Here is a 144,179-nt window from a genome sequence, read left to right as displayed (position 1 = left end):
GCCGCTGGCCGGCCGCGGCTATCGATAGTGGCGCCGCCTGTTGAACATGGGCCGAAGTCTCCAGGAAGCTGATGGCTTGCGTGAGATGCAGCACGCGCTGGGGACTCCCACGTCGTCGGCGGCGCAAGTTTAGCACGGCAAGCTTATGTCACGTGCTGGGCCCGGCCTGGTGTCTGGCTCACAACTATATTTACGCTAAGCAGGTGCCCGTCAGCACAGCGCCGATAATTGTGGTCCCTGACCCTCGCTGCAAGATTATATGGTGCGTAGTTTCGAGAAGCGAAGTATTTCGACGAAGACGGTGACACGGTATCTTGCACGTATAGTAAACGTGAAACGTATCCTCACCCAAGATCGTCTACTATGCTATACTTTGATTCAGTCCAAGCTCCTTTAGTGAAGAGGACGGTGCTGCTCAGCGTGCGGGCTTTCTACTTTTGTTCGAAGTGCGTTCACTGTGTAAATGCATCTTGTAACTAAGGCTAGCGAAAAATTCGCAGATCCTACGTACAGTGGAAATGACGATATGCGAAGCACAAATGAAAAAGGTTGATATGGTACTTTGAAATCAGCACAACGTTACGAGGCGGACGTAAATTATGCCGTACATGACTTCCATATCATTATTATCATGTCTGCACCACCGCAATAGCAGCAAGACCATGACATGTAAATCATGACATTCATGACATACACGTCATCATTTTCATGTCATGACCAGTCACTTGTACTCGTCATAAAGTCATATTATGCCTTACCCATTTTGGTATAGATCCGATTATCGAAACAACCAGGAGAGCTAAAAGTCGTAGATAGATAGATAGATAGATAGATAGATAGATAGATAGATAGATAGATAGATAGATAGATAGATAGATAGATAGATAGATAGATAGATAGATAGATAGATAGATAGATAGATAGATAGATAGATAGATAGATAGATAGATAGATAGATAGATAGATAGATAGATAGATACGGCCAAAGTCGCCGATGGGGCTAAGAAATGCTACGCATTTAAAAATGTTCATTGGCTTTATAAGCTTCACTAATTGCTTGTCTCCAATGTTAATGGCTCTTCCTGTCTTTTATTTTTTTTTTTTGCCCCGCCGCGGTGGTCTAGTGGCTAATGTACTCGGCTACTGACCCGCAGTTCGCGGGATCGCATCCCGGCTGCGGCGGCTGCATTCTCAATGGAGGCGAAAATGCTGTAGGCCCATGTGCTCAGATTTGGGTGCACGTTAAAAAAACACTAGGTGGTCGAAATTTCCGGAACCCTCCACTAAGGCGTCTCTCATAATCAAATGGTGATTTTTGGACATTAAGCCACACATATCAATAAATCTTCCTGTCCTTTACTTAACAAGGGTCTCTAATCTAGCCGGTTTGGCACCATCAGGAAGCCCGTGAGATCTATAGGGCAATAAATAATTCGCTGGTTCCCATTACAGTGCCAACCGGCCCAATCACCTTGTGTTTTGTATAGGTAAGGTAACAATATTATCTTCAATGACCGCATACCTTGACAAAGACTCATGATAGCAATACGTACGCACTCGTCCATGGTTACTTACTACTCCAGGATTCGAAGAAGATAAAGCAATACGACATCCTTTAGTGGATGACAAATGCCCGGACCGTGGAAAGCACCTGCTGTAATCAAGGTTTGAGTGCGAGTTACATTTCTCGCTGTTGATTCCAGAAACCAGCAGGGAGGGATACTTCTAGGTAAACGATGTCTCAGATGATTATTCATGTTTTGCGGGGGGGGGGGGGGGGGGCATTCCACACGTCACTTCGTAGATGAAATCTTCAGAATTTGTTTTTCCATTGAACACATAAAAGCTCGTTCAGTTCAATTAGGCTCGCTTAGATTAATGTCATTGCATATTCACATCATGTGAAGAAGGCTATATATGACCGATTTCACAGACTGGTCAAATGAATATGACTCGCTGGCAGACGGCAGAGAAGTTAAATCAGCAGCACATCAGCCTCAGGGCTATGAAAGTGGCCGATTTCCACGTGTATATTTCTTAGTGTGGCAGTCTTACGCCGTGCGCACCCGAATAAATTTTACTGTCTACTTTGGTTCTGTTAATTTCACTGCATAATTTTCTTTAGGAAATAACACAACGCTTTAGAAGAGAGTTATGTTCATGTTAGTATTTTTATTTTGTGTGGAAGAGACATTGTCGAGGAGAATTTATACTATATATATGAGTCTAGAAAATTAACAGGTTTGCTCGGCTTATGGTCGTCGTCTAGCGACAATGCAAGGGTCCGCCTCGGTAGTGCGGTGGTTATAACCACACTCGGCTGTTGACCAGAGGTCACTGGTTCCATCCCGGTCGCAGCGGTCGTATTTCAATGAAGGAAAAATGCTGGAGGCCCGCGTACTGACCGGATGGGCGAAATTTACGGAGGAGCCAACGGCGTGCCTCATGATCAGTTGGCTCGTAAAGTCTCAGATATTCTTGATATTGCATGAAGAATGCATGAAACAAGTTTTAGTTAAGTGCATGCATTAAGCGGAAAGAAAGTTATTGGCTTGCGGTGCCATGTAAAACTCATGGCGATTAACAAGAACACTTTTATTCAATTACAAGAGCTTCTCTTCAAAAAGTTTCAGGTAAGTAGTTTCGTGGTGCTCTTCGACCACATTTAGCCATTGCGCCATGAAAAAAAACACCACATTCATCATCATCATCCCCTGTTTACGAATTTCTCATTGCAATGTTGGATATTCCCCTTCTTGCATTTTTTTTAACATCATCTGGTAAGTATTTAGATATTAAATTGGCCACTTATCCTTATCCCAACTTATATAGAGAAGGGACGGTATGTCATACTCATTTAGTTGAAAAGCTTAACACTCAGAAAACACCAACGACGAAAAAGAAGGCGAGCGCAGAGTCCCAAGCAACGACGGAGTCATTAAGATGAAAAACCCTAAAGTGATCCAGTCGGAACTCAAAGCAGCGACAACTCACTATCACACCATCACAGAGGTCCGGCAGTTTGGCAAGGGAGGCATTGTCTGCTTTTCTCCTGACCAGCTCTGTGTCAAAGACTTACTTAAATGCTCGATGTTCGCTACCAATCCGGTGAGCGCCTTCATTCCTCCTCACCTAGCATGCGTCAGAGGTATTGTCCGAGGCGTAGACATCAACATGACTCCAGCTGAGGTCCTAGAGATGTTCTCTGAGGCAGGTGCTATTGCAGTTTATAGATGCTCACGAGTTGTAGAACAGACAAAGATCCCTACTGAGTCTGTAATTGTCACATTTGCCGGGTCGATTCGCCCCTCTGAAATCAAGGCGTGGCCTTTAATATTCAGAGTCGAACAACTGTCACCTCGTCCCCTCCAGTGTCAGAAATGTTGGCGCTATGGACACACTTTAAAAGTGTGATGCGGGTTCTTGTTGCTGATTTGTTTTTCTCCCGGGCTGAGCCTCAGAGAGTTTTTCTAATAAGGACAAAGCCGTTCGGTTTCCAAGAAACACACAAAAAGTTTAATTGAAAAGAAAAAAAGGCAAAGATTCCTCACAAAACAAAACACTTAATAAACAGTTGACTGGACATGACGAAACACATCTGTAAACACCCAACAAAAACGTTCAAAGTCAGTAACTAAACCTAACGTTCGAAAGGGGCTGAGTGATGGGAGTAGCGCAAGAGTATCGGTGCAGTCTCACCCACAAGTTGGTTTTCGGCGGTGATGAGAAACCGGAACGCCGTGACTCCTGCGTCAATGCGTGGGCTGGACGAGGACGAGGGAACGCTGGCTGCTGGCGACACGTCGAAAAGCCCTACCAAATCGTGATGGTTTCGGCTTGAGGAGCGTGGACACGTCGGAGACGGGAGAACGCAGGCTGGTGGCGACGCGTCCGGGAACTAGGGTCGACCTAGTCAAGCAGCTGGGCGCACAGCTCGGGCCCGGAGCCCGACGGCTGTAGCTCGCCTGCCGGAACCAAAGTCCGCAGGCCCTGGAAAGGAGTTCAGGACCGGATGGCCACGGTCCTTTGGAGCGGGAACCCGACAGCAGGAGGCCCCGGCCGGTGGAAGTCCTGTAGGCTCGGGTCCGGAACCCAACGGCCCATCTTCAGCGCCCGGTCCGGTGACGACCTTCCGCTTGCACTGCCTGCCTCGAATTCCCCTTGCTCTGGTCCCCCCCCCAGGCTCCTGCTTCAGCTCTGGCCCACTTGTCTCGTTCTCATTGGAGATACTGCTGTTTCGTGGTGTCAAGCCATTGGGCCTTGAAATCTCCGTGTTCGCTGCCCATTGGATGTTTTACCTTTTGTTTACTTCACGTCCTGCCACGCATCCTCGTGCTTGACGCTCTTTAACGTCGTCATTCTTGTTTAAGCAGCACCGCACGTGCACTCTGGTATTTCTCCTTTTGTTTTTTTTTTTTCCGTGACGCGCACTTTTCGAAGGCGCGCACTTTGAACGCGCACCACACATCACATACGCCCCCCTTTTATTCAAGTTTTTTTTTTTTTTAGAAAAAAAAAACTGCCGATGAGTGCGCGTTCTGCACTACGTCACAATTAAACCACATATTTGCACCACGCAGTTCAACACATCACCGGGCTACAGTTCGCTACATCGTCCAAATGTCCACACTTAAACTTTAGATTCACCCAATTGCATTTAAAAGTTCTGAAACCCGGAATAAACCTTTTTACTACAAAATCGACTATGGACAAAGCTACTTGTGTCCGCATCTAAAAGTCGAAGTCCAGAAAGAGCTACCGGTTTTCTAACCCTACACTCAGGTTATCGCGTCCCAAACCAGACGCACTGCCCTTCTCGCACGTTTCGAAAGTAACTGTGGCAAACATGCTTTTATGCACTTTCGCTGAAACGCGTGTCTGCGCCCCCGCCGGCCACATGAACGCTTACCGGTCACAGAGGAACAGGGCGCGGTCTCGAGCCGTCGGCGTCGACACGAAACGCACTGAGACACGAATGTCCAAATGCCACAATCTCTCACACAAATGCTTTCTTTTAATTCACCATCTAATGAACACAAGCTCGGGGTGCCCTCAGCAAGCCCAAACGCTCCGACAAGCGTGTGAGGTTCCTGGATTCTTGAGAAGGGATGCCGTTGTGCTCGGTCATTATACAGCTCATCTTGAGTGGACTTAATTATAGGTTCAAAACCAATCACGTTCTCAGGTTCAAGACCCTGTCTGGCATTCTCCATACCTACTATCGAGCCCACCTCCGATTCGATACTGTTTATTTTGAAGAGTGCTTCAGCACTCCCATCGTGTTTTCTCGGACAAATAGCAGTTACGCTATCCTGTGAACTAGAATCCCCTCTCTCTCTGAGTGAGATATACGTATGGTCTAGGACCATTGACGTGGTGCCTGCTGCTACCTCTGTCGGTACAAAACAATCAGTGGCCACTATATCAGAGCCTTCATGGCATTCGCTGCCATCTTCCCAATGACGTTCTAGCGCTCCTTCCATGGAGCTATTGAGAGGTAGCCCTACCCCTTCCCGAAATGTGCTCGGCCTTTGAGACGTTCTGATACACACCTCATTCTGAATGGAACTTCTTTGTTCCCTGCTATCGAAGCTTTGCTCCACCACATTTTCCACAGCTTCTAGGTCGCCCATATCCAGGCGCTCTTCTTCATAGGTGCTTGGCCTCTCAGAGGTCCCCAAGCAGCTAACGGAAGTAATATGTTCCCAGCCAGAGAAGCTTTCCGTCGCTTCAACAAACTCCTCATGACTCCTGCCTTCTTGGCTGTCCACCTCTCTGCCTTCCTCTATCTGAGCTTCTCGCTCCGAAGTAAGGCTGTCGCGAGGTTCGAGGCCAACCTTGCAGGAATCGACTTCCCTCCAGCAAACGCTGCTATCGGAGCAAACATTCACCGCTTGCTCGACCTTCTGCATCGCCAGCTGCCCCCTTTTCGCCATCGCAAGCTCGAGTCGCCGCTCGAAGTCCACCCTCTCTAATTGGAGCTGCTGCTTCAGTATGCGTGTCTGACGCTCTAGCAACACTTTATTTTCACGCGTTACGCGCTCTAGCTCCTCCTTCTTAGCTCTAAGCACCAATTCAAGCTTTTCCTTCGCCGCCTTTCGTTCTGCAGCCCGTTGCTCACGCTCCCTCTCCATCCGCTCCTCGTACCATACTCTAAACTCCGCTCCCGTCAGTCCCATTTTATCCGCCAACTCAATTAACTCCCACGTGTTCGTCATCGTGTTAACCGCGTCAAAAAATCTACTGGAAAAACAAACGACTTTGTCCTGTCGCTGCGGACGCCAATTTGTGATGCATGGTTCTTGTTGCTGATTTGTTTTTCTCCCGGGCTGAGCCTCAGAGAGTTTTTCTAATAAGGACAAAGCCGTTCGGTTTCCAAGAAACACACAAAAAGTTTAATTGAAAAGAAAAAAAGGCAAAGATTCCTCACAAAACAAAACACTTAATAAACAGTTGACTGGACATGACGAAACACATCTGTAAACACCCAACAAAAACGTTCAAAGTCAGTAACTAAACCTAACGTTCGAAAGGGGCTGAGTGATGGGAGTAGCGCAAGAGTATCGGTGCAGTCTCACCCACAAGTTGGTTTTCGGCGGTGATGAGAAACCGGAACGCCGTGACTCCTGCGTCAATGCGTGGGCTGGACGAGGACGAGGGAACGCTGGCTGCTGGCGACACGTCGAAAAGCCCTACCAAATCGTGATGGTTTCGGCTTGAGGAGCGTGGACACGTCGGAGACGGGAGAACGCAGGCTGGTGGCGACGCGTCCGGGAACTAGGGTCGACCTAGTCAAGCAGCTGGGCGCACAGCTCGGGCCCGGAGCCCGACGGCTGTAGCTCGCCTGCCGGAACCAAAGTCCGCAGGCCCTGGAAAGGAGTTCAGGACCGGATGGCCACGGTCCTTTGGAGCGGGAACCCGACAGCAGGAGGCCCCGGCCGGTGGAAGTCCTGTAGGCTCGGGTCCGGAACCCAACGGCCCATCTTCAGCGCCCGGTCCGGTGACGACCTTCCGCTTGCACTGCCTGCCTCGAATTCCCCTTGCTCTGGTCCCCCCCCCAGGCTCCTGCTTCAGCTCTGGCCCACTTGTCTCGTTCTCATTGGAGATACTGCTGTTTCGTGGTGTCAAGCCATTGGGCCTTGAAATCTCCGTGTTCGCTGCCCATTGGATGTTTTACCTTTTGTTTACTTCACGTCCTGCCACGCATCCTCGTGCTTGACGCTCTTTAACGTCGTCATTCTTGTTTAAGCAGCACCGCACGTGCACTCTGGTATTTCTCCTTTTGTTTTTTTTTTTCCGTGACGCGCACTTTTCGAAGGCGCGCACTTTGAACGCGCACCACACATCACAAAAAGGATGTAGGTCAGCTCCCAGATGCCGAAAATGTGGTGAGGCACATACTGCAAATGAATGCAATTGCACTGAAGAAAAGTGTTGTCTTTGTCATGAGCAGCACTGCGCAGATAACGCTAATTGCTCAGCCAAAGCGCGGGAGACTCAAATTATGGAAATTGTTGATCGCAGACGCTGTTCACGAAAAGACGCCATCGCTGAAATTCAGGCAAGAACCCAGGGATATGCTGGTGTTGCAGCCCGACATAATGCAACTTTAGAAGCTTCTCTTTCAGTGTCCATTGCAGACATGATTGAAAAAGCGATGGAGAAAGCTATAGATCGCCTGGCCACCACCCTTTGTGACTCCTTATCTCATATTGTAGCCACTCAGTTGACGCAAATATATGGGACACCAAGAGATATGAAGGATACTTCCCAAGACAACGTAACTCTCCCACCAAGTGAAGCAGACGCAGAGTCATCTCCTTCAGGGGTACAGGCTGCAGGGCCCTCTTGTACAGACAACCAGAGGATAGGTGAAGACATACTAGAGGATGGTCAGGATTATGATGATATGGACATGGACATCAAATCCCTAAAGCGCACTCGATCCCCTGTCTCCAAAAATACTGGCTCTTCAAAACATTCAAAAAACAAAAAATACCAGAAGGAGAACCTATCGAAGAGCGATTTTCTTAAAGACAGCATTTTAGATAAGGTAGTTGCCGAAACAATTCTGTCAAAATGATAGGTTCTATCAAAATTCTTCATTGGAACTGCCGATCTATTCATTCAGCTAGTACAGATTTATTGTATTTATCTTGTAAATTCAATCCAGACATTATTGCACTGCAAGAAACGTGGCTGTCAGCACATAATTCGTTTTACCTACCTAATTTCCGGTCTTTTCGCCTGGATCGCCCATCCAAAGGTGGAGGTTTAGCGTTCTTTGTCAATAATAAATTTAGTTCAAAGATCAAAACTTCGTACAAAAGTATATCCCCCGAATGTGAAATTTTCGCTTTAGACATCACCTTGCCTGGATGCTCTCCCTTCTCTCTGGTAAATCTTTACTTTCCTCTGGGTGTACAAGACACGCGATGTTTAGACATGGCTGTTAATTCGTGGTGCACAGAAAAAATTATGGTTGGAGATTTTAATTCTCACCACACTAGTTGGGGTTTTAGGACTGATCAATGTGGACAACGCTTGTGGGACTGGTCTATAGACCATAACTTATCATGCCTCAACGCTAGAACTCCCACATTTATCCGAGACCGATCCCGCTCTGCCTTAGATTTGAGTTTTATAAGCTCGGGTATTTCTAGCGTATCTTGGACTACTCTAGACTGCGCCACCAACAGTGACCACTTACCAGTACTGTTTGAAATTTCTTGCCCCATTATTCCATCTTACTCCCAAGCTCGAACCTTTATCAATTATTCCAAATTTAAAAATGACCTAGAAGTTGCTTTGACTACCCCCACTGAAGACAACGATGAAAATAAAGCCATGAAATTAAGTGCGGTAATTAAAAGAACGTTCAAAAAAGCAGAATTTTCTATTGAGTCTGATACGAGAAAGCCTTGTAGTCAGTGGTGGAATTCTGAGTGCTCTCGTGATCATAGACGACGACAAGCGGCTTGGAAGCAGCTAATTCATAATCAGTCCCCCAAAAATTGGGCAGATTACAAGTTTATTGCTGCTACATTTAAGCGCACCGTGGCTAAAGCTAAAGAAGACTATGACAAAAAACATTTCGACTTTCTTTCCAAACCTAGAAATAAGAAAGCGTTATTCCGATATATGAGATCGCGCAAAATTCTGCCGTCTCTAGCTAACTCTGATTATGACAGGTTATCGACGGAAGAAATGACTAATTCGTTAGAGGCAATCGGAAGAGGTTTAGCTAACAGATTTTCGTCGACTTTGACAATCAACTGGCAAAAGTCCTCTACAAAGACTGACTACGAAAAAGTGACATTGTCCGAAATGTCAAGCGTAATTAGAAACTTACCCTCTTCGGCTCCTGGTCCTGACGGTATAACAGTTCCTATGATTAAAATTTTATTCCAGATATCACCCGGCGACGTCCTCAACCTTATAAACTATTCCTTAAGCAATGCCTGGATACCACATGACTGGAAAATAGCTAGAGTGATTCCCATATTAAAAAAACAAGGGTCAGGCTTTAACATTGACAACATCAGACCAATCTCTCTAACATCTCACCTGATCAAAATTATAGAGAGAGTTCTCAATAATAGAATAAAAGTTTGGATGGCTGACAAGCTAATATTGAAACCATTTCAAATAGGTTTTCGTAGCGAATGCTCAATTTGGTGTGCTCATGCCGACTTAGAGAGCCGAATACAGCTTGCCCGAAAAAGACGACAATACGCGGTACTAGTAACACTAGACATAGCTAAAGCTTATGATAGCGTTGAGCACTCAATTTTATTGAATTCTTTACACGAATGTGACTTTCCGCGATATATTGTTGATTGGGTAGCAGAGTTTCTAAAATCGAGAGTATTTTATTGTGCAAAGGATGGATGTCACTCATCTAAATTCAAACAGCAACGTGGAGTACCTCAAGGGGCGGTCCTATCTCCGCTGTTATTTAATGTGCTGATGAGCTCAATTCCCATTGAACGAGATATCACTGTCTACATTTATGCAGACGACATTGCATTTTTCGTTGCAGACAGTGACATTTATTCTTTGCATCAAAAATTGCAAAAGTACATGTATTCTCTTGAAATTTGGCTGCATTCAATTTCATTGTCTCTAAACATCAGTAAAAGTGCGCTCCTGGTGTTCCCTATAGCAGATTCTATTCAAATTTCAGTACTTTATAATCAGGAACCGATTCCACAAGTAGAGTCTATCAAATATTTGGGCATTATTTATAACGAGAAACTTAACTGGAGCCCTCACATAGACTATATCGTGGCAAAGGCACAACGAGTTTCAGGCTTATTGCGAAGGTTGAGCAACAGAAAATATGGGTTACGTAGACACACCTTATTAATGATATATAAAATGTACATGCGCCCAATACTCGAATTTGGGTGTATATTATTTTCGGGTGGCCCTACGTACAAAATTAAACCGTTAGTTCTATTAGAGCGAGAAGCGTTACGGTTGTGTTTGCGACTCCCCAGGTATGTCGCTATTAATGTACTATATCAGGAAGCTCGCATACCAACTATTATTTGCCGATTCCGTATCTTAACAGTACAAACATACTTGAAATTTTATGGCTTATCAGCGAGACGGTCTGCATATGCCTTTATTAGTGACCCCGACGCCTTCTTCCTCGCTCACTGGCCACGCTTTCGTACTCCCCAGATTATTTTTGTACAAAAGAAACTTGAAAGCATAAAGGTGGATATCAGATCGGTAATTGGAACCAAAGCATTAAATCACAATATTACGATAGAATGTGATGAAATTTTTCCCCCACTATCTAAGTTTCAATCTTCGAGTTACTTAAATGACAGGTTAGAAGACTACATAGCTCATGCGGAAATAAAGAACATAATAGCCACAGACGCTTCTGTGAATAAAGAAAAGGCAGCAGTAGGAATCGTCTCAGATTACCTCGGTTGGTCATTCTCGGTAAGACTACCAGACTTCACTCCGGTTTTCGAAGCTGAGCTCCTGGCTATTATTTTAGCGCTACGAAAACTTCCTTCAAACGAAGAGAGTGCAATGATAATTACTGATTCTCTTTCGCTGTGTACTACTCTCACAGCTTCAGAACAATCAAGAGCTCTAGCGACATTACAAACATTAGTTCCACCTCATGTGAAGTTCCTGAAGTTAGTCTGGGTCCCGGGACACTGTGGCATACGGTTGAATGAAATAGCCGATTCACTATCTCGAGCCACACTTGATGGCCCTGTGATCTCGGTACTACCAGAATCGGAACACATAGTGTCGATCAGATATAGAAAATGGGCTATTTATACGGATATTATGGAAAATATTACTAAATATACGGACTATCAGCACCTAACATACCCCTGGAAACCTCAGTGGAGTCAATCTAAAAAGTTAGAAGTTATTTTAACCAAATTTCGATGTCGTGTCCCTCCATTAAACTTTTACTTGCACAGAGCTGGTCTGGCGATATCCCCCCTGTGTCCATTCTGTGAAGAAACGGAAACAATAGAGCATTACTTTATAACATGTAAAAACTATTCATTAATTAGGAAAAGACTTTTAATTGTTCCGTTTCAAGCAGTAGGTTTAAATTTAACTGCAGATAATGTTCTAAGTTTCGGTGCCTTTAGCTTGGGTCATTGCCACAGGAGCGTATTCGATGCTGTATGCAATTTCATTCGAGAATCAAAGCGCATGTCATAATAATGCCTGCTTAAATATATTTCTGACGACACTTGTCTAATTTTGAATGAAATTTGCATATTCATTTGATTGTGACCGGGTGAGATAAGCTCGATTGTCTGGTCTACTCAAAATTTCTGTCTTCCTCTGTAGTATTACCTCTCCTTTTCTCTTCTTGATTCAATCTTCAATTATTTGTTTAGTTTAATATTCCTTTTTAGTTAATTATTATTCTCTATTACATCATTAGTTTTTCAATAAGGATAAACCTTTTAATATATCTCATATAGGTTACTTCTAGATTTCATGGCCAATCCCCCATAGTGGGTATGTGCCAGTGCGAAGGGGCAACAACAACAACAACGACATTCTTGCTCATGTGAATAGGTTTCCGAGACTTCTCACATGGTTTATTCACTGGTGACGGATCCAAATGACGGCGTCTTCGAGCAGGGGCTGAAATGGTGCGATTGGCAAGGTGACGCACTATGAGGAGCTGGCCCTCCATTTGATGAATTAGTGTCCTTGTCCGCGCGGAGCAGAAATACCCGCATGCCATACCGACTTCCCACGGTAGTTTCCCCTGCGGGTCAATCCGGTGAGTGTGCGTGCGATAAAGCAATGACGCGCCCTTTCTTTTTTTCGTGGAAACACTAGCTCGTAGTGCCGAATCAAGTAGGCCGTCGTGACCGTGTTTACGTGTGAACAGTCACTCTCTCAATAACTTCACTCTGGGTCACTAAACGTGCATCTCTATGCTTTTCACTGCCCGTCGCAATCACCGATACGAAATGAAATTCTGTGTTTTCATTCGTGGAAATTGCGATATGATTATGAATCGTGCCGTATTGAAAAACTACGAATTGTAGCCATTTAGGGTTATTCAAGATGTACCTAAATATATTAAAAACGTTTGGTGTTTGACGAGCCAAAACTACTATATGACTATGCACGATGCTTTCTTTGGAAGAGGGTCCTGGAAACTTGGACCTCCGGGAATTCTTAAATTCACATCTAAATCTACATGGGCCCCTATCTTTTTCACCCCAGAAATGTGACTGCCGCATCTTTCGGGTCAGTAGCGTGTACCGTAACCACTGTGTCACCGCAAAGGCTGCGCTTCAACATAAGAACAGCCGTGTATTTAGTTCCCATTGAAATGCAGCAGCAGCAGACCCAGAAATGCCTACGTAGCTGGAACTATCGGAGCTTTACATACGTAATATGAAAGTCGGGTTTATATGTGATATGAACTTCTCTATTATTGTATCAGCTTGGCGGTCATTATTTGTATCAAAAAGAAATATAGCTATTGCACTAAACATGCGCCTTAGTGTTTCGCGCTTCACCGAAAGTGCAGTCGGTTACGGATACTTCGTTATGTTTTCCATGATCGGGGCAAAAGATGCAGTGAAGTAATCCCTTCAATATGTGTGCAGGATTATGCCTCGAAGTATAAAAATACATTCACCCGGGAGGGCGTGTCGGTGTGTTACGACCACGTTGTGCGAATGTTAGGGCGGGTAGGTTGATCTCTTTGGTGCACTGCGAATTAACCGTTGCGAGCGTTCCATACACTTCGGAGCATGTTCACAGCAATGATGTGTTTCTGATTACCGAGAAAGTTTTTCTCAGCTCTTACGTGCCCTCGTGACTGCATGCCTCCAGAGACGTTGAATGCTGACAGCTGATTATTATTATTTCTCAAATTACCATCTATAGAGCGGAGATAAAAGAGGGCTGTCTTCCTTTTTTTTGTACGGCAGATTATCTATTAAATTCGACAGCACAAGTGCTAAGCTGATATGAAGCGGTGGTGCTCGCGAGGATGGTAGCCCTGGACACTGCCACATAAATAAACTTCAGGGGATGTGCACTTAACTAGAATTGACGTTAACCCTACCTGACGGCTGTATCACATGAGTACATATGTAATCTTCATGAAATCGGATAGCCAGCACTGCAACCACAAGTGACGTTTCACGAACATTAGGGCCTATTTCAAAAAGTATACTATAGTTAGGAGACCTGGTGTCGCTCTGTGGCAGAACACGGGATTGGCACGCAGAATGCTGGGGTTTGATTCCTGCTGGGAACCTGAAATGTATTCTTTGCATTCGTCACGTCGACACTTCCGATGTCAGCTTTTTTTCATAATGCTCACGCATTAAAATTAACCATGTCTGTTCTCGCCGTTCCTCGGTATAAACTGTCGATCACCTTTCACACATCCTCGCCCGTGTGTATGTGCCCCGCATTTGGCGGAAAGGGTTTGACGACGTACGTGATGGGATTGTGAAATTATTGGTATAATGCCCAAACAGCCATAATCATCAAAGCATCTTGACCTAATTTTGGTTTACCCTAAGTTAATGGGGTGTTCACGAGAACACCCATACGTAGGGTGATAGATAGATAGATAGATAGATAGATAGATAGATAGATAGATAGATAGATAGATAGATAGATAGATAGATAGATAGATAGATAGATAGATAGATAGATAGATAGATAGATAGATAGATAGATAGATAGATAGATAGATAGATAGATAGATAGATAGATAGATAGATAGATAGATAGATAGATAGATAGATAGATAGATAGATAGATAGATAGATAGATAGATAGATAGATAGATAGATAGATAGATAGATAGATAGATAGATAGATAGATAGATAGATAGATAGATAGATGTTCAAAGGGCCTGCAGTACGCAAAGAAATGCTTCGCATTCAATACAGTAATTGTCAGAGACTGAGTATAAGATTGGAACACGCCAGGCAACCATTCTGTAGGAACAATAACCGTAAAAGGCGGTCGTGCTTGAAGTCTGTGGCTGAAAATGATTAGTCGTTACCATAAGGCCAGTGCAGAATCAAGTTCGTCAGTTTGACTTAAACAAAGGCACAATTAAATTTCCTGTTTAATTTTTAAGTTTTTTAGTTTTTTAAAGTTTTATGTTTTAAGTTTTTAAGTTTATGACTTACACATTTCTAACTGTACTGAAATTTATGAAAACACCAAAGTTTTAGCCCATCCCCCACAGTGGGTGTTAGTCACATTGACGACGTGGACAAGAATAACTTCGTCAATCCGTAGGTGTGCTGCAGAGTGCTGGCAGGGGAAGGACAGCGCATGCGTTGACTGGCACGTCAGAAGAGCTTGGAAACGGAAGGTAGTGGTTTGGCTTGCTTGGTGTTTTATTTAGAAATATGATGAAAATATTACTAAATGTGCGGAAATAGAAGTTTAATGCAGCCCTTTGATAGCCGTGTCACCAACTGAAAATTTTCGTCGACAAAAGGGGAAGCCAGTTTGGGGCTGTGTAGCCACAAACGGCAGCCTTGCACGTGTTTTCACCGCGCTCACTGCACCTACACAGAAAACACCTTTTTAAGTTTTAAACACTTTTTTCTGCTCATGTACAATGTTCTTGAATTCGTGGTTGCTTTATTGATGTCGCTCTCGTTGCTTCTTTGTTCACCAGTGTTCATCCTCGCGAGCCCCACCGCTTCACACTTTTCGCACATGCTCGCCCGCGTGTATGTGCCACGCATTTGGCGGAAAGGGTTTGACGACGTACGTGACGGTCTTGGGAAATTATTGGTATAATGACCAAACAGTCATGACCAAAGCGATAGATATCGCTCTCGTTGCTTCTTTGTTAAACAGTGTTTATATTTCGCTGAATCTGTGTTTCTCGTGATGCTCACTTCTTGTGGGATTTCTCGCAGTGGGTACGTTCCTTATTTAAAATTATCGTCATGAGCACCTCTATCTAGTGGCGTAGTACACTGCTTGTATCATGGAAAAGACAGCTTTGTTAACAAAACGAAATCGTCTCGCTGTACTGCGGCTGTAACTGCGAATAGTACACACTCGCCCGAGAATCAACGACCATCTCACACACACAAAGTGGTTCTAAGAGAGAAAGGGAAGAGAAAAGTGAGCCCCGTAACTGTCTGATTCAGCGAGCGACACCTCAACAGTAGCTCACAAGGGATGGGGGTGAGGAGGGATTAAAAGGATTGGAATAAAGGTGTAGAGAGAGAGAAAGAGGCATGAGGTGGTAAGCCAGAGAGCGATGACATATCGAGGGGATAGGAGAGATAGGAAAGATGGAAACACGGTCACACGAGTCCGAGGACGGGGCACCACTTGCGAGAGCTCTTGTCGGTGTCAGTAGGTGGCGTAGAGCAAGTCCAGTCGGTCATAGCTACACTGTCGTCGGAGGTCGGCGTCAGGAGATGACGAAGGGCGAGCCCAGTCGTCCAGAGCTACGCTGACGTCGGAGATCACGAGGGCACAAATGGTCGGCACGGAATCCAGCGAGCGAGTCTTTACCATCTCGTAGAACACACGCTCAACTCAAGACGGAGGATGTTATGACCATCATCATTATTAAAGTTCTTTCGGCGTTTGTGAACTGGACGAAAATATTTTGACTTATTCCAAGCAAGGATGTGCCGTCAAGACGGGCTGATTTCCTTTCAGTAAAACGTGAACCAGGGGTCCTAAGACCAGTTCGGCGCTAAGAAAACGCTTGAGCAAAGAAAGGTCATTGTGAACTAAACTCTATTCAAGGCTTTCCACGGAAACAAGGAACTAACTGGGCCACTTTTGAGGTCACCGTGGATCTGGAGAGACCGGAACCAGCGTGGTATTTTCCGTTTGGGCTAGAAGCAAGAACCCAAACCAGTTGTGGCTGCGCCTTGCGAGGAGAAGCAAAGCTTTTTCGAGGAGAAGCGATGTCCCGGAAATTAGCAGTTAGGTCGTAACTTCTAGCAAACGACGAGGGATTGAATATTTGGTTGAAGGAAGGAAAAATGCACTATCTTCTGAAGCCCTTGCGGGAGCACGTCTCAGCGCTTCGACAATGAGGGATTAGTCGAGCACTCCTCCTTCCCCCTCTCTCCACGGCATCGGCTAAATGGAGTGGCATGTTTTGACGATAAGCTGTCAGACCACAACAATGTCCCATACCCAAACGCAGTCAGGCAAGTTTGGCAAGTGTACCGGGAGCCGGTCTTTCGAACCTCACCCTTTCTTTTTCCGTCGCTTGCCTGTCTTCTTCTTCGTCTATTTTCCTTCTTTTCTTTTTATCCCTCCTTTTCCCCACCCCTGTAAGGCACCGCGCCGTGTCGCCTGAAGGCAGACAGAAATTAGGTGCCTTTTTCCTCTTCCTTCTAACCACTACCACCACCCTATAGTGTCGGAAGAGTTCTTGAAAACCAAGGTCATCCAGGATCATCGGACATGCGCAAAATTTTGGTGACGTGTGCAAAACGTTGGTGCAGGGCGTTTGTGACCATATTTGGGCATCGTGTAGACTGTGCCCTCTCCACGTGCATTGTGTGGTGTCTTTCCCCGCCTTCGTGGATGGAGCACCTAGACAATTGAGCGCCTTATTGGCTGAAGCCACGTACAATGCGCCCAGGGTTGGCAACGTGGCGCTATATAAGTGGAAGACCTTTTGTATATTTTCGGTTCTCCAGTAGACTTCTTGAATTCTAGTTCATATACTTGATCACCTCCTTTCGAATTCTCAGTTGCTAACCATGTGAATAAATTGTTGTCGTTCTTACGAGCCCCTCATCTGACTTGTTGGACGATGGTTCCTACGAGGGCCCGCTACCAAAGTGAGACCCGTGGAACCTGGAGTCGCAACAAAGGGCAACCTTGCACTCCACTGTGTTTCGTATGGTTATGCACCATATACTGAGCTGCGCAGAATACTTAGGCACTGCAAATCAGCACTCTTGCAGGAGCTTTGTTTTACCAATCGCCAGTGTTGTACGAAACCGGTGTTCTAAGGAACGACGTTTCAGGAACTAGTCCCTTTTAGGAAGAACGCAGGAAGGCCACCGTTTCATTCGGGATCGGTGTATCTGTAACGGTAACGCGTTACGTTTGCGTAGGAAGGGCAGGGGGAATGGCGTTGCTTTTGCACATGTTCCACGGTGTTCAACAGGCGTGCGCCCGCACGCAGCACATCATTCAGAACATGTGCACGTGGATGGTAGGCCACGTCAGGCACATGACTATGCTGCATCCCAGTTTTCACTTCAAGGCGCCTGCCGAAGTTGCAGGAATGTGCGTGACACTAAGACCGACCACGTGAGGAAGGGACAATTTTTCTTGTAGAGGAGAGCTGTTATGCTCAAAGTTCACCATGTGTCGTAGAAAGAAAATTATCGTAATCATTAACATGCTCTCTTCACCCTCCTCTGCTCCACTCTGGGATAACGCGTGCACTGATGGGTCTGGTGTGGGATGCAATAACTTCATTGGTCCAGAAAATGAGTAAAAAGAAAACAAGAGAAAGAGATATAGGAAAAGAAACATTTTTGGCGAAGAAAATTATCGGTGAGGCTAGACTAGAAAACGTATATTCACGGTTCAGAGGTGAGCGCTGTAACCAATTGGTTATGGAGTCTTTTTTTTTATTTCGTGGTACTGATTTATCATAGGCATGAAACTTTTAAAAAATTCCATACAGGCATAGAAATAATATGTTCACTCTGCTTGTATCACGGCCCAATGACGAACACAAAGTTTTGAAGAATTATCATTCATCTCTGTAGATCGAGTATATCCATATTAAGGCTGCAATCATACACTACTGCGGCAGTAAGGTTATATATGCCTCTTACCGATACAAGGACTATTTTGACTGGTCTGTAGATCGAGTATATCCATATTAAGGCTGCAATCATACACTACTGCGGCAGTAAGGTTATATATGCCTCTTACCGATACAAGGACTATTTTGACTGGCTTTCCATTTGCTCGTATATGTGCCTTAGCTAAGTGGCAATAAGCCAGCGCCTCCCCTACGGGAGCCAGAATATAGCGTCCTTTTTTCTTGTCCTCTTTGTCCAAACCACTTTTTCTTCCTCTCCTAATTAAATGGGAGCGAGAGAGGTAAACTTTATTAACTTCCGGCAGATTGCTGGGCTTGGCTCCCACCTAGGAGCCAACGAAAAAACCACGTTTCCCGACAGCTTCCTCGGTCTGATGGATTGCCCAGAGTGTCTTGTCCAGGCCCGAAATGCACAACTCGGTCCGCCAACGCGCCCGAAGGTCTTAATTGGAGGCCACGACCCCAGAATTTCTTATTAATGCTGGACTTGTCCATAGGATGTCATCAAGAGTGGCTCTGGTGGTACAGTTCTAGCATAGATTAGTGGTATAGACTTATCACGGAAGGCTGATAAGGGCAAGGTTAAACAACAAAGAAGAGATAACGGAACTCTATGGGGTACCCGCGCTTCCCATGGTTATCTCGAATAACCTGAGTCCTACCATACTGATCGTGGCCGTCCTGCCCGTAAGAAAGGCTCTTACATAGTTGAATGTGCGGAGCCCCAAGTTTAGAGTGTTTATCTGATTTAGAATGGTGCTATGTGTGACAGTGTCAAAAGTCTTCTTGAGATCTAGCCCCTTAGCTGCTTTGTATGAACAGAGCTCGTCCTGCCCAAACTGTCACCAAACTGCTTTGGATGAGTAGAACTCGTCCTGGCGGAATAGGTACTCCCCTGTGGCGTTCAGGCGGAGAAGCGCGCATTCACACGTTACATCGTGTGTCATCCACTATATGGTAGCCTTTTCTTGAGGATTTAGTTTTGTCCTGTGGCAGGAGCGTGGTTTTTGTATGGAAATACGGCGTGCGGTGGTGGCGACCCATTCATAGTTGACCCGTGAACACAGCAAAGAAGCTATTCGTTTTCGTCATATCGTTTGAGTGATGAAGATTCGAGTGCAGATATTTATCTTCAGTCCGGCAGTGAAGACAATGACGACGGTGAATGAGTAGCTCCTCCAGTGGCGATAAAGACAACTCGGACGCGAACATTGAGAGTGCCCGCCAGTGAAGCCGCCTTGCGTTATTCCGCGTTTTGAAATTTTTTCGTACAGCCCCGAAGCTTCCCGACTGAAATACCCCAAGGGTGCTTAGCCTACAGAAGTGAAGAAACATGTGGCGTCTGTAACTGTATTATTTATAAGGTTTTTAGTTTTATTAGCAGGAGGTACACCTAGTTTCCTATGTATTCTTCAGAAATAAACTTTATGCCGTTGATTTGACATAGTATGGGGTTAAAATATTTTTTTCAATATCGACTAGCTACTTTTTATACAACCGGAATCAAAATCCGCAATAAAAAATAGGGACTTTCTGACCGAAAATTTTCAACAAAAAAAATGAGCAGTTGAGGGGCTAGACAAATAATGGCCTTAGTGGAGCGTCCTATGCTATCTAGGATGTGGTGCTTGAGGTGCAAAGTGGCATCCGCTGTTGAAAGATGCCTACGGAAGCCAATCATGGTGCGTGGGAAAATTTCATTGTCTTCGAGGTAATTTGTTAGCCTAGCCGTGAAAACGTGTTCCATCAATTAGTCTATACAAGATGTTAAGGAGATCAGCCTAAGATTGTGAGTATTCAGTGGTATGCCTGGTTTAAGAATCAGAATCATTTGGGGTTTTTCCGCTGCGAGGGCAAGGTTCCAGTGTTCCAGCATTGCTTAATGTAATATGTGGTATGCGTAGTCGACTCATCGTCAGGATTGCACAGTGTATTGTTGGTGATGGTGTTAGAACATGGTGCAGATTTGGTGTAAAGTTTATGGAGGGCGGCACGCATATTCCCTTTGCTAAATTCTTCACCTATATATGGCGTGGTGCTAACCTGGCCCGTGCAATCTGGGGGCTGCTGAGGAGGAGCTTGAGCGATGTATTTCGAGGTCCTTGTACGCATGGATTAGCTTGTTGATGGTTTGTGGGTGGGTGGTTTTGTTGTCACTATAGATCGATCAGGAATCGGAGAACATACCATGTTTTACTGAGCCTTAACTGCCTGTCTATTGCCTCGCAGGTTTCGTCCAGTGTGGTCAGCTTAGCTGTTTTGCATACATCTGTATCTCTATATTGAGCAGTGCTACGCGTTTCCTGAGATTTCTGCGGTGTTTCTGTGTGTTCCACCTCTTTCGGCATTATTTATTTGCCTACCACATGTAGAGTAGCCGGCTATTGATCTCTTCGAGCTGTGCCTCGGGAGGTACAATTTGGGTGGCATTATTAACATCCTGTTTAAGGGTGTGCATCCAGTCTCCTATGTCGCTGATGGGTTCAACCTGGTTTTCACGTGAATTTTGAAACTGGGTCCAGTCTACCAACTTTAGCTGTTATCCCGTGGGATTACGTGGGCCGCCCTAAATGCGTAGCTCGATGATGCAGTGGTCACTGATCAGGTCCTGTAGGGTATTTCTCCAGGTGGCTGCTGATATGTTTCTCGTGAACGTTAGATCCAGCGTTATCTTTAATGCTAGTGCCCCCACGTGTGGGTGCATGTGCTAGGGTTCATGATGGGAGTTAAGTCTTCGTGCTACGAGTCAAACCACAGTTGGCTACCTTTAAACACATAAGAGTATCCCCAGGCAGTGTGTGGCGCGTAGAATTTCCCCGCCTTTATGATCGGATTTCTGTAAGTGATGTTCAGGGCACGTTTAAAAAGTGCGAAAAAAATATGTTCTTCTTTTGTTAGGGGTCGCTTTATATAGTATAAAAATACTTCCGTATGTCTTGCGTTGCGGAACCAATTCAATAAGTATATTATATAGATTGGAAATTTCCATATCAAGTTGCGTGAATGTATAATGTTTCGCCTAACTATAAGATGGTAAGGACGGTCGTATCCCTGTCGGCATGTTCAATCAAGCGATAGCCTGCCAATTTGACGAGACCGTGTGTCTCTAGCAATCAAATGATATTGCGCTTAGTTTTCTCCTTAATCTATTAGTAAAGATTTGCTTACTTGTTCGCGTGGCTTCTTCAATTCGATTGCCAAATCGTGTAGAGGGGGTTTATACCTTTAAATAAATGCGGGGGGTAGGAATATCGTCATCTGTATCACGCTGAAGGCCGACGAGGAAGGTTGCTTCACACTCGCCATGGGGTCCAGTCCACTAGGTGGCAGGTGTATTGAGGAAATTATTGGCTACGCGCTTCTCTGCAATATGAGCACACGCTAGTGGATCATAGCAGAGCTTAGTATAGCAATGTATTGGGAAAGGGTAGTGAGGGTGAGGACGAAAAAGAGGGGAGGACGAGTGTAAGAGAGAGAGAGAGAAAGAGCTACAAACAGAAAGAAAAAATATGGAGGAAGAAGCAGAAGGAAGAGAGACGATAGAAAAGCAGAGAAAAAATACTCAGACTCACACTTAAGTATTGAATCATTGCTCATTAAAACCTAAGTATCGTTCCTTGGAATGTGGGTTCCAGTGAAAGAAATTCAATTATATAGGTGCATGAATGGACATTTCTTTTTGAATTCTGAAGGGCAGCATATTCGTATTAGCCGGGCGGAGACGCAAGGGAAACGCGAGCCCCCCCCCCCCCCCTCAGAAAATTTAGGGGGGCTGAGCCCCCTTCCCTTTTTCGACAGTGGTCACTCTTGGCTGCACGCAGCGGCAACCAACAACTGAGGCGAAGTTTTACGTCACAGCTGTAATCACTCAATTATGTTCTTACGGGAGATTGAAAATGTTACGAGGCAACGTTACAGCATAGTGAAATTTGGCCAATATTCCTGCTGTGATGATTTTTTTAGTGGCCTCTTTGCACTGCAGCTTGCCTATACGATGCTTTCGCGTCTTTTGCTGCAGTATTGCAGAGCAGACAAGCGCTGAACAAGGGCCCTATAATATTACATAACTTGTCCATGCAGTAGCGGATGGGAACAGGTAACCTTTTTTTATGGACTGGTCAAGCATTTGCTGCTTCCGGAAATTATTTTTTTTTTCTTCAGAAAGGATGTACCATCGCCGCTGCTCTGCCAAAGCTGTTTTGAGCTGATGTGTGTGACGAATCGTTTTTGATGTTTAAGTTTTTCCATACTGAAACGCCCAAAATTGTTTCCACTTTAGTCTCTGATAAACCTGATCAGTCTTGTTTATGTCAACTTGGAACCATGACGGCAGCTTCCAAAGTGGTGTGGTCATGAATAAAGCAGTAGACTCGAGCTCTGTGGGAACCACAGCTTTTAAGCTTGCCCCACAACTTGACTCATCGGATCAGAGAGAAGGTGAAAGACCATGGTTTTTAGCATTACGGAGGCCTAGTTAAGAGTCGGGTTAGTTGGTTTTCACTCAACTTGAATTGTCTTCTACAGCTCATCTCCAACAGCAAAAAATCACACACGTGCAGCGCTGCTTATTTCTCGCTATTCCTCCTTTTCTCAGCAAGCATGAGCTCACAGAGACGTATACACGCACAAACTACTAAAAGCCGTTATCCTGTAAGTGAAAAATATTTTATTATACTAATAATTCATCTCGCCAGCTGCTATAAATAGCCACTACTGATGTGATTGGCAGCTAGCCTACTTGAATCACATTTAGAAGAAGATGTTTTCTGGCTTGTAACGTCATGTAACAAAAAAAAAACATTTTTATGGCACACAGAAAATTTTTAACGGCGAAGAATCAATGGCGAACACCATGCCGTATTAAAAATAGTTCATTTTATTATTTTTTACGTGGTCGTGCATAAGTGGTCATTACGCAATGAATCATTTTCGTGTCATTTGTTGCCCCGTGTACCAATCTGCTGCTTTGTGCATGAGAAAGACTGTTTACACCAATCGTATACAGCTAACGACCATTCCAAAAGAAAGCAACGAGAGATAGTTTAACGTTATAATTGCCCACGTTTTGTTCTTTACAAAGATCATTTTGTTTACACCGTTTGTATTGGCTTAATTGTACAGCTGCCTGGCGGCCCTTTAAGAAATGTTGTCCGAGTGTAAACAATGTACTACGCCCCTAACACCCCAAACTATTCATAAAAAATGGTGCAGAAGTTGATAATCACAGTATTATAATAATAGCAATATCATTAATAATATCAGGCTCCAGAAACAGTCTTTTGACTATTAGCAAACAAGGGCAATTATGATACACATAATGTTGAATATATGCAAGAAAATGTAATCCGTATTATTAAATAATATATAACAGCAACCATTCGTTCAAAAAGCATGGTTGATCCCTCTGTCATAGGAATCGGTAGCACGAAAGTGAACGGCGCCTTTACAGGAGTAATTAAATGTTTACCGCACATTGATACAGGAGTGTTCGCCGAACGTATGTTTTGGTGTTTGGTAGCTGTAGCCCCGTTAAACGTGGGTGTATCCTCGTGGAAGCATAGCACATCTTCATCCAGATGACTAACATTCACGATAGATTTATTAAACTGTTGTGGTATCCGTAGATATTAACCGCCAAAGCATAAACAGGGAAAGTGGCGTGATAGCAATATGAGAGTCGCGCATAGGGCGCAAAAATGGGGCTAAGGGTGGCCATTCTCGGCCTGTTAAAGTGTGATTGAACTTCGGGGTATATGGCAAAGCGCGTCGTGTCACCTCTGTAGCCCAAGCACGGTGTTGTTCGGGGCACGCGTAAGCAAATAACGTGCTATTACATATACGTGAGGCACGTGCGTGTCGCGTTTTTTTTATGGACGCTACTACCAGAAATAACACGTTGGCTAAGGTTGCCACCTCGCGGTGTGTGAAGACATTGAAAAAATTGCATGCACTTGTACTGAAAACGCACCGAGTGGAACCGACGCGTAGCAGTGCGCATTGCAGGTGCTAATCGTGGAGGCCACAGTAATGATGAATTACTTTACCGCTCCAAGAGGGCGACAGTATAGCCTGGTGACGAAAAGCACTCTAAGAGGAAAGTGTTGAATATATAAGGCGCGTTTGTATAGGACTAAATCTTTGGCTGTTGCGCAGTGGATAGCGTGCTCGGTTCTTGTGGCGGCGGATTGAGAGGTAATTGGTTCGATGCCCGCTGACAAAACTTTTTTGTTTGACAAACGACCAGGATGATTGTTTCCGTGATGAAAATGCGTCGCTTAAGTCTTGGTGAACCCCGGCATACAGCAGTATCACGTCGAAGCTGTCGGCGAGTACCGTCTATGTCACACTTATTTTGTTTCGCACAAGCGTTACGGGGTACATCGACGCGTTCTTGTAAATCTGTTAGTAATAGTCACTACACTGACGTTTTAAAAAAATTTTAACCTGACACAACCTCAACACTCGCGTTAGCGCACAAACGTAGTTTTTTATCCATGGAATGAAGTGCGCCCTACAGTGCGGTGATGTGAATATCATTAGTTAGTGCATTCCTCCATTGCCAAGCAACGCTTGATTATAGCTTGCGGAGTCATATCAGTGGGTATATAATGCTTATGAGACTGTTATAAAAGCGGAGCCGACGCAACTGATGTTAACTCGGCATGACCTGCACCTGTACAGTGGGAGGACACATACGCAATGTTTGTCTCCTTGTTATAAATTCAGGTAGCTAGAAGTGTAACCATAATCACTTTGTACAGACTTGATGTCTTCACAGTACCTTTAGATTCAAGACCTTCCCTGGTTCTGTGGTAGAATACACGACTTTCGCACGAAATGCTTCGGTTGGATTCCTGCCGGGATCCTAATTTTTATATTTTGCTGCATTCAGATCAACACTGTCGATGCCGGATTGTTTTTTTTTTAGGTTATCGCGTTTAAATTACTGACATCTGTTATCGTCCCGCCACGGTGGTCTAGTGGCTAAGGTGCTCGGCTGCTGACCTGCAAGTCGCGGGTTCGTATCCCGGCTGCGGCTGCTGCATTTCCGATGGAGGCGGAAGTGTAGGCCCGTGTGCTCAGATTTGGGTGCACGTTAATGAACCCCAGATGGTCGAAATTTCCGGAGCTCTCCACTACGGCGTCTCTCATAATCATATGGTGGTTTTGGGACGTTAAAGCCCACATATCATCATCATCATCATCATCATCAACCTGTAGTCGCCGCTCTGATACAAACTTCAAGGCGTTACCCGCATAACGCAGCCCATGGTATACGGGTATGTGCGTGACACACATGACTGAAAAAAAAAATAGTTTTTTAAGGTACACGACAGTATTTTCACGTAATTTATATCGAAACAAGACACTTGTTCTCATACCCTCGTGCCCCTCTGTGCCGATGTTAGTTTATACTAAAGTGATCAGGCAACTACTAAAGCACCAAGATGTATGCCTGAACATATAGTTAGATAAGTAGACGAAAACGCTGAAAGTATGTTTGGTTCACTAAGAATTGCTTCACATTTAAAAACTTCATTCTTAGGGAGTTTGTTGTAGTCACTTTAAAGTTTTATTGAATGATACATACAAAAACTGTTAGGGAGGCATCTTTCAATAACATAATTGTATTCATGCGGAAAGTTGTGAAACAATGTATAAAAATCGTCGCGTGTGATACCATTACATGCATTACACGCACATATACATTGTCCCAGTGGAAGTTGCTTAAAACTGACTTTCGCCTTTTTAACGCTATTGAACAAGTAATCTGTGTATGAAAATTTATATCAAAGTGCGAGCATGTCAATGAAGTTCTCTCTCTAGATATATATCACTGCTGAAGAGTGAGGTAAGTTTGACCCCCCCCCCCCCGCCCCTTTGCGAAAGGGTTGGTACGGGCAGTACCTTGACTACACCTCTGAAGACCGACTTGAACCGTGCTACATGTGTAGGCCGACTTGAAATTGACGAACACGCAAGCTACAGTTAGACATGCTTGTTTTACGGCCAGTGGTCTCTGAAAAATTTGACTGGGAGCGTTTATTTTGATGCATTTTAGCGGCGTATAACCTGATGTTGGCTATGTGAAATTCGTATAACATATGTATAGCTGGAAGTGAGCTTTGATTAGCTTACTTTATTTCGCTACAGGATTAACCGATGCTGTTATTTTATAAGAAAGTTCTTATGTAACGGTTGAGTAACAACTCGTTACAATTTTCGAAATGTAAGTGGAACGAGTTCCTTTCGCCGTAGAGGAACTTGTAACGGGAACTTGTTCCAGAATCGGGAAGGATCGATGAACGCGCTCTAGTCCCTGTCGTAGAGAAACGTGTACAATACTGCCTATCACACATTGGATCTATTTTGATGAGTACTGTCAAGTGCGAGCTTGACGGTTCACTCACTTCCAGCTGTAATAGCTGTCAATGAAAATTGACAATAATAATATCTGGGGTTTCACGAGCCAAAACCACGATGTTGTCAGTTCGAATTTATTGAATAAACTCCAATTTTCAAAGAGCATTCTCAGCGTTCAAAGGACATTTTCAAAACTGCGAATCGTGCGTCGACTAGCTTCGTGTATAAGCTGCACCACCAGAACGGCAAGCACACGATTCCACTCCGTGTCTATGCGCATATTTTATATAAAACATGAGCAACATTGTAGGAGCGAAATCTTTTATTTTCAAAGGATATTCTTGGTAAGCACATGCCACTTTATTGATGTTTGATGAACGCAGACACTAGGAGATAGGCGCAGTGCACTGGAAGACGCGGAAATGCAGCTGCTATATAATGAGCAGAAATTGCACACAAGAAATAAATATATATGCAACATTATAAGAAGACACAGTATAGTAAAACTGCAATAAATGCACACAACTACACGTACTGTGCACAACGCAGCAGGGCAGTAGTTGCCGCAGCACTTGACTCCAGCATAAACCCAGCAAAGAAAAAAAAATGATGGGTGCGTTTTGTTTCCCGCCTTCGCACGAATTTTCTCATACGCACTTCACAACGCCCATTTTCGAAAAACAGTAACAAGCCATTGTCTCAGCAAAAACAAAGCGATTTCAGGTGCCAAGCAAGCTGGTAACGAGGCAAGAGTGTCTACTCAAAGATTACGTGCTGGCTTTAGCTAACAAACATTTTTCTAGATTCACCAGTTCTCTATTATTGTGCTCGTTAGAGCATTAGACAATTTGCGAACGCCACAGGTAACGATACTAAGCATAACTGCATTTTTTACAAATATATCACTCATACAGTGAATTCGACAACATGCACCGGCACAAAGAAAACCTAATAAACACCAGTGGTGACTCCCTTTGTTGAGCCAAAACACGATTTTCGCGCAAACGTGGTGCGCAGCATTCCAAACAGTTTATGTTCTCTCCTGTGAAGCAATGTACGAAATTAATACGCGAAGTGAAGAGCACACAGAAGCTCTCTGCGCCGAACAGCTTAATGCGAGAAATGTTACTTTGAGGCTTCAATGAAGAATGCAATACGCAATTCACAAAGTAGTAGGTAGTTTTTGAATAGCGCAACTCAAGCTCTTGCGGTGCGGTCGCTGCCACTGCGCATGCGTCGTAACTCGAACCACCAAGGGGACAGTTTTTTTGCAGTTTGAATCGTTTCGCCCACGTGACAAATTCGCTGACGTCACCAAAACTTCACAGCTGCCGCGGCGCTTTTCATTCGCAATTCGCTTGAAGTCGTGACAAGCCGGGGCCAGGTAAAAAAAAACTATGAAAAACTGTGATAACGGCTATTTTATCACGTATAAACAGATGGCAAGAAGTGTCTAAGGAAGTCTTGGATATGAACATGCCTGCCTCCCGAGAAGTGGAACAAACGTTCCGTGTCAGATCCGTCGCCATCGACATTTTCACGTGCTGATAGTTGTTTGCGATTCTTTTCGCGTCGGTCTTGCGTGCACACAAACATGTGGAGCTCACTTCGGTGGCAAAGCGGTTTTTGCTTCCTGTTTTGTGAAGTCTCACTGCTGTGAGATAGCCGGCCAGCGCCGTAATGCCCCGTGTTGAGACCTATTGTCAATTTTTGCCGTGAGCAAATAACTGCATCCGCTGCTTCCGATTTGTACGGAGAAGCGCGTACAATTACATGCTGCTTATGTAAGCAAAATACATGTTGGGTTGTTTTGTGGTGAAATGGTGCAAAAATGGTATGCCACTCGTTTGCTTGCCTGTCACGACATGCTTTTGCGTCGATGCTGCAAAACGTTCGCGGGTGTTCGATTAGTTTGGCCTGGAAAGAAAGTGCAAATGCATTGTGCGCTGTCTGGTTGAACTCTCACCTTTATCAGCAAACTGTCCTGTGTGTGCCTTGATCACCGTGTGGATGCTTGTTTTCGTTGTTATCTCTTTGGTCATTTTCCAATTTCACATTACGGGCGCGCGCTTTGTTTCGATCGCGAAGACAGAACGAGACAGTTCCATGTGTATGTATACCCAGTGTATACGTCCGCGGTCTACAAAACTGGTTGAAAAAATACCGCAGCAACAACTACAGTGGAAAGAAGAAAGATGAAGAGGGCGACACCACCCAGAAAAATCGCTAGCTTCGGAGCCGGCCGCGCAGTCACCCCTGAAAAAGGGACCGGATCGGTCCCAAAACGTCGGGTCAGTTTACAGTCTTTAAGTTTTCTCTTTCGACTATAACTTCGCTGGAGAGTTTATGTTATTAGTGTGAAAGTTCACTTAGCCATCTGTCGCAGATGTTTACTTATAAGCAGCATCTAATAGTATGTGCTTGTCCGTACTAATTGGAAGCAGCGAATGTAGTCGTTTGCTAACGCTAAACGTTGCGAATAAGAAGTCTCAACACGGGGCATTACGGCACTGGACGGCTGTTTCATAGCGATGAAAGTTCACAAAACAAGAAACGCAAACTACTTTGCCACCGAAGTGACCTCCTCATGTTTGTGTACTCGGAAGACCGCCGCGAACCGAATTGCAAACACCTCTCAGCACGCGAAATCCTCTATGACGACGGATCTGACCCGGAACGTGCTTTTTGCCGACTTTCGTATGTTCCACGGAGGAAGGAATCTTAACATCCAAGGCTTTTAGATGCGGAGCATCTTATACTCGCGCCTTGTAGTGCGCCGTCCGCACCGCTTCTCGAACATTCGACAGCTGACGCGCGCGCATGCGCCGTCGCGCCGTCGCCCACTCTTCCACCATCTGTGCATCCCTTCCTCCTCTACACACCACGCGCGCTTCACTCCTCCACCATCTGTGCACCCTTCCTCCTCTACACACCGCGTTCGACATCTACAATTCTCCTGATTCTCCAGTGGACGCGCATGTGGCGTCGCGCTTCGAGAACATTCAACAGCTGACAGTGCATGCGTCGTCGTGCTGTATATATACTCAAGGTCGGCGCTCGCTCGCTCAGTTGCCGCTCGTCGGTTGGTTTGTACGGCGCGTCGACGTCCAAGGTCGCGGTGAAATGAATTCCAACGAATCCACAAACACAATGATCGACGTCCCTTCGACCAGCGCCGCCCTTTCGCATACGTGTGTACGTGTTCACTCATTTAACACCCCCTCCTACAACCACGTTAACCAATTTAGCAGCCATCGACCCAAGTTTCAGACACTTCATGCCACCTCTTCCGCCATGATGAGTTTTTTTTAACCGCGCCCCGGCTTGTCTCGACTCGAAACGGACAGGAAAGGGGGGGGGGGGGGGGGCTGGAGAGCGCCGTGGCAGCCGTGATGTTTTGGTGACGTCACCGGAATGGTCACGTGGGCGAAACGGTTTGACCTGCAAAAAAAAACGCCCCCCCCCCCTCCCCCCGCGAAGTGATGTCTGTAGCTTGCGTGCATTTGGGCTTGCGTGGGGTCAAAGTCCCTAGACTTTTCCCTAGGGGGAGCAAACACTATTCCGAAACTCATATGGCGCCTGCAACTAAAGCAACGATCGCAACACCTGCAAACGTTGTTTTAAAACTCCCTATTATTGGCGTTCATAACTAGCAGCAGCAAAAGCTGAGAGGCAGACGTGCAAGAGAAGACCACGACGCACGCCGGGCACGTTATTGCTCAACTCTTATCGCGTCTCCCTGCTGCTATCCATACTTTTTCATTGCCTTACATGCTCACGAACATGGAGCGTGATAGCGTTACCTTCGCTTCGACGCTATGTGCGCTTCTCTCGCATCCGATTCATACAAGATCCTACCGGGTCATGTGTACGCGAGGCGATTAAGACGCATAAGAAAGCGGCAATCGCTGTTGTAAAGACACGTAGATATGCAATGCACTAGAAAAAATACTGTAGTGGATAACTAGTACGTGTGTTTCCTTGAAAGCAGTGAGTGATGTGTTGCCATGTAGCTTACGGCTGGCGTGAAGCTGCGTAGCACCCCCGCTTTTGGCCGGAGTGACTACTGTACATTTCCTTTTATGCTACTCTATGCCTCTGTGAGCATCGAAAAAGCCCTGACACTCACACGCAGCACGTGGTTTTGTTTTAGTTGGTGGCGTTTGCAATACGGGCAAAAATGAATAACGCAGCATGAAGAACGGGGTGCCAATGTTCTTAGCTTTACAACCTATTACCGAGAGCATTTTCACATGCCTCTGATTTGGCCGCGTGCACGTACTCCAGCGCGTCTTGTCGATGCGCTCTACTCCACGACGCAGATCGGCTCTATGGTGCGATAATCAAGAAAAAAATGCAAAAGTTCTCAATGTTTTGATTCATTCTGCATGGCGATAACCGAGAACACTTAGTTTCCGAGTACAGAGATGAGCTTACTTGGGTACTTTGTTGAAGCACTCCAGAAAAAAAAGTTACTTCAGTGATTCGGCGTCGATTACTATCTGATCACTGGTTATGTGTTCCACGCAGGAAACGACACTTGGAGACAGTGTGTCCAAATAAAGCACGTGACCTGAATCATTCCTATAAAACAGCACCCACCAGCGTTGACCACCACATTTAACTGCCATCGACAAGGCTGCACACACGCCGAGGCTTCCCGGCTCTTCTGATCTGAAAGTATTCCTAAAGGTAAGCCGGTTCACGGAAATGCAACTTAGGTTAGCAGATGTATATGCAGTGCGTTGTTGCAGCGCCCGTAGCCTGCAGGTCATGTCCGGTCTGCCTTGTAACATTCGGTATCCCTTATAATGAATATCGCACCCAATAATGCTGCCAATTCAACGTTTACCTTAGAGCGTGCGCTAGATGCGAATCGTTTACCTTTTAGCGTTAGGAATAATTCACTGTCCATGACAGACCATTTTTGTTACTGGTACGATACGCTTCACGCATTGCCGAGGCGTCTGCCATTCTCGGCGGTGTAAGATTGACAGAATTTGCTATGTACAGTGTTGTTCAGCCGCCTCCCCATCCCAAGAGCCATTGTGCAACTTAGTGTTACAGATGGAGACCTCGTGACTGATCCTTAACTCGGTTAACGAGGGTGAGAGTATTTTCCTACGGCCTTCTTTCATTCTGCGTTGTGGTGTTCCTAGCTGTTCGTTCTTCAGTTGACGACGGGCAACGCCCTCTGTATATTGCCCTGCAGATCTTCGCCAGCCGGGCCCATCCATTCGTCACTACCATGCCTCCTAATCGCAACTCGGGTGGCAAGGCGCATAGACGTAGCAAGCAGCAGAGCCGCTCTTCCCGAGCTGGCGTCACGTTCCCGGTGGGCCGCATCCACCGCATGCTCAGAACTGGAAACTACTCCGAGCGCGTGAGCGCCGCCGCTCCTGTGTACTTGGCGGGTGTTCTCGAATACCTCTCCGCCGAGATTCTGGAACTAGCGGGGAATGCGGCGCGGGACAACAGAAAATTGCGGATCACGCCACGTCACCTGCAGCTGGCCATCCGAAACGATGAAGAACTCAGCAAACTGCTAGCTGACGTGACAATCTCCCAGGGGGGAGTACTTCCCCTAATTCGTCCGGAACTGCTCCCCAAATCTAGCAGCGCCAAGACAAAGAAGTCGGGAGCTCCTGTAGCAGCTAGCCAGGACTTCTGAGTAGCTCTTATCTTATCATTGTTTTTATAAGGGTATCTCGTTCTTCATCTAACACAGTAAGGGACATCTCTTCTTTTGAAATATAATGCGAGCCTGCCTCTAATGAATAAAGTTTTTATCCGCAGTGCTCCTGTATTGTGTCGTTTCAAGCATTACTTGGGCTGGCCTTCGTTATGCATGAGTTTAACATGGCCTGTATGTATGTGCTGTCAAACGGCAGTTTTTTTTTTTTTTTTGCCATGCAGTCGCGGCTGCATGCGACAGCTTTTCGTTGCACTGCCTCCACTGCAGGGCCCCTCGTATAGGTAGGTGCCCAGAATGATTTCGAGTGGCTGCAGGGTTGACAGTTCCGTTTATTGTGACCAGATTTATACTTGTGTTTTTTTTTTCTCCGACGCTTCCCAAATTTTATGCTCCCTTGTCCAGTTTTTTGGTCTTACCTCTGACTTTTCGCCTAATAATTTTGCATCGCCCAGCGCGCTTTGTTTTAAAATCCATAGTCAAACTACGCTTCCGTATACACCGGTCAGCGCTCATGAACACTACACATGAGCAACTTGGCATCGTACAATCATTAACGTCACCTGATGACTCCTTTACTGTAGGTGGTGTAATCTCGCATCTTGCTTAACAATTTAATTTCATTGACATTCGGCGAAACTGAAGGGTGACTGACGCACATGTCTTTATGAGATATGGTTATCTTGTGATGCGAAATGACACCGCCTACGGTGCCCATGTGGTCAAATTTGGGCGCACGTTAAAGAACACCAGGTGGTGGAAATTTCCGGAGCCCTCAACTACGGCCTCTGTCATAATCGTATGCTGGTTTTCGGATGCTAAGCCCCACATATCAATCAATACACCACCTACGGTAAAGGTTTTCAGTTTATATAAATGATTGTACGGTGCTTATTTACTCGTGCAGTGTTCATAAGATGCGGAAAAAGAGTATTCGCTTTGTCGTCATGCTGTCGTTGTTGGCCAAGTCCCTGGGCAACGCCGATGTCGAACGTGTTTTTAACGCATGAACCTCGCGAAATCGCGCCTCCGAAGTACGATGACAACTGCAACGCTGAGCGCCATCCTCCACGTATGCTATGGCCTTAAGTTCCGTGAAGTTTGCTACCGAGCCTTTCAACTTACCGCACAAAATATGGAACTATTCCCCGCAAAGAGCACGCACGGTTCTACGGCCGTAGATGTCATGAATTATCCTCATCTGCCAGATGTCAGTAACGATGACTGTGTAAGACTAGAAAAAATCTTGCTTCATTCATGTACCTAATTTTATTATGCAAAATGAAGGTTTGTGAACCTTGCAGATGCATTCGTAGCCTTGTTTTGCGTACTTCAATGCAATTTTCGAGCATAGGAACATATTTTTCTAACTTCCACTCATTTTGGGCTTACTTGGAAAAGTGCTGCGCTTCTTCAGGGGGGGGGGGGGGGCTTGTTTTGAGATGACTGTTTGTAAGTCTCTCCGTTGTGTATTAAGATAGATGTTATTGTGCGTCAACAACCATGCTGTTTGCATCTTTATTGTTGCGACACGTTCTTAGAGGGAACGGGAGGGAGAGGGGGGGTGCACTCGCTCACTATGCAGTGGAAACTTAAAACGAGCGGGTAATCTTTGTGATGCTAAATTAACTCTTAGATACGAGTATTTAATTAATGTTATCAATTCATAAAACCGATCGAGCCTTTCGTCTTAATTTGGTGTCAACAGTGTTGTTCCAGAGCCTTTACATTGATCAATTTGTATTACTGTTCGAAAAATATTTTATTCTTTTATGTCATCGCGTTCATTTCAATAATAAAACAATTTAGCGTGTCTTCACAAAGACTTCATTTAATGTACGTGTTTTTGCTTTCTTGCATGCTCGAGTTGTTTTAAACTAATCTTGGGACTCTTGCTTTTGGATTTCTGCTACCGTATTCGTCAACGGGTGACCGGACGGTCTCATTCCCCGTCTAATGAACCAATATATGCATTTCGATTTGCCGAATAATGCGCAAGCGCACTCGTCTATTACCCTCCGCGTGGGTACGCGCACACGGGCGTTTTTTTTTTTTTTGGGGGGGGGGGGGGGCGGTACAGCTTATGCGTCACCCCGCTCTCAAAGGCAGCCAACTAGAGCGCCAATCTCAAGGTGTCCACTTCCGCCTTCACTTATTTGCTCTCTGACAACAATGCGCTATCTGTTCCCGGTCTTTCTTTTGCAACGTTATTTTGACATCACGAAGCTTTCATAACGCACGACACAAAGAAGAAAGACTGGATACTGAATCTTTAGCGCACACAAACGAGTACATAGACAAAAGTAACACAGGGACCAGTGCAGTCCCTTTCCTTGATTTGATTGATGGGTGGGGTTTAGTGTCCCAAAACCACCATATGATTATGAGAGACGCTGTAGTGGAGGGCTCCGGAAATTTCGACCACCTGAGATTCTTTAACGTGCACCAAAATCTGAGCACACGGGCAAACATGTCCACCTCCATCGGAAATGCAGCCGCCGCAGCCGGGATTCGAACCCGCGCCCTGCGGGTCAGCAGCCGAGTACCTCAGCCACTAGACCACCGTGGCGGGGCACAGTCCCTTTCGTCTGTGTCTTCGTGTGCGCGCGATAAAGCTTCAGTAGACAGCAAAACCAACTAGCCCGTCTTTCCGTAGTATACTGAGAAAGACCGAATGCGTTTCACCGCAACGAATGGCACACCCATGGATCCACTTCCGGACGCACATCTCGAAGGCCATGCATCAACTCTGATCAAGGATGGATCCAGCTGCTCATTTTGGGGAGAGGGGCGGTCACTTGGTGTAACACCTGATAGGGAGGTGTGGTCCATATATTTTCTACAAGTACAAAAACTCTGCCATAGCATAAATACCTCAATGTAGGGGCGAAATTGTCCCACTCTTTTGCCCTAATTTTGGACAGCGGGTGGACGGAAAGCACTAAAGAAAGGGGGAGGAGGTGCCGGCAGCCTTTGAGGGGAGGGACAATCGCCCTTACAACCCTCCTCTGGATCCACCACTGACTCTAGATACATTAGCACTTGAATTAGGTTTAGCACGGCTCCTACACCGGACACACCTCGATGATTGGTACGAATTAGGTTTAACACGGCCGACCACCTGATCTCGAAGGTGGATACGCATTCCCTGCATCGTTCTTGAAACATCTCACCACGTTCATAAGCAAGTTCAAATTTGTCAAGTTTGAGTCCTGCCACTGTACATTTTGAGTCCTGCTACTGTACATCCTGCTACTGTACATTAGACCACAGTGGTCCGTTTTTCAGTGTTTCAGCGTTTTTCAAACAAGAGGCCCTGTTTGAAAAACGCTCGCGCGCTCGTCCGCCGCGCACGCTCCGCTGATGAGACGAAATGAGCGGGCGAGCGACTCACTCCGTGAAAATTGCAGCTGTGCCAGCTTGACGCCCATGCGCAGTTGTCGTCTCTGCTCATTCACTTGGCCCGCTGAGCCATTACGCTCTAATAGCTTTCTTGTATTCTTTTGTAGCAAGAACCTATCTAGATTATCTGGGCAGCGAAGTGAACCGGGCGAGCTGCTAGAAATGTCGCGCATGCACTGATCCTGGCACTGCGTCTTTCATGGCGGACTCCGGTAACGACCGGTCACCGCGCAGACACTCCAAATTTTATTGCAAGCACCTGTACTTGTTTTCCTTCGCTTTGCGACATCAATCTATCGCCAAAGCCACTCGACGTAGGCCGCGCCCGGTTCCGTGTATAGAAATCTTCTCCAACGCTTTCGATTGTGAATTCATGCACAATGCGTATAGTGAGTTGCGTTGCTTCAGGGATGAGATGCGTTAACGGTAGAGTGCAATATTGCTTGTCTTAAAAGCCAACACATATCATGGAACTTGCTAATCATTTTGACGCCCATACTCGCCAACATTGTTGTCAGTGGGCGTTGATTCCTTTGCTCGAATGATGTTTGCACTGAAGAGCTCAGTCACTTTAATTAAACCGGTATACCGGTTTAATTTCTGCAATCTTCACAGGCACAACTGCGGTACAATGTAAAAATAATGAAATTTTCATTTTGCTTGCAATGATTGACAACAATTGGCATGTTTGTTTCAATACAAAATGATCTACAATCAACTAAGCAGGCATTCCCATCAGCGACGCAGCCACAACGTTTTTCAGTTTTTCGAGTTCCGGGGAGGGGAGACTCGCGGAGTGGTTTTGTAAAAAAAGGAAATCAATTGAATGCGGTGTAGTAACTGTACCTCTCACTGCAGGTCACCTCAACAAAGAGGAATGTGGAAGAAAAGGCAAGAGAAGAGGGAGATGAAGTATTCCTCTCTGCACTGACCGCAAGCTCATGCGCCACCAGGCTTGCCGGCAGGGAGAGGAGGAATTGTAAACAACACATAAAGCATGTATGATCATGCGTGTGTTTGTAGGTGTGCATTATATTCTTGCGATCAGCGAGCCACCCCTTGCCGCTGGGCGCCGGCACGTTTAGAAGACAGTCGCCCCACTTTGCGGTGATAAGGAGGAGCGTGATGCCGTCCAATTGTTTCTGATACACCATGACGTGCGTGCGTGCAGTTGCTCAAAACAACACCATTGTGACTGGTGCCGGTGCGGAAACACGACGCATGGCGTCTCTGCGACTCAGGTAAGGCCATGACCCCCGAGTTACCGTAGAAGACAGAAGATGAACTTCGTACTACCACGCAATGCATCTCCAGCTGATAGGCTTCCGACGCTCAAAAAAGCGCCAGCTGTCCAGGCACATGCCATTGGAATCGCCTGGCTTGCAAGTGCCGTCGGACCACACGGGTGGTCAGCCCGACGAGCGAGACGACATCACACTCGCCATACAGGGACTTCGGGTCAAGGTCGCCACTGGTGGATACTTTTCGCGAAATTGGCGAATTTAAGGGGCTCGTGGAGACCTAAAATTATCGATAGAGACGTGGCAAACTTTGGGCGATTTGCAACTTGCGTCTCAACGAAATTATGCATTCTATTTTCAGTGTCTTCACAACGAATAAGAAAGTTTTTTTTTCTATGTTTATTTCTTTTAGACTCACAATTCACACTTTTGGTGCAATTCAGTGCGTCATTCCAGTTTCTCCATTATTTAGATCACAGAAGTGCTGGTGCGTCCCCCAGCAACCTACCAGCAAATTGTAAGTCAGCGGATGGCTTCGCCTGCCGCAAGGCTGTGGTAATAAATGGAATGGAATGAAAAAACTTTATTTCAGTCCTGCAGGACGCGCTTAGCGCGTAGCGGGCGTCTCCCACGTAGGGACCGACAGGGAGTACCAGGCGGCCGCTTCGTGGGCCTGCTGGACGGCCCATTGCTGGTCGGCGAAAAGTGAGCTCCTGAGGGACCTCTCCCACTTGCTTGAGGTAGAATCGGGAGGAGTTGTTCTACACTCCCAGAGCATGTGTGCGAGTGTCGCTGTGTGTCCACATGATGGGCATGTGTCGCTGGGGTGTGCATCGGGATAATAAACGTGAAGCGTGGCAAGGTTGGGGTACGTGTGTGTCTGTAATAGGCGTAGGGTTAATGCCTGTGGTCGGTTAAGTTTCGGATGTGGGGGTGGAAAAATGCGGCGTTCCAAGTAAAATTGCTTTGTAATTTCATTGTACGTAATTGGTGCATCCCGATTGGTATCTAACCCAGCAAGATGGGGTTGCCCTGTGGCAGTGCGGTCAGTAAGTGCGCGCGCTGCATCATGGGCGATCTCGTTGAGGTTGGATAGGGCACCCGGCACCTGGCCGAGATGGGCGGGGAACCAGATGACAGTGTGGTGCTTCAGGGCACTCGGGTTCGCATTGCGCAGGATACGTAACGCCTGGTCGGAGATGACTCCGCGTTCGAAGGCTTTGATGGCCGGCCTGGAGTCGCTGTAGATGAATTCCCGTTTGCTGTCGAGCATAGCTATAGCTATAGCTACTTGCTCCGCTACTTCGGGGTTTCGGGTGAGGATTGTGGCAGAGTTAAGAGTCTGCTGCGCGGATGATACTGCGACCGTGGCGAAGGCTCGGTTGTTGCGATAGACAGCGGCGTCCACGAACGAGACCTTGTCCGCTTCTATGTCTATGAGCTTGAGAATGGCGGTCGCCCGCGCAAGGCGCCTGCCTCTGTTGTATTCGGGGTGTACATTTCGTGGTATGGGAGCGATCGTGATAAGGTCGCGGATTTCACGGGGAATTAGAATCAACTCTGGGGGTCCCTGGCCCTCGAGGAAAAGAAGCCGAGCTAGCGCAGAATATGGCGGCCCGCCTTGGTGGTGGTGAGTCGGGTCGATTGCACGCGTTCCTGAGCTTCGGCGATCTCTTCTAGCGTGTTATGTACGCCAAGCTTGAGGAGTTTGTACGTTGGAGTGGTGATAGGGAGGCCAAGGGCTCGTTTGACTACCTTCCGAATAAGCGCATTGAGTTGATCGCGCTCAGTACGTAGCCATTTGTGTATAGCGGCAACGTAGGTAAAATGGCACAAAACAAACACGTGTACGAGACGCAGCAGGTTGTCTTCTTTGGGGCCATGGTGCCTGTTGGCTACTCTACATACGAGTCGTATGGCATTCTCAGTATTAGTCCTGAGCTTGTGTACTGTTTGGGTGTTGGTTCCGCGGGACTTGAAGATCATGCCGAGGACCTTGATGGTGTCTACTTTGGGTACAGTACGACCATCTCTGGTGTGGAGGGTGATATTGCGTTCCGCCGGAGGTTTTCACCCTTTGGGCTTGGCACCCCGGCGTTTCGGCAAATATATCAACAGCTCCGACTTCGCGGGTGAGCACCTGAGACCGATGTGGTCGAGGTAAGACTCGGCGGTGTCGATAGCCTCTTGAAGGATGGACTCAATGAAGCCATCCGACACTGTGGAGCACCATATGGTTACATCATGCGCATAGATAGTGTGATTTATCCCGTCGATTTTCGAGAGTCATTCGGAAAGCCCGATCATCACGAGGTTGAAGAGCGTGGGCGAGAGGACGGATCCCTGAGGAGTGCCCCGCTGTCCGAGCTCCACTTCTTCCGACACTAGATCTCCTACGCGGAGGACGGCTCTGCGTCGAGTGAGAAAAGAGCGGATAAAGTAGTAAAATCGATAACCTAGGCCGAGGGCTGCGATCGCTTTCAAGATTGACGAGTGCGTTATTGTATCGAAGGCCTTTTATAAATCAAGACCGAGTATTGCACGAGTGTCCCGAGTGTTTCCGCCATCTAGAATTTGATGCTTTAGGAGTAACATGGTGTCTTGAGTGGATAACCCTGGTCGGAAGCCAATCATGTGGTGCGGGATGCAGTCGTTATCTTCGAGGTATCGACCAACCCTGTTGAGGACGACGTGCTCAGCCACTTTGCCCACGCACGAGGTGAGAGATATGGGGCCTAGGTTATCTAGACTCGGTGCCTTTCCCGGTTTGGGTATGAGAACCGTGTGAGCTCGTTTCCAGGTATCGGGTATCTCACCCTTTTTCCCATATTTCGTTGATAGTGTCGGGGAGGTAAGTGACGGAGGAATCGTCCTGGTTGCGTAGGAGCTTGTTGGTGATGCCATCAGTGCCAGTGGCTGAGCGGCCATTGAGCTCATGGAGGGCCCGTGGGAAGCGGGAGATATTTTTCCACGAGGTTCTTGACAACATCTTCCGGTGACACTGTCCGTTTAGCCTGATGAAGTATCTTCACGATCGAATGACGCTGATTTGTGCGGGTGTTGGTTTCACTTAGGAGGTGTTTGAGTAAGTTCCACGTTTTGCCATTTCAAACCTGACCATCAATAGAATTACAAATTTCATCCCACTGCTGTTTTGAAAGGATGCGGCAGTGATCCATCATGGTCTTGTTCAGCTGAGATATGCGTTTGCGTAACCTCCGATTTAAGAGCGTTGGCCCTTCCACCGGGCCAATAGAGACTGTTTAGCCTCAAGTAGATGGGCGAGAAGACTGTCCATCTTTTCGGTTGGAAGGTCTCAGCTGATAGTTTTGCTTGCCTTGTTTACATCAGCTTTGAGCTGGGCCGTCCACGTCTCGAGGTTCGGTGGGGTATCGGGAGGAGGTCATTCTGTGCGGGTCTTACGAAGGAGGTCCCAGTCGACCCACGTGTACGACTTGGTCTTCCTGCTTTCTGTGGGGAGGTGTACAGCCAATATGAAGTGGTCGCTACCAAGATCTACCGCGAGGTTGGACCAGCGGGCGTCGGAGATATTCTTGACGAAGCATAGATCCGGCGTAGTATCTCTTTGCGTGGACGTACCAGTGCGAGTGGGGAAGGCCTTGTTCGTAATGAGAATAAGGCCCATGTCATTCGCATTTTCCCAAAGTTTTTCGTTCGGAAATGTCAGTTTTTCGTTCGGCAATTGTGACTGTGAGTTTGCGTATTGTTTCTTTCATCATCGCATTTTCGTGCTTTAAGATCGCTATCTCAGATGTGGTGTGTGTATCATGCTCTGGGAGTGAAACCCGACCCTACCTGTGATGTAGTGTTTCCTTTTCTACGGGCGGCGTTCATCCAAGTGAGAGGTTCCCGCTTATTCTTGTTGGCGTTGCCTGGCGATGGTGGTGCCGATGGGCTAGGCGATCGTCGACGTGAGACCCCGGTGAGACTGGGGTGAGGCCTGGAACCGGCGTGAGGCCCGGAACCAGAGTGGGAGCCGGAGCGTGACCCGGGCCGGGAACCTGAACGGGAACCGTGACGTGAACCAGAACGGGACCTGAAGTAGCCTCGCGATATAGATCTGGTTGGGGTCCCACTTCGCGCGCTGCGGGAATGGGTCCGAGGGTGGTTCCGGGACCTCGATACAAGCATGGTGCGGTTCCTGGGACGACTCCGGGATCGGGACCGGGATCGGCTGCCATCGGATTGACCGTCTGTAGAAAGCTTCGAAGCCTGGTCGTCGTCAGCAGTTGCGTTGAGCTCGTTCATTGCTTCGTAACTGTTGTGTCACGTCGAGTGTGCTCGCTCCCATCGTCGTCGGCGCACCACGTATGGAATGTGGTAGCGTTCTTTACATTCCCTGTCGGCAGTGAGGTGGGCTCCTCCGCAAAGCTTGCATGTTGGTGTGCAGCGGTGTTCTTTTTCGGGGTTCGGCACGCTGCAGCCTCTGCAGATAACGTCTCCAGGGTTCAGGCACACGTCCCCTCGTTGGCCGAGCCGACCGCAGGCGTAGCAAATATCTATCTATCTGTCTACGGTGTAGTGTACACTGAAGTAGCAGCGATTCGTATCGCACAAAATTGGGCACACGATGTCCATCGAAGGCCACGATCACTGCGGTGGTACTTCCAATACGCTTGGCAGCCAAGGCTAGTGGATTGCGGTCGTTGACAATCTTCGCATCAATGTCCGCCGAACCGCCTTGCACGGGAATCCCTCGAATGACGCCTTTGCATGTAGAATGTGGTGCCGCTTCGTAGGCACTAACTTCATAAGTCTTGTCAGCGATGCGGATTTCTTTAACGCGCACGTAGCGATAAGCATTTTCTCTCTTCGGCGTGCTTGCTACTAAGATATTCTGTTTAATGTTGGGGCAGAGCGTGTCTGCTTGCTGTTCCGATGGGCTGATACCTGCCGAAGTCGAAATGTCGTTGGGCCAACCCTAGCGATGTTAAGACCCCCTCTGGGCCTAATGATAATGCGGATGTCATTCTTTGGTAGGTGAGGCATTCGGCTTGCTCGAATAATTTTGTTCTTCACATTTTCTCTGTTGCGGGGCTTGTGCTCGTTGCATTTCAAAGCGCTATATGACGGCACACGTTTGGAGCCTTCATTTTTGGCTCGGCGACACGAGGCGGTCTGCAGCCTTGGTCTGGCGTGATTTCCTCAGGGTCAATGTCTTCCCCTGTCACTTGGTACTCCATCGCTCAGCGAGACAGTGCGGCTACGGGACGCGCGAGCAAGCACGCGCCACGTTAGAGCAAAAAAGACACTAGTCAGGGCTAGCTGTCGGTGGGCGAGCGACGATGGCGGAGGCGAAATAAAATGCAAGAAGCAAGCACTCACTGCGCCCAAATTGTGTCGGCAGAGTCCTTGTGTCTTCTGGAAGTCGTTGCACTAATGTAACGTCAAATCAGAAAGTGGCGTCGCAAAAACGCTGAATAAAGCAGGAGCCGTAATGGAAGCGTTCGCAGACTTCGGCTTCTTCTCCTGTGGTAATAAACTAACTTCTTTTTGGTGATTTGAGCTTCTCTAAAGTTTGGCTTCTGAAGTGGCTAGGCCGGGTCTTCCGACTGAAGCTATTATGAATAGCTTGTTGACTTCGTCACTGCTGCAGTACTTCATAATTTGCTACATAAGGTTTATTTTGTTAATAAGCGATTTTTTTGGTCACACCAAAAAGTCCCATTCTCTGAAAAGCCTTCAGCAACCTATGTGAGGCTAATGTGTAGCATAAACTTGACTTCACAGAAAGGTTCGGGTGCGCATCGTCAACCTTACACAGTGCTTTCGAAGAAGTTATTTTCGTATTGCCGATGTTCAGCGAATTACTATGAAATGATTATCATGAGCGTTACATTCATAACGGGTGTAGCTCTTGCGCCACCAAGTGCATCTCACGGGTAGTCGAAAAACCATGGCGCACCAAGTACTCCCATAGCGAACCCGGAGATGTGACTGGAAATGAAAATGCCAATATAATTTAGGGGTTATCGATAGTACTGTATTGTATGGGGTTACATATAACTTGCAAATTTATTACTAGGCATGACAAACGCAACGAGAAAGGCGACTTTTTGGTGACATTTAAAAAAAATGGGGACTTTTGGTGATTTCCTGCTTGTCGTTTCGCCACTTTTACTCGAAAGTCAGTGACAATCCTCTTTTGTGTAGCCCGAAAGCCCGATTCCGGCCTCCGGCCTGAGTTTGATTGGGATGACGTCTTTTTAACGCGAGCCCGGGTCGGGCTCGCGCTACATTGTTTTTGACCGGTTAGGCCGTGACAGATGCAAAGCCCGGATCAAGCCCAGAATGAAGACGTTGTGCTAGCACTGCTTGCTAGCACGTAGCACGTTCTTCGTCACTACCCCCAATCAATTTCTGGGTTTTCCTTTCTATTAGCCACTTTCAACGCAAAGGAAGTTTGTGAAGTCATGCAAGATGGGCAGTGTCATCTATTCAGGGAATAATGTCCTCTTCCCCATGAGTGGTGCTAGACGGCTGGAAGAACAAACAGCCTAAACGTTCCAAGCTTGCCATGCTTCCCAAAAACATATGGGCATATTCATGCCTACCAGCGCGAGCAGCCAACGGGTCTTCGGTTTTGCTGGATAAGTGGAGCAGGAGCGCCGCACTTCACAGAAGTCCTAGTCACTGGGCAGCTTAATTCTTAACGATGACTTGTAATCATCGCATGTAGCGTCTGCCACGTGTCGTCCAATGGTACAAAAGTGCTCAGCGCAACGCTGGCCCAAGGTCACTGGGCAACCTGCCGGACGTTGGCTATACGTCGGCTGCTGAGGTCAGCTCTCGAATGGGATGGACACTGGCCTCACGTTGGCCAATTTTATGGCCTGCGACGAAGGGCCGATCTCATTGGCTGACATTGTCGAGTGTCGGCCTCTGTAGGGTCAAGTTTGGCTCAGTGAAATTTGGCGAATGGCCAGGTGGCAGCTACAAGGGTGTAGCGGAGGAACATCAAAATATTTTTTTTAAATTCGCATGTGTACATATGCATGCACACTCACAAACGTACGCATGAACATGCATAAAATATAACTTAACCACGCCCATTCACCCTTTTCTCAAAGTAGATTTATGGTCACACTAGTGGCAGCCACACTAGCTGTATGCTTGGCCCAGCAATTAGCCCTAATTCAGAGACCGCATTCTTTTAGAGCGTATACGCATACAAGCACATGTAACCGGAGAGAAACTGTTTTACCCACAAACAGAAATGCTGCAAATGATATTCATCATTTATTAAAAACACAAACGATACTTTTGCAGTACATATTCTGAACTATAAAATTCCAGTGAATTCACGTCACAGGTATATAAACCTCTGACCAGCCATTTTTTGACGAAATTGTCGACATCTTACAATCATGCACCAGTATTATTTACCATCAAACAGCAAAATTTCTATGCGATCAGCCAAGAAGGCTTTGAAGCACCGCTTCAAGAATATTTCTGCGTTAAGAAGTTAAGATGCTTCCAAGCTACAAGTATGACAGAGGGTGAATAGTAGTTTGAGAGGCTCGTTCATTTACTGAGACTAACAGACAATCGAGCCAAGCAAAACGTATGTGAAAGCACTTAGTTTTTATCAAAAAGAGCAGCATAAACGTTATCACATCAGCTGGAAAGAGCTAAAGTTGTCGAAAAATTGGGCTTTCCGTCATTAGGGTCAGAACCCACCGGCGTTGGAAATTACAGTGTTCTACAAACCATAAGCAACGAAATTCCCCGTTCAGTGACACAGAAGCCGCATGTTTTCAGCTTGAAAATTGCGAGAGCAGTTTTATAGCATGTAAAAAAGCGAAGTCGTCACTCATTCAAAAGTAGCTTTGTGTGCAGTTGTACAACTTTAGTAAACCTTGGTATGATATTGTAGCGTTATATAGCTCGAATAATGGAGTAATGTACTCACCTAATGCGACAAAAATACTGCGCTTCTCTTCAAAGTATCCCACGAGTCAGCAATCAAACTGTGGTTCTGTATTCAGTCACAGTGCTGTACAAATGACCTAGCACTTCTTGAAAACAGCAGAAGCAACGAAAGCATGGCCGGAATATTGCACCTCTTTTCTCTAAATAATATTTTTGGTACGTGCCATTCTTTAAGCCTTACACCTCCAGGCCTCACACCATGGCCTGAAATGCCTACGCAGTTATTTTTGGGAGGGTCACGGATATTTACCACCATCAGAAGGGCATGGCATTGTGCCTTCTACGTTTCTTTGTGTTCCTTAATGTTTCTTGATGTTCCGATCAGGACATATATCCTCACCGAACTTGGAAGCAAACTGTTCAAAGGCTAGCTGCCGTCTCTTGTCAAATCGGCTGGCCAAATGGTTGCAGGTGCGTATCTTCATCAAGGCCTCCGCTGCGTACTTTATGAATGCGAAAAAAGCAAATGTATGGTTCTAGAACAGTCATACTATCTTCTTTTAGAAAACATCTTTGAAACATGTGTGAGAATAAATTTTAGCCAGCATATTGCACCTTAGACTGACTTGATGCGCACATACACTTCAATTTACGCCGAAATAGGTTAATGTCACAGCCCAAAATAAAGAAAGATACATGCATCTCACATGTGCCTTTATGCTTACATGACGGGTAAATTGGCAAGCGGGATGACCAGCGCTTGAATATGTGACCAACATAAAAAAAAAGAGTTTGCCCCACGCTCGTAATCCGACCAAGTCCAAGTAGCGTCGGGAGAAGGTAAACTTACGGCGTCGGGCCAAGCGTGCTAGGCGACCTACTGCGTATTTCGTCGTTGGCGAGTCACGGGCCGAACACATTTTTTGGATGTGTCACCGGCTAAACTGGCCACCGAATCATCACCGACCCTCGGTCAACCATCGCCTATAACGGTCGTATCCCCTTGATTGTTTGCGTATTTTTCCTTCATTGTATAAAAAAGGCCCCATTATCGAAAAATGACATTTTGTATTCAATGAAAATCTTCATAATTTAAGGCTAACCCATAATGGGCGACGCTTGGGCTTTAGCTTATTATGTTGTGCTGGGCCGGGTGGGCTCGAAGCCCTCTAGCGTCAGGTTCGTGTGGGCCTTCGACGCAGTTAGCGGGCCCGGGGTGAAGTAAGGTTCTAATATTCGATCTGTGCACAGCTCTGTGACCCCCCCCCCCCCCCATTTCTCCCCTGCGTGTTGAGGCATGATTCCTCCCGATGCGACCGCGTCACTGGAACAATAAACGTGTGTGTGACCCTCAGAGTTCTTTACCTGCTATGATCAAAGCGTCACCCCTTAGGCCTGGTGTTTAGGAACTGGGTGTAAAAGGGACAAGTGAATGCCGAAAAGTGGATTCTGTTTCGCCTATTTAAACTGTGAAATTGTAGATAAACTTTTAGAGCTATTCATCGGCCTTACGCTTCGGTTTTTTGCAACAGCATCTGTCGTGTGTGCAAATGCAAGAGCAAGCTGGAACCTTACAGTCGCCTCCGTAAGTCAAAGCGCATAACTGATTATATGAACTGATGAAACTGGCAGTATCCTACCTTCTTCCTGTGTCTCATGCTGTTGAAAGGGGCCGCAATTTTCAACAACGATCATTCTGCGCGCCACTGCTTGCGCAATTCTTGTCAGTAATGCAGGAGTTCTTCGCATCAGCCAGAGCTGCAGCCGCGGAAGAAGAGAGAGTACAGGCGGAAATCCGAAAGGATGAACGAAAAACAACAAATTCTAAAGAATGCCTACAAACTCAAAGGGACTGTCATATCTTTGCAAAATGATTACTCGCACACCACATTAAGAAAGCGCAAGCTCCTGTGGGCCAGTGCAAAATTGAAAAAAACAGCAGGGAAAAAAAGTCAGTCTAAAGGATGACAAGCTACGTGTCAATGATGACACATTTATCTGGGACGACACCCAAAACGCAAGAATTAATATTCGGACCCACGGATCTTCTAAACAGAACTGACTTGCCCATGAGGTCTGCAAGGAACTACGACTATACTTAATATCAACGCGCGCAGTATTGTAAATAAAAGTGACCAACTCGAGGTAATTATTTTAGGATACGCCCCTCACATAGTGGTGATAACCGAGACATGGTTACATGATGATATTGACGATACGGTTGTTTTCCCCCCTGCTTATCGGGCTTTTCGTCGTGACAGGAATACTAGAGGAGGAGGAGTAACTATTTTGATCAAAGACGATATTCCAGTCGTGCTTTTACGTCAGCCTGAAAATATTGAATGCGTCACTTTAAAGATTACATGCTGGAATATTTCATTGTTGGTGTTTGGCTTGTACCGCCCTCCTGATTCATCCCCTCAGTTCTTACATGACCTCTGTGAACACATGTCTTCATTTTCTCATGACAAAATTTTTCTTGTTGGAGATTTCAACCTGCCTGAAATAGATTGGGTGAATTAATACCCTGGTCCCGACTTAATTACAAATTCTAATTATATAAGTAATATCATGTTGTACCACAACTTGAGGCAAGTTGTCAATGAACCGACACGTGTTCATGGTACGTCAGCTACGGTACTTGATCTTGTCTTTGTCAGTCAAAAAATCAGTGATTTTTCTGTATCGGTTGAACCAGGTATATCTGATCACCACATGGTGTATTTTTCCTGTCCAATACAGTCTTGTAACACCAATCCATGTAAAAGGGTGACTGTTAAAGATTTCTCGCGCGCCAAAGACGAGAGTGTGTTGGACTTCCTTGATTTTAGTCTCAATAGTTTTCATGGTGACCATGTTATCAGTCTTTGGAAAAAGTTTATAAACATGTGCATGTACTCTATTAATAATTTTATTCCTGAAAAAACAAAGAAAATAGCAAAGAAAAATCCCTGGATGACGCGAGAAGCGCTACAACTAAAAAGAAAGATTAAACGCTTAAGACGACAAGGCGCTTCTCGTGATACTATTCTAAATATTCAACCTAAATTAAATGAAATAGTGAAAAACGCAAAAGAAAGGTACTTCCAGCATACGCTGCCAGGTTTTATGCGAAATGCCCCGAAAAAGTTTTGGAGGTACTTAAAAGAAAAAAAACAAGGTCAGTTGACCAAATTGTACACGAGGGATCCCTAGTCGTCGAGAAGCAAATCATTGCTGATTATTTTAACAAATTTTTTCACAGTGTTTTTTCCCGTTCTTATGATCTGCCGTTAATAAAACATATGCCTCACATTGTACCACCCGATATAGTATCGCAACCAGGGGTAGTTTCTATGTTGCTCAATCTGAAAACTAAGTCATCACCTGGTCCGGATGCCTTACCAAATGCTTTTCTGCGCAGATATGCAGAAAAGTTGTCCCATTTTCTAGTTGTCATTTTTCATGCATCGTTATCTTCTGCAGTTCTTCCTAGCGATTGGTTGAGGGCACGTGTCGTACCTGTGCCTAAGAAAGGAGATGCAACACTTTTAACTAACTATCGTCTGATTTCACTAACATCCTCTTCGTGCAAGCTGCTTGAACATATCATAGCAAACGAGATTAACAAATTCCTTTCTGATAGAAATATTCTCTCAACTACCAGCATGGCTTTCGTAAAGGCTTTTCTACGGTTACCCAACTGACTTCTATCGTTCATAATTTTGCGTCTGTCCTTGACAAATTTGGGCAAATTGATGTAGCTTTTTAGATTTTAGGAAAGCGTATGACCTTGTTTCGCACTGTAACCTTATAAAAAAACTCGAAATGATTAACTTGCCAGCATATTTAATTAATTGGATTTCTGCCTACCTGACTAACCGTAAGTAATTTGTTGTTATCGATGATAATTTTTCGGGTGAACTTCCGGTAACTTCGGGAGTGCCACAGGACAGCATTTTAGGACCTTTGTTATTTTTAATTTACATTAATGACATCACTGACACAATTACAGAGCCCGTTCAAATCAGGTTGTTCACCGATGATTGTGTGGTGTTCAATGAAATAACTTGCAGCGACGACCAAGCTGCACTTAATTCTAACCTTCAAAATATAGTATCCTGGTGTGGAAAATGGAATATGAAATTGAATGCAGAAAAGTCTGTCTATATGAAAATCACCAAAAAGATTAAAAAGTTATCCTTTCCATATAATATCGCTTCCAAAGCCCTAATTTAAGTTAATAAATATAAGTACTTAGGTGTTACTATTACTAACAACTTATCCTGGAATACACATATCTCTAACATCTGCAAGTCGTCTTTCCGTAAGCTCTGCTTTTTGAGGCATAATTAAAACAGGCTCCCCACAACACTCGTCTAACAGCTTATTACTCACTAATCCGTCCAAAATTAGAATATGCATGTACTGTGTGGGACCCTTACACCAAACGTAACACTGACGCATTAGAAATGATACAACGCAAAGCAATAAGATTCATTTTCTCCAAATACCGTTCAACTGATTCCCCATCAACCCTTATGCTAACTAATAGCATTCCAACATTACAACTACGGCGTAAAATTCTCAGACTAAAATTTATGTTCTTGCTGAAAAATAACCGTTTATCCCTTAACCTGCAGCCTTTCATAACTCCGCTCGAAGCACGCCGGACAAGGCATCGCCACGCCGAATCCCTAACGCCTTATAATACTAAAACCAACGTATTTAAGTATTCATTTTTTCCGCGTACAATAACAGACTGGAACAACTTGCCTTGTGAACAGCTGTCCAATATTGACGCTATTGCTCAGTTAAGATGTTAAGTTTTTTCATGCTTTGTATATGCCTTGTGTATGCCTTTTTGTTCTTGCCTTGTATATGCTTTGCATATGCTTAGTTTATATGCCAACTTTTGTATTGTTTCTTTTCCCGTTCCATACTTACAATGTTGTTTCCCTCTGGTTATTGTAATTTTGTACTTCCCATGCCCCTCCTGCTTGGGCCCTTACCTGGGCCTGCAGTATGTATTAAATAAAAAAAAATAAATGAAATCACCTAGGGGACCATGAAAGAGGAATTGATGCGTGCCCAAAGAGCGGTAGAATAAGCTGTCAAAGCTCTTTGCGAAAGCGGCGTATATTCGCTGACATGCGGCCCGTCAAACCATGGCATACTCGACGTCATTTCGTTTTGCGATTGCTGGATGGAGCAATATACGATAACAGTGCGAGTCAGCGATATGCTAGGACGTTCGTATACGGGCAGGGGTGTGTAACTGAGAATATTATTCACCAGAAACCTGTATATTCAGTAATAGCTTGTTAATTCGGACTTTAGGGTACCTGAAGAAATCTCCCAGTCCCTCGAAACCAACCGGATGGCGCATTACCGAAATATGAAAAAGGCAATAAACAGATCTCGGTCAAATAAATACTCCTTCACTTTCTCAGTTATGTAAATCATGCATTTACCTTTTGCAAAAAAGGAAGCCGCAACTCTTGTCATCCTGCGACTTCGTTCTCAATGCGACCATCGTGCCAGACTGCTGCACTTAATTGGCCCAAAACGCGCTCCGCGTGCACGCCTCTCTTACAACGCACCGCCGCGCGCTGGTGACGATAGTTACTTTGCTAGTAAAGGGGCCCGAAATTGATCGTTGGTTCATCACATTATAGCGAACAAGTTTCATGGCAGCATATCTACCACAAGAGAGCTCGCCCGAATCAACGAGCTTTTACTGCTTTCATTAAATTGCATAAAGTACCGGGCCCTGTAAGTCCCTGCAGCGCAGATACCACTGTTTCACACTGGCATTACACAAATCCTATGGAATAATGTGACCGAGCATATAGGCATGATGATCAGCCACTGACTGTTCATGCGTGTGAAACCGCGATACGGCCGACTACCGAAATCGCTCAGTGGTCTCGATGAGACATGTTCCCACGAGCCCTCATGTAAGGCTTTATGTTAACAGCACTTCCACTTCAAGGCCTAAATTGGTGCTGAAAGAACTCATGGAACATAGAGCTCTGGATATTGTATACAGCAGGTCTGTTTTGAGTGGTGATCACTCGTCTATACCTTTCTGTACATGCCTTTCCGCTCGCTCGCTAGTATATTTAGAGTGAAGCAGTACGTGACTCTCACATTTTCGTAAAACTGAATACAGACATGCGACAGCACCCGTCACCACCATTCTGGCGTCGCCTGGTCACAAAGGTGGTTTCACAGTTGCACTACACGAAACATTCGAAAAACATACACTTGCGCAAAAACAGCGGCTGGAATACCGACTCCCCTCATTGTATGCCCGGCCTTATAATTGTTGCACGTGGATGAGCATTAGGGCGGATTGAAAGGTATACAATGCCGATCTGTGTCACCTGGGCAGAATGGCTCCGCTTTATCTTCAAACACTATAAAAAAATTCGGCATATCCCACGTACCATCCAATTGGAATTGATCGGAGGGAAGGTATGGGAAAATTTTATTTAGGTCCGTCGGTCGTGAACTAGCACGTGGTGTAATTTTTAAATTTGAGCGAAACGTTACGAAATGATCGTAAAGATATGTACAAGTGTTATACGCGTATATATGTATGTTGGGCAGTCGCATATGTTCTATATAACTACTTGTTTACAGTAGCGTAACGATGCATAGAGCAACATGGAGGTTATCAAGAGCAGAAGCGGTAAGCCAAAATGTAGCCCTTGTGCTTGCGATCATGGTGGCTCTGCAAAGTGGTACGGATCAACTTTAGTGGATGGTGCTTAACTACACCGTTAACGCGAACCCGACGTGACGCCTGAAACATTGGAGTACATACGTAAAGTTCGTAAGATTACATGGGCAACACCGCGACCACAAAGCAGTTCCGAGACCCGGCGTGGCTTAGTCTTTATTGCCACACAGAATGCGAATGCTGTTGGGACCTGAGTCCTGTGGGTCTCGTCGTTGGTAGCTGGCTCCCATCGGACTCGTCCCTTATAGCGAGAAGCAATGCTTATATGGGAAAACAGAGAACAGACGTTTATTTACATTAGAGAGAGGTCAATAAGAAAGTTTAGATATATAGTGGCGTTCTTCGTACATGGCGAGCTCTCCACTCGAAAAAGCACACCGAATGAGCCGTGGGGGCTCATTATAAAGGGTCTGTCCTCCCCAGATCCCTAGATCGGGGACCGCGTACAGAGGGCACCGTCCAATCACGGACCACACATTACCCGCGAGGGTGACGAGCACGCACGGTCCACGCGAACGTTCAAAACTGAAGCGTGGTCACCGCACGGCCATGTGGCACGAACGCGGCTCCCCCCCCGTCAAGGTGTGTCGCTGGGCGAGGGGTCTGAAGTTGATGACTGCATCCATCGAAAGGGCCGCCGTAAACAAGCTTCAAATGGTGCCGAACGATTCGTTCAATTAGCGGGACGATTCCCGGCCGCCGCCGCCGCCGTCATCTTCCAAAGAAGAAGCTGCACCGGTGGTCTCCCGAACTGCTCACGGCGCCGCGGCGGCAGGACGCCGCACCCTCCGGCCAGGTGGGAACAATACATGGCGGACACAGGCCGCCAACCCGTTTGGCGACTCAAAAGGAACATCAAAAGGAACGCCGATCCACTGTCAGACCTGGCGCCGGTCCTAACAGCCTCTCCGCCGGGGAAAGAAGATCCCGAGGTGCAGTGGCCAGCAGGTACTGTGCAGCGGGATCTGTATTGCAGCTTGTCGGCTCTTCCTCTATTACTTTTGTCCCGAACACTGGATCCGATGATCATCGACCAAGAGGGCGTTGCTCGCAGGGATGAGGTGAACCCCTCCACCATATTCTCCGCCCACCACAAACGAGGAACTGCGGAAACGGCGCCGAAAGCACACCCACACACAAGCAAGCACACGGCAATTCTCTACTCAGAATCACCAGACTCAGATTCACCTGTGGAAGTCATTTCCTTCTACCTCAACTTTATTCCTGTGGCCCCCGCCGAGTCGCAACACCACATCAGCCACTTTTGAAGACATTAAACAAAACACTTGACACATGATTGGATAAATACAGAAAACTAGTGGGCCTCAAATCGAGGATAGAAAGCAGAAAATCGTTTTGAAGCCCTCGGGGTACTAGGGACAACGACTCAGACCATCTGCGTTGCTGTTGAGTTTACCCTTCTTGTAATGGATATCAAAGGTGTATTGTTGAAGAGCTAAGCTCCAGCGCAAAAGACGGCCGTTTTTCGATGACATGGACTGTAGCCATGTGAGGGGACAGTGGTCAGTCTCTATTGTGAACCTAGAACCGGCGATGTAACAAGCTAGCTTCTGCACAGCCCAAACAACGCAGGCACATTCCTTTTCTGAGGCACTGTATGCTTCCTCACGAACAGAAAGCTTTCTACTGGCATACAGTACAGGGTGTTCCTGGTCGTTCTCTCCCCTCTGACAAAGCACGACACCCATACCCCGGTCGCTGGCGTCACACTGAAGAATGAACGGCTTAGAGTAGTCAGGCGCGCTCAACACTGGCTGACTTTTTAGTGCCTTCTTTAGCGTAGAAAATGCATGTTCCTTGGCCCCATCCCATTTTACGGTCTGGGGTTCAGTCTTTCTAAGAGCGTCTGTCAAGGAACTTGCAATGTCAGAGTAACGCGGGATATACCTTTGATAATAACCGGCCAATCCAAGAAACGACCGAATGTCTTTCTTGGTTCGTGGTTGGGGAAAGTTGTCTATTGCGGCCAGCTTTACTTCTGACGGCCGGCGGTAGCCTTGGCCTATTACATGCCCTAGATAAGCTACCTCAGCGCGCCCCAATTGGCATTTCGCAACCTTCACTGTTAAGCCGGCCTCACGCAGACGACATAGCACAGCTCGCAAGTGTTTCATGTGGTCTATCCAGGAAGAAGAAAAAATAGCAATATCATCTAGGTACGGGAGGGCAAAGTCCTCCATACCCTGTAACACTTTGTCCATTAGGCCAGAAAAGCAATAAGGGGCATTCTTTAATCCAAAACTAAGGACCTTCGGCCGAAATGTTCCCATCGGGGAAATAAACGCCGCAAGCCTACTAGCCCTTTCAGTTAGAGGCACCTGCCAGTATCCCCTGACTAAATCCAAAGTCGAGATGAAATTGGCACTGCTGACTTGCTCAAGTCTTTCCTCAATATGCGGAATTGGATAAGTTTGGTCCTTTGTAATCGAGTTGAGCCTCCGATAGTCAATACACGGTCGCGGCTCTTTCCCTGGGACCTCAACCAAGATCAGAGGCGAGGTGTAATCACTCTCTCCTGGCTCGATCACTCCTAGCTCGAGCATTCGGTTTATCTCCGCGGCCATTATTTCCCGTTGCCTCGGGGAAACGCGGTAAGCTTTAGAACGAATTGGTTCCGAAGATGTCAGCTCAATATCATGAACTAGGGCTTTGGTTCTGCCAGGTGTGTCTGAAAATGTTTCTTTAAAGTCAAACAATAGTTCCTTCAGTTCCGCTTTCTGATCTGGCTCCAACTCCGCCTGTTCTACCAGGTTACTAATAGTCTCGCCAATGTCTTTGTTTTCTGTTGTTAACTCCGGGAAATCAATAGGCATTTCTTCCGGTTGATTGAGCGACATGTTTACAACGGCATGCCTCTGCTGGTACGGTTTGAGCAGATTAGTGTGGTACACCTGTTGCGTTTTACGCCTTCCCAGTCCAGTAACCAAGTAATTTGTGTCTGACAATTTCTGAACTACCTCAACAGGTCCCTCCCACTGGACCTGAAGTTTATTCTTCAGTGAGGGTTTCAGTATCATCACTTTTTCCCCCACTCGAAAGCTTCGCGTCCGGGCTGTCTTGTCATAATAGCGCTTAGCGTTGTTTTGAGCTCTGCGCATTTCCTGCTCCGCTAGTTCTTGAGCTGCGTGAAGTCGGTCCAACAGCTCAAGTACGTATGCTACTACCGAAGGGTCGTCCGCCCGGCCCTCCCAAGATTCTCGAACAATGCGAAGTGGGGAGCGAAGAGCACGTCCGTAAACTAGCTCCGCAGGCGAAAACCCTGTTGATTCGTGAGGAGCGACCCGAAGCGCGAACATAGCTGCGGGCAAGCAAGCTTCCCAATCCTCTTTTTGCTCATAACAAAGGGCGCGTAGCAGCCGTTTCATGACTGAATGTACCTTTTCTACAGCATTTGACTGAGGGTGGTACACTGAACTGTGGATGATTTTAACACCACACTTTTCTAGAAATGTCGAGGTTAGTGCACTTGTAAAAACAGATCCCTGGTCGGACTGAATTTCTGCAGGGAAGCCTACACGTGCAAAGATAGATAAAAGCGCTTTAACTACCTCTTCCGAGCTGAGCTCCTTTAACGGTACTGCTTCCGGGAATTTCGTGGCCGGGCAGAGCACTGTGAGTATGTGCCGGTACCCGGACTGCGTTACAGGAAGTGGACCCACTGTGTCTATAACTAGCCTGCGAAACGGTTCTGTGATAATGGGGACCAGCTTCATAGGTGCTTTAGCCTTATCCCCTGGCTTGCCAACGCGTTGGCACGTGTCGCAGCTTCTTACAAATGCCTCCACCTCCCGAAAGCAGCCGGGCCAGTAAAACTCCCGTAACAAACATTCTTTTGTTTTTTTGATGCCGAGATGCCCTGACCACAAACCTCCGTGGACCAGGTGCAGCAGCTCCTTGCGGAAAGGATACGGTACGACTAGCTGATTAAACCGAACTCCTTTTCGACTCGTGTACTTTCTGTACAAGACGCCCCCCTTCTTGGTGAACTGAATGTTTTGCTTAGCCACCCCTTCCTTCGCGTCTGGCGTTAGGTTACGGAGAGTGGAGTCATTTTCCTGTTCCACTATCAGTTCTGTAGGACTTACATTTAACAGCTTTATAGTGCATTCTACTTCTCGAGATGCCTCGGATTCATCCGGTTTCTTACATCTTTCTTTAGATATTGTGTTTTGAGGCTCCATTATAGGGTGGTCCAGTTTCGTGCCAGGTAAAGAAGGCTCTGCCGCTGAAGCTGTTTCGTCTGCCACCGGATCTTTATAAACTGTCTGAGCGGCGAGCTCCCTTGCTTTGGATCGAGTTAAGGCCTGTACGATACCCTCACTCAACCCAATTCCTTTTTGTCGCAGCAAGTACTCTGATTTATTTGAGAACAAATACGGGTATTGCACTGGGAGATGTGCCGAAACGGCAGCTTCAGTGTCTAGAACACCGAAAGGGCCTTCGATGCGGACTCTTGCTACTGGGAGACATGCACTGTTTGTCTCTACTGCTTGTCTTATCCATGCGCATTCTCCTGTAAACTGACTCTCCTCGACATAGGACGGGTGCACTACATCCATAGTGGCGGCCGAATCGCGGAGCACGCGGCACGGTTGGCCGTTCACGACTAGGTCTCGGATGTATGGCTCTAGCAATTTCATGTTTTCGTCATTACTACAGAGTGACATTAACACAACTTTCGGGTTCTTACAACCCAAAGAAATATGCCCCGTCTGTTGGCAGTTATAGCAAACTATCGGCTTCTTGGCCTCGAACGCCTTTTTCTGTTGCCCTTCCGCCCTTTTCTCGGGTGCTTCTTCCTTTCTCTTGTTTTTCTCATCACCGCTTCCTTTGGAGTGTAAACCCTCCTTCGGCATATACCGACCCGACTTTGTCCATCGCGGAGGCTTGTCGGCCCGATATTTACTAATCTCCCTCCTAGGGACATCCTCGCCTTCGAGGGCACGGCGATTTACGTACTCCTCTGCGAGCTCTGCCGCTCTCGTGATAGTATCTACTCCTTGTCTATCCTGAACCCAGTACCTAATGTTTTCAGGTAGACGCCGAAAGAATTGTTCCAACGCAAAACACTGCAGAGTCTTTTCCGCGTCGCCAAGCGCACCCTCCTCTCTAAGCCATTCCTCCAGATTTACCTTTAAGGTGTACGCAAACTCTGGGTATGACTCGTCTTTGGCTTTCTCGATCTCACGAAATTTTCGCCTGAACGCCTCCGCTGACAGTCTGTACTTTTTGAGCAGACTCGCTTTGACTCTGTCATAGTCGTCTGCGTCTTCTTTACCCATACGGGCTATAATGTCAGCTACTTCACACGGCAGCAGCGTAAGCAAGCGCTGGGGCCACGTGTTTTTAGCAAAATTTTCCCTCTCGCACGTGCGCTCAAAGTGCACCAGAAAAAGACCCATGTCCCCTCCTACCGCGTAGGATGGCATCAAATCTGTCATTCGGCGCTCTCTTTCTCGTGCCACTGCGCTAGCTCCGTTCATTGATTGAGCCTTTGCTAGTTCAATTTCTAGGCGTTTCATTTCCATACGATCGATACGTTCTCTTTCCCTTTCCTCTTTTTCCTCATGACGTCTCTGTTCCTCTTTTTCCTCACGACGTCTCTGTTCCTCTTTTTCCTCACGGAGCCTCTGCTCCTCTTTTTCCTCACGGAGCCTCTGCTCCTCTTTCCTTTGCGTAATAGCCTCCAAGCATTCGCTCAGCTCCTCGTCATCTGCCCCGATCTTCTCGATGGCGTCAATGATCTCCTGCTTTCTTTTCGTCTCGGCAATTACCTGGCCCAGCTCTCGGGCCAACTCTAACAACTCTGGTTTTTTTAGTCCCTTCAAATTCATGGCGGTCCTTGGTGCTGCTAACTCTTTTAACTAAACAACTTTGACGTACTATCAATACTTCCGTCCACCGTTACCAAATCACTGCTTTGTTTACAATCCTACGCAAAGCCTGGTGATATCTCAGCAAAGAAAAGCAGTGCACTCACCCTATGCAGTCATGAATTCGGACGCGTTCCTTCCAGTGTTGTCAGTGATGCCACGAAGCAGTTTTGTCCGACTCTAGGTCCTCCAGACAGCAGGTCTCAGCATTGCCTCCTGGTCGATGAGCTCGATCCCACCGCTGCCATCCAGTTGTTGGGACCTGAGTCCTGTGGGTCTCGTCGTTGGTAGCTGGCTCCCATCGGACTCGTCCCTTATAGCGAGAAGCAATGCTTATATGGGAAAACAGAGAACAGACGTTTATTTACATTAGAGAGAGGTCAATAAGAAAGTTTAGATATATAGTGGCGTTCTTCGTACATGGCGAGCTCTCCACTCGAAAAAGCACACCGAATGAGCCGTGGGGGCTCATTATAAAGGGTCTGTCCTCCCCAGATCCCTAGATCGGGGACCGCGTACAGAGGGCACCGTCCAATCACGGACCACACATTACCCGCGAGGGTGACGAGCACGCACGGTCCACGCGAACGTTCAAAACTGAAGCGTGGTCACCGCACGGCCATGTGGCACGAACGCGGCTCCCCCCCCGTCAAGGTGTGTCGCTGGGCGAGGGGTCTGAAGTTGATGACTGCATCCATCGAAAGGGCCGCCGTAAACAAGCTTCAAATGGTGCCGAACGATTCGTTCAATTAGCGGGACGATTCCCGGCCGCCGCCGCCGCCGTCATCTTCCAAAGAAGAAGCTGCACCGGTGGTCTCCCGAACTGCTCACGGCGCCGCGGCGGCAGGACGCCGCACCCTCCGGCCAGGTGGGAACAATACATGGCGGACACAGGCCGCCAACCCGTTTGGCGACTCAAAAGGAACATCAAAAGGAACGCCGATCCACTGTCAGACCTGGCGCCGGTCCTAACAATGCTTAGGTTCGATTCCTGCTGGGACCGTAATATTTATTCTCTGCATTCATCGTGTCAGTACTGCCTATGTCGGTTGTTTTTTACCCTCTCGCACTTAAATTCCTAATGTCTGTTCTCGCAGCTCCACGGTAGATATAAAGAGTCAAACACCTGTGGCGCTTACGCACACACCGTGGTGATGGTTATGAGGCACGCCGCAGTGGAGGGCTTCGAAAATGTTCACTATCTGGTGTTCTTTAATTTGCACTCACATCACAAAGTACGCGAGTCTCTAGCATGTCACCTCCATCAAAATGCGACCGCCGCGGCCGGTATCGAACTCGTGACCCTCGGGTCAGCAGTCGAGCACCGGAACCGTTACAGAGTCGGCTGTTCCTTCGAGTTACGAAGAATTGGTTCGTTAGGCGCAGTAAAGTAACTGAAATCGTCTTGTGAACTTTCCGTAAAGAAACAAAGCTCTTGTTCATCTTGGCATTCATAATAATTGTTGGGGTTTAACGTCCCGAAACGACGGCATGACGATGAGAGGCGCTGTAGTGGAGGGAAATGGAAATTATCTTAGCATTTAGTAACATGCTTCACGCATTAAAAATAGGATGAATAAATAAACCTGTATTGCTGGACAGAAATGTCCCTTGTTCGTTCAAAGGAGTAAGATGGCCTGCAGAGAAGCCAACAAAGACAAAACTTCCTTTATGCACCCTTGTGTTCTAGCCGAGTCATGGCAGGCCACACGATAACTCGTGAACTCGGCGCTTTTTCTGACGAAATCATTATGGAGGAATACTGCACGCAGAAGCCTCCATCTAAGCTAACTTTGTAGATGAACGAAAAGGCAATATCCGACCTTTTTTTCGCCAACAATCAACTAGTCTCATTGAGATGCTCTTACAGTATATAAATGCCTTCACGAGGAACTAGTTCGTAAATAACGAAGACATTTTTTATTAAACATAATTTTCACTTTTGCATCATCATAAGGTGTGTCACTTTTTTATTGAGGTAATGTACCGGCATCAACCAAGTCTTATCTAACTTTGATAAGCATTTTTCTTTTCTGCCCACTCTGCTCTACTGACTCTCGTTAACGTGACGCACTTTTGACGCATCGGAGAAAATAGTGAATTTCATCGAACTAGGAAATTATGCGTACACGTTAAGTACCAACACCTTACGCCATACCGTAAATGAAGAAAAACTGTCCAAAAACGTGGGCTGTTCTTCTGTATACAAGCACTCTAAGATATGATCCAAGTGGGTTCTAGATCGAAGAAAGACAAGATATTCTAGGTCGCATTAGTACATTAGGTGGCTATATATTCAATGTTTATTTGCTGTCAAGAGACATTCCTTAGGAGGTACTTGCGGACTAATTAGCTGCACACGATTTCTAAGACAGCAGTGCAAATTTAGGAGATAAGAACGAGCAAAAGCACATGCGTTCTGCGTCACATGTGTGTACCATAGCCAGGAGCTATATGACACACGCATGTTCGCCGAGAAAGCCGAGTTAATGCAGTCACTCTAACGACCTAGAAAGTGTCCAAGAAACGTTTCCCGCAGCTATACCGCTTAACGCACCTCCTTGCGTCAGTACATTTTGCGGCCTTGCTGCCGGGTCTGATGGTTGCATCAAGTGATTCACAAGCCAAAGGTATGCTGCTATTAGCATCTGACGACAATAGATTAGATGCCGACTGGTACCATCTTCTCGATCACAGCAGGCAAACACTCCTCTTCGTTAATCATCTACAGCCAGGCAACCGCTGGATGGGACAGTGGACGTCGTACACAAAGTGTTTGTTTATTCGGAGCAGAACTTCCTGTACCGAAGCATTGCGTCAGCGAACGCTATCTGTGTAGTTGAGCCGTTTGTAATGACGTGTACTCATGGGTCGGCAAAAATTGTGGATCTCACTCAAACTCACTCATGAAATATAATTTGCCTTTCGGACTGACACGAACGCAGACTTACCAAAAAGTTTCCTCGACCAAAACGTCTCAATATCGGACTCACTAAAATTTTTCTCAACAGTACTCGGACTCGAACTCACCAAAATATTACACATTCAAACTTACTCAGATTTATACTGACGGCTTGATCGGAGTCTCAGGTTGGCAAAAATTGTGAATCTCCCTCAAACTCGCTCATGAAATACATTTTGCCCTTCAGGCTCACCGAAGAAAATGTATCGCCTGAATTCACTCGGACTCAAGCTTACTAAATTTTTTTCTGAGCAGTACTCGGTCTCAATCTTACCTACGACATACTCGGACTCACTCAGACACAAACTCATGGCTCGATATGAGTCTGTGTAAGTCAGAGTGAGCCGAACTACGAGTCAGCTAGCGCGACCTATTAGCTTTTTCGACCATAGTGTCAATGCTCTTCAAAGCCAATATCTCGCACAGAAAAGATTTATTGACAAAAAGGTCGGCCTAAGCTACAGTTTGCTTTGGCCTGCTGATCCTCTGCTTGGCATCGTTTGATCTCGTGCATTTTCATATACGAGTTATCAATGGCTCCAATCCAGTAACGTCATTATTTAGTTGAAAGAGACTGTTGACCCATGATATTTCATGCAAAACTTTCGCGACAGCTTGCGTGCAAAAAACAAGACCATTCCCCCTCTCCCTACCTTCGTAACTCACGTCTCTCATCAATAAATATTGAGCTAGTGTATGGGCGCTAGTGCACGACGCTAATGCATGACAATAGAGCGCTGAAGTGTTGTGTGAGTAGACGTGAGTTTAAATGTGGGCTGACATAAAGGCTGGCAGTAACGCTGAAGTACAGCATATAGGTCTGCAAAAAAGTGTAGAGCTCGCTCATACACACTTAAGAGGCATATTTTGAGCTTATGATTCACTCGGACACACACTCCCAAAGTTTACCTCAACCGGGAGCCTCTCAGACTCGGGCCTAAAAGCTTTTCTCAATCAAGCTGACCCAGACTCACTCACCAGAATAGTGCCCTCGTGGACGCACTCAGACACAGACTCCTTGCCCGATCTGAGTCTGAATGAGTCTTAGTGAGTCAGCTCATGAGTGAGTTTGTGGACCTGTACATATAGTACGCCGCGTTAACTACAGCTCTGGGACGTGGAAGGCTGACGCTGACAGGTGCATTCATGGCACGTGTGTTTGTGGCGCTCTCACGCACACACACACAATCCGACGAATGTGGCATGGAAGCCTCAAAGTACTATGCGTGCGCGTCTGCCCTAATTTTCGCGCCATTCATTTGCCATGTGCTTGTCTTGATTAGTTAAGCAAATGCTTCTCATTTAAGGAAAACACTTGAAAAAAGTACTCATAAGTGTTGGTATTTCGCGTGCCAAAGTTACGATATGATTATGAGAAATGCCGTTGTAGAATGCTCTAAAAATTTTGACAACATGTGGTTATTAAACTTGCACCTAAACCAAAGCACGCCGTTCTCGCATTTCGATTAAACTAAAATGCAGCTGCCGTGGCCAGCATTTGATCCTGCGACCTTCAGGAGGCTGACTTGCAGGTGAGGCAAAAACGTCAAAGAAAAAAATATAGTAGTCTTATTCGGGTGGCGTGCAATTGTTTAAATCAGCTTAAATGCGCGCCACACCGCATGTGACAACTTCTAGCCTTTTACTGATTTTGCAGGCAAACAAGAGTGAGCAAAAGCACATGCGGACCCTGCAAGCGCTGTGTGTCGCACTTTTCTCACTGTCCGGCCGAAGGTCTGATGCGGATGTTTAAGCAGCCTTATAAACGATGCATATACACGTCACTTTTCGCAATCTTCTCAGTTGTGCCAAACGGTTCGGTGATAGCGAGTTTCAACTTGTTTGGGAATGTGACTGCATTATGCACGGTCTTCTGTTTCCCCTTTGCTCACGCTTAACTTGTACCTTTTTATGTGGACTTTTGACCGTCCTGAACAATACACCAGAACACTTCGAGCTCAGAGCGTCCTGCCATATTGAAAAGCGCGTCGTGCCACCTGTTGCAAGCACGGTGAAGCAACACCCATGCACTGCCACGCGAGCAGACGCTCCGCAAGTCAAACGCGAAACTGAACAACCCGAGTCTGGCGACAAGCATGTTTCGCTCTCTTCCTCTCCTGGAATTATGTGCTGATTTCGTGTGAAATGACGAGGAGACCTTCCTCGACAGTCCGGAATGTCTAGAGCACGTGCATTGCAGACTACGGAAGCAACTTCATTAAGTACGTACTATTGCTGTTCAAAAAGAAACGCGAACATCGGAAAGCGTTGTTTTCGACTCAATCGCCCTGCGGCGTTCCTCGGCTGTGGCGAGGCAGAATCGGTGCTGTAAGTCAGCGTCAACGTAGCGCTAGACTCTCTCCAACTTGCGCTCATTCACTGCATGTGTTTATAATTTGCCACTCATGCCGGGCTCTCAGAACAAACACGCGGTGCGAAAGTACCAAACAGAACAAGATTTTAAAACACGGACGCCGACTGAAAGCACAAATTCGCCTAGTGAGTCAAGGCATGCCGCAGTTCTACTGAGTCGAAAGCTATACTTTTTGCGTCTCAATGCATTGCTATAGTACACCGTTATAGTTTTATACGTGCGGGGTGCTTGCAACCACGCGCGAGTCGTAATATGTACTATTACTGGCATGCAGCTGGCGAAAGAGTACGGCAATGATTTGGTGCCGCCTACTATACAGGCATAGTGGAAGCAAATCACTGCTGTAAAGCGGAACAGCTGGCGTCGCACTTGAGTAAACGCAATAATTATATTTACTCGTACACTTTAACTGAACTCGTAACTTTTTCCCCCAATGCCCCGCCGCGGTGGTCTAGTGGCTAAGGTACTCGGCTGCTGACCCGCAGGTCGCGGGATCGAATCCCGGCTGCGGTGGCTGCATTTCCGATGGAGGCGGAAATGTTGTAGGCCCGTGTGCTCAGATTTGGGTGCACGTTAAAGAACACCAGGTGGTCGAAATTTCCGGAGCCCTCCACTACGGCGTCTCTCATAATTATAGCGTGGTTTTGGGACGTTAAACCCCACAAATAACCTTTTACCACCAATTGCGTTTATGTCAACTGGCGGCGGAGCTCAGCGTTTTTTGTTGCGGATGGAAATCTGTGCAGTCGGAAAACACCGCACCGGTACGATTGCCGCACCATGTTGGGATCTTCACAGACAGTGCTGAGTAATATCTTACTCTTGCACTGGTTGTTTTTGCATCCTAAGACGGCGCAGTGGTACCCAGATGACTTTTTATAAGCTGGCGCAGCGTGAACAGGCGCCTTTTTTACACTTTAAAGTCCCAGAGCCACTTCTTGCCGTGCTAGCGAAGCACGCCTTGGCAGTTCAAAACAAATTATGGCGTCTCTGGGAGCGAAAGTATACCACTGAAGGCGCCTGGGTGCGAGATAGGCGAGCTCTCGTCTATAGCAGCCCCCACTAGAAGTACCGAACTGATGAAAACAAACTCGAAACGCATATTACAATGCGGTAACGTCACTTAATTCTTTCTTTCTCTCTTTCTTTCTTTATTTCTTTCTTTCTTCCTCTCTATCTCATTATTTCTCTCTTTCTTTCTTTCGTTCTTAAGAAATAACTGTTGGATAAGAAGACGGCGGGCAGGAGAAGACACGAAAGCTGGACGGAGAGCACTGCGTGCCGTCTGTTTCTATCCGATTGGAAGTGGTCTCATGTGAAGTTGGCGGAGGCATGTGTTTCGGTTAGCTTCTCTTACAGCATGAACGTTCGTTGCTTATCCGTCTTTGATGAATAGTGCGCTGTACCAGCAAGCGGCTCACTATAAAACATCAAAAATTAATTCGTGATCTTGCGAGCGCCGAAGCAAACCTTTTAACAGAAAAAGTTGGGATAGTTGGATAGGTGATTGCTAGCGCGAAGGACTTGAAGAAAAGTGTGGCACAGAACACAGCTCTAGACTTCAATTGACAAATTCTTTTTCAAATAACATGAAGGCAAGACACCATATGGTTAAAAAATGTGCGGACAGATGAGCAAGCGTTAATATTTTCCACTACATGCTTCAAGAACATATTAGTAACTCACCCAGCTAGCCTTATTTCCAAAGACGTCTTAAAATAATAATAATAATAACATCAGGCACGCCTTTGTGGGCATCAGACTATGCCCTTTGCGGCACTGAGAAAAACACTGCAACCATGCAGTCTCATGCCGCCCTGGCCCTAAATGGGCAGTACAAAAACAGCTGTCCGCGAGCGTATGCACTTACTTGAAGTTGCTTACAGATTGATTGACATGTGGCGTTTAACATCCCAAAACCACCATATTTATGAGAGACGCCGTAGTTGAGAACTTCGGAAATTTCGATCACCTGTGGTTCTTTAAAGGGCCACTTAGGACCCCACGTTTAAAGATGAGGGGATGATTTCCCCCTCTCCTTCGCACACACGATGCGTCCTCCTCGCTCTTTAGTTCTTGAATGCACGTGAACAATATCAGCACTATGCGCTACAGCCTATCAGAATTTCGCGCTCCTTGGATGCTGTTATCGCCGCTTGTGAAGTTGTAAACACAAAAAAAATGAAGTTTGATCGGTGGATTGTGCACGATGTTCATGCGAGACAAAGAAAAACGGATGGGCGGCGGCATGGCAAAGCAGTGCAGGGGACAAATCACATGTGATATTTTGCGCACATTAACGAATCGAGAGCATGTACGCTGTAGACGTCACGGGAACTACTGTCGACGTCACAGTAGTGCGCCAAGAAGGACGACAAATATCAGGAAAGAATATTGCGCTCTTTTTTGTATTTTAGGAGCTTGGTGAGTGGCCCTTAAACGTGCACCCAAATCTGAGCACACGGGCCTACAACATTTCCGCCTCCATCGGAAATGCAGCCGCTGCAGCAGTGATCCGAACCGGCGACCTGCGGGTCAGCAGCCGAGTACCTTAGCCACTAGACCACCGCGGCGGGGCCAGGTTCTTTACAGGCCTGTTGGGCGTTGTGTAAGAGGAGCTCTAAAACAACACCGATGAGTAAAAAAAAAGTAAAAAAATCAAACACCTCTAGGAAACAACCCAGGAAAACTTGGCCCCATATCTGCATGTAATCTGGAAATATCGTCGAAAGACGATAGTCTTGCGTGTGGAGAGAGCGAACAAATTATTTAATGTTCTGCGCAAGAAAATCGGAGAGTGGTATTTTGGAAGTGCTGCGTTAGAGTACCTCGAGTGTGCAGTGGAAGTGAACAAGCGCATCAAGTCACGTCACATGTGAGACATGAGCGCCATCTGGCAGTGTTCTTGGAAAACGAAGCACGTAGCTCTGAGACTGGTGTGCGCGCCCGTCTCAGAGGTAATAAGATGTAGAACGCAAGGCGACGGGCAGGTGCCACCAACATCGCGTCTTAGCAAAGCGTTGGGAACACTCACCTTTTCATGAAAGCATTGCATGGTCAGCGCAGCCTGATAAGCGCTACGGTCCTGAAAATTACTTATGTATGTCTTTCTAGTAAAAGATGCATATGCAGAATACATACGTGTCGTTATGGTGCCCCAGACTTGCGCAATAATTGTTTAATAATTGAAAAGTGTACAAGTATGAACGCTAAATCTTGAGCAACATTGGTGGGCGCTGCAGATGGGGTCGGCTGTTTCAAGTACCTGGTTCCTTTGAGAGTAGACAAACAGACAGACAGACAAACCAAAATTTTTACGTCGAAGGTCCTCAAGAAAGACTATCGTCTTCAAAAAATTCACACTTCATAACATGAACACCCGTTGACAAAATACGTCGAGACGAGTGAGTGATGACCACAATCCGATAAAACTGCATCGCCGTGCCATCTGACTTGGAAAGTGCGCATGCGCGTCCTTTCAATTTCGCAGCCATATTGTTTTAGTCTATTGCAGAGTACCAGTGATTGTATGCAGCGTCTATAAATCTATTAAGGGCTTCCCTAGTGCATCGATACGGACAAACATAAGTCTGCGACAATCTCCAGGCTGGCGCAGAAAACAGATATAACCATGCAAATTTCGCGTACGTACCTTATCCATTAGAGTACTTGCTTAATCGAAACTACACTCCATTGTTTTAGGAGACGGCATGGTATTAATTGTAACAAGCACGCCACACGCGCACACCACGCATGCACGTAGTCATTAATGAACCATCGGTGATCGACTTGTGGGTTTTGCCCAAAAACTGTAGCCTATACGTACGATGGGGGTTTTATGCTCGCGGAATGGCGACAAGCCTAGTTATAAAATATGTTCGCTGTCATACGGTCCTCTCATTATTATTTCTCGCATGCACATCAGTGCACGCGCCATAAGGTGGCACGGACCGTACGATAGCCGGTGCTTCCGTTACTTCCGTACATTGCTATCAACGTCTATATTGCTGACTGCAAGCCAAATGTGCAAGTAGGCAGGCCGAACCGCAGCCATGGTGAACCAAATCACCACGAGCCTGTTCCTACCGCCTTCTATAAGGCGTTAGAAACAGGCTTCAACTGTTGAACCCCAGGAAAGCTGGGTGTCGGACGGGGAGACTGCTTATACCTGTTTAATAAACAAGGGGGTGTCCGGCAATGTAGACCGAAGCATGCAACTCCCTCATGCCATGCTGAACAGTCTAGCTACACAGCACGTGCAGGGGCGTGAAAGTGCGAAATTGCATTAAAATGCAATGGAGTCAACAAAATATAAATTACTTCAACACAATATTAAGCCAGCGAGATAGCAGTATGAAACTGCGCCGAGAAGCATAAAGCAATGCTTTAACCATAACATTTATTTTGGTTCTTCTTTGAGTGGTTTGATTGTACGCGTTTTACTTCATTGGAATAATTTCGTGGAAAACACGAGAGCGTTCGAGAAAGATTACGGTTGGTTCATGCAGTAACCGAATAATCGCGAAGACATTATGATACCACAAAGCTGCGGCGGTAGGCCGCAACATCTTTCATTACAAAGGCCGTAATGGGAGAGTGGAGGGGAGAGTCAAGTCCGGCTATGGCAGAATCATGGCCACACGATCTTGCAGAAGATTGTTCAATGGCTGTAGTTGCTGCTCTGTCTCCAGATACTTTTACGCTGCTGATAATGATGACGCATTTTATTATGAAAATTCAAAGAAAATGGGGACGGTACCTATTCCAGGACTCCTATGGTAACCTCTGCGACAGTCCAGGCTCTGAGAATGAGGGCCCGGCAGACCTCGGGGGCGCCATCGCGAAGGGTGCCTTCCCATTGCTCTGTGTCACAGCTGGACCGAAGGATTGGAGGGAGGGGAGGGAAGTAAGTGGCGGAGCATTCTATGGTAACGTGAAAAGTTGTGGCGATAGCGCCCCACCCTGGACAGGCATCAATATAACGAGTTGGGTATATTTTATTCACGAAGTGGAGTTTCGGAAAAAATCGGGTCTGCAGTTGGCAAAGTGCGACAGCCTCCTCGCGTGTGAAGGAAGAATCTGGTGGGAGGTGGCATTGCTGTCGTTGGCGTATGTAATATTGTGTGACTTCGTGATATGTCAGAAGTGAGGAACCTGGCTCTGTGTTGGCCGCCTCACTGCTCGGGGCCACTCGGAGGGTGAGTCCTCGAGCAGCCGCATGAGCGCGTTTATTACCCGACAGTGAGACATGACCAGGAGTCCAGAGCAGGTTTATGATGTGGCTGTTGTGTGAAGCAACTTTGGATGTGCGTAAGAAAATAGAATGGGGCCTTTTGGGAATGCAGCGACCTGTTAGAAAAGCCCGACATGCCACTTGCGAATTGGTTAGTATGTCGTATGTTTCCGCGGGGAGGCAAAATTTGTGTTAAATTGCCAAGGTAACCACCAGGATCTCGCCCGAATCGGTGGCTGAAGACAGGGAAGAGATTTAGGCAGCACTTACGATCTCATATGAGTTCCGTTAAATACCACCTCTGTGTGTCCGTTTGTCGTGCAAGCCACGTCTGTGTAGTAGACCCTATTCTCATCAACGCCACTGAGAGTGCGATTCAGGTATCTCACCTGTGCCCGCCAGCGACCAATATTAGGCTCAGGCTGCACTTTGCGTGGCAGAGGATGTACGCGAAGCACTCGAGCTATTTCGAGTGGCACGGAAATACTCTGCATTTCCGGAGGTTCAGGGGGGACTGGATGACCCAGGTGGTGGAGTACGTGTCTACTCATTGGTGTGAGAAGAAGACGTTGGCTCTGACTAATCCACTGGACCTCTAGTACTTCGTTGGGGGTATTGTGCACTCCTAGTGACAAAAGGCGCAGCGTTGAAGTATATTTGCGGAACGCCCAGAGCGACCTTGATGGCCTTATGGGTGAGTGTGTCCACCCGTTCTTTATGTGCTTGTATTAGCCGGTGAAATGGAAAGTGATATCTGAAGTGGCTTATAATACACGCTGCCACTAGCCGAAACATATCCCGCTCCCCAAGTCCCGAACGTATACTACTTACGCGTCGGAACATGGCGATGATCTGCTCCGTCTGGCGGGAGAATATGGAGGTGGTGCGTCGTGCCCTGCCATCTGCTTCAACGGGAAGTCCAAGAATGTGTGCTCGCTCTACCTGTGGGATAGGTGTTCCTTCGACGAGTACATTGATGTGGGGTAGGGAATTTTTACGGTGGCCGCGAAAGACAAGGAGCTCAGACTTGTTTAAAGAAAAAGTGAGGCCACCCCGTCGAGCATCGTCTGACACGACCTCTACCGCTTGTTGAAGCTGGTCTTGAATTTTGCCGTCGGAACCCCGAAACGTACACAACGTAATATTGTTGGCATAGATGGCATGGTGCAGGTCCTAAATTCGGTCAAGTTGTTTAAGGAGACCTGACATAGCGATATTATATAATGCTAGTGAAATCACAGCTCCTTGAGGGGTGCCTCTGCCTGGGAGGTGGATGATACTCGAGGGATGTGGGCCTATACTAATTGTTGTGGTACGATCACGAAAAAAGGCTTTTACCTATAGTTACAACGCGAACGCCGCAGCGTAATTCGGCGAAGTTGCTGAGAATGACGTCGTGCTCCACATTGTCAAAGGCCCACTTAAGGTCCAGCGCAAGCAAAGCGTGGGTTTGGATACCCCACGATGGACCCAAGACCTGCTCTTTCCACTGGAGCAACACATCTTGCGTGGATTAGTGTGAGCGAAAGCCCAACTGATTATGCGATAAAAGACTGGCTCTCTAGAAATGACTGCAAGCGCCGCAGGACAACATGTTCCATGAGGTTGCCTATACATGACGTAAGGAAAAGCGGTCGCAAATTTTCGACGGAGATGGGTTTCCCCGATTTTGAGAGGAGAGAAATGTCCGCATGTCACCATGTTTGGGGTAGCGTGCCGTTCTAGAAATTCTCGTTAAACGTGTCCACCAGGTGCGTAAGATCTGCGTCGTTGAGATTTCGGAGTGTCGTGTAAAGGATGTGGTCAGTACCCGGCGCTGAATTCTTGCGGATATCTTCTAGCACATATTGAGCCTCTTGAATTGTTACTTCGACATCTATGGCACTGTACGAATCTGTGTCGTATGGGTATGAGTAATACTGGGGACGCGCTCCAGAAGGGATATAACGTGCTTTTAAATTCTGCAGGAGACAGCCAGGAGAGTGTCTACACGAATGAGTGAGGCCATGCAACCGCTTTTGAGTCTGCACGTTTGTGCCTGATGGGTCTATAAGTGCTCGGAGAATGTTCTATGTTTTAGCAGTACTCAGGGTGCCGGCAAGACGAATACAAAATCCTCTCTAGTTGTTTCTTGTGAGAGTCTGGGCGTATTCCTTGATTTGTCGCGTGATACGCGCAATCCGAAGTTTCAGTTTACAAGTTAGGCGCTGACGCTTCCAACGCTTTTTAGTCCGCTTCTAGCATCCCACAAGTGGAACAGGTGCCAGTCGATGTCAGGATTGATAGGCGCAGTGGTGGTCGACTGCGTGGTGGCATCGAGGTCAATCACAAGGGCCGTGAGCCAGTCGTTGTAGCCATACACTTCTGAACTGGCACCCGTAGCCGTCGAAATTTATCCCAGTTGGTTATATGAACGTTTCAGGCCGGTGCGAACTGGCAAGAGGAAGGACGGCTGCGATGGTGTGGTGGTCACTCCCAAGAGTTTCGTCTAAGGGCCCACTTGAGATGACTGTGCCGGTACTGCGAATTATTGTCACATCGGGACACATATCTCGATATCTCGTGAGACGCTAGCCCCGATGCGGCTTGGTTGTGTGAGATGAGTAAGCAACGTGAAAGAAGCGCATATTACGTATGGTGTCCTACAATTTTGTTCCTTTCCAGTGCTCAATATAGTGCACTTCCATCTCATCTCTTCCAGTGTTTACTCTGCTGCTACTGATATCAGAAGGTATATATATATATATATATATATATATATATATATATATATATATATATATATATTAAAAGTAACTAAACCAAGAACGATCTCTCTCCAAACTTGTTTGTTTTTCATCTCCCCCTCACTCTTCTTTATCAGAATGACGTCGTCGTTGCCATTCACATGTCCATTCCCATTCTCGCTCCTGACGAGCAGCTTCTCCTCCCGAATATCGCATGGCTTAAGCCATCGCCAAACATTCTAGCCATAAATAGCTTCGTCATTTATATAATCGACCGCAAGTCAATAAAGAAGCTTGCCCAATTTATGTGACACATACCCACTAGGCTATTTATAGGCTAGTTCTAGTTATAGACAAGCTGCTTGGTACGTACCCGGAAAGAAATATAGTTAGTTATACGATGCTTCTTAATTTTTACTGGACAGAGGATTAGTAGTAAAGCTTGCTCAAGTTTCGTGGTACATACCCGCATGTCAAATGTGCCTCACATTTTCGATAGGGAAGTTGGCGCGTGGAATGATATCTAAAGTGAGTTAGCAGTGTCTTCGGGATGACCTGGGTGCGTTTTCGCGATTGGTGCGTGAATAAATAAAAGTAGAATACAGAGTGGTCCTGACTTCCATTGTGTTAAAGCTGGAGGGGAAACACCCAGTTCAAGTGTCACCCCGCCCCCTTGAAATTAAACTTTCAAAGATATCGTGTTTTCTGCAAAACCAATTTGAAAATATGAAACCCTTCCCGTGAGCACAAATGCAGAAAAAAAGAAAAGCTGATATATATATATATATATATATATATATATATATATATATATATATATATATATATATATATATATATATATATATATATATACATGTATATATATATATATATACATGTATATATATATATATATACATGTATATATATATATATATATATATATATATATATATATATATATATATATATATATATATATATATATATATATATATACATATATATATATATATATATATATATATATACATATATATATATATATATATATATATATATATATATACATGTATATATATATATATATATACATGTATATATATATATATATATATATATATATATATTGTTGGCTTGCCGCAAATGTTTATAACGCTAGGCTTTGAAGTGCACATTAAATAAAAAATATCTGATCCTCGACCGTCGTTTATTGACGTCGACTTCGCTAAAAGCCACTAGCTGGGAAGTTTAAACATTCATAGGTCGACTACGAGTGCGGAAGAATAGAGCTGAGGTTAATGAAAATTTGAAACTTCAATCACATTCAAATACCAAACCTTTACGCGGGCGTAAGAAAGAAAAAAAGAACGCTAGTATTTTCATTTGATGGTTTAACCCTGCTGTCATATTAGTTAAAGATACGCTAAATCCTACCTATATGTGTCACTTATACACTCTGCGCTCACCAGCACTGACGCCCGTGCTCGTTTTCTTAGTTGTATTTTTTGCATCCTAGTATTTTTATTAGAATTAAAATTGAAACCTACATATACAAAAACAGAATGGCCACCATATGGCAAGATGTGTGTGCCACCTTTTGATTTTTTGCTATACCTCACTTCAAGTTACCTGGCTATCGGTAAAGTTCTTTTGTTTCTTGATTCCACGCTCGGCAGTGAGAACTCTGGTTCCACCATTGGACTATACTCGGATACACCGATCTTTGACTAAAGCTAGAACTGTAGAGCTTCGTGCACAGCTCGCAAAACGTATAGTATACCCATGGCTCAACATTATACCGTCCTTTCCATTCGAAGAAGCTTTTGTACAAGACAAAGTTTTCTGAAACTTCTCTGAGGTAGTCGGCGAGATCTTTCGGGGTCTTAAATTGAAGCGCGTCAATATAAGAGCCCGGCGGTGCCACGTCCTGGTAATCAGCGCCCCCAAACGTCACCGGAATGATGTCGTAAAGCAGGGCCAAATATAGCTTCTCCGTGACGTAGTCCCTGCAGATAGTGTTCTCGAAAGACAAGATGAAGAAGTATTTACGTTCGAACATCTGATAACAGGCAAAGCGCACGTCACGTGAGCACGAAAAGTTGCCGCACTTGCCGTACACGTCCACCGACATGTGTCGGCGCAACTCGTTGACGTAGTTTTCGCGTTTCCCGAAAGTACTGCAGTGGCTCACAGCCCAGACAGCCGTGACTTTTTTGTTGCGCCAGGTTTGCTCGAGACGCTCCAGAGAGTAGGAAGTTGGTTTGCTACGTTGCGTCACCTTGGCGTACGCGTCGACGACGTCGGAGTCTCGCCTATACGTCATGGTCCAGTTGAAGGCGTCTTCAACTGACACCAGAGGCGACGGGTCACACGTGGTGGGCGCCTCGAGGGACCAGAGCACCCACTTTTGACCCTCGGCTCTGTAACTTGGGAGGTCGGAGGCGTTCAGGTCGCAGGCGTAGAAAACAACGGCGTCACTGACGGGCAAGGTGCGACGGTCGTTGGCAATGTAGCAGTGGTCGGCGCAGCCACCGAATGGATGCCAATAGCGCAGTTCTGCGGTTCCGCTCGCGCTCAGGCCCGAGTACCATTCGCCGAACACGGTTGTCCAGAACAAGATACGGGGCTTGTCTGGACGGCTGAAGATGTCTGTTCTCCAGTAGAATGGCACCCAACTACGGTTCCTGAAAAGCGGGAAGAAGGAGATATAGTCATTGAAATTCTAGTTTATTACTGTGATAATAAAGTAAGCTTTCAATTCACTAGACGTTGACCACAATTTTATTGTTTACGAGGCTGGCCCATTCTATTTTCATGGCAAACGAAGACCAATACCGCTAGAATAAGCGAGCAAATTTGTTATTCCGAAAGAATCCTGGAAGTGAGAAGTGAATAGACAGGTGATAGGTTAAACAAGCAGAAAGAGCTCCCCCTCCCCCCCAAAAAAGGAGGGAAAAAAACGACGAAGAGGCGTAAACTAAGTGCCGTAAAATGGACTGGCACTAGGGCGGAACATGCCAATAAATCCTAGTGGATATGAAAAGACGGTGAACTATTGTTAAAAGATCAAGCATTATTTTCGCGATTTGAATTGAATGTTACAAAAACCGGTACGTTGCACTGCCTATTGCACAAGCGTCAGTGGTACTGCGCGAAATAGTCATTCGGATTGCTGTACGTATAGTCTGCTGTTGTTTACGCGCACCACAATTCAAGCATAAATTTAGTCTGTGTTTTGTCAAATATCCCAACATTATTTTATTCATTGCAACCATGACCACATTCTTTTTTTTTGACATTTATCAAGTATATCAGTTGATCACTGCATTATCAATGAGGCTTTTTGCCGTATAAGCAGCCGTTTCACTGTCCTTGTATCATGTTGTATCATTCTGACCAACGCCGGGCCTATGGTTGATACGTTAATGAAGACACCTTTGACTAAAGCAAGTCGGTGATAGCACGCGCACGCACACACACACGCACACACACTGACAATTAACAGACACAAATATCACGAAAAAACTATTCGTCTACTGTTGTCGGCTCGAGTGCACCAGCCTTCATTGGAGTGAATGCGACTGCAGGACACATTTCCTATAAAAGCATAGGGCAGTGAAGGTATGTAGTCTTGCGTACACGTGCCTTAATAATGGGCGCCACTGTTACCGTTGTAATAGCACCACATTAATCTTTTTTGAAGTACTGAACTTACATTGCAATTACTGTAAGGAAAGTTTGCGCAATCCGTCATCCTGAAATTACCTGCGGAACTTTGGCAGCGAGAACTCGCGGCTATTTTGATGGTGCGCCTCTCTAACCCGTATCAAAGTTTGCTTGGCCTTGATTGAATGAAAAAAAAAAGAAGTATTTCAACGTGATGCACTTTGTATCACAGCCCAAACCGTCATTTTGTCTATAAAAAAAACTTTTTGGGGGAGCATGATTACGCGTTTGAAACCACACAGGCAGCAACGCACAGAGGCATCGTCGGCCTGTCTTGTCTGGTGCTCTGAGGACCGTGACTTTATCTTTCTCTCTTTCTATTCTCTTTTCGATTGCTGTTTCCCAGGCCTTGTACGCAGTATCTAAGCAGTTCTTCTACCAGGTTGACCTCTCTGTTTCTTTCTCTTATCAATTTTTTCTCTCTCTCTCTCTCGTATTTCAGTCAAAAGTAAATGAAAAAGTAACATCCAACTTTCGCGCTTGAAGCAATTAGTTACATTACTCATCACAGCAAAAGGTAACTTAATTACTTTCATTTCATTGATGTAATGTGATTACTTCCAAGTCTGATCCAAGCAGCCAGATATGTATTATCGATTACAACCCCTCTTGACACCGGTTGAACTATCCCTATACCATCACGAATCTCGGCACCCCACCCCTCAGTAAAAAGGAATCTGACTACGCCACTGGGTGTTACTGCAATACTGATTAGGAAACTCGGCTGGTATCAGAAAGGCGAGGAAGAGCCACTGTGGTGTCACCGTGACTAGCCCCCGAAGCCCGTCTCACTCTTGCATAGGATTTGTTTACAAATATTGTCCCTCATATTTTTCCCGGCCCATTATTTATCATGTTCATCTGTAGGAAAGCTAACAATTATTCGATTACTTTTGTGCAAGCCGTGCGTGCTGAAGTGGCAAGAGCGACACAAAAAATATACGCACGGGTACAGTCCATCCGAAACGCTAATGAAGTCTGCAGTCCGGAGATAGGAGAAAAAGTAGTCGTGGCTGATAGGAATGAAGTTGTAGCTCAGAAGTGGCAACGAACTTAACATGATCAGCACCACCACTGTCACCCGACGCCTTTTGGCCAGAATCATGACAGAACGTCGCATCGGCCCTGCAATTCCAGAAATTTACATGGTAGGAGGCAAAATTTGGTGGGGTTATTCCGTTCCTACACACAAAATGTGTGAAAATTTCGTTGAAGCAGTTATCTAAAATATAAAAGAAGTAAAATACAACGCTGTTTCACTTCACCAGATGACGTATATGAATCAGGTCTCCTCGTCAGATTTACTCTCACTCCATGTTCACACAAGCGGTACTTTGAATGGGTTGCACAGGGGCGACATTATAGGGCTTGGAAAAAGGCGGTACAGGACTGCATCGGGCACAGTCCGCTGAGCACGGCTTTTGCAGTGGTTGCCACTCGATACTTTTTTTTTCGTGGCTCGTTACCGGATGCGGTAAACGTGTGTGCCCCGGCGCAGCAGAATTGGATGATAAAAAGATTGGAGTAACGTTTATTGCACATTTACTATAAAGAAATTGGTCTTTATAGAATACGGAAGATAGGTAAGAGCAAGAGGGATAAATTAAGGCAGTTTCGCTTAAGCGGTGCACGAAGTGCGGAACTAGGCAGCCTTCTCTTCTTCTCTTCAGTTTTCTCTTTTTTTCTTCTCTCTTTCTTTCTTTTTCTCTTTCCTAGTTTTTTTCTGTCTTCTTTTTATATCTATTAATTTCTATTTTTTCTTTCTATTTTCTTTTTTTTGTCTCTTTTTGTTTTCGCTTGCTTTCTGTTTTCTTATATTTTTTATACGTGCCTGAATCTTCTAAAATGCTCTGTTGCACATGATATCGTTAAGGTGCTCGAAGAAAAAGAGAGAATACTTCACTCTGGTGCTAGCGCGTGCTCTAGATGGCTACAATATACGTGCTTTTGTCTGCGTTACACAAAGCGATGGTGACAGCATACGATCACATCATACGACAGCACGACCCTCCAAAGTGCTGAACACTTGAGAAGAGACGCTGGGTAACATGTGAACAAGTGCAGATGCAGATTAAGGGGATGGAGAGGTGTCATCTCCGGATATTCTGAACCATTCTTAAGTTGGATTCCCCCTTAACTGTAAAGTCCCTTTAAAGTGGTTCAAACAACAAGGTGATGCATATATACATGACAAACTGGTCCAAACGTCTTCTCTCCCTTACAAACATGTGTGCACTGTGGCAGGGCCGCAGAGGCAGTGCACAATTCTTTCTTCGCAGCTGTCAATGCGTCCTTAGAACACTCACTGGAACGAGAAAAATTTTATGTATTTCTTTTCATTATAAATTATTTAAAGCATGGGTGGACTTTTCATCACCATAACCAATGACCAGCCTTTGAAGAAAAATGCTAGATGTGTATTTATCTTTCTACTTCGTCATCTTCAATAGTTTTACCTTTCCTCGGATCTAAAGTTTCGATTACCATAATGAGTCTGAAGAAATAGATTCGTTGAAGAGATTCATTGAAGCAGAATGATTGATATGAACACACGGACAATGTGGAATAAAGATATTTGACATTCTGATTTTTGAGCAGCATCTGCAATCGCTTCATGCCCTTCGGAATATCGAAACTCCCACGTATGACACACACACACACACACACACACACACACACACACACACACACACACACACACACACACACACGTTTGCCGACGACTCACCGTTTGCAAACGAAGGGAAGCACATCGGCAAAGCTCTCAAGCGTCACTGCAGTGGTGACACCAAACTTAAATTGGACCGGCACTATGGATGGTGACGAACAATAACGCCTTTTGCACGTGCTGCCAGAGTAACTAGCGCAATTGGCACTTGGTGCTTGTACACGCTCGCACTGCCGAGTTCGCCTACGTGCTTTTGCGTGCTTGTAGCATTTACGTAAAAGCATGTTTAAAGCTCGCTCTTTTCTTTATTACCTACCCAGTGACATAAGTTCTGTAGTCACATGGATATGAGAATATGAATACAAATGTGCATTAGTAGGCTACAACAAAATATTTCTCTCTACTGCGTTTAAACTACAACCGACATGTGAATTAAGTTTAATTCAAGCATACAATAATTTATGCTGTTGAATTTAAAGAGAAAAGCTTAACTAAAAAATACATCCTATAGAAGTCGTGGAAAAATAGATTTAAGAAACGCCGATATGGACCGTCAGCGGCTCCCACACGACTGGAGTAAAAAAGCCCCTTCACGAGACGGTGGTTGAATAAGACATCACGTGATGCCGTCATCGCATGACATCGTCTCTTGGTCAAACGTGGGTCGATCACGGAGGCAGTACAAAACCAGGCAAGGTGCAGAAAGCTTGGAATGCCTCCGATTTCTCAGGCAAAGAAAAACAGGTGATCTGCAGAAAGCTTGTGGAAGGGGCCGAATTAATATTGATAGAGAAAAAGAAAGAAGAGGCAGATGACTTCTGTAACTTCGATGAGGAGGGATAAAGAAGCAAAAAAGCTAGAGACATGGAATGCGTCTTGATATCAAATGCTATAGGCCTTTCTTTCCAAAGCATGGCACTTGTACCCTATCCATCTCCCACGTCGTGACGTCATCATGGTCATTTCAGCTAACGTGTATATCAGAATATCTATTGTGACTAGTTGATTGTTTAATGAAAAAGTGTACTGTGGATATAACTGGAATAACTTATTTGAATATTAAGCATAATATTCAGTGATAACATTTCGACTTAACAAGCGTTAATGGTCAGATACTAATGATAGGCCCAGCTGAATAATCAATCATGTGGAGACAGAACATGCGCTCCTCTCTACCGGTGCAAAATCCCTGCGCTCATATCTGAAGTGTACATAATGAGGTATGACAATGCATATTTTGCATACAATGAAATGCATGTACGAGAAAGATGAATAACATATAAAAAACACGTGACATGCGTGCTATTGACATGAATGGCATATTGACATAATACGTTCGTCGTAAAAGGCGTCGTGTTAATTCCATTAACTTGACATGTGCCAGACTGCGCATGGCATGACATGTATGTAATGAGTCTAATGACATTATTGGCTTCAATGACAAAACGCGGTTGTAGTCGTTTCTTTTCCTTGGATATCAGAATATGCCGAAGAAAAGATAAATTACTTAGCATATCACGATATGCGCGCAGCATTAGCTAACGCTGGTTACCGTTCGCTAGTGCTTGTTAATGTTGGCTTATTGCCTGCTATCTTTTGCTATAGCACTGCCCTGACTGCTTCAGCGGTAATGGCTACGTTTGTGTATGCAACTTGCATATGGAAGTTGTGTCAACTTTTGCCAAAAAGGGAGCAAAATAGATTGCTCATGTTCATTGGATGAATCGAATCCTAGGCGTAGAGTTCTCACATTCCCGGAGGGGGTGGGGCAGTCGACTTCCTCTTCCACATGCCCTCTCCCTTTCTCTCTCTCTACTCTCTCCCTCTCTCTCTCTCTCTCTCTCTCTCTATATATATATATATATATATATATATATATATATATATATAGGCCTGCGCGGGGAACACACAGCACAGTCACAGTGAAAGCTGGAAGAACGGCCTTTTAGAGTCTTTTCTAAACAATATTTGGGTAACTGCTACAAGCACACTAGCTTGATACCCACTACGCAAAAAATAATTATAATATTTGTGCAGTATAGGCCGGCATTCACTATGCTATCCGTCATTTTTCGGAGAAGTGTGGTATCCGCTACGCACTTGCTAGAATTTTTTCCAACTTTTAATGCCGTAGCTGAAGACGATGAAGAATTATGCCTGAAGTGGGGTATGCGCCACTGCTAATAGGTGATCATCAAGAACAAGTTTTAGGGGCGAAGCTCCTTAGGGCGTGGGCTGTGCGTCCCCTGTAGCCTGTATGTAGCCACCTCTAGTTTAGTTCTTGCAGTGTTCACTAGATGGCGGTACCGTCCCCTGTATGTAGCCACCTCTAGTTTAGTTCTTGCAGTGTTCACTAGATGGCGGTACCGTCTCCTGTATGTAGCCAGCTCTCGTTTAGTTCTTGTAGTGTTTACTAGATGGTGGTACTTGTAGCTGATGATGAAAAGATGCAAGATGTTATAAACTAGAAAGCGGTACTTGTAGTTGATGAAAGACACGAGATCTTATAAAATAGGAATGATGTCACATATGGCGCGTGTCATTGGTTGAAGGCAATCGTTCGATTTAGTGCGGCGACGTACGCTAGGGAAAGCGATGTAATAAAATCGAGTGGGCAAAATGTACAGAGGATTCATGGTTTACCAGGTTTACCTCCGGAGCTTCGTCCACTCATCATCATTCACTTCGTGGATATGGCGGAATTTTTTTGTAATGAAATGGAGCATTGAACGACCCACTAGCTACGAACTTCGCATTGTGGGATGTCTTATCCCTTTCATGTTCTGAAAAGCTTTATTACTCATATTAACGTGATTCCTTTCCCGACATCAAGCTACACCTAAGACGAGTTCGGAAACGAGTTCCAAGCCTTAGCGGGGCTCGGTGGGAGAACACTGGGCTGGCACTCAGCGCACGCAGTTTCGATTCCCATTGTTTCCTTGGTGTGTTTTAGTGGCTGAGTTTTTTTCTTATTTTTTGCGATACTGGTGACGTATGAGGGCGGCGGCGGTGTACAACACGGTGCGGCACGTGACCCATGCTCGTACCTCATAACAGCGTTTGCTGTAAAACTGCTTGCGCACACATTTGAAGGCTATGATTGTATTGGTTTCATGTAAAAATAGAACTTCACTGAGCACAGAGAAATGAAATATTCAATTACATACCATCTACAATCAATAATTGAAACTATAGCGCAAAGCAACACATTGATTTATTTCCTTTCTTGGAATGTATTATTTAGTTAGTGCCTTGGAGTTATTATGCATTATGTATATGACACTTGCGCAGACAGGACATAATGCGCGCTGAAGGCGATAAATATCAATTAATTATTTACTTAATTAATTATTTTTTATTTGTGCAACACAAGATTGTCATGATGCTTGTGGCAAAATGTAATGTTGAAATAAACGTCACCTTTTGGAACAAACGTAGTATGGCTGTATGTCGGCTAGTGACGCCTAAAGCAGCTAGTGTCGGCTATTTCGACTTTGCGTTAGCTGACTGCTCTCAGTGCAATAAATACTTATACGTACTTAAATTTTTTTGCTTGACGTTGCTCGACAACGCCGGAACGCGCCGACGGACGCTGGTTACGCGAGGCACTTCAGCTTTCGTTTCGTCTTGGTGTAACTCCCTCTCGCACGAATGCAGACGTTGCATCGGATGTTGAACTTACCTTCAGGCCTAGTCGTCGTGCCCAATGCATTCACATCTTGTACGCGCTACACTCGACTTACACCAACTCGGCGCGCCTCGAAACGCTTGGCTCAGCGTCTAACAAAGCAGCATATTCCGATCCTCACAGAGAGCTTCGCATAACATTGATTTCTACTGCTTGTGTAATCAGACGCAACTTATTGCTTGTTCGTTCACTCTCCGCTTTCTGCCTTTGGGCGCATTGCCGTAGGATAACGACACTTGCTTCAACTCTTTCGCACGTGCTACAAACGCTATATGTTGTCAGCCTATTTTTCCATTGTTTACGAAGCTGTCTATGCTGAGGTGGTGTCGCAACACCCTTATCAGCAGCGACGCCCTCATTTAAATACCGCTGTGCGGTTTTATCTTCCCTATTTCTGGCGATGTGGAAAATATGAAGACGGCAAGCTTTGGGGTGTATCGTACAACTACAATCGGGCACAGCCAGTGGAATGCTAATGAAAAGGACGATGGGCTTGGCAACGGAAAAGAGCAATGAATGTATATTACCCTAATAAATTTTTACCTATAGAAGCTCGATGTGGTGCAATTTCTTCTATGTCATATTTTTCTTTTTAATTACTGTAGTTCCAGGCTGTCTAAACGTTAGAGGAAGGACAATGTAATATTCGCATATTCAAAATCAAAGTAAATCTTACATGTCAGGAAAACCAAAACAGTGGTTATTTGTTACTAACCTCGTCTGTTTACAAACCTCATCATGAACAAGAAATATTCTGAACTTCTCTCTGACATTTAGGCATTGCGATCAGTTCCCGAAATAATATTTGTAATAGTACACAGTACTAGGCTGGGATGTCAGCCATCTTCTTTATTTCTAACCTCTTGTTCCTCCTCGTCTCCCTCCAACCCTGCCTAACGTCTACGTACACTCCCCCTCTTTGAAGACTCATCCCTCCTGGGGTGATACATGAAAACGTTTCCGATGGTCGCAAATTCCAGCACACCATCATCGTTGGTGTAACCGACCCTTTTGAGAACGCCATGTTGCACTGCGATCTGCACCACGCGATAAGGTGCCATGTACACCTGCTTTGTGCCGGGAAGGCCTTTTCTGACAAGCACCGGATCGTTCAGTTGTACCTGAGGTATCCGCGTGTTGTGGTGACGGTCAAAGTTCCTCTTCATACTTTCCCGGTATCGCTGGTAGGCTTCCAAAGTTTTTCGTTTTTCGCACAATTGCAGGCGGTCTGCAATGCAAAGTTCTTGATCAGCAGGAAGCACTGGTACCTTTTCGAAAGCTGCAAAATATGGGCTACAGCCGATGCTCGCAGTGTGCGACCGATTGTGATGAGCGACAGCTGCCTCCAAGCAGCACTTCTATCCACCCTGAAAACCTGGATACAATGAAATGAATTGCTTCAAATCCCGAATGATTCTTTCAGCCATGCCATTTCCTGCAGGATGGTACGGAGCGCAGCGTCGCAATGCAACTCCTCGTTTTTTCGCCCAATCTTGCAAACGCTGACTGAGAAACGCTGGCCCATTGTCTGATATTACTATTTTCGTATTCTTGAACATCTCTCGACTCAAAAGAGCGATCACATTATTTGCGTCTTCCCTTCCTGGCCGTGCAGCCACTATTCTTGTGCACTGGTCTATTGCCACTAGGAAAGACTGCGTTCTTTTTACTCCTGCAGCCTTCTTCTTGAGCTCTGCGAAATACAGGTGAATGACTTCAAATGATACGTCAGAATGTTGAGGCAAAACCATCTCGTCTGTTCTCTGAAGGTACTTGGCTTTGTGAACTTGACATTGATGACAAGACTGAGAATACCATTGAACGTCCTTTTTCATGTGTTTCCACTGGAAACGCTGACGAATCTTGTGATATGTCCTACAAAAGCCGTCATGTCCACCTGAGTGCGGGGAGTCGTGATAGAGCTCCAAAATTCGAGGCACCATTGTTTCTGGGACTGTGAACTTTCCGTTATGGAACTTAAGTTTTTCAGTTCCCTCCCACAACAATGTTGCGTTGACAAAGGATATGGGAGTTGCAGTAGGTCTCCAGCTTGCAAGCGGGCGTCGTTCCTCAGCTCGTGTGGCCCCGGTATTCCTTGCAGCAAGTGTCATGGGTTGACGCTGGGTTCCTAGGTCCTGGAGGTAGAGGTTTCGCATTCCCTGCAGAAGTTCTTCGACCGTCTTGGGTCCTCGCATTTGTATTTGCTTCTGGAGGTCCGGACTTAAACCATGAATGATAAGCGGAACCACAGACGTCTCAGACAAAGATGAGTCCGCCAGCTGTAACAAGCGCCTTTTCCCATAAAAATAGTTGAGTGCAGATCCAGACCTGTATTTGACCGTGATTGCTTTGTCCCATAGCAACACCTTGTTCTCGCTGAAGGAGCTCAGAAAGCTTGCTTTCCACTCTGTCCATGGTTTGTTGCTGTGAGCGTTGAGACGCCATTCGTACCAACTCTTTGCTATGCCCGATAGGAATAGTCGCATGTTTTTTCACTTTATCTTCGTCGCTGTGCCAGTAGTTTTCAGTGCATGCATACTCGTAAAACGTGAGCCAGGACTCGGGACTACTAGACTCTTCGTCAAACATGTCTGGCTTCACTTGTTCGCGACTCAGTCTGCTTAATCTTTCCGTCGCGTTTACAAGCAAGCGCATTAAATCATTTTGCTGCCTATTCTGTTCTCGGTGCAGTTCAAGAAACTTGTTGATCAGCTCGACGGAACTGTCGGGCGAAGCAGTGGTAGCAGCCTTCGCGTCGTTTCTTACTAGAGTCAGCACGAAATTCTCATAATCCTGAAGTTTCATGTTGATCCTCACCGTTCTTTTAGCAAGTAAATGATCTGGAGTGAGCCTCATTTTAGTGCTTATATAGGAAACAAATGCGTCAGTGCTCACTGCTTCCGGAAGAGCTACTTCCTCGTCATCTTGAGGCGTTGCGGTCAAGATCCGGATGCCACCAAGTTGATTTGCTCCAATGCTGAAGTCCACCCACATCTTGAATGTCCGCACAGAAAGTATACGCGGCTGCGCCATTTTGTAATAGTACACAGTACTAGGCTGTGGTGTCAGCCATCTTCTTTATTTCTAACCTTTCTTCCTCCTCGTCTCCCTCCAACCCTGCCTAACGTCCACGTACAATATTATCTTCTGTATTAGCTTCATATGAACGACCAGCTGCATAGCCATTTGCAAATGCACGTGTGATACGAAAAGGTTACCATGTGAATGCCCAATGACTTCAATACCACGAATTTTCATGTCTAAACAAAGGCACTGCGTTTTCCGTTTCTCTCACTCTATTTCTTTCAAATCCAGGCCCTCTCAGCTGAGTCAAGTTTAGAATTATTTCATTAGCTTCTACAATGCTTTGTCTTATTTCATCGTTTGAGTTAACTCTGCTTTGCTTAGCTCCTTGAACAGCTGTATTCATGGATGGCTCTCCTTGGTGTATAAGTGCTTTGAAATGAGAAGCAAGCAAGAACTAAAGCCGTCGGCCTTGTATAGAACAGGTCGTTCTTCCAGCTCACCACCACAGTTACGATTCATGACCATTAAACGGTGGTTCACCCACGGCCAACGACAAATGAGGATCTCTGTCAATTGCCACTGTGGTAATTGGCACCCTGTGTCCTTAGCGAAGACAACCTGTTCCTGCCACCCTCTTATGATATTTCGCGAGCGTAACTGCGTCTCTCAGTCAACTTCTGCGTGTAAAGCAGAGCCTCGCAAATTCTTGAAAAATGCCCGGTATGAATGTCATATAATGCGAGGAGCCTTCTTAAGACACGTAACATTGCGTGCTAAAAGTGTAGAATCACACAAGGCTCCAAAACGGGGTTTGGGCAATCAGTGGGTTTCTAAACGGCACACCAACTAAAAAAAAGCACTCAAGTACAAGTAACTTTAATCGGCACCTTAACTTTAACCAGTTCTCTTACAGACACGAACTGAGTCCTTGTACAAATCGCAAAAAAAATAATTAGGGCGTAGTGGGCACTATGCAGCTGTAGTGGCAGTAGGCATTCTAGGATAGTTCGAAACGGCCAATGCAGGCGTTCCCTTCTATGAGCACGCTGGAGGTTTCCACCGAGAAGTGAATCCAGGTTAGTGATTGAGAAGGCGATGGGAACGGGGCCCGATTACGCTATAGGTGGATAGCAAAATGGCGTGTCGTCTGCTATGGTACTACCAGTTAGAGGCCTATCCCTTCACCGCTTTTAAGGAGCCTGCTATGCAGTGTAGTCGGGAAGGAGACGCGTGCAATTCTGTGACGCCTTTGTTGCCGCTTGTCCAGGAATCGGGTTCTTGAATTCTTTGGTGAATCAATACATGATATTTCGAGCATTTGAGAGAACGAAGCGAGCAGTGGCATTGAGTGAACACGAGGAACTTGTGAGAGGCAGGTTTCGGGCACGTTTATGCTTTGAAACACGCAGTGATCGTTTGCAGAATCACATCGATTCGGTATTTTCCTCCACAAATTATGGCCACGTCAAATCACTGACACGCATGAACAGATGCTGACAAATCTCAACGTAGGTTGACAACTTAAGTACGCATACTCTGCCCGATCAAATACGCCGATACAATATGTTTGCATAACATATTCTGCGTCCCCTAGTGTCTAGCAAATTTATGAAAACAGCTGAACGTGTAAAAGATCCATGGCACCAAACAACCACTTAGTTAAAAGTATCGCAGGGCGTAAAACGATCGAAGTCTTTCTAGAAGCAAAGAGTTGCATGATAGGTCAGACTTACAAGCGTTAAGTGACGATAGGCAGTGTTTCGCTACGACAACTATATGTTGAGCATGCGTTGAAACACAATGTTCGAGCGTGTGAGGGAACGACATCTTACGTAAAGCGAGATTCAGAAAAAAAGTATACAAAAGTGCGAGAGCATTTGATTTTTAGAAAGCACAGTTCACTCTTGCCATTCACTATTTCGAACCCAAGATGTTACCTGAATAAATAACTCTACGAGTGAGCAACAGGAAAACAAATGGACTAATGTTTCGTGATGCTATGATGGACAAAAAATATTTGTATGCGAGAAAACGCGCGCGAGAACACTCTTTGCTGCAAAACAACATGCATGTGTCCGGAGGTGCTTGAAAAAGAAATGACCACTCGTACAATTATAACTATCTCGTTGTGACTGCATTTGTTATTCATCTATAGTCTGCATAGCACTACAACGTATACAGCAGCTATTTGTGAGAAAACGCCTCCGCGAGCGCTAGGTGGAACACGCAGAAAGCGACGGCACTGGCAAGAATGCCCGTCGCGCGGCATGGCATCTCGAACCGGAAGTCGATGCAGATGAGTGCCGTGGCCCGCAATTATTTGCGTGGACCACAACTTTGCTATCCACCTATTGCGATCTGCTCAACCACCATCCATGTTTTTGCGGGAACTTTGCAATAGCGGAAACGTCGAAACTGATCAAGCTAATTCTAGACTGTAAATGGATGACGCGTCCACGCTCCTTCTCATATATAGTTTTTTTTATAAGAAAGATTTTTAAATAGCAATTTCGATGTTGATATCACTTGTATAGGATCCTTCGAGTTTGAATAATAATATCTAAAAGGGTTTGTGTGTGTGCATGTGTGTGTGTGTGTGTCATAAATTGTGGTGTCCTACAACATTTTTGTATGAACAACTATACTCTCAAACAATTATTTTTACGAAATAATTAGTCATTAGTAAAGCTTCATTTTTGAAAGTAACTTCAGGGGCAGCGAAGTATTTTCTACTTCATGTCTGAGAACAGCAAGTGTCTGACTGTCATAGCATTTTTGAAAAAAAAAATCTGATTTGTCTGCAGCTCGTGCGTGCGCAGACACTTGAGCCATAGAGTTACCTAGAGGGAACTCTGGCGTTGAGATCGTTCAACCACCATGCAATTACCTAAAGGGAACTCTGGCGTTGAGATCGTTCAACCACCATGATAATGATGGGTAGTACATGGATTAGCCTAGCCTTCGTGCTTGCAGGCTTCGAAAACACTTGTTACTTTGTTTATTACTCTGCTTTGGTTTTGTTACTAAAAAAACGGACCGTTGTCAACTTCGTCACCCAGTTTGCATTGGTTAGTCTAAAAGGTTAAGGTGGTGCAGTGCAACTGATGAAAATTTGCTGATTGTCTTCTCGTGATAAATCAGCTTCAAGGAATTCACGCGAAACCTAAGGGAGACGAAAGTACAAATACTTGACATTTGTGTACTACCCATCACTCGCATGCTCGCTGAAGCACCGGGCGTTGCAGCTCCCATAGAGAGCGTCATAATTCTCTCTCATGTAGTTACAGGAAACTATAATGACTTGAGGGGCGTAGTGTTCAACCGCATCATCTGCGACGGTGGCACGCGACTGCAGCGCACTCGTCACAGCGCGTGACATGCGCTCCTAGATTTCTTCGAAGTGTGGAACAGACGGTATATATACGTAAATGGCATCGCGGATATTGAATACAAGTCACTCTGTGCAAAGTGCTGCCCTGCGTATACATTGAAATGTTCACCGCCATTATGCGGAAAGGCTGGTCTTCCCTGACACGCGCTTCAACACCAACGGGTGCAGTCTATTCATACCGTGAGCAGCAGCAAGGTCTATAAGACGTTAACCATAGCTGTTTGACTTGGTGGTCATGTATAGCATTGCGCGGCTGAGCTCGAGGTGATAGGTACGACCGTATGTCAAAGGCCCCCCTGCAACGTCGGAGATCAGCAATGCTCTTGTTTCGCGCACTGAATGCAAACTAAACGCCACGAGGTCAAAATCAGCCACAAGTCTGTTTTTTTAATGCAGGACATTGACTGGCCTGCTATATAAACTCCTTTGAAACTACGATATAAATATATCTGGCAGAAATGGAAACGGACAATTTCGCAAGAGACACTTCATTGACGGATATCATGACGCTGGCGAGTTCCTATCTTCCTCTCACTGTCAGTGTTTTCAGCAACCATCACCGGATCTATAGACTCATGCGCACTTAGAGTGACACAAAGATATGTCACTACCTTGTTCTTGCTTACCTCTACTGGCGGATGGTTTATAGGTGTTTCTCCTTCCCTGGCACCTTTCCTCTTTCAACTTCTGTTTGTGTGATGCAATTTACTGCCATGCCGTCATCTGCATAGCACATTTTCGGTATACTCTCTTTACACGTCTTACGCATATTCTGAAGACAACAGTGATTTTAACAATCACCCATCCACAAATTATAGAAAGAAAAACTATCTAGTGCGACGGATTAACGCATCATTATAATGGTCAATCAACCCTGTAATCTTTATTTACCTCAAATAAATGTGGCATTGTACGTCTGCATCACCCCTTAGTATGTTTTTCTTTGTTTATTTCGCAACATTTGATTTGTTTTTGTCACCTTTTGTTGTCCTTATACAATTGCGCACTTCGTTATGGATCTATTTTTCTTGCGTTTAACCTCCTACCTGTTCATACCTTCTCAGGTATCAGCTTTCTTAGCCGGACAGTACTTCACACAGTATACGTACTCGTATAAAAGTGATTTTGTGCACCTTGTAAAGGTTACATTAGTTTAGAGTGCGTATATTGCAAACTTAGTAACTATTATCGGCGCACAAAATAATATTCGTCTGTTACCTCGTTCAGAGTGTATGCCCTTAATATAAAGTTTTTTATGCTATAGTTTTTTAAAGAAATGCGATCGTAGTCAGGCACCTGTCGTTTCCACACACAAAATTTAGGACGAGGTGGATATGCTTTGCCTGAAGGAAAATTGACGTGATCCATCAAGAAAATTTATTAAGTTGTTATTTATATACTTGAGTACATTTGTTAACATACAAAAAACTGCAGGATGTGAAAATTCATGACATAGCCATTTTTCTGAAGTCTCAACAAACGCAAGTGCATGATTTTTTGTTGCGCTGCGGATGGCGATACGATAGAGACGAGGCAAGGACTACAGGACAGGCGGTGTGCCAACTCACAATAACTTAATTCACATCTTGCAAAGCGTCAAATATAGGCTAACAGTCGGATAGAATGTATGTGGTGAAAAACGGGACATAGTGAAAAAGGCTAAAAGTAATACCATTGTCACACGGGCACTTCTAATCACGGTAAGGGTGATACGGATTGGTTTTCTTGATCTCGGTTAACTTAATGAGCGCTGCCACAAGAGTCACATGAAATGCATCTGGTGGCGCTTACGTGCCGTAAAACATATCACTGACAAAACTCGGGGTACAATTTTTCCAGTGCCTCCTCTATTTTTATAATACTAGCCAGATGCACCCGATTCAGCCGTTCATCATCCTCTCCTCTAGCCCTTTCCTGCTCTCGCCCATCACCTATAGACTTCGGCAGTGCTTTTCGGTCAAGGGAGCCCCCTCATGCAGTGCCACACGTCGGCAATGATATAAAGTAATTTTTTTGTTCAGTTGTTTTACATATTCGTGAAGCGGCGTCTTGCACCTCTCGTGATCACAATGTTGGCGGTCACGCTGGCTCTGTAAGAGATACGGTGTTCTGAAATAGCGTGTCGCCATTCGTGTCGCTATGCAGGCAACCAATTGGGAAGCGTCACTTTAACGAAATTGTACGCGCAGACTTTAAGAGTGCTGTGATGCAGCGGCGGCATTGCTTCGAGCCACAAAGAAGGAGCCTGAAGGAACCAATCTGACAGACGGATGATATTGGAGTGGGAAACGCGCCTATCGCATCTCGTGAAAAGACTCGGAAGCACGTGTGACAAGAGCAGCACGACCCCTCATGTAGCGCCACATTCTGACCACTCCCTGAATTAAGGCGGACTGATGGCTGCCGTTGAGAAGCGCGCATTTTTACTGGCATTTTAATAAAGACGGCGTTGATTTTATTGCGATAGCAGTTATATGGACACTCTCGGTTGGATCTTGCCGCCTGCGTCAGCATCGACGTTGGCGTTGACATCGGCGTCACCGTCACTCACCGTATATGGAAACGTATTTATATATATGAAAATACAATAAAAAATGACCCCTGAAAAGACTCCGGCGTGTGGAATCGAAAGTGCGACCCCTGCTTCGTGAAAGCGAGGCGTTAACCACTTAGCCACCGAAGCGGACGGCCTTCACTATTCAAACGGCAAGCTATATATGTCTACCGCACACCGCTGCTGACAGGCATCTCGGGGGGAATAGTATTTTCAGTATTACTAGCAACATGGCGCAATGAGCGCGCGTCGCCACATCGCACGGCGGCGCGCACTCTAATCTCCCACGCGTACTTTGCCCCGTATAGAAGAGTGAAGTGATACTCCCTCACGCGCCCTTATCTCGCGGTGGGGAGGATGGGAGGATCATACGTTTTGGTTGGCCTTGAGCTTTACCTGGAAAGATGCTGCTGTAGTTAGTTACCGGGTGCACAAAGGACACTGCAATCATTGCAATCTCCGTTTGCGAAGAAAGAGCACGCACTTTTCAGACACAGCGAAGTAACAACTGAGACGCTTATTCTGATTTCATGCGTCACTGGTGCATGAGAAACGCAGGGAACGTTTCAATCTGCTTTCCATTTTACACGTGACCTTCCAGTTTGTTGCTATAGCGTTCATTGCTTCGCCTTTGCACCAAAGCTGTGAAGTTTTTCTATAAAGCTATTTGTCAGCAATGTTATTCGTGCAAGAACCACTCGAACATCAAAACTTTGCGTGCCACTAGGACAGTGATGCTATAAATCCATCATTCGATAGAGTTTTTTTTTTGCACTTACCTGTATTGCTGTGTGAGATCATTAACCTTCACGTTTATTTCTATGGCCCCCGCTCGTACCGTCCAGTCGCAGCGAAGCGCCAATCTCGTTGTACGCCTCATATAGGCCTCTTGTATAGCATGTACAAAGCATCATGTAGGCTTGTACCCACACCTGGGTGGGTATAGCCAGATTCAAGCAGAACATGTTACATCGTTTTCTCAACTCCCCCACAACCTGTACATAGTTCTTCGTCTCACTTTGTGATTACGTGCTTCTCCTTGTATTATCATAAAACCTCTCCCGTTAGCCTCCCTGTCTTTCTTCATACCATATATATATATATATATATATATATATATATATATATATATATATATATATATATATATATATATATATATATGGTGTGGGCATTTAGTATACGCATCCTCTTCACCGGTACATTATCATCATTATCATGTGTGGCTCATGCACCCTCATCGTTGTCGCGTAGCATCATCATCTTGGCTCATTCATCGTATCTGTCGGCTGCCGGTTCCTCGGGACTAATAAAAGGTAATCCAAACCAAGACTTCATACGTGGTGGAGGTGCTGTTAGATCCCCCGCCATCCTCTCAACCACTCTACCCCCTGGAGCTACGTTCAGGTCGCCGCTTGGGCCAAGTGTCCGGAAATATGTCGCACCAAGATGAGGCCGGTGCTGCAGCCGCTCCCACTCAACCACCACGTGCCGTGCCTTCTCACGTCATCAACAGCCTCCAGCGTGAGCCCCATCCCTTCGCTGGTATGCGCGGGGAAGATGTGGAGGAATGGCTGGACGATTTCGAACGTGTCGGCGCTGCTAACCGGTAAGATAACACCTACAAACTCGCTCACGTGTCATTCTACGTCACGGGTGTCGCGAACACGTGGTTCCTCAACCACTTCATCGACATCCCCGACTGGTCAGCCTTCAAAGATCAGCTTCGCCATGTCTTTGGCACACCGGCTGTTCGTTCGGCTCTCGCAAAGAAAGCTCTCGCGACTCGGAAACAGCACATCGGGGAGTCGTATACATCCTACATCGAGAATGTTGTTTCACTTTGCCGCCGGGTTGACACACCCATGACGGAATCAGACAAGGTGCGCCAGCTTCTTAAGAGAATTGCACCCATCGCATTCAATGCCCTTGCAATCCAGAATCCGGCTACCGTTGCTGACGTTGCGACAACCTGTCAGCGCCTCGAAGAACTTGAGTCTATGCACCTACAACTAGACAGTGACGCGGCCCGTATTACAACTGATCCAAACCTGCGAGACAGGATAAGGGCGATTATACGGGAAGAATTAGAATCAATGGGATTCACACTACCTTCAGTGTGTCCCATTCAGTCTTCTTCAACGTCATTGCGGGATGTCATCAGGGAAGAGCTCACGTCCATGACCCACATGGCCAACCTGCAGCCCATTGTCTCTCGTACTCTACCATCGTTCCCGCACACCGCCGCCGCACCGCCAGGCACCGTCAGCTCGACGTCCCCGCCACGAACGTACGCGTCGGTTGCTGCCGCACCTCCCACAAGCTTTCCCACGAGCTTTTCAGCACCACCGCCTGAGCCGTCACCTGTCCCTCTGACTGCTCTCTCTCCCGGTGCAGTTAGCGCAAGCTACTACCCTCCTCATCGATCGACTCGGCCTACGTGCTATTATTGCGGCTATCGTGGTCACATTGCACGCTTTTGCCGCAAGCGCCAGCAAGACGAGCGCCGAGGGTATGACATACGCGAACGGGACTATACCGCAGGAGCCTTGTACCAGGGCCGCCGTTATTCGTCACCGCCGCGTCGGTCTCCATCTCCGCCAGCATCCGGTGAACTGCGCAGTAGTCACCGATCAACCCGACGCCATTCACCGTCGCCTTACCGTCGCTCTTATTCTCCTCTTCAGCCTGCTTCCCTTACTTCTGATCGGCGTCCGGAAAACTAAGCGATGCAGTTTTTGGAGGACAAACTGCATTCCAACTCAGGACTCCAATTCCTCCAGCGCGCCCCTACAATATGATTGCGGTCACAGTTGAGGGAGTGGACGTTGATGCTTTGGTGGACACTGGGGCTGCGTTTTCTGTTATTCGTGCTGATTTGTGTGCCCGTCTTCGAAAAGTCACGACGCCTTATGATGGACCGACACTGGTTACAGCCCAGGGAACAATGATTCGCCCTTCCACTCTCTGTACTGCCTGTGTACTAATCGACGAAATTCTTCATCATAAAGAATTTGCTGTGCTATCCCCGTGCTCCCATGAACTCATTTTAGGCTGGGACATTCTTTCCTCTGCTTCTGCGGCTATTTGCTGAGCACAACGTGTCGTCCATCTTACTGACACGGACCACTTGCTCAACGGCGAAACCTACAGGCCACTTCGACTCATCGCTGCAGTAGACATCGAGTTACCACCAAACGAACATCAATTAGTTACAGTTTTGTCCAACGACGTCGACTCTGGTGACATTTTGGTCACTCCGTCACCGCGTTGCCTTAATAAAGGCATAGCTCTCGCATCAGGTGTGACTCGCTTCAACAATGGATCAACTGTCCTCGCTGCTACCAACACCACACAAGATAAAATTTTACTAACACGGGGCGCTACTGTTGCCTGCGTTGCCGATCTGCACACTGTGTGCGTTGTGCCTCTTACCCCTGTCTCCTCTAAAGGCCATCCTGCAGATCATGCTGCTTCCTCGGCCTTTACAGCAGCCATCAACAAAGACTTGAATTACTCACAGAAGCAGCAGCTGCTTGATTTGTTGGAAAAGCATGCATACTCCTTTGAAGTTCATTCATCCACCCTGGGCCAGACAACCGCTACAGCACATCGTATTCAGACTGACGGAACATCCATTGTGCACCGCCGTCCGTACCGCGTATCTCTAGCCGAACGAAAAATCATTGAAGAAAACGTAGACGATATACTCAAACGGGAGATAATCCGACCTTCAACCAGTCCTTGGTCGTCGCCCATCGTTCTGGTACGTAAAAAAGACGGTTCCGTACGATTTTGTGTCGATTACCGAGCACTCAATAAGATCACTAGGAAGGACGTATACCCCATGCCACGCATCGACGACGCCCTAGATTCCTTACAGGGTGTTGAATACTTTTCGAGCCTTGACTTGCGTTCCGGCTATTGGCAAATCCCCATGCACGAAGATAATAAAGAAAAAACTGCGTTTGCAACCCCGGACGGCCTATACGAATTCAATGTTATGCCATTCGGTCTATGCAATGCGCCCGCAACTTTTGAGCGCATGATTGACACCGTGCTGCGTGGCCTGAAATGGAAGACTTGCCTATGTTACCTCGATGACATTGTTGTCTTTTCATCGACGTTTTCTCAACATCTGCAACGCTTGGACGAGGTCCTGACTTGTCTTGCGAGCGCTGGGCTTCAAATTAACACTAAAAAGTGCCATTTCGCCAGTAGATCTATCGAGGTACTCGGTCAGGTTGTGAGCAAGGACGGAATTCGTCCAGACCCTGATAAAACTGCTGCAGTGCTTCGCTTCCCTCGCCCTGACAAACCGAAAGATTTGCGACGTTTCCTTGGTCTCGCCTCTTACTTTCGGCGATTCATACAAAACTTTGCCTCCATAGCCGCACCACTTCATAAGCTACTTGCTTCCGGTATGCTCTTTCAGTGGTCTCAGGAATGTGAATCGGCTTTTGACAGGTTGAAGAGTGCCCTCACGACCGACTTTGTACTTGCTCATTTTCACGATGATGCACCGACCTTCCTGCACACAGACGCTAGCGGCCGTGGTTTAGGAGCCGTGCTCCTGCAACGCGACAACTCTTCGCGAGAGCGAGTCGTTGCATACGCCAGCCGCGTCCTCTCCGCAGCCGAGAGGAACTACACGATCACCGAGCAGGAGTGCCTCGCCATCGTTTGGTCAGTACAGAAATTTCGTTCATACCTACATGGCCGCCATTTCACCATTGTGACCGACCACCACGCTTTATGTTGGCTTTCGACCCTCAAGAACTTGTCGGGACGCCCCGGACGCTGGATTCTACGCCTCCAAGAATATAATTTTGAGATCGTGTACAAGTGTGGCAGGAAGCATAGTGACGCCGATGCTCGTTCTCGCTGCCCACTACCAGCGACTCCACTCGGGGTTTCCGCCATGAATTTGCACACCACGCCCTCGGAGTCCACGTCTACGGCGGTTTCCTCTCTCGCCTCTATGGACCAGCTGCCTTCGGACGACCCCCACGATTTTCCTTCTCGACAGTTGGCTGACCCATACTGTCGACGTATTATAGGCTACCTCACTGGCAGTTCCCGTCCACCTAATGCAAGGCTCCGTCACCAACTCTCGCAATTTAAGCTGGACAACTTGGTGCTGTACCGCAAAATTTACCATCCTGACGGTCAGCGCTGGGTTCCCGTTCTACCCCGATCGCTTCGGTCCGATGTCCTCAGGGCGCTTCATGACTATCCGACTGCTGGTCACCTTGGTTACCATAAAACCTACGATTGCTTCGAAGTCGGTTTTATTGGCCAGGCATTACCACTATTGTAGCTCGGTATGTCGGGTCCTGCACTACCTGCCAACGTAGAAAACTACCAACATCTGCTCCAGCCGGTACACTACAGCCTCTTTCGTGCCCAGCCACACCATGCGAAGTTGTAGGCATCGATCTTCATGGCCCCCTCCCAGTCAGTGCTGCTGGAAACCGGTGGATAGTAGCAGCCGTTGACCATTTGACGCGCTACGCCGAGACGGCATCCGTTACTACTGGTTCAGCTTCTGAGATTGCCGATTTCATCCTCCGAGCCATTATACTGCGTCATGGTGCTCCACGTGTATTGCTCAGTGACCGTGGAAGGGCCTTCCTTTCACAACTAGTGAAAGAACTTCTTCACGCCTCCGGCACAACTCACAAGACTGCCTCCAGTTATCATCCCCAGACTAACGGCCTCACTGAGCGATTCCACCGCACTCTTGCTGACATGATCGCCGCCTATATTCAACCAGACCACAAAAACTGGGACGTTGATCTACCATTTGTCACTTTCGCCTACAATACGGCCATTCAGCGGACAACCGGCTACTCGCCATTTTACCTAGTTTGTGCACGCTCCCCTACTTCTTTCCTGGACGTCCCTTTCTTTACCTGCCAAGCGAATTCATCTCCATCCTCTTCAGAGGAATACGTTTCACGACTCGCACAGTGCCACCAACGAGCTCGTATAAACACTGAAGCCCGCCAGCAAGACAGAAAGCTAGTGTATGATGAATCGCATCGTGCTGTATCTTTCCAACTTGGAGACAAAGTGCTCCTTTTGACGCCTGTTCGCACACCTGGTTTGTGTGACAAATTTCAGCCTCGGTTTATCGGGCCGTACACAGTTCTTGAAGAGACTTCACCAGTGAATTATCGCGTGACGCCACTTGTAGCCCCAGCAGATCGCCGTTATCGAACTACAGAGGTCGTCCATGTCTCCCGTATGAAGCCCTTCATGCGACGTTCTTTGTCCCCTTGACTTGCTGCGGCCAGGCTGGCCGCTTTCACGTGGGGGGAATTGGTGTGGGCATTTAGTATACGCATCCTCTTCACCGGTACATTATCATCATTATCATGTGTGGCTCATGCACCCTCATCGTTGTCGCGTAGCATCATCATCTTGGCTCATTCATCGTAGCTGTCGGCTGCCGGTTCCTCGGGACTAATAAAAGGTAATCCAAACCAAGACTTCATAATATATATATATATATATATATATATATATATATATATATATATATATATATATATTCTGCCTTATTTTGTTCTTGCCCTTTCGGTAGTTAGTGAGAGCCGGCTTCTGTTCCATCGCTGTCATCCAATAAATACTCTCCGACCCTCTGCTTTTTGCTTAATGCTCTTTGTTGCGAAGTCGCCCGCACTGCCAGCCGTATATTTATTGGTGAGCATTCTAGTTCTTTTTCTCCACTTTGTGTCCACGCTCTCCCTTTAGAAATACTTGAACACCTTCCCTGCCCATCTACTATCCTTTATTTTCCTAAGCCTTCATTCACGTCTCATTTTCCTCTGAGCTTCCCTTATTTCAAAACCTGTCCATCTCATATCCCTCTGTACAGCCTCATTTGTCGTCTTCCCGTAAGCACCCAACGCGAGTCGTCCCACAGTCATTTGATTTACATCCATTCTTGATTGCACCTCGGACTTCATGCACACCACTGAATTCCCAAATGTAAGTCCTGGAACCATCACGTCTTTCCACAGACTTCGAAGAACTTCGTACCTATTATATCTCCGTAATGCTCCGTACTTAATTATTGCAGCACTCTTCCTTCCCTTTGCTGCCGATGTTTTTTCCTGTACCTTCGTATATCTATCTTCCTCAATTACCCATACTCCGAGGCACTTGTACTCACTTACCCTCGGTATTTTTTGGCCTTGTATTGAGACCACCTGGTCTTTGTGATCATTGAATACCATCAATTTACATTGTGTTGCACTGAACCCTAGTCCTAGAGCCTCGCCTTCCCTTCCACACATATCTACCAGCCGCTGTATATCGTCTTGACTGACCGCAAATAGGATAATATCGTCTGCATATAAAATCGGCAGATCCCACGCACAGTGGGAATCGATGATATGCGAAGCACGAATGAGTAAGGTGTAATTGTCACATTAAAATCACCAGGACATTACGAGGCGGACGTAAATTAAGCCGTACATCACTTCCATGTCATAATTATCGTGTTTCCGCCGGGCATTTGTGTTCGTCATCCATTCACGTCACAAAATACCAAACGGTATATGTGGAGCTAGCAAAACGGCTGCGAGCACGCTATGAGCATGGTTTGTAGTCATGTTGTACATAACGCACAAGTCATGATTATCATGTTTGGGTGTGTTATTTACCTTTGTCGTCTATTCCTGTCACGTGATACCAAATTTGGAATCACGTGGTATATGTGAAGCTAGCGAAATGGCCGCAAGCGCATCATGAGGGGGGCATGTAGTCATGTTCTTACATAACACGCATATCATGATTACCATGTTCGAACACATTACACACTTTCCCCATCCATTCAAGTCCCGTAATACCAAATTTGGTATATGTGAAGCTAGTGAAACGCCCGCGGGCATGGCGTGTAGTCATGACTTACTTGACATACATGTCATGATTTGCACGTTAGGGTCTGTCGCTTACGTTCGCCATGCAATCGTGCCATACAATACCAGTTTTGCAATAAGTCACATGAACGAAACCACTGCAAGAGCAGCAATATCATGAAATGTAAGCCATGACAATAATGACATACATGTGATGATTTTCGTGTTATGACTAGCCAGTAACGTTCGCCATGCAGTCATGTTATGACATACTAATTTTGGTATAGATACTAGTATCGAAACGGCCAGGAGTGCTAAAAATTGTAGGCGGCTAGATAGATAGATAGATAGATAGATAGATAGATAGATAGATAGATAGATAGATAGATAGATAGATAGATAGATAGATAGATAGATAGATAGATAGATAGATAGATAGATAGATAGATAGATAGATAGATAGATAGATAGATAGATAGATAGATAGATAGATAGATAGATAGATAGATAGATAGATAGATAGATAGATAGATAGATAGATAGATAGATAGATAGATAGATAGATAGATGCGGTCAAAAACGCCGAAGTTCGCTGAGAAATGCTTCACATTTAAATTAGACCTGGAAGCTTCTGCTCAACCATCTCGCCAGCCTGTTTATGTGACAGATCAAACCCAATGTTGCTACCTTCCAGCGCTCTTTTCATCCAAATGGCATGAATAACAGTGGGGACAAAAGACGTCCCTCTCTCAGCCCTTTGCTAATTTCAACGCAGTCATTGCTACTTATTCGTTCCCATTTTATGCAAACTGTATTTTCTCGATATATTTCTCTCAAAAGCTGTATACAGTCATCACCTATGCTCACTTCCATCAATATGTCCCACAAAATTTCCTGATTAACGTTGTCATACGCCCCAGTGATCTCCAGATAAGCTACGTAAATGGCCTATTTTCTATTTTAGATATTTCTATACGCTGAGTAAGAACAATCTGTTTATCGTCTGACTACCTCCTGATTGAGAATCCATTCTGAAGTTCTCCCAAAACTTTATTTTGCTCTGCCCACGTTTCTATCCTTAATTTTACTGCCTGCATACCAATTTGTATAGCACAGATGTAATGATTAGCGGCTTATACGACCGAAGTTTAACATTTTCTACCTCGTCTTTATACATTAAGTTAATTCTACTTTTCCGCCAAGTGTATGATGTTTACTTTTTCTGTAAGTACTTTTCTACAGATTTCAGCAGTGCTTCTTTAGTGCTATGTCCTAGTTCGTTAATGCGGCGGACGGGGACCTGTGGTGTAGTATAGTGACGTAGTGGTGTTTGTGAAGTGTGGTGGCACCGTGGTGTTATGTACGACGTGCTCGGAGGCAACGGCAGCGGTACTTCTCTTTTGAGCGGCGGAAAGACGATATGAAACTGTGGCCTGCCAAAAGGAAGAGGAAGTTGGCGCGAAAGGTTGCACTGCCAATGCACGAGATGGAAGAAGAGGAAGACCAGTCGGGGGCAGAACGAGATCGAGTATTTTGTCTTTTGGGGCCATTTCATTGGGACACAGTGACAGGAACATATGCGGGGCTTTCTGCGAATTCATATATAACACAAGAAGATTACCTTGCTGAGTCAGCGATCTGCTCTCGAATTTTACTAGCCACACTACCACTTATTATTTAGCTGATACTCTGCAATGATTCAACTTTCAGGAGAATTTCATATAACGATTCCACCTCAGATATTCAACAAATTCTATTATTTCTCTCCCCTCCTTTTTTTCTTTTTTTTTGACATTGCGCCAAATTAATTTCACAGTCAAAACACAAAAATCATATTCCCTTAATCTAGAAAATCTAGAGGTATTGACTTGCATTAACCACCGGCTTCTTGGCCAATCCCCCTTAGTGGGTGAGAGCCACAAAAAAAAAGGAACAAGCAAGCAAGCGAAACGAGATCGAGCTGGCTGGAGTGCAGATCCTGGGTGTCGCGCGACTGCGGTGTCAGGTTCCGGACCTGACCGCGTGAAGTCAGGCAAGACCAGGACGCTCCAGCTGCCCACGGTGTACTCGGAGGTACGCGGCCTTCCAGAGTTCCGGCCGTGACTGCCCAAGGTCACGTCCCAGGTGTTCGTTCCCGCCGTGACTGTTCAAGGTGACGTCCCAGGTGTCCGGCCTTCGACTCCAATCCCGAACCTCCCGTGGAGGGTGGAACCTTCCGCGTGGTGATCATCATCTCGAAACGAGCCAGCATCGGCAAGCGGCCGCAGTTCTTGCTAAGGCAAGGGCTACCTCGTCTTCCGTCAAGCGTCGCCGTGCTGGCCAGCGTGTGACTCCAGCTGCTGAGACATCGCCAGCGTCCGCCGCCTCAACTCACCAAGCCACCGCCACCATCAACGCCACCGGTGACTGTTGATTTTTATAAACATTATAGCTGGACTACTTTTAGGACAAGTTTCAGTTTGTCTGCTTAAACTCGGTGTCTGTACATTGCAACTTCTTTTTTTGTTAATTAGGCTTGAAGTTTCTACTTTTCTTTTCACACCTTAAACGGCTTTATCATACTCAGCTCTGAGGCTTTCTCTCCGAGCAACAACTTATTAAACCGTAAACCTGCATCACAGACCCCATCAAATCCCGGAGTAGTGCGCTTAGAAATTGTTGCTTCGGTCTTCTTCCAGCTGAAATTCTCAAGTACTACATCTTCCTCAGTTACACTCTTTTTCATATTTTTATTCCCTGTAGTTCGCTAGACGAGCCTTTTAAACAAGTCTGCTGTTACCTTTCGGATATAACATAGTGCTTCGTACTCTTCCAAATTATATTCTCCTTCATATACCATATGTTGTTGCATTGTGACAGACTTCCTACTTATTCGCGGCGAGATCTGGTTGTAGGAGGCACCACCGTCCTGCGAAACTGGGTATAGGCGGTCGACGGCGCGTATACAAATACACGCAGCGGCGCTTCGTTACGTGCGGTCTGAGCCAATTGTCGGTGGATAAAATGCGTTCACTACACTTTCTGTTAATATCTACGATCTTCTCCACTGAATCAGGGCACGACGTTTGTGCAATGTTAACATTACCCGCGAGTAAAGCGCATTCTGCGTTTCATGGGGATTCTCGTCCTGGGTGACTGATTCCATATTTTCGCACTAAATCATGCCTTTGCTGGGTTGATTGTACGTGGTTAGCTTGTGTTCCGCCTGCTACGCAATGCTGTAGCGTGACTGAACTACTTATTTACATCTTTGTCAAACTACACAAACGACAGAAAGAAAGATTGTAGAAAGCCCGCATATTTGTGAGATTTGTTCAGTACCGCCGTTGGCACCTTATATACAAGATTTTTTTTCTCATTCTGTTCATCATGAAACGTGAGGCAGTCGATGAGTCTAGTCAGAAAAGCTTAGTGGCTGACGGCGCTTTGTGCTACACTGCGTTGACCACGTGTACGCACATGTTCTTGCACCAGTTAGAATATAAAGAAATTCATATAAGAGTTCAGTGGAAAGTTTTTATTGATGGATTACGTGCATGACTGTGCGGCAACAAAGGCCTGGTTAATGGGACAAGCATGCTTTTTTTTCAGACAAAAAATAACAACTGCCTTCCGTCGGTCACTAATAATAAACGCTGAAGACAATGTAAAACAAAATCAAGCAATCCACAATTCACAATTTCGGTCAGCTGCCGCCAGGCGGCGACTCTGCTCGATCTCGCGGCCAAAAGCGTTTTTAGATGGCTACAAAATATTCTAGGTGTGGCTTTCTTCTTTTCGCGAATCTCTGTTATCTAGCGTTCACATTTACCTTTAATTTTTGCTTCGACTAATTTCTGCACAATGGTGTTTTTTCTCTAAATATATCTCCCATATTTGGCTGACTTCATCCTGTGGCCGCTTCACTTTTTCAGCCTGTCTGTGCTCCCGTGATGCCTCACGTCGCTTCTCAATCGCTTCTTGAATTTCTCTGTTCCACAAACATTTTGGCTCTCTCTTTCCTTTCCAGCAAGTAGTTTTCTTCTTAGTTTCCATCTCCCTCGTCATTACAAGTAGCAGCGCACTATACTCCCAGTCTTTGCCTGGTAATTTTCTTACTTCGTCCCTGACTCTTGCGACTATATTTGTTATTTGTGTGTCACTTAAATACGAGCTTCCAAACTTTGATTCTATGTTCTGATTTTCAGTTTTATATCCCATTTATAATGTTACGCGTTTAGGATTACTACCCAAGATGTTAATGCCTTCCTCGTCCATTCTCATCTCTCTAAGTTTGTCATAGATTTCATCTGTCATAAGACAACAATCACTGCTCTATTGCCTGTGTCCAACTTTCCACGTGAGCCCCGCCGCGGTGGTCTAGTGGCTAAGGTACTCGGCTACTGACCCGCAGGCCGCGGGTTCGTATCCAGGCTGCGACGGCTGCATTTCCGATGGAGGCGGATATGTTGTAGGCCCGTGTGCTCCGATTTGGGTGCACGTTAAAGAACCCCAGGTGGTCGAAATTTCCGGATCCCTCCACTACGGCGTCTCTCATAATCATATGGTGGTTTTGGGACGTTAAACACCACATATCAATCAATCAATCAATCAATCAACTTTTCACGTGATCTGCCCCCCCCACACACACACACACTTAAGCCCCGCGTTCGCTATCTCATGACTATGTTGCTCGCGGAGATCTAGCAATAACCGGCCATTGGTGTCTGAATATCTGTCAAAGTCTTGTATGTGAGCATTCATGTCCCCTAGAACGATTATTTCTGCCCATAACCAAATTTTATAATATCGGTGCCTATGCAATTCACTATCTCCCAATTTTTTTTCCTTGCAGTTATTCCCCATCCACAAGTAAGCTACACCTAGCCACGTTTTCTTTCCCCCTACTGTGCCCGAAGCCCAGAGGTGCTCTGAACACGTTTGCTTCACTCTGTTCCATGTTTTACGGCACGTAAGCGCCACCTGGTGCTTTTTGTCTGACCCAACCTCGAACCGGATTAGCTTGGGCGGTGTGGCAGCGCTCATAAACTTAATCGCTATCAAGAAAACCAATCCGCATCGCCCTTATGGCGATTAAAAATGCCCGTGTAAGACCAGTATTAGTGGCACATAGCACGAAGGGGTCCCGGCACACCACCCGTCCTTCGGTCCCTGTCTAGACCTCGTCTCGTCATCTGCAGCTCAAGAAAAAATAATGAACCACCACCAACTAGCCCTATTCGTCGCTCTGCTAAACGCAAGCACTTTGATGTATTAATAATCTAAATTGAACGCCTCTGTACCAGTGATATTGAAACTTGGCGTGCTGGACGCGCAGTGCTACCTTTGAATGGAACTTTCCGTCACAAGCTACAAAAAAAGGCGCGCCACAGCACATGTACTTTGGCCAGGAAAAATGGCAAGTCGGCTGATATACTCAGGTGAACCTCTTATTTTTCTGCGTTTGGTGTTTGGTTCTTAGAGACCACAGCACAGCAAGTTGTCTGCGGAAGTGCACTATGGAGAATGTGTAGCCTTACCGTATATTTTTGACTTTAAGGGTGACTGAAATCTTCAAGGCCACTGGGAAAGAGACGTTAAGAACTGCATTGCGAAACAATGAAACGGAAATGTTAGTGGTAACACTGAGAAACGGGAGCATGTGCTTCGACAGAATTTTTTATTAGAAGGAGAGAGGGAGGGGGTGTCAACCCGCATGCATGTCATCGGGGCTGGAGGAGGGGAGAGAGCACTGTTGTAGCTTTTTGGCAGAGGAGGGGAGAGTGCTGTATCGGCTAAAGGACGAGAGTGTACCCCTCTTCTGACGTCCATGGATAGGACAGCGCTGTGGACAACGAAGGCCCAAGCAGTCTCTAGCCAGAGTTTAAAATTACGCCAACGCGCTCTATGACGACGCGACCCAATGCATGTTGGTCACTATTGCATGAAGTAAGCCAAACGATCTATGTAAGTAAGCCTGGCGATCCTCGCAACCTTGTTGCAAAATAAAATAAACTAAAACTCAATCAACATTATGATTGGACGCATATTTCAATCGAAACTTCGTTTCACAAGCCACATTCCTGGAAAACTTACGTGAAAAGTGAATTATATTTTAAGGACTATTTGTTAACAGATATATAGAGTTTGTTTTTGTTCAGTAACACAATTTGATGCTGTACTTCCTGTTTATATTCTTGATTTACTTGATATGCGTATTCACAAGTACACAAATACACGGAGCAAATAGTGAGAGGACAGGCTGGCAACTGCCTTTGAAGAAGCACAACACCTGCCTATACTTTCTCGGGAGGAGGGAAGAGTCACCTATCCATTTTCATACGAAACAGCATTCTAGGGTGAGGACAAAAATAATGAAGCAAGCTCCATAAAAACGTGTGTGCCACCATATAAAGTTTCTTATAATAATACACTGTATAATTTTACCACCTATGTGGCTGGCCAGACTTTCAACTGCTAAATTAATAGCAGACTCTTAATATTTAAAAGTAGGGCATGTAAGAATATTGTAATATTCAAATACAAATACAATACAGGTAAGACAAAAAACTGTTTTCGTATGAATAGCGAATACGTGCGAATTGTCAAAAGGTTGCAAAACGGGAAGTAACACTCATCAAAATAGACGAAACTGCACCCCATTCAACACACTGGAGGCACACTCTTTACAAATTATCACACGAACAGATGAACTGCTTGAAAGATCCACAAGGTGAGCACTGTGAACGTGCTGTGGCAACACATCATAAAATGGCTAAATACACTCTCTCTTAGAATCAAGGTGGTATTACGTAATGTTTAGAAGAGTAGAAGTTTGGACCAGCTTGTCATGCATACTTGGTAAACCGAAGCGCAAGAATACGGAACAGAAAAGAGCTCGTCACGTATGTCTCACGTTTCTGTGCCGTCGATTGCGGCTCACTTTGTACCAGCATGTAATGTGATGGTCACCCACAGCCTTCTCTTTTTCCGAGCATTTAAACATTGCTTATACATAACTCTCATGACGGCCATTGTATATATTTGCATTAAACGAAAGCACAACATATCCCGAATAAGTAAGCTGCGAAATAAAGCTTGCTGGGAAAAAAACACGCTCCTGTCGCATGCATGGGCGTATTGCAAAGAGGTAATACGTACGTCATGCGTATTGTTCAATATATACATCAAAGCATGGTCAATTGCCCGAGAACACAGCGTTATTGGGCAATGAACGGTAGTATGCAGTAACCGCGAAGTATGAATTCTCACGTCTTCATACGCCGCCGTTAGGGAAAAGTAGATGCGATGCCACAGTAACAGTTTGCTAAAAACACTCACCCCAAAGCATTTTCATTGCTAACGACGTACAGCTGCACAGGGGCACGTGCTACTTTGCCGACTGGTAGTGGGTACCCTACTCCGCACAAGCGTTCCTTCCCTCACGGCACGGTTCAGGTGTCCAACCGAGGAGCGAAGCACGGAAAGCGAATGATAAGGCTGTGCAAACGAGAGCCGATAACGCAGCCACGTCCTATTCTTACTGAAGCCATAGGCCACGACTCGTAAATCACGATAATGCGGTAGTGCTATCGTTCAGTTTCTCGAAATTGGCGTCCGTATAGCCGTGCACATGCCATAGCTGCCATTGTGAAATTTCGCTGGTTCGTACGCAGTTTTGTCGTCGCGCAAAAAAGAAAAAAAAACGGTGTATTAACGAGCTACTTACGACTTGGTTAATTGTGGGCAATGACGTAAAAAGCGTGGAATAAGCTTTTGCCGGTTTCCTGTTTACTAAAATTGTCGCAAGAAATCGGTCAAGCGCAACAACTCATCTCCGACGCCGACTCATCGGTTACGTGACAAAAACGGAGTGGTCGGGCGTGAACTGTTATATCTAACAAAAAGGATTATCTTTGCGAAAAGTTTGTCATTGCATGTTACACAACACATTTTTTGGCATAAGCCTTGCGTGGAGCTAAAGCGGCTGTGTTTACCTCAGAGCACGTTTGCCTTATCAGTGCATAATAAGCCTCGCACTCCTTCATATGTAGAAGCTTCATCTTATATCGGTCATTATTTAGAAAACACGGTAGATTTAGACGCGCCAGAAGAATTTTGTTGTACTCGCGTGAACTGAAGATGTGGCTGGGTTCATACACGCAGTCGCGAACTAAAGGATGACTTCGGCGATGCTTTTCCAAAATGCAAGTGGCTGTGAGGACGCACGTGACACAAATACCTTGGACACAGCTGTCGGCGCGCTTTAAGCGATTTCCGGCCTGCCAGACGCAACAGACAAATTGCACGGGTGAAATGTGCCGCGTCTGTTTCCAGACTGTACGCATTCTCTGCGACGATTCAGCTGGTGTATACGTGAAAAACCACGACCCGCGGTTAGCGAGCCTGAAGAGTATGTAAGAGTGTGGACTGCAGCAAGTAATAATTCTTTAATACGTTATTATAGCCGTATTTACATAAAGCAAAGTATCGCCATGGTCACCCTTCTCGTTTGCATGTATTACGTAAACACGACACATTTGTCAATCTGCGATTATTGATGGTAAATAGCGATTGGGAAATCTATAATAACAATATTTTTATTCCATTGATTGATTGATACGTTGGGTTTAACGTCCCAAAACCACCATATGTTCATGAGAGACGCCGTAGTGAAGGGGTCAGGAAATTTCGACCACCTGGGGTTTCTTAACGTGCACCCAAATATTAGAACACGGGCCTACAAATTTTTCGGCTCCATCGAAAATGCAGCCGCCGCAGCCGGGATTCAATCCCGTGACCTGCGGGTCAGCAGCTGAGTACCTTAGCCACTAGACCACGGCGATAGGGCTACTTTTATTCCCCCTATTTTCGCGTTTTGCTGAGCTGGGTGGGTCATTCTTGCATTGATAACAAATAAAAACGCGCCCATGTGACCTTCAGCAACTCGGCCAAAGCCGTGGCCACAGTGTAAGATACAAACACTTATAGGTGGGAACACTTCTCGGTTTTTTTATTGGGCGCGATCGACCAGATAAAGTAACAGAGACGCGAGTCCGGCGGACCACTGCCGGCAGCGCACCTATCGACAAGCCAGCGCAACTTAAAAATAGAAACAAAATCATGCACCGTTGCTATAGCAACCGGTGAGGCTAGTGGCATGATTGATTTGTGGGGTTTAACGTCCCAAAACCACCATATGATTATGAGAGACGCCGTAGTGGAGGGCTCCGGAAATTTTGACTACCTGGGGTTCTTTAACGTGCACCCAAATCGAGGCTAGTGGCAATGTCTGCGTTCCGAAAGCGTCGCGTTTTTCACTCGCAAAGAACAAGTCATTCGGCCGCTTCAGTCGCTAGCATGCCTTTGGAGCGTTTCATGAAATATTAAGGGGCGTTTCATCGGTCCCGTTTGCAAAATGAACTTGGGATGGGGTGAGCAGCCATGAATGAAATCTGCTGAAAGAAGACGTAAACACAGTGAGTGAATATGAGAAGAAAGTGCTTCGTTAATGGCGACCAGTCAGGTTACCCTGCGTGCCAAGAAAATGTACTATTATCCAATGTTCCGTCTGAACCCGAACACATCAAAACATGCACTCAAGCGGTTTCCAAGAAAAACCGTCCACTCAGCACAAAGGATGCACTGAAGTAAACACTTCACAAATGAGAGGATTCATCGTGAATGTGAATGAAATCATTTTTGCTGCACGACCATTTCTTTTATGTTTATGCAACACAATGATACGTGCAATAAATAGTGTTCTTTTGCTGTTACAGGTGTAGTGAGCTTTTTTTTTTTTACTATATCAACCTACACTCTTCAAATGAACAAGGTCTTCTTGAAAGAGCCATGACGAATTGTTACTCCCGAGCTGCTAAAAGCGGCTCTATGGTATCCATTATTTGCAAAGCAGCTGTCTATGATTAAGTGCGTAAACTAGAAAGCACGTCTCGCATCACATTAATTAGTTATCGAAGCATGTTCTGCCCCTTTGCTCCATCTAACTTGTTAGCCGGACATACCGCCGCACTTTCATCCAAGTAATTCTGGTGGGAACTTATTGATGGCAGAAATCGCCAAATAGCCTCATCTGAATCTTGGGGGGGGGGGGGGGGCGATCATCCCAGGGACTGTTTTAGGCAGCCTAGGGGTACCTGTTGTAGTTTTTTGCTCGTTCCAGACGTTTCCTGGCTCTCTCGGTTGTTGAGAAGGCACAATATTGGGCCTCGGAGGAGCCTCCTGTTCTTGGGGTCTGGTTGCACTGCTGGCACGCTTGTGCTTCTGCCGTGAGTGCCGCCGTTGCCGACACACAGATTTAGCTGCCTCTCATCGGGAAGAATGATCCTTCGCCATCTTCCTTAGAATTTGCGTTTCGTCTTTCAATTTCGGACACAACTTGGATGTCGCATTATGAGAACCAGAGCAATTTGGACACTTAGGTGCACCCACTTGGCATTCCTGCAGTCCGTGGCTTTCACCACACCATTGAGAAGTCATAGTGTTCCTACAGACTGCACTCACATGTCTTATCTGTTGGCATCTGTGGCACTGAAGATTTCTCGATACATATGGCCATACCGGATGCTTTACGTATCCCACTTTCACATGCGCTGGTAAAGAAGGTGAGTCGAAGAGCAACTTGACACAGCGTGACTGTCCGAAGCGGTGCAAGTTCAATATCTGTAGGGTCAACGTCACCAGTTAGCTGAGATTCTCTTCCGTGATTTGAGGGTCTACGTCAGATCTTACACCAGTTGAAGAATCTTTGCCGTACACCTCGAAGGAACGGACAGGAAAATTACCAGCTGCTTGAATGTTCTTCAATTTTTCCAGTACTGTTACAATCATCGACCGTAAGCATGATCTTACGGGGGTTGATTCAAACCTGGTGCACAGACTTGTAGACACATGATAGCGACCACCATGATAGCGATTTCCAAGGAAATGAAGAATCTCATTAAGAGGCGTCAAATCATGAAAGTATTTAGTACAAAAGACAAAATAGAACTGGCAGAGTTTTCGAAGTTGATTAATAGGCGTAAGGTATGCGATGTAAGAAGGTATAACATGGAGAGTATTGCACACGCTCAGAAAATTTGAGGAAGCGTCAAAGCAGTGAAGAGGAAACTCGGGATAGGCAAAAATAGGATGTATGCACTAAGGGACAAAGAAGGTAAAATAACGACCAATATGCGTAGGATAGTTAGAATAGCGGAGGAGTTTTACAGAGATCTGTACAGTAGCCGGGACAACCACGACCTTAATACTATAAGAGCTAGCAGTAACCCAGATGACACCCCCCCCCCCCCCCCCCCCCCAGTAATGATAGAAGAAGTATGAAAAGGTTTGGAGAGCATGCAAAGAGGCAAAGCTGCTGGTGAGAATCAGGTAACATCAGGTCTGCTGAAATATGGAGGACAGATAGTGTTAGAAAAACTAGCCCCCCTGTTTACGAGGTGTCTCCTGACGGTAAGAGTACCAGAGTCTTGGAAGAACGCTAACATCATCTTAATACATAAGAAAGGAGATGACAAGAACTTGAAGAACTACAGGCCGATCAGCTTGCTCTTTGTAGTATACAAGCTATTCACAAAGGTGATTGCTAACAGAGTAAAGAAAATATTAGAATTCCATCAACCAAAGGAAGAAGCAGGATTTCGAACAGGCTACTCAACAATCGACCACATTCATACTATCAATCAGGTAATAGAGAAATGCTCATAATATAACCAACCACTATGCATAGCTTTCATAGATTACGAGAAGGCGTTTGATTCAATAGAAATATCAGCCGTCATGCAGACACTGCGGAATCAGGGCGTCGATGAAGTATATAAACATACTGGAAAAAATATACAGGGGATCAACTGCTACCATAGTGCTTCATAAAGAAAGCAACAGAATACCAATAAAGAAGTGTGTAAGGCAGGGGGACACAATCTCCCCAATGCTATTTACAGCGTGCTTACAGGAGGTTTTCACAAGCCTAGAATGGGAACAGTTAGAAATAAGAGGTAATGGAGAGTATCTTAGTAACCTGGGCTTCGCCGATGACATTGCATAGCTGAGCGGCTTAGGGGATGAATTGCAACTCATGATTACGGAATTAGACAAGGAGAGCAGAAAGGTGGGTCTTAAAATTAATCTGCAGAAAACGAAAGTAATGTACAACAACCTCGGAAAAGAGCAGCGCTTCGAGATAGGTAATAGTGCACTTCAAATTCTAAAAGACTATGTCTATTTAGGGCAGGTAATAACCACGGAGCCGAACCACGAGATTGAAGTAACTAGAAGAATAAAAATGGGGTGGAGCACATTTGGCACGCACTCTCAAGTTATGACAGGTAGATCGCCACTATCCCTCAAGAGGAAGGTATATAACAGCTGTATCTTGCCGGTACTCAGCTACGGAGCAGAAACCTGGAGACTTACAAAGGGGGTTCAGCTTAAATTGAGGACGACGCAGTGAGCAATGAAAAGAAAAATGGTAGGTGTAACGTTAAGGGACAAGAAGAGAGCAGAGTGGATTAGGGAACAAACGAGGGTTAAGGATATCATAGTTGAAATCAAGAAGAGGAAATGGACATGGGCCGGGCATGTAGTGCGTAGACAGGATAACCGCTGGTCATTAAGGGTAACTAACTAGATTCCCAGAGAAGGCAAGCGGGTTAGGGGGAAACAGAAGGTTAGGTGGGCAGATGAGATTAAGAAGTTTGCGGGTATAAATTGGCAGCAGCAAGCACAGGACCGGGTTAACTGGCGGAACATGGGAGAGGCCTTTGTCCTGCAGTGGAAGTAGTCAGGCTGATGATGATAGCGACCACATACTGACCTACGTACAACTGCAATGGTTTCTTCAAGCGTCTCTTCCTCGTTTCGATCGACGAACTGGTGAGATTTTTAGACGTCGGTTGAAAACGCTTGTTCAGATCAATCTACACCGCTGGACCTCCAACGTACCATAATTTCAGCTCTTAATGACACGAAGAAATACATAAATGAATTGGCACCTATAACCTCCGTTGACGCGGAATATAGGAAACTGTTTGCTGTAAATCACCGCGCAAAGAGGAAGTACAAAATAACCAAATCTGAATTAGACCTTAGAACATACCGCCAAGCTCAACGACATGTACGTCGACATCTGAACAAATTGAACACTAAACGCTGGGGAGGGTGTTGTACTTCTTTGGATCCTCGAAAGCCACTATGCAAAATATGGCAAATAATTTGCAGCCTACGATTTCCCCGTCAAAACAAAGTACCCATTCCAAGCTTTGGCGGCCGGGCAACGTATACGAGCAAAGTAGACGTTGCGGAAGAGTACTGAAAAATTATTGTAGCTGGAGCTACTGCTATCTCATCAACAAATGACCAACAAGCCCTGCCAGCCTCGATTGACCGTATTGGTGTCATGTTCACGATACAAGAATGAGATGCCACCTTAGCCTCTACTCGCTCCTTTCTCGGGGGGTAGAAGCACGCACTCTTCTTCTATCCATCTTCAATGCATCGTAGAGCACAGGCACAGGGCCAGACAAACGAAAAACCAGTCGTATCGTCGCACTTCTGAAGCCTGGAAAAACACCTCATACCTGATCATCTTACAGACCAATTGCCCGGGCAAGTTGTGTAGGCAAGGTCATGAACAGAAGGGTGCTGGCGAGGCTCGAATGATTTCTCTAGAAAACCAACCTCTACCCAGACATGATGACAGGTTTTCGTAAAGGGAGGTATTCTATCAACAGCGTGATTGATCTGGTGTCAACTGTCCAACAGGAAAAGCAGCATCGACGCTTGGCAGGAGCACTGGCTTTAGATGTTAAAGGTGCCTATGATAATTTACTGGACGACGCCATTCTCGATGCACTTGAGGTGCTAGAGATTGGAGGCAGAGTGATTCTGTGGCTTACGGGCCAGACCATATATATGACGACAGCACATGGAGAGACGAGGCAACATGAAGTCTTTCGCAGTAATCCTCAGAGTGGCATTCTCAGCCCGACGCTCTTCAACATTTCTTTCATTGGACTCGCCGATGCAGTACCAGAGACCGCCAGGATGAGCCTGTACGCAGACGATATCTGCATATGGGCTCCTGGTGCTTCACGGCCACAGCTTAGTGCAAGACTAGAACGTGCCGCGTCGGTGACCTCTAAATATTTGCGTTCGCGTGGTCTGCAGTTGGCGACTGCGAAGTGTGCAGTCCTTGCATTTACACGAAAATCGATGCAACGTCACCTCATTATGATTGATGACACTTTGGTACCATATGTAACGCATCACCAATTCCTAGGAGTCATGATCGACCGAAATTTGTCCTGGTAGAAGTATGTGTCGATGCTTAGATCCAACCTAAGCAGCTTCGTACATATATATGCTTAGATATATAGCAGGCAAGAAATGGCGCCCATCATGTGTCGATGCTTAGATCCAACCTAAGCAGCTTCGTACATATGCTTAGATATATAGCAGGCACGAAATGGGGCACATCATAAAAGTCATTGCTCCAACTGTATGAGGCACTATTCGAAGGGTATACCGACGATGTAGCTTACCCATTATAACCAGTATTCGCCCGTCGTGCCTGCGTACGTTGCAAAGTCAAAGTGTTCAAGCTCAGGCATTGAGGACGTGTCTTCGACTGCCACGCTGTGCTTCAACGATGGGAGTTATTCCGGAAGCACGCATAACTCCAATAGACTGCTATCTTTTCATGTGAACCTTTAAGGGTATATCTCCGACTGTTGACCAGTCACGGTCGTCATCCTTTGTCGACGATCTATACCCACTGACCGGACAGCACATTTGCAGAAGCAATCTCGCGCCATGAGAGCGTTATTCCCTCAGGCTTTGCGACAACAAATGTTGCAGAGGCACCAGTATGGACGTTATGAAGACCTGAGGTGCGCCTATTCATTCCAGAAATGGGCAAAAAATAGCGTATGCCATCATGTGGCCTGAAACAACTCACGTTATCGTTTAAATCTACAAAATATGCCTCTTCCACACATGTATTTACTGACGGCTCTTTATTACCCACTGCTTCAACAGCAGCGTTCGTCATACCAAGTATAAAGAGCAGTGAATGCTTCCGTCTAGACCATCGAAGAACATCAACAGCGGCAAAGGTTGTGGCAATTCGCGAGGTAATTCTTTATATATTGACGCAGCCTCCTCGCAGCAGGACGATAATTAGTGATGCTAAAGCACAATTTCAGGTTATAAATTCGGTGCTTAAATGAGGGCCATATCATCATCTTGCTCAAGAAGTGCCTGATTGATTGATATGTGGGGTTTAACGTCCCAAAACCGCCATATGATTATGAGAGACGCCGTAGTGGAGGGCTCCGGAAGTTTCGACCACCTGGGGTTCTTTGACGTGCACCCAAATCTGAGCACACGGGCCTACATCATTTCCGCCTCCATGGGAAATGCAGCCGCCGCAGCCGGGATTCGAACCCGCGACCTGCGGGTCAGCAGCCGAGTACCTTAGCCACTAGACCACCACGGCGGGGCAAGAAGTGCCTGAATCACAGAATGTAGCCCTCAAAACGGGCCATCGTATAAGGTATCAGTGGATTCCAGGACACTGTGGCTTACAAGGAAATGAGCAAGCCGATGCGGAGGCAAAGATGGCTCCCAATAACGCCGCAATATTGACTCTTCAGTTTTCATGACCGTATACTAACACTGTTGTGTATACGCTCCTTCGATGGTCCTTACCAAGTCACGATCACCGCCGTCTTCACGAACTCGACCCAGATATACATGTTAGATTACCGCCAACCATGAAAATGTGCTGCGCAAGCTTATTGCACCGAATGCGATTAGGTGTGGCGTTTACTCGTCGTTACATATACGTTATCGGTCGTGCAGACATCCCCATTTGTGAGGCATGCGGCACCCGTGAGACAACTGAACATATCTTGTGCGTCTGCACACAATATATCACGCAAAGAAACTCGATGGTCACCGTCTTGATGGAATGTACCAAGCAGCAAGTTTCTGAAAAAGTTCTTTTGGGACCACCAGCTCGTCATCAGCACGATATTCTGAAAGCGCTGACCAAGGTTTTAAAGGATGCAGAACTCGACAAGAGACTATAAATTTATCCAAGGTCTCTCTTCATCATCACCTGCCTCATCATCAACAACATCTTCTCTCTCTCTACTTTCTTTCACGCCCTCCCCGTTCATAACGCTGGGTAGAAAACTAGAAAATGTATTCAGGCCGACCTCTCATCTTTTCTGTATCAATAAACATTTCTCTCTCTCTCTCTCTCTCTCTCTCTCTCTCTCTTGTATTCTACATTAAGAGACTAATAATAATAATAATAATAATAATAATAATAATAATACTCGGGGTTTCACGTCCCAAAACAACGATATGATTACGATGAACGCCGTAGTGGAGGGCTCCGGAAATTTCGACCATATGATGTCCTTTAACGTGCACTGACATCAGGTGGTACACAGGCCTCAAGCATTTTGATTTAATCAAAATGCGACGGGGACCGAACCTGCAATCAGCAGCCGAGCACGTTAACTCTTGTATGATCCGAGGCGATCAGTGACGAAAATGGCGCATCGTACCCAATAAACGCCATCTTACACCCCCTGAAGCTGCCTATTGTCTCGACAGTGCTTGCTGCTGTTTACCAACATGAAGTAGGTCTCTTTCTTTTTGCTTTTTTAGAATATTTCTGTACTTGCTCCCCGAGCACACTGAGGGGCTAGAGCCTTTCTGCCCTGAATATTTAACAACTGCAGACGTGATGCTCTGAAGCAATGGCGCAGTGCAAAGCAGAATTTTCTTTCACACCATTTACTGCACAATAAATTTGATTTTTCATCTCTGGTGGTTAAAAAAAAAGATTTTAAAAAGCCAGCCATACTACTTGTCTTGGAAAGTGTTCCAAACATATTCTACACGAATCACACTTGGTTTTCATTTTTTAATTCACTTCAAATTTGAAGATTCTATATTTACACACCCTCAATTTTAACCATAGTATAGGCTTCAAACTGGAACGCATTAGTTATGTGTCACTTTCAAAATCAGAATATGGGGCATTTGAAGTCGTTACGTATTCGAATATTCCCGAGCGTTTTGGCTACTCGGAATATTTGGCAAAATCCTAATATGCATTATTCAAATCGAGTATGCTTAAAATATGGTTAGTTTTTGGCTATTCGCACATTCCTTGCTAAAATAGATGGTAAACTTGTGCCGGTACATGAAAACGCAATGGTGTATGATCTCCTGGTTATTTCCAGAAATTCCTCTTCAAAAACAATACAAGTATGCTGGAACAACCTCTTCGTTATTCTTCACCAGACTTACTATAGTTCTGTTATGTTCATTAGATTTTTTTTTACCTCTGAGTTCTTCTAATACGAACTGCAATTCACATTTATATCTTCACAACTTAAAACTTGCAGACTGATATTGACATAACCGTAAAGCCATGGAGATATTCTTAATAATTGAGGCGTTTATTTTTTTAGTTAACATGTTATTTTTGCAAGCAGATAGCAGAAATAATAAAATCTCGAATGTTCAGAAATTACCCATTTAGCTAAAAAATGTATAGATAGGAGGCCGCGATATCAAAAAATTTGGTTATTCAATGCTCATGTGCACTTATGTATATCATTCGCAAATGTTATATGCGGCACTCGCGATAAAACTTTACAAACTTGATCCAAGTCTCATTACATTTCGCTTTGTAACTATACCCCGAAAGCCTCCCTAACGCACTGCGCGCAAATATCTTAGACAACCACCCGCCGTGTTAGCTCGAGGGAGTGGGTGCGACTCCCGGCCCCGGCAGCCACATTTTGATGTGGACAAAATGCAACGAACATCCGCGTACTTAAATGTAGGTGCACGTTAAAGGACCATGAAAGATGGGCTGAGACTGTTTCCTTTCGTATACAGGTGCAGAGAAGCCATACTTACCCAAGCTTACGGAGGCGTCGTACTTTTCTGACTTGAGATGCTACTAACGGTCCCGCAAAATTCCTGCAAGGGTCCAAACTACTTGAGTAGACTACGCAGTAGTCAAAAGTTTTGTTTTGCGCAAGAAAAACAAAGGCGTGTCCATTTCTGAAGGCGCACACGAGTAGAGGCTGCCACACCATAGCCACGGCCGCCACTTTTGGCACCGCTCGTTGCTACTTCCCTTTTACAGCACCGAGAAGGCGAGCGAAGGGAAATTGCAGGGGCATGCACAACAATGAGACATTTGACAACCGGTTCTGAAGGCCGCTAAGCGAGCCATCTTCGTGTACAGCCTCTGAAAGCTGTTGTTTCTCCTGCTGAGGAGTTTACATTGCGGGTGTGATATAGGGCGTAATTTGTGAATTTAACCAGCCCCTCACATATTTCGCATTCGTTGAAGTGTTTATACGACGTGTCTACTCAGTCGATTCGGCAGGTTGATCGGTGAGCTATAGTGCATCACGCTAGAGTGAAGGGAGCCTCACCTTAATCGTTCTAGCTAATTAGAAAGGCCTTTATTGTGACATTATAGCAACGCATCACGCGAACTTTCATCGTCGCCCTCGTGAACGCACGCACCCTCGCATCTTGCCCATGCGCGCATCCTGTGTCTACGTGGTATTCGCGGCATTGATGTAATGTCAGGCAATCTACTGCAGCTGAGTGAATATTTTGCTGATCGATATGGCTGGAGGCTTCGCGCATTCTATCTTATCGCTCTCAGAGCGTTCGTATCGCGTAACCCAAGTTTCCGACGGTCTCGTTGAAACGACGGGCAGCATGAATCATCCGCTCCCCTCGACACATTTAAGTATGCGCCAGCGTGGCAACAATGAGTGTGCTGGGCATTGACAGAAACATTCGTGTTCGCCTGTGCGAATGTTGCAACGTGCTTGTTTCTTGAATAGTGTTTGAATGCTTACTGCAACTTATGTCGCCCACAAAACAACGAGCATCATCACTAATGGAACGTTTACTATCGCCATAGATGCTTCACTTTTTAAATGAAACTGCAAGTTTTATTTTAGAGATTTCGTATGTTGCAAACACTCATTAAAAACATTTATTGCTGAAAACAGAACGTATTTCTGCAGCATTTCGATATTTTCACTAAGTTATTAAGTCACTCTATAAGGTACCTTCACCGGAGCTGTATTTTATTCATTGTACTTAATTGCGAATGCTGCAGCCTTAATGTGCTTGTACAGAAGTGGGAAATAGACGAGTATTAGAATAGTTTTAACGCACAAAAAACAAGGTGAGGCATGGCCTCGAAAACGTTTAAAGAACAAGATCCCAAACAGGTCTCATAGATGTTCGATTCAACAGAAGAAACTGAAAAGATATGACAGCGGCGAGTTTAAAACGGTAATAACATTTGCTATTGAATAAAGTTGGGCAATGGTAAGGAATGAGTGGATTCGGGGAGTGAGTTACAACTGTTCGCAGAGCATAGGTAAACAACCATTTTAAATGTTTATGTAGACCTAGAAAGAAGTGATATTATAAAGTCATAATGGCGAAGAGTACATAGATCATGTGCGAGACAAAACATTTGCTATCTGCTATAGGACAGATATTTTATGAATCACTGAACATCATAACTTGAAGAAGTCGACATTCGGGAGAAAAAAAATCGGTCATAAGCGTAGAGATTAGAGAACTGAGATCAGAAAAATTTTGTGATCCCACCAGCGAAAGACAGGATGAATAACGTTTCTTATGCATCGCATCGCTTTGATTTCGAGGTCATTGTGAGGATTTACCACTGCTAAAGCATATTCTTTAATACTGGCCGGACTAGCCACGTATATATATATATATATATATATATATATATATATATATATATATATATATATATATATATATATATATATATATATATATATATATATATATATATATAGTGAGATATAACAGACAATATTGACAAGGAAAGTAGGGGAAGTTATTAGATTAAATTGTAATGTAAAGGTGTGTGAAGAAAAAAAAAGTGGGTGAAAATATAACTTACCTTGGACAGGAACCGAACCTGCGGCCTTCGAATAACGTGTTTGATGCTCTACCACTCAGCTACCGCGGCGGTTATTTCCCCAGCCTCTTTATTGGAGATATATGTGAATTTAAACGTGGGATTGTCAGTCAGCGCCACCTGTAGCCATGGCGGCGAGTGTGGCACACTCTTTATGAGCCTGTTTGGTGTCACGTAGCACGTGAACTTATTACGAGTGGGCAGATGACCAATAGTCCTTCGTATACAACCTAAAGGCACCAAGTCTGCCAGTACGAGACCCTCGTTAATGAATAAGGGAAAGAAGTGTATATTGAAGGGCTCGTTTTTTCGTGGTTTTGACACAATATAATGAAACTTAACAGACAATAATGCCAAGGAAAGTATACGAGGGACTACTGGTCAGCAGCCCACTCATAAGTTCACGCGCTCCATTGGGGTTTTGGTTTCTATCCCGTCCGCGGTGGTCGCATCCCGATAGAGGTCAAGTGCCAGAGGCCCGTGTGCCGTGCGATGCCAGTGCACGTTAAAGAACGCCAGAAGGTTGAAATTTCCGAAGCTTTCCACAACGGCGTCCCTCATAGTCATATCGGGCTTTTGGGACGTTATACGACGGATATTGTTATTATCATGCAGGTGACCAGTATGTACAGTGCAAACCTGCCTCAATTTCCTTCGTTACTCTAAAATTATTTGAATTTACATTTCTGCGCTGAGCAAGTGTGGTTAACTTTGTCCAAAAGTCGAACAGTAAATAGCGGGCAAGTAGAAAGCTCACAAACGTGGCTGTCAAGTGAGACGTGTCAACAAATATGTCCCGTGTTCGACATCAGTATCGAGAACTCTCCAACTTTCCTTTGACCGTGTGTATGTTGGATGGGCGAGGCACTGCACTATAGCACTCCTGCGTGAGCATCACAATTCTCTGCAAGGCCAAGCTATAGCTCTCACTTGTCGCACCACTGTCGGGAGTGCGGGTCGGGTATATATATATATATATATATATATATATATATATATATATATATATATATATATATATATATATATATATATATATATATATATATATATATATATATATATATATATATATATATATATATATATATATATATATATATATACTCCTTCGTTTGGCTGGCAGCACCACCATTTTGTATACCAGGGGTCAGGCGCAGCGAGAAATTGTGGAGGCTGCCCATGTCCCTGTCAGAGCTGATCTAGCTGGTTTTGGTCAGAGGATTGCGTCGCTCAACCCTCAAGAGCTTTTTGTTTGATAAAGAGCTGAGGAATCCGAGTATCTCAAGAAGGGTATATAGTCGACAAGCACTGTGCACGTGTCCATATAAGTGCTTTCTCGTGTTGGTGTCTCGCTTCGCGCTACATGAAATGCTTTCAAGGGGTTATCGTTACTTTAGTTCATGCATTTTTTTTCTTACGGGACCCTCCACGTGGAATGTGGTAGTTGTTATTTAGGGTACGGTTTTGCAGGAAATATGCATGATTAATAGTCAGTCAGCGCTCGTCACATGCTCCTTCTTGTGTCTCGTTTTCTATTTTCCTTTTTTTTTCTTTTTCTTACGCTGTGCATTAAGTAGGGATCTTGCGCACGCTCGCAGCCGTTGCGCGAGCCACGCAGTGAAGAAAATGGGTGTAATATTGAGAGATTCTGCGTGCCCACCACAGATGCACGTGACATTCTGTGGTCACTCGATGCCACCGCCCGGGCCGGCTCGGAGGAGCCGCTGAAAGGAGCCTACCAAGAGAAAAATGTAAGCGCGAAATGACTTGTTGTTTTCGCTGTTCTTTCAATATCTCCCCGAGTGGCGTGATAGAACGACGCCCCGCGAGGCCGCAACTTTGCAGGGCGGAGGGGTCCTCCGCGCGCGGTACTCAGCGGCGAGAAGAGAGGCCGCGATAAATATCGCCCGCCCGATACGCTTATCGAAATTCTGCAAACGGAAACCCTCTGGCGACGGGCTCCTCTTCGCCGTACCCGACCCATCGCTCTGAACAGACTGCGCCTGGACAACATGGAAGCAAGGCTGTCGACCTTCGTCGTGCTCTTGGCGCTCGCCGGCGTCGCTTCGGCCCTGCTCAGGTGAGCTCCGAGCTATAATATGCTTTCAGTCCCTCCCCGTCAGTAACTGCTACAGCCTTTACAGAGCGTGGAATGTTCATAGCATTTGTAGCGTTCGGAGACTCAGAGTTGCGCATTATACTTAGGTGATGACCTACGGATACGTGTCTCAATTATGACAAGTGCTGGAGTTAACAGCTCTTTATTTTTAATACGTGGGCCAATTTATTAACTCGCGCAGAAATATCATTACACAAATGTCAGTATGTCAGTATAGCCATTGGAATACGGCCACTGAGGCAAGAAGTTGAATCTGACAGCAGCAGCGTACCAGGCCGACCACATCCAAGGTGGACACCTCATGAGTATTCAAGCCGGTAAAACTGGACCTTTTGTTATACTTCCCGAGGTAAATATCGGTTAAATGACGTCTAGTCGTGGTGTCGACAAGAACAGTACAAGTTTTACAAATAGGCGTTAAATGTGAGTTTATATGAGGCATTGATTACTAATGAGGTGCTCACGTTAGATTTCGTCGACCCTGTATACGTCTCATATCACTAAGACGGCTAATGTGGCTAGTTTCAGTGCAGTTTGCGTACCTGTTCGTGCCACTGCACTATTTTATGCATTTATTTTTTTTAAGTACCTTACACGTTCTTGGAGGCATTGCGTAAGGGTGTCAGGCAAAAAAAGTTTACATCTACTATAATTAGAGAACAAAAGGAAGAAGTACAAATATATACGGAAGTGAGAACAAAAAAGGAAGTTACAGTAGCATATGCGGGAATGTAAACTAAATTCATTTATGCCGTCCTCCAAGTCCCACATCATATGAAAGGCACGAATGTTTAATTAGCTAAACGCATGACATTAAATACCTAAAAACCGGGCACGACTTGTTCGGTATGTCTCATTTTTATAACCGCAGTACAGTGCATTCCATGAGATAACGTCACTTCGCCTCTATTCCGAGCCTAAAAAAAAAAATGCCGCCCGCATCATTCCACGGGGGAAATACGAGTAAATTCGTCGCAATGTGGTGGGGGTATCTCGTGAATGTTGCGTAATTGGGTATGGTTTGTGATTGCTTAATTGTTATCTCGTCTTTATTATTCCTATTTATTGAATGAAGCAGAAGCGTCGCCTTAAAAGTCAAGCGAAAGTCAAGCCGCCCTTGACTGAATTCGTAACGCGCGATCCAGTGCCTACATATATGGTGTCGCAGGTGAACGGTTGTGCTGCACGCGCGAGCAGTCGGTTTTTACCGGCAGACGCTGCCTGCGCCGGCCTTGCGGGGTGAGAGGGGGGGGGGGGGGGGGAAGACAGTTGGCACGAGACGCGAGCATGCGCAGCGGAGGCCGGATTTGCGTGTAGGTGTGACTATAGAATGCCCCGCATTTAAAAGCTCAGCGAGGTTACTGAAGAGACACCACGAGCACTAATCGCGCCCCTAGCTCTCTTAATACGGGTGTTTCGCTTAAATTATGGGGCGAGTGATATACTGCATTGCTACGGTTGAAGCTTGAGCTGGTTGGTCGATGCGGTTGCAACGAAGCAAAAAATAAAACAGCACTAAATTCCGACAGAACAGCAGGCGAAAAAGGAATGGCAAAAGTGCTGTTATTGTCCCTCCATCTTGTGCTCTGGAAAAATGTTATTGTTTTTTCCCTTTAGTGATTTATTGTACCTGTATCTTAGCCGTTTACTTAATTGAAAAGCATTTCAGGCATCATTTATTAAACAAAAAGAGTGAAGATGAATCCCTAGTAAACAGTTACAACATTTTGTAACTATAAGCTTTCAAATTTCCAGTGGGTGCGTCGTGCACTCTAATCGGGTATTCCTACCTGACGTTGCACAAAAAACATCGTGAATACCACCCTAGCTAGTATGTCTTGCTGAGACACGCATTATCCTTGCTGCGAGCATTTATCATGTTTTCTCACCCTGCAAAACCCACTGCGATAAAGGCTACGCATATATCTCACGATGCAGAATAAGAAAAAAAAATGGATGAAATGATTCGCTGTGCAGCGTATCAGGCACTGATGTATTGTCCTCCAGTTAAGTGGCATTGTCATGTCATGGATAAAACATCGTGGATAGAGGAAAAAGTCTGCTCTAGTAGGTCTTAACAGATCGAAATGAGCGACGGGCGTTGCGAAACTCACTCTGCGCGCTTATTTTCACGTGCATAATTTGGTATATGCTTCTGCGTAGTAGCTTTATCAAAGTAGACGCTGTCTTCCCGCTATGAAACCTGATCTCAGTTGCAGCAATAATGCCGTAGCTCCCTGGGCAACTTCTGGTGCACATGATATCACGACTTGCCAACTCGTTCCGTAATGCTGTCCTGAAGGTCGCGCTCCTACGAATGAGAACGCACGTTTTGCGGTGCTTATATTGGCAAAATAAAAAAAATAGCAAAGAAAGTCATTCATACCGGTTGGTTGGCTGCATTCTACAGCGTGCCACATTATGATTGACCTAAAGAGGCAGCACCCTCATAAACATTTTAAGAGGGAATAACAAGTGCATTCAAATAAAGCATAACGTAGTCTTAAGATGTGATCATCATAAGTTATAACGCACGTCTTGAAGGCGTTGCACATAGTGGTATGTGTAGTGTTGTACAGCTAATAAGCGAGAAAAAAAGAGTTTACCAAATGGTATTCAGATTTCATGATATTGTCGCTTCAGTTTGCAGCGTTTCGAAATTTATTTTATTTTCACAGTGAAGACAAATGCGGAGCAATAACAATTTCTTATGCAGAATAATTTCGTTTGCATTCTTTCCCAATGTATAGTACAGGGAAAAAATGCGAAATTGAATAGGATAATGCTGCAGTTATACTCGCCTTTGGAGTGCATAGTCTAAGTCACGATGGACGACGTGAATGTGGGCTTCGCGAGGTATCTTTTTCACGTGAATACTGAGTTGATTGCAAAACAATGACAGCCTTGAAATTTTACGCCTTTCAGTTTCCTTCCGCCTTTCGGAGTGCAAGAGTCATTCCAAAGGGTTGACTGGCATCTTAGGAAATCGTAATTTCAAGGTTGTGGCTTCGTTCCCTACCGACAGAAAGAGTATTTTTCGTCCTCTACAATTCCTTCCTATTTAGATGAGAATCATTATGATACAGTAAACAAAGCACGAATAATGTCCCCTATGCTTTTCCTTGGCTTAACTGTCTCTAGGTTTCATCAGTTGCCTATAGTAAAAAAGTGCCCCTCGAACCATTCCCCATCTCTTGTACTTATGTTAGCATCATCATCATCATCATCATCATCAGCCTGACTACGCCGACTGCAGGACAAATGCCTCTTCAATGATCCATCACTCAGCTCGGTCCCGTGCTTGCTGCTGCCATTTCATACCCGCAAACTTCCTAAACTCATCTGCTCACCTAACTTTCTGTCTCCCCCTCACCCGCTTGCCTTCTCTTGCAATCCAGTCTGTGATCCTTAATGACCAACGGTTATCTTGCTTTCGCGGTACGTGCCCTGCCCATGACCATTTCGTCTTGATTTCGACTGGGATGTCCTTATCATCCATTTGTTCCCTGATACACTCTGCTCTCTTCTTGTTCCTTAAGGTTACACTTATCATTTTCCTTTTCATTGTTCGCTACGTCATCCTCAACTTAAGTTGAACCTCCTTGGTAATCCTCCAGGCTTCTGGTCCATAGCTAAGTACCGGCAAGATGCAGCTGTTATATACCTTCTTCTTGAGGGATAGTGGCAATCTACCATTTATGAATATAGAATGCTTGCCGAATGTGCTCCATCCTACTCTTATTCTTCTAGTTACTTCAATCTCGTGGTTCGGCTCCGTGGCTATTACCTGTCCTGAGTAGACGAACTCTTTTACAACTTCAAGTGCAATAAGTATCTCAAAGCGCTGTTTTCTTCCAAGGTTGTTGTACGTTAGTTTCGTTTTCTGCAGCTTAGTTTTGAGACCTACGTTTCGGCTCTCTTTGTGGAATTCAGTAATCGAGAATTGCAATTCGTTCCTTGAGTTACTCAGCAATGCAATGCCACTGGCGAAGCACAGGTTACAATAACGGACTCTGCATTTGCTCGTATCTATAACTCTTCCCATTTAAGGCCGCTAAAAACCTCCTGTAAGCACGCTGCAAATATCATTGTGGAAATCATGCCCCCTCCTTTATTGATATTATGTCGCTTTCTTTACGGAGCACTATGGTGGCAGTTGATTCGCTGTAGACTTCTTCCAGAATGTTGATATATGGTTCGTCAATGCCCTGATTTCACAGCATCTGCATCACTGCTTTATGTCTCGACTGAGTCAAACACCTTCTCATAATAAGGCTATATGTATAGTGGTTGGGTGTGAATATTTCGCTATTACGTGATTGGTAGTATGAATATGGCCTATTGTGCAGTAGCCTGTACGAAATCCTGCTTGGTCATTTGGTTAGTTGAACTTTTGTGTCGCCTTAACTCTATTATTTTTGTCAATATTTTGTACAGGACGAATAGGCCTGTAATTTTTCAAGTCCTTGATGTCTTCTTTTTTACGGATTAGGATGATGTTGGCGTTCTTCCAAGATTGTAGTACTCTTCCTATCATGAGACACTTCGTTGTACCACAGTGGTTTATCTTGAATGAGGTGGCTTTTCGTAATCTATTAAATGCCTTCTCGTAATCTCAGAAGACTATGTATAGTGGCTGGGTGTATTCTGAACATTTGTCTATCCCCTGATTGATATGTTATACCTCTTACATTAACACGGTCACATTAAAAACCTGGCTGCCTGTTTCTGAACTGCTCCATGCAGGATATCAACTTCATGTTCTCGGATAAACTAATCGTGACGTCATAGATAACAATAAAGTCTCCGATAGTGAACAGGTATTGGCGTGAAAAAAAATCTTGACAATTTCATTTCTGAAGAAGTGGGTCTCTAAAGGATATTTTATATGTGTACACTAATTTGTGCTTCAATTTAGGGCACTCTTACAACAGGCGCAAGTTGATGTTGATGTTCGATTCATCGTTAGCGAATGCGACCGGCAAATGACAGTTGCGAAATAAAATATTTTATATTCAGCACCCGCCTCGGCTTTTGGTGCGTGCACTGAATTTCTAGAAAAAAGTACACTCTTAGAAATAAAGGTCGGCATATATACCGAGCTTAACAGTGACATTTATTACTAACAAAAAGCACCAGCAGCAGGAAAGAGTAACCTCTTGGTAAGCCAAGGTAGTGAAATGCTGTTTAATGAAATTGCCTATCTGGTTAGGAAGCAAACTGTACCAACTCGACCACACTATAGTGGGCTACAGTTAGCTAACCAAAGTTTTCGCCTATTTTGTCCATATATGCATGTTCATTGCCATACTCCGCAGATCCAATTGCAAAAACATATATAAGATGAAAAAAAAAAACGAAATGCTTTGGCATTATCCTCTTAAACTAATAAAAAAGCTCTAATTACTTCAAGTATATTTGCCATGGCAATACGCATCACAACAACGTGCCTAGAGGTATTAGCGCACCATAGACAATAACAGACGCACTCACGCACACACAGAATCTACTCTAATATTAGCTTGAACGCTATTTATCACTTTGGGATAGCACACCTTTTACCGGTTAGTGGCCATAAAATTTGGAATAAGTGATTTTTTTCTGCACGTGCCTTAGTGGTCTAGATATTAAGATGCTTGACTGATTGATTTATTGCTATGTGGGGTTTAACGTCCCAAAACCACCATATGATTATGAGAGACGCTGTAGCGCAGGACTCCAGAAATTTCGACTACCTGGGGTTCTTTAACATGCACCATCAGCACACATGCCTACACCATTTTCGCCTCCATCGAAAATGCAGCCGCAGCAGCAGAGATTCGATCCCGCGACCTGAAGGTCAGCCGCCGCGTACCTTAGCCACTGGACCACCGCGGCGAAGCAAGATGCTGCAGGTTGTGGGACCGAATCACGGCCGCGGCGGCCTCATTTTCGCCTCCATCGAAAATGCTAGAAGCCCGCCCACTTGGATTTAGGTGCACGTTATGGAACCCCAAGTAGTCGAAATTTTCTGAGCCCTCCACTACGGCGTCTCTCATCATCTTATCTTGGTCTTGAGGCATCAAACCCCAACATTATTTACACATCATCTGGTGCCCTACTATTTACATATACGTGTGTTATCACGTAGCACGAAACTGTTATTCCAACGTATAACCAAGACATTTTGTCTAAATTGTAAATAATAAGACTGTAACAATTACGGCGTAATGTAATATAATAATATCCAGGTTTTTACGTCTCAGAATCATTATATGATTATGAGAGACGCCGTGGTGGAGGGCTCCGGAAATTTCGACCTCCTGGTAACGTGCGCTCACATCGCACAGCACAAGGGCCTGAGCCATTTTGCCTCCACCGAAATGCGACCGCCGCGGCCGGGATTGAACCCATGACCTTCGGGTCAGCATCAGAGCACCGTTGCCACTGATCCACCGTGGCGGAGTTACGGCGCAATATAATACGGTATCTACGAAGCATTTTGCAACATACGTGGCTTAGTAGTTATCCTGTTAAAAACACTGAGAAAGCCTCCCTAGTTAGCAAAACGAAAATATTTACTTTACTGACTGCTTGCTAGCGAAAGGATGCCGTGAATAAGCTCCAAACTAGTAAATGCATGCGTTTACCTAATTTTCCGAAAAGAGTCGCTCATTCATATGTGGGTATCGCACATATGTATACGTTACACGGCGGTTCATGACCATGTCGTACTTATTCTTGCAGGGTTCCTCTGAAGCGCATGAAGAGCGTTCGGGAACATCTTCGTGAAGTTGGCACGCCACTCAACGTGACTCGAACATGGTCCCTGGGCGGTGCCTTCGCAGGACCCTTCCCGGAACCCCTCAAGAACTATCTCGATGTGAGTGCGCTTCACCGTTTTGCCGAAACACCGCAGTGAAGGCGCCCACCATTCTGTGTGTGCTCCATCCCTCGGCCCCTGTCAAAAGTTGCTCAAATCGGCTTCACATGAACACTTTTTTCTTAATTCAGGTCCGAGCAACCATTTCGACACAAGTGCCCAATGCTCAACCCTTTAACGCAGTATGATGTACGTCAGCAGGGTTCATTTGCTCATTAAAGTCTGGGCTTGCAAACGCCTTCATATGGGGTGACCACGCACTCTCGCACGTTGCGCTTGACTTGCTTCAACTTGGCAAGCGCCGCAAAATGTTTCAGAAGCCGGGCTCTTGTTCACAGAATTTTTCGCTATGGCGTGTCTTTTTATTGCAATAGCAATTACATGCACAGTCTCGGCAAATTTTTGCCGTCGTTGCCGTCGTTGCCGTCACCGCCACCGGAGCCGCCATCATTCATGTATATGTATGCATATATATATACGTGGAAGGATGCGCTAGCCTCTATCTGCTGAACGAACATCGCCTTTCCGGCTGTGGTCGTTTGCACGCGCGCTTATCTCGTGAGCGAACAAGGAGGGGCGCGCTTATGGTTGCCGCGCTGTATCGCGGCAACGATCAGCGCTACGTTTCTGCCCCCTCAGAAGGCGGGGAGCTTCTACGGGCTGCGCTCTCAACATGAAAAAACGGTGTTAAAAGTGTACCTGGAGTGGCTGTGTTCTCTTACACCGTTGTTTTTTAGAGTTATGTGAGATCGGATTTAAATGAGTTAACTGCCAGCCTCACTTCGCAGATCAACGCCGTCACTATGCACGAGCCTTGTTGTGGTCATCTACTGTGGCCGCGTCGCAAGAAACTTGGTTACTTAATAAGCGCCTGTTTACTACAATTAATATTGCTCGTAAAAGTGGTAGCGTTGCTTCGTAAAATACTAGAATATGGTGCTATCACATTCAATGCTTTGCCCTTTTGGCGAAACTGTGACCTTTTTACCATTAGATGACTGGCTTCGCTCTTAGTCCTGCATCTAGATTGGCTGCATTTCTTCTCTTTGAAAAGATTTAGCGCTGGTCATTTTTGTGCATATGGACGCAGGGAGCGGCCACCGCGGTCAGACAGTATTGCTTCAGCGGCGCTGTGCCGAGATGGCGCAGCAAAGCGCTACCTAGCTTTGACACGCCAGTTTTTGATAATTATTTTCTTGTTACTAGATCTGTTTACGTCGTCATTCTTGCTAGCTTGGATAAAGTTTTAAGGCTTCAAATACATGACGGCGGCCGCATTAAGTAAATTTAACATGTCACAGGTGACGCACGGGTCACAAAAGGAGAAATAGCTCATCCACACATTTACAAAACAAATGGATGACAGGTTGCTTTCACGAAGCTATATTTGCACCTTACGGACTTCCGCACGGCTCATTTCCATATGTGACGCTCATATTCCTTTCTTTTGCTTTTTTAGCTCGATAAATAACCAAGCAGGTGAACAAAGTTAACCGCGGCGCCCCTCACCGTGCGTCTCTCATAGACAGAGAGAGCCACTTCGGGAAGTTGAAATGCAGTTAAACCCCATACAACAAGCATACACTTTTTGTTTGTTTTTGAAAGACTATTTTTCACATAATTTCAATATTTCTTTTTTGTTCCTTGTTTTAAAAGCTGTGTCTCCAAAATACTTCCCTGTGTCGTTCGAATATTACTTTTTCTCTTTTTTTTCTTTTGCAAAATAAATCTTGACTGTAATGCCGATAAGCGAGCGTAACATTTAAAAAAATGTATAAAAAGAAGCAGCACAATTTGGCACAATTTGTACCATTAGTATTGCAGTACATACCATAATGCATTATTCATTAAAAACGCTTCATTAGTGGGTGAGAGTTTGAATGACGAACTTCTTTGAGTAACCTATAAGATGAGATGAGTATTGTTGAATTCAGCACCTGCTAATGCAACAGTGCTTGGGAGGTGGTGGACTGGCTCTCATCGTAACCGCAATTGGCAGTCTTCTCAGTGGACGCTCACAGAAACCATCCTAGCGCAAAAACTAGTGTTCGACAATACTCACAGGACATTGAATCTAATACGGCCATAATTGTTTGCCTAACAGAACTGTCAGAATGAATTTCTTGAGTGCACTAGCTACATGACCAGTAATTAAACACTTCAATTTTTTTTCTTACTTGATATCAAATCTCTAATAGCCGAAAATAACGTGTTTATTTGTGAACATTTTGTGCATTGTGTGACGAGGTGGTACTTTTGTAAACCTAAAACAAGTAGCTCAAGAATTAATCTCAGTGCTACAGTCGTTACACATCTCAAAGATAGAGATAGAACACTCGCCGGAGAAATGTAGGGTCTTCTGTTTTCCCGATTTTGTAATGATGGAAGTTGTCCCATGCCTTTCATGTCTCATATGTAATTCAGTAAGGGCCTGACACAGCGTATATATACTATTGGTATTGACAATTTAGACCCCATTATTTTGATACCTATTTTCAACTCGCGCACGATTTTAAAATACATTTTGCATATTTTTGTCTTTATTCGCTTTGCTTATTCAATGTATGCAGGCGCAGTACTACGGCGATATCACCCTTGGCACACCACCGCAAGTGTTTAGAGTTGTCTTCGACACAGGCTCCTCCAATCTGTGGGTTCCCTCCAGTAAATGTTCGTTTACCAACATCGCCTGCTGTAAGTGCATCGCTTTTTGTTACGAGACATATCGCAGGAAAAAAACTGTCGTCATCTACAGTGGTGGTGAAAAGTTACCAGGTCGCTATCCCAAGTAATCCTGTAGTGGCACGGTCTGGTAACATTTCATCACCCCTGTACATGCCCTGACGTGTTCTTTTCTTTCTTTCCCACTTTTACTGCACTCCTATGAGGCAGTATCTGTTGTAGCACTCGTGGTGATATATCTTCACTATGAAAACTTTTGCTTATCTTGTAATACCGCATTTTTCTACTTCAATATTTCGGTCTTTGATTATTATGCGACATTGTTATTCAACACAAGTTCTGTACTTTCTGTACTTTTTGTATTACAAAGTTGTTTATGCTGCACTAAACGTTTAAATGCAAAATATCACCATGATTCTCTGTATGCCACTGCTATTTCTTAATGTAATTGAAACTGCCATTTTACAGTATTACTCATGAATGTTTAAGTATGATCTTACAAGTCCTTTTGTACTGTTGACCTCGTATGCTGCCAATTAAAAAGGGTCTTCAGGGACCAAGTCAAGCTGTCTTGAGACTGTCCAGAATTTAGCTCCTGAAGTAAACTTTGATTTTGACTTTGACAACATGCTGGCGCATGCGGGGCACATGTACGGTAAAATGTCGTTACAGTCCACGAGTTCAGCATACACTGCATGCACTCGTGTGCAGGGATCTAACTGTGTATAACATAATTAACTAATGGAACTCTGTAGGTGCTGCTGATGCTAAATTTATTGCGCCTGTTTCCGTGACCTGACGTCACGCACTCGCGAATATATAATAAAAGCAAGAAGAACCAATGTTGGCCTCAAACGAACACTTACATTACCTCACGGCTGGTTCTATACATAATGCACACGACACCGACCATGGGAAGCAATCAGCCAAACTTGGCCCTCATATCTAGAACATAAATAGGCTTGAGAATTTGCAGGTGTACTTGGAAAATTAATATTCTTTAATGCAGCCCTCTGACAGTGAAATTTTTGGTCTTCATTTTTTTAGATGAAACAATTTGATGAACAGTTCCAAGAAAAACTACTATTTTATTTTATTTCGCTTACAACTGCAGTTCTTTTGCCCCGAACAAAACAAGGGCCTTTTTTTCATCTCACTTTTTCAATGATATGGCATCCCGCACCTAGAACAAATTCCTGGTTCACGGTGAACACAAAATTTTGAAAACTTGTTGATATTCCGGATTCATCGAACAGAGCTTAATTGCTTTCCAAGGGCCCAGGTCCTGACACCCTCAATCCACACCCCAGTTTAGTGCAGCTGTGGGTGGTGAAGTGACCACACTTCGCGCGTGGCATACCATTGCCGAACCACAGTTCTTGACGTGCCAAAACATGGCGTCGTTGTGCAGGGCTGCACCACAAATACCACAGCTCGAAATCGACGACGTACCAGAAGAACGGAACCGCGTTCGAGATTCGCTATGGTAGCGGCAGCGTCAAAGGCGTGCTGAGCGCGGACATGTTCGGTTTGGGCAACGTGACCGTGCGGAGCCAGACGTTCGCTGAGATCATCGACGAGTCCGGGCTGGCTTTCATCGCGGCCAAGTTCGACGGCATCCTGGGCCTGGGTTACCCGCGGATCTCCGTGCTGGGCGTGCCACCTGTCTTCGACAACATGGTGGCACAGGGCGTGGCCGCCAATCCCGTCTTCTCCGTCTACCTGGACCGCAACACCTCGGACCCTCAGGGTGGCGAAGTGCTCTTCGGTGGCATCGACAAGGCGCACTATACCGGAAACATCACCTACGTGCCCGTCACCCGCAAGGGCTACTGGCAGTTCCACATGGACGGGTGCGTGTCTCTCCTCCGTGAAGGTGTATACTGTGAAAGCAATGAGGCAATGGAATTTTTTGTCTGCGCAAAAGTGAAGACAATTTCGCCCGATGAATGGTTCCGTATGCCGTTCCAATAATTCCATATGTTAACTTATGGAATCCATATGTTCCTTGTAAGAATCATATGGAAACATACGGAATTATTGAAGTAGCATACAGAACGTTTCAGTAGGCAGACATTGAAATAGCATACAGAACGTTTCAGTAAGCAGACTGACCATGCAATGCATGTCTTATCAGCATGAAGCAGGCCTCATAAAGAATGTCATGGAACATTCCTTTCCTACGACATGAACGCTTTCGTTCAATCACTTCGCCCGATTGTTCAACAAAATTCTGGCTATACCGAATTTTCGAAGTTGAGCAACACTAATTTAAATAAGTATACAGTGCAGGCTGCATAAAATGTGCTTTAGCGGACAGGTTTCTTCTCAACATATATATTAATCAAACGTGGAACTAAGTAAAACTTCCTAATTAACAGTTTTGCTCTCTCGATTGTGGTGCATGTCTACATTTGAAAGGTAAAAACAAACTTATGCGAATAAAACTTTAATTCGTTCGATTTTATTGAAGCACTTTTTCTCCAAGGTATTCAATCAAATATCACGTCATCTGTGAGCTTAATTAATTAGTGTACAGGGGTGAGGAGCTCCGTGCATTGTTAGCAGTGAGAGAGCATCAACGTGATGGAAGTAAAGAATAAAACTTCACTGTTGCTTGGTTTGGACAATGTATACGATAGCAAGAGCACTGCTGTTATGAGGACGATATACTACATGAAGTAAGCTATAATATGCGTGTCAATGGAGACCTAACCTGCTCTCGATATACACACCCTTGCATGTCAAATTACATTGTCGACATTAAAGAAAGAATGCACTTCAGGAGAGCCCAATTGTTTTGTGAAAGCTTGATAACCAAGTGTGTAAACAGAGGAACAACTTGCTCCTCTGAAGGACTTTAAAGTTTCAAAAATAAACACTCACCACATCACAGCAAATAAAGTAATAATAATAATTATGCTAATGCATTTAAGACTATAAGCATTTTATGCATATAGTCTTAAAATGCATTATTCATATAGTCTTAAAATGCATTAAAATATGCATTTTAAGACTAATTGCTTGCGAAAGGTGTGTTTGCAGAGCACATAAACTTTGCTAGCAAACCTTGTGATGCTGGTGTCACGTATTTATTAAAATGACTGTTCTTTCAACATGGATGACCTTTATCAAGTTGTTGCCCCATATTTCCTAATGCCAAAAAGTGAAACGCAGACATCTAAGACCTATACATAGTCGGTTTGCTTCTGTATAAAGTGGGGTATACCTTATCTTTCCTAAATGGTTTACCTTCATATGCTGGCCTACGGTCATAAGCCATGCAAATATCATTAAGCAATGTAGATTAGTCACATGCTCCCGTATTAATTTCTGCCAATAGTACCAGGCGTTCATCACTAACAGCTGAACACTTCATTTCTGCCCTTTTTCTTTTATCAAAGCTTATATATAGTGTTGGAGTCTCTTGGGCTTGGAGCAATGTTTCTAATTGTTGTAAAATATCTCTTCTCATATAACTTACAACTTAGCAGCTCAACCACGAACTAGTACGGTATTGGGTACTTGATTTCTGTTTGTACAAGTAGCTTGGAAATTCTATACCTTAAATAGAAAAAAAAGAAATAAATGGTTATCTATCAAATATAGGAATTGTTATAACACAAAAATGAAACATGTTCTTACAAGAATAGTCGAATGTGTACTATACAATGATATGAGAGAGCTTGTACAATGCCTATTGGTGATGCACCCACTTTGACGCTTGATGGTATATCTCCATCCCGACAACTAACGTTCATGATAAATGATTAAGCAAACGCTTGTGGTAGCTGTAGTTAACAATGGGAGCATAATGGGACAAAGTGGTGTGACAGGCCAGGAGTGAGTCGCTGGTGGGACGCAAAACTTGTGCTAAGGTCACACCATCTCGCGGCATGTAAAGACTGATTAAACTCCTCGGCCGGACTAGAGGAAAACGCAGCGTGTGCCTTGTCTCCTCTGTAGGCCTGCCGCGACTTTCTCAGGGCCTTACAGCCAGGAGGAGCAGGCGCACGTCGCACGGCTATTTTTGGTATAGATGGATGGTGTAGATAAAACATGGTGCTTGGGCTGAGGTCTTTCCTTCACGGTGTATTACGACGTTGACAAAATTACACTTTCCTTTTAAAAACGTGCCGAATGGGACAGACACGTAGCGATGGCGCATTGCAGGAGCTAATCGCGGTGCCCACAGTCATGATTCATTACTTCACCACCGGCGAAATGCACTGGAAAAAAGTGAGATGCCAAATGCGGGTTTGTACGGCCTCCCTAGTATATGACCGTGGCGCAGTGTATAGCGTGTCCCGCTGCTGCTGTCACCGAGGTCATGGGTTCGACTCGCGGTGACGAAGCTTTTTTCTGCGCGGTTTGATCATGTCCATTTTTTCACGTCATTTCCGTGACAAAAATGCGTCACTGAAGTCTTGGTGGACTTATATTTTATTTATTTATTTATTTATTTACAAGATACTGCAGGCATGGAGCCCAAGCAAGAATGGTACAGGCAGTAAGGCAATCAAGCCAAACATCACACAGCATACAATAATTCAATCATCACACACATACAACAACAATGCAACCAAACTTATCGTAACAGCGATGATTTAGGTGGGAATGTGTGAATCGCAAAAAGAATCAAAGGGAAACAACAAGGCACTGAAAGTAAGAGAAAGAAAAACTGCAAAACATTTTTACATCCTCAGGAAAACATGTGCGTCAATAGAATCTGTCGATAGCAGGGCGGCAAACGGTAAATTGTTCCACTCACAAATTGTGCGCGGGAAAAACGAAAATTTGAAGAGATTAGTTTTGCAGAAATACGGAGTTAAGGCAAGGGAGTGTGAATGACGACCGCGCCGTGTTTCCAGGCGACTAATGTAGGGGCTGTGATCAAATAAGAGCTTCCGGTTAACCATTTGGTGCAGTAATTTTAGCCTAAATGATTTACGTCGTGATTCTAATGTTGGGATACCATGTCGTTCCATCTGGGCAGAAACGGAGTCTGTTGGACCGTACATACCATAAATAAAGTGGACAGCCCTTCTTTGAATTCTTTCGAGGCATTCGATATTGGTTTTAGTGTGAGGATCCCAAATAACACAGGCATATTCAAGTTTAGGTCTAACTATAGAAGTATATGCTAAGTATTTAACCTCAGAGGGAGCGGTTTTGAGTTTGTGTCGTAATAAACAAAGTTTACGGAAAGCGGCAGCGCATATGTTAGTTATGTGAGAGTTCCAACTTAAGGTACTGGTTATTGTTACGCCAAGATATTTGTGTTCATCTACTTGCTTAAGCGGTTGGTCACAAGTAAAATAAGAGAATTCAAGGGGGTGTTTCTTTCTAGTCATTCGGAGGTAAACTGTTTTGTCATGGTTTAATTGCATGTTTGTAGTTTTACTCCAAGAAGCAACGTTTTCTAACGCCGAGTTTAACGCAAGTTGGTCCTCGATGCTATTAATTTCATTAAACAGTATACAGTCATCTGCAAAAAGACGTATTTGGACCGGACTGTTTATAACGTTAACAATGTCATTACAAAAAATAAGGAAAAGTAAAGGGCCTAGCACACTTCCCTGCGGTACGCCAGACGTAACAGGGAGAGCGTCAGAAGTGCTTCCATTAATGTCGACGTACTGTCTACGGTTACTTAAATAGGCAGTTAGCCAAGAGACGATGAACGCTGGAAGCCCGATTTGAACTAATTTATCGATTAATTTGTCGTGCGATACGCGATCGAAGGCCTTACTAAAATCTAAGAGTATGAGGTCAACCTGGCCACCCTTATCAAGAACTGAAGAAGCGTGGTGAACAACTGTAAGTAGTTGAGTGACTGTCGAGAATCTTTTGCGAAACCCGTGTTGAAATGGAGAAAGAATTTGATGGGTATCTAAAAATTGTGTAATGAACGTAGAAACAATGTGTTCAAGTAACTTACAGGCGGATGATAACATAGATATGGGTCTGTAGCTGGGAATTAAGAGTGGGTCGCCTTTTTTGGGAATAGGTACGATACGGGCTATTTTAAAATCAGAAGGTAGCGTGGCCGTACGAAGAGAAGATTCAAAAATAAGTACAAGAAATTTCGTCAAGGTTTCAGCATAACGACGGAGAAATGCGTTCGGGATGCAATCGGGCCCTGGCGTCGATTTGTTTTTTGATCGAAGTAACATATTTAAGACACCATTGTGCGAAACAATATTGACATCAGGGTATGAAGCTATTGAATTACTCTGTTTCAACTGAGACTGCGAAAATACGCTATGGAAAAACAAATTGAAGTGATTCGCGATTGCTCGAGGATTAGTCAATTTAGATCCGTCGACTGAAATTTCAGTTATGTTTTCATTGCGCTGTCTAATAAAGTTCCAGAATTTATGTGGTTCCTCTCTTAGGAAGTTCGGTAAAGTAGTGTTAAAGTAGAAATTTTTGGCACGAGTAATAGCATTGAAAAGGGTAGCACGAATTTCGGCGAGTTGTTGAGGCGCTGTACGTTTTTTTCGCAAGGGCTTGGCTTTGCGTTTAAGGTGAATTATAGATCTAGATATCCAGGGCGTATATTTAGCGGTCTTCTTAACTTTATCGGGTACGAAGTTTCGCAAACAGAATAAACACATATTTTTAAATTTATTCCAAAGGACTTCAACATCGTGATCATTAAAATTTGGCCAGGTATTTTCTAAATACTCAGCAATTGCAGAGTCATTAGCTTTCGCAAAGTCTTTCACTTTTTTGAGAGCTGGGCAACTTTTTGCATTTTTGTATTGAAGGGAAATGGATGCAAAAACAATTTTGTGATCTGAGAAACCGTGTTCCACAGACACGTGGTACTTTTCGAAAGATCTGGGCAGGAAAACAAGGTCAAGTAGAGAGGATGAATTGCCACAAACTCGGGTTGGTTGCTGAACTATTTGAACAAGGTTGTGTGAAAACATAATGTCGAGAATATCGTCACTGTGACAAGAATCGGGTCTTGTTTTCAAGCGGTCCCAATCAAAGTTGGGCAGATTAAAATCCCCTAGGATGAAAAGCTTATTTTTACTGAAAGAGGCCAAATGAGATCGCAAATTTACAAGAAAATCGGGCCCAGAATCAGGCGGTCTGTACACAGCGATAACAATGATTACTTTGTTTCCGAAAGAAACCCTTAAACATAGGCTTTCAGTATCTGGTGATTGCGCTAGAAGGGATGCTTTTATACTGGTTTTTAAAATCACTGCAACACCCCCACCTCTAGTTGGCCGGTCTCTTCGAAATATTTTGTAACCTGGCGGAACTAAGTTGTCATCAGGTATTTCACTGTGAAGCCATGTTTCCGTAATGACGGTCAAGTGTGGGCTATGACATAACAAAAGGGCTTCAAGCTGTGCCGTTTTGTTAACGAGACTGCGGGCATTTAAGTTAACGACCCTGATGGCAAGTTCAGATGACTGTCACCGAGCGGACGGGTTAGGATTGTTACCGTTACCATCGGAAGACGGGTCTACGACGTCAACCGGGAGAGTTTCAATGCTAATCACCCCACTGGATTGTGAAGGCACGCGCCGTTGATCAGAATGAGTGGAGATTTTTTGCCGCTGATTAGACTTCGCGTTCCAGATAAAAGTATCGCCGTCAACGTGCAGTTTATCATGTACGAGGTAAACTTTTTTACCAGCAGCTTTCTCACTTTTGGCACTTTCCCAGAGCATTTTTCGTTTTTTTAGGGTATGTGCTGAGTAGTCATTCTGTATGTAAACTTTAGAGCCCTTTAGTTTTTTTGCATTCTTGAGGACAGCAACTTTTTCATTAAAGTCCTGGAAAAACAAAATAACTGGCCTTTTGACTGGACCTTTGCCTAGCCTGTGGATTCGACCTACGGATTCGCACTTAACTCCCAGTTTTTGTTGAAATGTTTCCTTAATGACTTTTCGCTTAAGATCGTCTTCTGTTTCGTTACGGTCTTCAGTTATTCCAAAAACCACCAAATTCGACCGTCTGCTTCGGTCTTCAAGGTCGACAAGTTTGCGCTTCTGGGATTCCACCGAAGTAGAAAAGGATCTTATGGCGTTGTCGATGTGGTTTAATCTTGCAGTTTTAGATTTAAGCTCGTTAATGTGAATATCCAATTCTAAAAAACGGCTCTTCAAGTCCCCTAAAAGGCTTTCAGTTTTCGCTTTCAGATCTGCCACCTCTCCTCGCAGAGCCTCTTGCCCTTCCAAAATTTGTACCAATAATTCTTGGGTTTTAGGACCTGGATTGGTTTCAACATCTCCACAAAGAAGTAATTCTAGAACACGAAAGCATTCATAAGCACATTTGCAGCACTGATCGGGGCACGGCAGGACCAGCAGAAAAGGATTGTTTCTTTTAAGACTGGTGTAAACTGAACCAACCTGCATGAGGTAGAAAAACGGCTTAAAACGAGCCATGCTCCCGCAAGGTCCGCCGTGCCCATTGAAGACAAAGTGTTGGAGACGATCTTTTATAGGCACCGCATCAGTAGACGTCACGGCCCCGAGTTGCATAGGTGGCAGCAGGGAGACGATGACGTCACCCAGATGTGGCACGTGTGGACGATGTGGCTCTTTGACGGATAGTCGCTGGTGCAAGGGCGGCGGGAAAGTGTCCGAGGGCGAGGAGAACTGTGCGGCCAACGGGTTGGCCAGCGCAGCAAAGCAGCTTAACAAGCCCTGCATGAGGTAGAAAAACGGCTTAAAACGAGCCATGCTCCCGCAAGGTCCGCCGTGCCCATTGATCTGCTTTAAATCACGTTTTTTTTTCCGAAGAGTGGGGGGGGGACTCCTGCAATAGAAATGATTACAGCACAGGCGTTCCAATTACCGCCATGTTTATGAAAGAGCAGCGCAGACAGCCAAAATAAACTGCGGCATTGTCAAGTGTGTGTGTGCTTTTTTATTACCACGAAAGTGTTTCATGGTGAAACACTTTCATGTTTCACTCCGCATGAAACACTTTCGTGTTAATAAGAAAGCACACAAACGCTTTTTGAATATTCTGACAACGCCACAGTTTATTTTGGCTGTCTGCCCTGATATTTCATAAACATGGCAATACTAGGAACGCCTGTGCCATAATCATTTTTATTCCAGCAGCAGCCCCCCCCCTCTTCCCCTCTGAAAAAAACGTGATTTTAAGCGGATATAGGTAAAAATTTATTATGCTAACTATTCAACATAGCGCTTTTCGTTAGTGCTGGCTGCTTCTGTGACGAGATTTTGTTGTAAGACTTCAGTTCCAAAAGTTGACGAGCAAGAAATCTCGGTATTGTCAAAACCTCCTGTATGAATGCTGGCATGCACTAGTTCTTTTTTTTTTCTATTTGTAGCGTGACTGTCGGAACAAACGCCACGTTCTGCAATGGAGGCTGCGAAGCCATCGCTGACACTGGCACTTCCTTGATCGCTGGGCCAACTGCAGAAATCCAGAAACTAAACATGGCCATAGGAGCCGCTCCTTTTCTCGCCGGCGAGGTAAAACTTACCAATCTTCACTTCAGTTCGCCAGTATTCTCAGCGATCGCTTGATTGACTTGCAACCTGAGAAGCAACGAGCATGTGCAACGGACAGCGGTTGCCTTCATAATATCTCATTACAAGGGTATTATGAAGATTATGTTACATCCCACAAAATATTATGAGGGCGAAGACTATTTGTGTATACCCCTTTGAAACTCTAGCCACCCAATCTGTTTAGCTATATTCATAACTCTTCAAAATTCATTTTGCTGAATGAGTGTGATCATCTCACTTCAAGCGAAACCTAATCGTGAATATCACTTTGCAACCCCCCTCCCCCACCAATCAGCCTACTGATCTTTCAGCTGTGTTATCACTGGCACATAGCATTAGCCCTTTTCAAATTCCAGGCACCACACGATATATTGACAGTTAGTAAGACACAAGTTACAAAAGTACATTGAGTCACGCTTCCACACAGCTATAGTGCATACTTCTTTCACGCATGCGCCTGTCTCATTCTGTGCACTTGTGCAACTTTTTTTTACGCGGCCATCATGGTGGAGAAAGTGATTGTTACGTTTTGGATGAAACCAGCTTTTAGCGTAATGAATCAAATATACCACTTGTCAAAGGTAACCACAGTATGCCCGGAGGCGCCACTGTTTTCGAGTGGAAAGCTATGAAATAATGTATGTCATGTGATATTCTTCAGCTTGTAATCACACCTAAATACAAAATTTCTTTGTCACTTCACAGCCAAGAAACTGTATTGCATAACGTCACAGGCATTGAGTGGGTGGTCGAATAGTGCTGGTTAACTGTATACAAGTTGCGTAGGGGTTCACAGCGACTTCCCATTTTGATTGTGACCTGGGGTTTATTCATTACAATAATGGTGCGAATCTGATTTACAATATCCCCATTTATGTTGTATCCGTTCTGTTGCAACAGTATATGGTGAGCTGCAAATCCATACCGAAGTTGCCAAACATCACGTTCACCCTGAACGGTCAGGAGTTCCAGCTTCAAGGAAAGGACTACATTATGCAGGCAAGTGCTTTTTTTATATTTGTCAACCTTTTTTCTTTGCTATTTCGATCTTTCCTATACCCTCTTAAAACACTTCTGAGGAGCACGCGCGCCCAGGAATTTACACCCGTTCTCATTCCTCAAGCATGCGATCAAGCATTCACATCAAGCCCGTCACAAAATGGTCATACGACCTGCGATAGGTCAGCAGTTCAGTATTATACAATGACTGCATGTGATTATTAACTATACCTTATTGAAAGATTGTTGTTTTGCACAGCCCCCTTGCCCCCCTGTACCCACGACAGTACCTTCAGGGGGTAGGGAGGTTGCGAACTCAAGTGCTGCTGTGTTCTGAAGATGTTTGCTCTGGAAAGGGGAAGGGGGCAGCTTCCTCCTTCCGCCCACCACACCCACTGCTGGCGTCACCCATCCTGCAGCTGTGCTCAGTGTTATGTATAATGAGGAGGCATCACTGACCACTTCTTTGGTGGACGCTTTTATCGCGTGCTGAAACGTTTTTCGACTTGTGTACGCAGTCCGTCACTTGCTTGGGAGTGTTGGTTGTGTGTCAAGCAACAGCGGCAACAGCATCAAAAGTGACCTAGAATGAATATCGTAAATGATTGAAATCAAGAAGTTATCAAATGACAAATGATTTATGATTGTATTTATAAGCAAAAGATACACGAAAATTATGCAAATAGAAAATTGATTATTTATTGAAAAAAACTTGCACGTCAGTGAATATCTTACCAACGTGTCATTCAAGTGCTATTCGCATCGGCGGTCGCTGGATAATTTTTTTTGCAACATTTTTTTTTCGTGAGGAGCGCTGCTATCGAATGCATATAAGAAGCATGCGCTCACTTTGCTCGTTACTTCGCGCTTCCCGCTGTAACTTTGAAAAGTAGGGAAAATCACTGAATAATTCAACCAGGTGAAAACAGTCGAAGATTATGTTTTCGTACATCGTTAGATGAGTCACTCGTGCTTCGACTTTGACGTGCACGACGTAAGTAAATGGTGTTTCTGTTATCAATGCTTACATCATAAGTTGTACGACGTGGCAGATTCCACGTACCATGGCAATCAATGTCATGTGAAGCATGCGGAAGGAAGGTGACTGTGGTGTATTTTTTTCTTGTTGTTGTTGAGCAGACGTTACGACATGATGCTAAACATATGCACAAATGTTAAACACACAGACATGTATGTTGAACAGTCGAATTTATTTTGTATAACCAGTGGTTTACAGCAGTGTGACGACACAAAGAACAGCTTGGGTACCACCAACACAAGAAGTGGTAAGCGGAAATGTAGCACTTCTGCTTGCAAGGATAGTAGCCCTGGATAGTGTTACCTAGAAGAACTTCGGTCCATGGCACTTAACTACAACTGACGCTAACCCGACGTGACAAATGTATCATTCGGGTACAGATATGTAATGTTTATAAAAATAGCTGGGCAGAATGATAACCACAATTTACGTTTCACCAACATAACGCCTGCATAGGGTCTTTTTCGAAAGGAGCTTCAAGTCCTAGCATGGCTCTGTTGCCCCGCAGAATGTTTGGGTTCGCTTCAGTTCGATTTCTGCTGAGATCATAACACACACACACACACACAAACACACACACACACACACACAAACACACACACACACACACACACATATATATATATATATATATATATATATATATATATATATATATATATATATATATATATATATATATATATTCGTCTGCTTATCAATGTCTGCTCTCGCAGTTTCTCTGTAGATACAAATTCGTACGCGATGAAGTTTCCCATTATTCATGCCATGACCAGACAGTCATAACTGCCACACCCTCTTAAGCCCTTGCATATTTATTTTGGTCAACCTCAAGTTAAGAAGGTACGTGATCACGAGAGCACCCGGACTTATACGTAGATAGAACTACAGTACGCAAAGAAATGCTTTGCAATTAAAAGCACCGTAGGTGCCACGATCTTACCGCTTATCCTTTCTTTGTACACATCAAAACCAGGTGTTTTGAGAAACGTCTCCCAAAAACCTCAAAACTTAGTAAAGCATATGCCATGTTTGCTCGCTGTCTTCCTTTTTTTTTTTTTGCAGTGGCGGCTGACATCTTAACATTAGACTAGACTAAAGCAGTATATTTAGAAAAGAAAATTATTTTCCTTCTAATTAGAAGCAACAGGTAGTCTGGTCAAATGGGTGAATTGAAATCTTTCCTGCGAATTGTCACTGTGACATTTGGCCGCCAGTAGTATTTGTGAGGTGACAAAATCCGACCAGTTTCGCTGGCTGAACCGAAACCTCATGTGGGACCCTTTATCGCAACTGCATCCTATCTGTGATTAATCATACGAGCCACCTTCGTGCCATCTCGCTGGGCAAAGTACGCGTAGGTGATTAGAGCGGGCGCCGCCACGCGATGTGGCGACGCGCGCTTTTTGCACCCTCTTGCTGGTAATGCTGAAAACACAATTCCCCCCCCCTCCCCCCTGAGATGCTCGTGAGCAGCTGTATGTGGCAGACATAAGTAGCTTGCCGTTTGAATGATTAAGGGTGGGCTCCAGGGTTACGCAGTGGCTAACGTCTCGCTCTCACGACGAAGAGGTCCCATGTTCAATTCCGCGCGCCAGAGTGTTTTCCTTTTGAATTTTTTTCTTGAGTTTTCATATATATATAGATTCGTATACATATACGGTGCATGAGATCGACGCCGACGCCGGCGGCTAAATCCAGCCGAGAGTGTCCATATAATTGCTATCGCAATAAAAACAAGTTTGAGAGTTCGACTGGAAATTTCTCCGCGTATTTAAAGGTGATGCGCTAAATTAAAAAAAAAAAAAGAGGAGATGGAAATAGTTCACTCATTACGACGATAATACTATGTCATTTCCTAAAGCTTCTCGAACAATTCAGTGACTGTCCCGATTAGAAGCAAACAACATGTGGCAATTGCCGCTAACGTATGAGCTCTTCTCTATCACAGGTGAGCCAGGCGGGCATTCCTATGTGCCTGAGCGGCTTTATCGGCCTGGATGTTCCCGCTCCAATGGGGCCCCTGTGGATCCTTGGCGACGTTTTCATTGGCCGCTACTACACCATCTTCGACAGGGGCAACGACCGTGTCGGATTCGCACAGTCTCGCTAGGCGTCGGCCGAGCTTTAAACCCAAAGCTTGATGCAACTACTCTAAACTGAGAGCTTGCAAAGGCAGTTTGCAGATGTCTGTTTTTATGTGAACGTTGTATGTATCCGATCATATATTTGGCACGCACATGTCTAGGAAGTTGAAACGTGCCCTCTGATGAGCCACTGTCTGGTAACTGTGAGCACATAATGGCCTCGAAATCTTTTATAAACAAACTTCATCAGCTCGATATAAAGCAACAATCAATTCACACGACGCGTTTTGTGTATTCTCCCGACAGGACGCACTTAATGCTCGGATGGCAGGAATTTGCGTATTTGTCCCCTAAAACGCGTCCCAAAAGCAGATACAATTAGTAAGAGGTCATAATTCAAATGCTAACGCCGGCTGTGGTCCAAAGATGGTCATAGCCCAGCGTGGACAGAATGCAACAAAAAACGTTTATTGTTAACTTCAGGCACTTACAAACACTTAACACGTGGTCTGTAGTTACAATTAACACTGATGGGTATGAACAAATCTCGGGAAATATTGTCGACAAGCACAAAATGTACACGTACTGACGGGACGAGGTCCATTACTGGAAAAGTTGGTGGCACCATCGGCGTGACGGGATACGAGGTATCAGTAGACCAGGGGTCTCAAACACACCTTTGCTAGTGGGCCGCGGTCATAAAATTTTGTCGTGCAAGAGCTGGGCCAATGAAGAACAATTAAGGGCAACAGCTAGGGGGAGGGGGGGGGGGGACTTGGAACAAAGTGTCAGCTAAGGTTGCCATTGGAAACGCAGTTTTTCTCATATTTTCTATATTAGTCATTTCTGAAGAACATTTCACGTCAGGTTTCTTGAAACATTGATACTTGTCTGCTAAATGACTTATCTGAAAGCCTATCACAGTGAACCACTGATAACCTGTCAACATAAAAGCAATATCCATTCGTCTACGTCTATCGATAACATTTAATAGACATCCCTATAATGTGCCATCCTTACAGTGTAGGGAGCCTACCTATTATTAACGTCGTATGCAGTTCTCTCTTAGACAAAAAGTAGACGTCGCAAATGATGTCGCA

General features: G+C 45.3%; 3 protein-coding genes across 9 annotated transcripts; 2 read left to right on the top strand and 1 right to left on the bottom strand.

The window, feature by feature from the left end:
* Positions 1-31,257: 31,257 nt before the first annotated feature.
* On the top strand, positions 31,258-32,497 carry LOC119177362 (histone H2A). The gene is made up of 2 exons (XM_037428850.2): positions 31,258-31,391; positions 31,912-32,497. The coding sequence occupies exon 2, from the start codon at positions 31,948-31,950 to the stop codon at positions 32,368-32,370; it is 423 nt and encodes a 140-aa protein (XP_037284747.1). The 5' UTR covers positions 31,258-31,391; positions 31,912-31,947; the 3' UTR covers positions 32,371-32,497.
* A 39,521-nt stretch (positions 32,498-72,018) lies between these two features.
* Positions 72,019-115,893, bottom strand: LOC119177363 (alpha-(1,3)-fucosyltransferase C). 7 transcript variants are annotated; one of them, XM_037428854.2, is made up of 5 exons: positions 105,071-105,860; positions 103,270-103,333; positions 87,955-88,051; positions 75,502-75,679; positions 72,019-73,512 (listed from the first exon to the last, which is right to left on the bottom strand). In XM_037428854.2, the coding sequence occupies exons 4-5, from the start codon at positions 75,672-75,674 to the stop codon at positions 72,462-72,464; spliced, it is 1,224 nt and encodes a 407-aa protein (XP_037284751.1). In that variant the 5' UTR covers positions 75,675-75,679; positions 87,955-88,051; positions 103,270-103,333; positions 105,071-105,860; the 3' UTR covers positions 72,019-72,461. The 7 variants fall into 7 exon arrangements, with proteins under 7 accessions (XP_037284751.1, XP_075734562.1, XP_075734561.1 ...); XM_075878447.1 differs by lacking the exons at positions 103,270-103,333; positions 105,071-105,860 and adding an exon at positions 115,697-115,712; XM_075878446.1 differs by lacking the exon at positions 103,270-103,333.
* Positions 115,894-119,457: 3,564 nt separating this feature from the next.
* On the top strand, positions 119,458-143,355 carry cathD (cathepsin D). The gene is made up of 8 exons (XM_037428859.2): positions 119,458-119,527; positions 119,622-119,856; positions 126,622-126,757; positions 129,328-129,451; positions 130,851-131,292; positions 138,771-138,915; positions 139,855-139,953; positions 142,944-143,355. The coding sequence occupies exons 2-8, from the start codon at positions 119,789-119,791 to the stop codon at positions 143,103-143,105; spliced, it is 1,176 nt and encodes a 391-aa protein (XP_037284756.1). The 5' UTR covers positions 119,458-119,527; positions 119,622-119,788; the 3' UTR covers positions 143,106-143,355.
* Positions 143,356-144,179: the final 824 nt, after the last annotated feature.

Source organism: Rhipicephalus microplus, chromosome X, assembly GCF_043290135.1.
Source record: "Rhipicephalus microplus isolate Deutch F79 chromosome X, USDA_Rmic, whole genome shotgun sequence".
NCBI lineage: Eukaryota > Metazoa > Arthropoda > Arachnida > Ixodida > Ixodidae > Rhipicephalus > Rhipicephalus microplus.
Note: the sequence above shows the minus strand (reverse complement) of the source record. Positions and strands in the feature narration are given on the sequence as shown.

Coding starts and splice junctions, on each gene's coding strand:
- LOC119177362 (XM_037428850.2), top strand. CDS start 31,948: ATGCCTCCTAATCGCAACTCGGGTGGCAAGGCGCATAGACGTAGCAAG.
- LOC119177363 (XM_037428852.2), bottom strand. Junction 73,513..75,501: donor GTTTCGGATGGACTGTACCC/GTGCGTATATTT, acceptor CCCGCTTTTCAG/GAACCGTAGTTGGGTGCCAT.
- cathD (XM_037428859.2), top strand. CDS start 119,789: ATGGAAGCAAGGCTGTCGACCTTCGTCGTGCTCTTGGCGCTCGCCGGC. Junction 126,758..129,327: donor CCCTCAAGAACTATCTCGAT/GTGAGTGCGCTT, acceptor CAATGTATGCAG/GCGCAGTACTACGGCGATAT. Junction 129,452..130,850: donor GTTTACCAACATCGCCTGCT/GTAAGTGCATCG, acceptor GTCGTTGTGCAG/GGCTGCACCACAAATACCAC.